Source organism: Oncorhynchus kisutch, linkage group LG27 (genome assembly GCF_002021735.2).
Source record: "Oncorhynchus kisutch isolate 150728-3 linkage group LG27, Okis_V2, whole genome shotgun sequence".
Lineage (NCBI taxonomy): Eukaryota > Metazoa > Chordata > Actinopteri > Salmoniformes > Salmonidae > Oncorhynchus > Oncorhynchus kisutch.
This window is the reverse complement of record NC_034200.2, coordinates 8,081,862-8,226,040: the sequence shown is the minus strand read 5'-3', so window position 1 is coordinate 8,226,040 and position 144,179 is coordinate 8,081,862. Positions and strand designations below refer to the sequence as shown.

Here is a 144,179-nt window from a genome sequence, read left to right as displayed (position 1 = left end):
GAATATTATCGACGTATACACTGACTCAGTGGCTGGGTTCATCAGGAAGTGCAAAGAGGTTGTTGTTCCTATTGTGATGATTAGAACTTATCTAAATGAAAAACTGTGGATAGATGGTTAGCGCAATTAGCGCAAAACTGAAAGTGCAAACCACCACATTTAACCACGGCAAGGGGACTGGGAACATGGACGTGTACAAACAGACGAGCTTTGACCTCCGTAAGGCAATCAAAGAGGCAAAACGACTCACTCCCAGACAAGCTAGACATCTTCTTTGCCCGAGGAAAACAACACAGAGTAACTGACATTGGCCACCACCGCTGTGTGCTCCTGATCTCCGTGGCCGACGTGAGACATTCAGATCAAATCAAGGTTTATTGGTTGTGTACACAGTTTAGCAGGTGTTATAGTGGGTTCAGCGAAATGTTTATGTTAGTAACTCCTAACAATGCAGTAAAATGTAAAAAAAAAATGCAAATGTAAGGAACAGAAAAAGACAAAAAAGAAATGAAAAACGGTGGGACGAATCTGATACTTAGCCTACTAGTCTGATCTCTTATACTGGGCCTACTAATACTAAAATAGCACTGTAGCAGTAATCAAATGCAATCTATACGTATGTACACTGGGATAACTTACACAAGATCAGCTAATAATGATGTGTACAGCAGTAGATATTAGAGTAAGCTATGTCAAGAATCCAGTGTATAAATAAACAATGTAACTACAATTTTGGAAAAGTTTTGGAAACCCTGACCTCGCCCACCTGGACAAGAGGAATATCTATGTGAGAATGCTGTTCATCGACTACAGCTCAGCCTTCAATACCAAAGTAGCCTTCGTCACCCATGAGTGCGTGGCTACGCACATCTCCAACTCAATCATCAAGTTTGCTGACGACAACAGTGGTAGTCCTGATTACCAAAAATGATGAGACAACCTATATGGTGGAGGGGAGAGCTCTGGTGGAGTGGAGCCAGGAAAATAACCTCTCTCTAATGTCAACAAAACGAAGGAGCTGATCTTGGACTACAGGAGACAGCACAGAGAGCCGTCCCCATCCACATCGACAGGGAGAGAGGGTCGAAACCTTTAAGTTCACTGAGGACCTGAAATGGTCCCTCTTCAACCACAGGAGGCTAAAAAAAATTGTCTTTGCCCTTAAGACCCCCGCAAATTTCTACAGATGCACCATCACCGCCTGGTACGGCAACTGCACAGCCACAACCGCAGGGCTCTCGAGGGTGGTGTGGTCATCCCAACGCATCATCAAGGGCAGACTGCCTACCCTCCAGGACCTCTACAACACCTGGTGTCACAGGAAGGCCAATAAGATAATCAAGGACCTCAGCCACACAAGCCACAGCCTGTTCACCTCGCTACCATCTAGAACAGTGTTTCCTAACTCCGGTCCACAAGTACCCCCAACAGCACACATCTTTGTTGTAGCCACGGACAAAAACACCAAATTTAAACCTGTCAAGGGCTTGATGATTAGTTGACGAGTAGAATTAGGTGTGCTTATTCGGGGCCTCAACAAAAATATGTACTGTTGGGGGTAATTGAGGACCAGAGTCGGGAAACACAGGCGGCAACAGTACAGGTGCATCCAAGCTGGGACCGAGAGCCAAAACAACAGCAAAATTGTCACTGTCCCAAAACTTTTGTTGTACTGTATGTACTGTATTCTAGTCATGGCTCATTCTACAGCATATATACTGAACAAAAATATAAACGCAACATGTAAAGTGTTGGTCCCATCATGAGCTTAAATAAAAGATCCCCGAAAATGTCCATGTGCACAAAAAGCTTATTTCTATCAAATTTTTGCACAAATTTGTTTACATCCCTGTTAGTGAGCATTTCTCCATTGACATGTGTGGCATATCACCAAGCTGATTAAACAGCATGATCATTACACATGTGCACCTTGTGCTGGGGGCAATAAAAGGCCACTCTAAAATGTGCTGTCACACAACACAATGCCACAGATGTCTCACATTTTAAGGGAGCATGCAATTGGCATACTGACTGCAGGAATATCCAACAGAGCTGTTGCCAGAGATTTTAATGTTAATTTCTCAACCATAAGTCCCCCTCCAACGTTGTTTTAGAGAATTTGGCAGCACATCAAACTGGACTCACAACTGCAGGCCGCAGAGTAAACACGCCAGCCGCGGACCTTCACATCCGGCTTCTTCAACTGCAGGTTCGCCTGAAGGGGGGGGGGGGGGGGGGTGCTGAGGATTATTTATGTCTGTAATAAAGCCATTTTGTGGGGAAAAACTCATTCTGATTCGCTGGGCCTGGCTGCGCCCCTGCCCAGCAGAAGAGGCCGGTGGGAGGAGCTATAGAAGGACGGGCTCATTGTAATGGCTGGTATGGAATTAAACTTTGATTTTATTTTATTGATGGTATTTTTGTATTGATGATTTATTTATTGAGATGTAGACTAGTTAGTTGCTTATCGAGGTGTTTTACTGATGGTGTATGTAGGCTAGTTAGCTGCTTATCATGGTGTATGTAGGCTAGTTAGCTGCTTATCATGGTGTTTTAATTATGTATCTAAAGTGTATGTAGTCTAGTTAGCTGCTTATCATATGCCCATATATTTTTTTATGTGCATCTCCATGTATTTTCCTGTGTGTTATGTATTTTTGTTGTCCTACACCAAAGACCAAATTGGAGATAAGTGTTTTTACGCTTTCATGTGTCATCCTTTGGGTTTCTTGTACTTTTAAAAACGATTTGTTTTTGTACAAATTGTTTTACATGAAATAAAATCAATCAAAATCAATCACTATAACATTATAATTCTATAACTTATCACCCTGTCATCCCTAAGAATTGGGAGCATAAGGTTAGCACATCTTAGATTCAGCATGCGCTTTGGAGCCACCTCAACCTCACCCTCTATCTATCATACTGTGCCCTGTCCCCTGATTGGTTAGTTCTGTGACCCATACATCTTCATATAGGCACAGGGCGACAGCTGCACGTCTCTAGGTCATTCTCTCTCTCTCTCTCTCACACACACACACACACACACACACACACACACACACACACACACACACACACACACACACACACACACACACACACACACACACACACACACACACACACACACACACACACACACACACACACACACACACACACACACACAGAGAGAATGCTCCAAAGAAAAAAGAAAAAGAGTATAAAGGCATACCATGTTATTCACACACACTCAAGGAGTGCCTGTGGGTGGACCTACTTTATCACACTTACACTAACAGGGCCTACTTTATCACACCTACACTAACAGGACCTACTTTATCACACCTACACTAACAGGACCTACTTTATCACACCTACACTGACAGGACCTACTTTATCACACCTACACTGACAGGACCTACTTTATCACACCTACACTAACAGGACCTACTTTATCACACCCCAAAATCCCAACAGCTCTTTATTGATATCTGATCACTTTTATACCCACATGGTAATTGAGCCATAGACATAGAATGAGTGGAATTGAGATTCCAGTTCAAGGCAATGCACCATGGCAATTGGACTAGCTGTCATATTGGGTGTATCATTTGGAATGTTTGAAGAATTGATAAGGATCATATAATCTTTCAGAATGTTGTCTTTCTCAGTGTTCTATCCATCTATAACTTCTACACTGTTTCCATTTTGGATGGACTACTAGCCTGCTATTTGGTAGAAAAAGCCCTACCCATTACAATTCTAAAACATCCTTTTTTCAGGACCCTGTCTTTCAAAGATCATTTGTAAAAATGCAAAAAATAGCAAAAAGTGCTCTTCACTGACGACTTGCGGTTTTGTCTCACCAGTTGTGATGGTCGGATTCGGGTTTATCGTCGAAGGAATGATCGTTACACCGAGGCCTGTACTCTGGAGCAGGATCGATTTGGAGGTGGAGGGTCTGTCATGGTCTGGGGCGGTGTGTCACAGCATCATCGGACTGATCTTGTTGTCATCCCTGTGTTACATGGAAGACATCCTCCTTCCTCATGTGGTACCCTTCTTGCAAGCTCATCCTGACATGACCCTCCAGCATGACAATGTCACCAACCATACTGCTCGTTCTGTGCATGAATTCCTGCAAGACAGGAATGTCAGTGTTCTGCCAACGAAGAGTCCGGATCTCAATCCTATTGAGCACGTCTGGGACCTGTTGGATCGGAGGGTGAACCAATATACGTTCCTAACTTCCCTGAAAAGTTGCATATCACGGGGGCTATTCGATGCTAATGCAGTACGCCACAGGATGTTTTTTGTGCTGGTCAAGGGCAGTCAAATCTGGAGTGAACAAAGGGCTATATCTGTTCCTGGTTCCAAATATTTTGAACGGAGCATGCTTATTTAAGCTGGTGAGGAAAGCACTTTTAAAGAATAACTAGGCATCCTCTACTGACGGAATGAGGTCGATATAATTTCAGGATACCCGGGCCAGGTCGATTTAGAAAGGGCTGCTCGCTGAAGTGTTTTAGGGAGCGTTTGACAGTGATGAGGGGTTGTCGTTTGACCGCGGAAGCATTACAGACTCAGGCAGTGATCACTGAGATCCTGGTTGAAGACAGCAGAGGTGTATTTGGAGGGCAGGTTGGTAAGGATCTATGAGGATTCCCGTGTTTACGGAGTTGGGGTTGTACCTGGTAGGTTCCATGATAATTTGGGTGAGGGCATCTAGCTTAGATTGTAGGACTGCCAGGGTGTTAAGCATATCCCAGTTCACCTAACAGTACAAACTGAAGATAAATAGGGGGCAATCAATTCACATATGGTGTCCATGGCACAGCTAGGGGCTGTGAGGGGGGGGGTCTATTACAAGTGACAACAGTGAGAGACTTATTTCTGGAAAGGTGGATTTATAAAAGTAGAAGCTCGAACTGTTGTTTGGGCACAGACCTGGATAGCATGACAGTCTCTGCAGTAGATCGCAACTCCACCCACTTTGGCAGTTCTATCTCGGCGGAAAATGTTGTAGTTGGGGATGGAAATTTCAGAATTATTGGTGGCCTTCCTATGCCAGGATTTAGACACGGCTAGGACATCAGGGTTGGCGGAGTGTGCTAAAGCAGTGGGAAAAAAAACGTAGGGAGGAGGCTTCTGATGTTTAACATGCATGAATCCAAGGTTTTTACAGTTACAGAAGTCAACAAATGATAGCGCCTGGGGAATAGGAGTGGAACTGGGGGCTACAGGGCCTGGGTTAACCTCTACATCACCAGAGGAACAGAGGAGGAGTAGGGTACGGCTAAAGGCTATAAGAACTGGTTGTGTAGGCCGGGGACAGAGAATAAAATGAGCAGATTTCTGGGCATGGTAGAATAGATTCAAGGCAAAATGTACAGACAAGGGTATGGTAGGATGTGAGTACACTGGAGGTAAACCTGTGCGTTGCATGAGAGAGGTTTTGTCTCTGGAGGCATCAATTAACCTAGGAGAGGTCCCGCATGTGTGTGGGTTGGGATGAAAGGTCCTCACCAGGTATTTTGAGTGGGACTGAGGGCTCTACAGTGAATAAAAACTAGCCAAGAACGCAATAGACAAGGCATATTGACATTAGAGAGAGGCATAAAGCAATCACAGGTGTTGATCAGGAGAGCTAAGATCGGGTAAATGGCGATGAATGGGCAGAGTGAGTCAGTTGGGTACAGACATGACCAGAGCTGGAGGCTGGGGCCGAAAGGTAAACAAAATTAGGTACCGTGCTATTGAAACAGTCCAGGGGCCATCAGCTGTGTAGCTGAGTGATCATAGGGTCAAAAGAGCAGCAATAGGTGTTTCAGGGTGCTGTTCGGTAGTCACTAACTATGCTAGGCAAGCAGGGGACACAGCGTTCAGAAAACGCCGGGGCTAGTAGATGGTTCTTCGGCGATATCGTAACAGAATAGCCTGTTGAGACCACATCGGGCGATCACGTCGGCAGTCCATTTGTGATGGATCGGCGGGGCTCCGTGTCCAGTTAGCTAAGCCACTTTTTTGCAGCTAGTTAGCTGCGATGATCCGGAGTTATGATCCAGTGTAATGATCCAGAGCGGCAGGAATCCGGTGATATGATAGAGAGAAGCAGTCTGATATGCTCTCTGTTGATATCTGGCAGGTGATTGTCCGAGCTAGGCTGGCTGATGCCGGGGGGGAAAAAGCGAGGACCAATAGCCGTGGCTAACAAACATTAGTAGCTAGTTAGCTGGCTAGCTCCTGATGAAAGTTCCAGTTATTAGGAATAAAAATAACAGATCCATATCACATTGGGTGAGTCGGGTTTCAGGAATCCGGTGATATGGTAGAGAGAAGCAGTCCGATATGCTCTGGGTTGATATCGCGCTGTACAGACTGGCAGGTGTTGTCCGAGCTAAGGCTGGCTGATGCCGGGGGAAAAAGGCGAGGACCACCCGCTAGCCGTGGCTAACAAAGACTAGTAGCTAGTTAGCTGGCTAACTCCTGATGGTTCCAATTATAAGGAATAAAAAATTGGGTGAGGCAGGTTGCAGGAAAATATATTTAGTTCGTAGATAGGAAGTGAGATTAAGATATATACGAAAATACCGGCTATTTAAGGGATAAGACACGGGATAAGACAAAGAAAGATATACACATCCTACTGCACTGACATCTTTGACTAGATGCCTTCCCTTAGAGGAAAAATTATAATTCACAAACATTATTGAGAGAGTGTCAATGAGAGCGGTAGGGGGGAGAGAGAGAGTGAGAGAAAGAGAGGAGTTTAGTTCTCTGGCTGCTCTCTTTCAGGAAGGACCAGGATGAGTGGGCAGCGAAACATCATTTACCAACACAAACAGCTTGTGTGTGTGTGTGTGTGTGTGTGTGTGTGTGTGTGTGTGTGTGTGTGTGTGTGTGTGTGTGTGTGTGTGTGTGTGTGTGTGTGTGTGTGTGTGTGTGTGTGTGTGTGTGTGTGGGCGTGTGGGTATGTGTGTGCTTGTGAATTTGCGTGTGTGTGCATATGTATTCAGCTTTTCACCACAACCACAGATCACATTATATAACAGTCCTGAAATCAGAAGACACTATGCCAATAGCAGGTTGACGTTTATTGTCATGAATCTTGCACTGGAGGCAGAACTGAGCAATTTCCCCTAGATGGGCCAACTGCAAAGTCAAAATATGCTATATGGTAAAAATGCATGAATACCAAAATGTGCTTTTTGGTCTTAATTTAAGGTTAGGTTTAGGCATTCGGGTTAGCAGTATGGTTACTTTGCAGGGCTGCCTCCAGAACAAGATTCAAGACAGAAAACGTATTGCATGGCAATACAAACCAATAGCTTTGATAATACCACCAGCAGATGCAAATGAGCTTTTAAGCTAGCAAAATAGCAACGTCTAGTGCAGTTAAGCCAGTTGTGAGATTGAAATATCCTACATTCCAACCAGAGATGAGGTGTGAGTATTTGTGGAGGGGATGGGTTACTGAATTGCAGACAGGAGTTTAAACAGTGGCAGGCTTACTCCTGGGAGTGAGGGGGGTGTAGATGGGTGTATTGTATTGCGCTGTTTCTATAGGCCCCATATAGAAACAGACTGAAGTGAGTGCAGTAGGTTACATGCCCAAACCCCCCTGGACACAAAAGGTGCTGCCTTGGTTGGACCTCAGATTAGGAGAGGATAAAGTGGTCTGAAGTGGAATAAAATGGGCTAAACTTGGCCTCGGTTGGCCTACATACCACCACCAGTAACCCCAACAGTCCCCAAATTCCACAACAGGATAGAGAGAGACAGAAAGACAAAGAGACAGAGACAGAAAGGTAAGACTCAGAGCGGACACAATTCTATTTTTTGTTCAATTCTCGTATAGATGTCAATATGAGCTGTCGGCTGTAGCGGGTGTTTGTGAACACATTAGAATTAGATTCACAGATGCTCTCCTGCGTGTGAGATCAGAGGTGTGTGTGTGTGTGTGCGCACGCACCTTGGGAACATTCCCGCTTCGTTGGGTCCTTAGTTGCCGTGCTGACCTCCACTCTGATTGACAGGCACATTGCTAGGCGCAGCGGGATGACAGACACTGACCGTGATGTCATCCAAGTAAGAGCGACCGCGGTGTCAGCCATCTGACTGTGGCCATCTGTTTAGACTCACATATCACTGTACACCTCTTCACACACACACACACACACACACACACACATTGGTATTTATGCCTAAGGGGCATTCATGTAAGTTTTTCTCAAATACCATACCAGTACTGATATCAAATACTTCTAAATACAAGGATGTTTTTGGACTTAGTTACAGTACAGTAATGTTCTATGCTTAAATAGATATTCATTTCTGCAAAAGCAGAGGAAGGTCCAGTCTATCAGCCCTACAGCTGCTGTGCCCGCCAGGTCAAGTGTGTGTGTGTGCACTCAGGTGCTTACTCATGAGTGTGCGTGCGTTTGAACGCAATGTGTGTGTGTGTGTGTTTGAGTGCAATGCGTACACGTGCACCGTGTGTGTATGTGAAAAATGCTGACTGTGTGTGTGTACATGCGTGTGTGTGCACTTACTTCCTCTAATAAGCCAATTCTGCATTCACTGATAATAATTTGTGACACATTTATTTAGTATTAGTATTATGAAAGTAATGCATAAACAGGTACACACCAGAAGGCCTACTCTACGTGAGGCAACAGCTTCCATTCTGGCCCATTCAGACTCAATTACAGGACATCTGTTATGTGATATTATAGGAGACACCCCATACCTGGATTCCTGGAGACTCACAAGCTGTACATAACTAGTGACTGGTAACAGGTAACTGCCAAAATAAAGGAAACACTTAGTATATGGTATATAGAAAGCAGACACCTCCACATGTGTGGTTCTTGAGTTAATTAAGTAATTAGCATCCCATCATGCTTAGGGTCATATATAAAATATCCAGTTACCCGTTATTTTGGCTACCATGGCTAGGAGAAGAGATCTCAGTGACTTTGAAAGAGGGGTCTCAAAGGAGCATAGGGGGTTTAAAGTGTGTGTGTGTGTGTGTGTGCTGAACACTTACGGGAGATTCAGGAGCGGCTTTTGAGACACCACTATATACACCACTATAAAAAACAACAACAAATGAAGTAATTCCTCATAGAGGAATGGTGTCGCATCCTTCCAATAGAGTTCCAGACACTTGTAGAATATATGCCAATACACATGTATTGTGTATGTTTTGGCGGCTTGTGGTGGTCTCTGCAGAATCTCCCATTTGGGTTTTGGGTTGAGATCTGGTAACTGAGACCCACACCCACTCTTTAAACCCCCTATGCTCCGTTGAGACTGAGAGCTCTTCTTCTAGTCATTGTAGCCAAAATAATTGGCACATGTTTAAACATGACCCTAAGCATGATGAGGTTAATTGCTTAATTAACTCAGGAACCACACCTGTGTAAAAGCACCTGCTTTCAATATACTTTGTATCCCTCATGTAGTACAGTGTTTCCTTTATTTTGGCAGTTACCTGTTTATTGGCCCTTTATTTTGATACTCAATATACTGTACCTGTATTATTGTGACCAAATTGTCTCTTGTATTACAGCAAAGGCCTTGGGGAGGAAACAATACTTTAATGTTCTTTACAGTACAATTCCCAAAAGATTAAATTAAATGAGATAGAGATTAGAAAATAATTGTGTGTGTGTGCATGTGCGTGTGTTGTGAGAGCATAGTTGTTGAGGCAGCGGGCTGGAGAGCTCTGCTGTACCTAGTCAAACTCGAGTGCGATGCCCTGATTAAAAACCCCTGAGAGCACACACAGACACACGCACGCACACACACACACACACGCAGTCCATTGGAAAATGTCAAGAACTTTAAAGTTTCTTTAAGTGCAGTTGCAAAAACCATTAAGTGCTATGATGAAACTGGCTCTCATGAGGAAATCCATGAGGAAGGAAGACCCAGAGTTACCTCTGCTGCAGAGGATAAATTCCTTAGAGTTAACTGCACCTCAGATTGCAGCCCACATAAATTCATCACAGAGTTCAAGTAACAAACACATCTCAACATCAACTGTTCAGAGGAGACTGTGTGAATCAGACCTTCACATTTCTGCAAAGAAATCACTACACCAATAATAAGAAGAGACTTGCTTGGGCCAAGAAACACGGGCAATGGACATTAGACTGGTGAAAATCTGTCCTTTGGTCTGACGAGTCCAAATCAGAGTTTTTGGTTCCAACCGCCGTGTCTTTGTGAGAAGCAGAGTAGGTGAATGAATGATCTTCGCATGTGTGGTTTCCACCGTGAAGCGTGGAGGAGGTGGTGTGATGGTGTGGGGGTGCTTTGCTGGTGACACTGTCTGTGATTTATTTTGAATTCAAGGCACACTTAACCAACATGGCTACCACATCATTCTGCAGCAGTACACCATCCCATTTGGTTTGCGCTTAGTGGGATTATCATTTGTTTTTCAACAGGACAATGACCCAAAACACACCTCCAGGCTGTGTAAGGGATATTTGACCAAGAAGGAGAGTGATGGAGTGCTGCATCAGATAATTTGGCCTCCACAGTCACCCAACCTCATCCCAATTGAGATGGTTAGGGATGAGTTGGACCGCAGAATGAAGGAAAAGCAGCCAACAAGTGCTCAGCACATGTGGGAACTCCTTCAAGGTTGTTGGAAAAGCCTTCCTCATGAAGCTGGTTGAGAGAATATCAAGAGTGTGCAAAGATGTCATTAAGGCAAAGGGTGGCTACTTTGAAGAATCTCAAATCTAAAATATACTTAGATTTGTTTAACAATTATTTTGTAACTACATGATTTCATATGTGTTATTTCATAGTTTTGATGTTTTCACTATTAGTCTACAATGTAGAAAATAGTAAAAATAAAGAAAAACCCTTGAATAGAGTAGATAAGTCCAAACTTTTCACTGGTACTGTAAGTTAGTCTAGCTTGCTACATTTTCAGATATTATACGTTTCTGATTTTGTCAAAGTCATTTTCATTTCTGTCACGCCCTGACCTGAGTATTCTTGGTTTTCTTTATATATTTTGAATAGGTCAGGGTGTGACATGGGTGATGTATGTGTTTTTGCACTGTCAAGGGGTTTTGTAGGTTTATGGGGTTGTTTACCATCTAGGTGTTTATGTATGTCTATGGTTGACTAGATTGGTTCTCAATTAGAGGCAGCTGTTTATCGTTGTCTCTGATTGGGCGAAGCCAGGTAGGAGACCTGCGCCAACTTCCTGTGCTTACCGGAGAGAGAGAGGAACCGGGCAGGCACCGTGTTATGCGGTGGAGCGCACTGTGTCCCCGGTGCGTGTGCATAGCCCGGTTCGGTACATTCCAGCTCCTCGTATCGGCCGGGCTAGAGTGGGCATCGAGCCAGGTGCCATGAAGCCGGCTCTACGCATCTGGTCTCCAGTGCGTCTCCTCGGGCCGGCATACATGGCCCCAGCCTTACGCATGGTGTCCCCGGTTCGCCAGCACAGCCCAGTGTGGGCTATTCCACCTCGCCGCACTGGCATGGCTACGGGGAGCATTCAATCAGGTAAGGTTGGGCAGGCTCGGTGCTCAAGATCTCCAGTGCGTCTTCACGGTCCGGTCTATCCGGTGCCACCTCCACGCACCAGCCCTCCGGTGGCAGCCCCCCGCACCAGGCTGTCTCTCCGTCTCATCCCTACAGTTGCTCCCGCCTGTCCAGCGCCGTCAGAGCCTTCCTCCTGCCCAGCGTCGCCAGAGTCTCCCGTCTGTCCTGAGCCGCCAGAGTCTCCCGTCTGTCCTGAGCCGCCAGAGTCTCCCGTCTGTCCTGAGCCGCCAGAGTCTCCCATCTGTCCTGAGCCGCCAGTCAGCCGCCAGCCAGCCAGGAGCCACCGGAGCCGTCAGCCAGCCAGGAGCCGCCAGCCAGCCAGAGCCACCTGTCACGCTGGCGATGCCGGAGTCGCCCTCCTGTCCGGAGCCGCCAGAGTCGCCCTCCTGTCCGGAGCCGCCAGAGTCGCCCTCCGGTCCGGAGCCACCAGAATCGCCCTCCTATCCGGAGCCGCCAGAGTCTCCCTCCTGTCCGGAGCCGCCAGAGTCGCTCCTCAGTCCAGAGACGCCTTTCCGTCCAGTGGCGCTCTCTACGATGATCTGGTCTCCAGTGCGTCTCCTCGGGCCGGCATACATGGCCCCAGCCTTACGCATGGTGTCCCCGGTTCGCCAGCACAGCCCAGTGTGGGCTATTCCACCTCGCCGCACTGGCATGGCTACGGGGAGCATTCAATCAGGTAAGGTTGGGCAGGCTCGGTGCTCAAGATCTCCAGTGCGTCTTCACGGTCCGGTCTATCCGGTGCCACCTCCACGCACCAGCCCTCCGGTGGCAGCCCCCCGCACCAGGCTGTCTCTCCTTCTCATCTCTATAGTTGCTCCCGCTTGTCCAGCGCCGTCAGAGCCTTCCTCCTGCCCAGACCCGCCAGAGTCTCCCGTCTGTCCTGAGCCGCCAGAGTCTCCCGTCTGTCCTGAGCCACCAGAGTCTCCCGTCTGTCCTGAGCCGCCAGAGTCTCCCGTCTGTCCTCAGACGCCTTTCCGTCCAGTGGCGCTCTCTACGATGATCTTCAGTACGGGGCCCGCTGCGAGGGTCGCCGCTCCTGAGGCGCCACCTAAGTGGGCCAAGACTGAGGTAGAGCGGGGTCCACGTCCCGCACCCGAGCCGCCGCCGTGAAAGAGGCCCACCCAGACGCTCCCCTTTAGATTAGGTTTTTGCGGCCGGAGTCCGCACCCTTGTGGGGGGGTACTGTCACGCCCTGACCTGAGGATTCTTTGTTTTCTTTATATATTTTGGTTAGGTCAGGTGTGACATGGGTGATGTATGTGTTTTTGTACTGTCTAGGGGTTTTGTAGATTTATGGGGTTGTTTACCATCTATGTGTTTATGTGTGTCTATGGTTTGCTAGATTGGTTCTCAATTAGAGGCAGCTGTTTATCGTTGTCTCTGATTTGGGAACCATATTTAGGCAGCCATCTTCTTTGGGTATTTAGTGGGTTATTGTCTATGTGATGTTGCATGTTAGCACTTAGTGTTTCGATAGCGGTCACGTTCATTTGTTATTTTGTTTGTTTGTTTAGTGTACTTCGTGTTTTTTCTTCATTCATTAAAAGTAAGTATTCACACCACGCTGCGCTTTGGTCTCCTCACAACGACGATCGTGACAATTTCAAGTTAAAGCATACTATTAGCTAGCTAGCCAACATTAGCTGGCTGGCTCGCTAGCTAACGTTACATGTATGATCTGTGTAGTAATATTATTTGTATCTCAGAGCCATTTGCATTTGTCATGTATACTCCCTCTCCAGCCTCTAGGTCATCACCTGCTGATTATCCCGCACACCTGTCACCATTGTCTCGTGCAGCTGCGCCTCATGACACTCACCTGGACTCCATCACCTCCTTGATTACCTTCCCTATATCTGTCACTCCCCTTGGTTGCTTCCTCAAGTGTTATTGACTATCATGTTTGTGCGTTGTTTGTGTTTGTTTAATTTGTTAAAACGCTCACTCCCAGGACTTGCTTTCCAACTCTCAACGCACTCGTCACAGCATTGCTAGTTATAGCCTAATGTTAGCTAGCTAACATTTACCTGGTTGGTTAGATACCTGCAGATTCGTGCAGGGTAATAACATTCTGAGTTGGGATTATTGTTCATTGTCTAGCTAGCTAGCTAGCTAGCTACATGTCTAAACAAAACTCCACTATGCAAGTAACCATTTCACGACACCTTCTGTATCCTGTGCATGTGACAAATTAACATTGGTAAACACATACTATAATCATAGAAAATCAGAGCCGGTAATGTGAAGAACATGACCTGCACCAAAGTCATATTAGGATATAATATTAGGCCAATGAGACAGTATCCAAGTTGTAAAATTGTCCTGCTTTACTTCGTCACACTCACAACCATAAACTATTTTCTGCAATTGGGTCGCCATTAACTTGTAAATAATGATCTTTCTGTGAGTTTATTTTCCTGTAATAATGATGACAAATGAGCTAGTGAAGTGAAGACGTTGTTAGCTGTATGATATGGTCATTATTTGAACTGGCTAGCCAGCTAACTTAACATTGTTAGCTAGCTAAAAAGCTAGAAACTAACCAAAACATTGTTTAGAAAGTTGCTTTTAGTTGCCTAGTTTGATAGATTGACAAATACTAAATTCATTTTTAAATGGGTTTTAAACGGGTGGTTTTATTGGTGTTAAAATACACTAGTTATGCTATTTTGGACCAGAAGGATGCTGATGTCATGCAGCCTGTAGTTACTGTAGTTTTTGTGTTTTTCATAACGAAAATGACCAATTTGATTCAGACAACAATACAATGTTCATGATGTCACTGCGACAACTGTCGATGACGTAGTATAAACCAGCATTTTGTCTTCAAATCTTTGGTTGTTTAGTACATGGCCTGAATCCTAAAGAGATGAGTGGGGCTAAGGCTTAAGAGGGTGTGAACGATGGTGAATGGGTGTAGACAAAGAGCTCTCCAGTAGGTTTACCAAATGATTCAAGGGCCATTTTCTCAAAGTAAGATTACAAGTTTATCAACTTTCAAAGCATAATTACTTTCCCATTGTTCTTCAACTGTAGTGTTTGGAATACCATTTTCTAGCTCTGAGTCTTTACTTTTATCCAATGTAAAAAACACAATTTCAAATGTTGTTACATAAGACCAAATCGAGCCGGTCGTTCACAAACAAACAAACAAACAAACACACACACACACACACACACACACACACACACACACACACACACACACACACACACACACACACACACACACACACACACACACACACACACACACACACACAAACACAAACACACACACACACACACACACACACACACGCACACACACACACTCACTCACTCACTCACTCACTCACTCACTCACACTCTCTCTCTCTCTCTCAGACAAGTACTTGTTCTCTCTAATACAAAACACCCTTTCTCTATGGCCTGCACAATTTCTGACTCTCCTGAATACATCTCTCCTCAGGGCTGAACTGAATACATTGTGCATAATGTGCGTTAGGTTGTAGTGCTCAGGGTAAAACAGCAGTATAATCCATTAACCACAAGCTTCGAGCAGGCAGGGCATTGACTGACAGCAAGCAGCAGTCACCTCTGCAGGGTGAGAGAACAACTATTCATTCTTAATTTCCATATTCCTCCACCTTTCTAACCACAGTCCTCCATTTCCGCCCCCATCCCTCTCTCTGTCTTTCGTCCCCAACCTTTTCATTCTGCACTTCCATCATAGCCTTCTGGCCTGACAACTACCCCGTGATCATCTCTGAGTGGTCGTACAGAGAGAGAGGGGGAGAGAGAGAGAGAGAAATACAATTATTTTTTCACCTCTATCTCTATCCCCATCCTCCTCTTTCCCACAACCCTTTAACCTGAAGCTTTCAAGCACCTAGTCCTGAAGACATAGTCATTTCCGCAGGGAGAGAACTACAATTAATTCTTAACCTCTTTCAGAACCCCCTCCTTCTAACCTTTCCCTTCATCCTGTCTTTCACTGCACTGCACCTCCCCCCTTGCAATCCTAGCCAGGTCAGTATTCGACATTCATCCATGTCTGAGGACTTTGGAAGATGACGTAGAAACCAGCCACTAGGGGCAGCAGTGAGCGCTTCTACCTTCAAGTAGGTTTCGGGTTTGCTAGGGAGTTGTTGACAGGGATGGCATTGTGGCAGTAAGCATCTTCCTCTGATTCCAATGTTGGTAAGTTTGATTCCAATGATAGAAAGTTGTTTTTTAGATATTGTTTTAAGCCTATTCTAAACCTATTCTAAACCTTAACCCTTACCTTAACCATTCGCAGTTCATGCGTAACCTTAAGATTTTGGAGTTTATGCCTAAACTTAACCCTAATCTTAAATATGCCTAAACTTGAAATTCAACGTTTGACGCACAACTTCGAAATTTGACATTTTGACATTTGAAAAACTAATTCTGACGTGAGACTGTGAGAGGTAGTTGTGCAATCCATGCCCTTACTCCACCACACACAAATTAAACTTGTTTCAGTTTTGCCTCTATTTTACTGTAACCCCTCCAACCATCCACGTTTCATTGCGGACCGATTTCCCTCTCACTCCCCCAAGCCTTATCCTCTATTAGTCCACTTCCTTGTTCCTGTTCTACTTCCTGTCCTTGTCATGTCTCACCTCCCAGGATCTCCTCTGGAGGAGAAGAGGACAGTTAATGACCTCGGGTACACCTCTGTCCCCTGGCTCTTACACATACACACCACACACACACACCTGGCAGTAGCCCCTCCACTCCTTCTCATTTGGTCTGCTTATATAAGAGAGTCCAAGGAGAGGGACAGGGGGAGAGCAGGAGTAGGAATTGGAGTAGAATTAAGTGAGGGAAAGGGGACAGGCACACAAGGTCAATCCCACAATGAGCAGAAAGATGGAACAGAAGAAAAGGAGGGAGGACCTGGAGAGAAAAAATGAACTAGGGAACAGAGAAAGGAAGAGGGTAGTGGGATAAATTAAGAATAGACCTACGGCAAAGAAAATAGAAAGAAAAGATGAAGGACAGGAGAAGAAGGAAGAGAGAGAGAGAGAGAGAGAGAGAGAGGAGGGAGTCTGTGTTTGGCCTGTTGACATTGGCCTCTTTTCACTCTGTCTAAATACCCCGTTGTAGGACACACACATACACACACTGATTGGTGTGCCAATGAGTGTTAAGTCTCAGTGTGGACAAATATGCAATTTAGTCCAGTGGCTCAGATGAAACTACCCAAGTATTAGATATGCTTTAAAGGTTGATATTTGGTTGCATTGTCAACCAAACACAATTCAATAATATTTTCTATAAACATTAAATAGCCAAAAGTTAAGGCTCTCTTACAAAGTAATCTAACAGCAGTTATTCAACTTTAAAAAGAATAACACATCCATGGCCACATTTTGAGGTTAGCCGACTATAACTATGTATTCCTATGTAATCATAGAAAGTCTCCATGTTCAAGATAGAATGCAAAAGTCTCAGGTCTGTGGAGTATTTCACAATTGGTGTAATAATGTGCGCAGAATCTTGAACAGCATTTATCACCTGCATTATGTACTTTTAATGTAATCTCAACTGCAATCCAGGTCATTTGGTTGTGCTATTAGACGAAGCACAGTGATAACACATTAAGTAGTTGTATTAATACAAAGTATCAGTTTAATATTTTCTATGTTTGGTCTATTCTCCTATTAAAAGGACAGGTGCAACGGCTGTGAGAGAGTTGTTAGCCATGAGTCCTGATGTACTACAATCTGCCTCCCTAGAGGTCTCTGTGTGTGTGTGTGTGTGTGTGGATGTATTTTACTATTCTTGTTGGGACCAGAAGTGCCCACAAGAATAGTAAACAAACAAAGATTTGACCAACTGGTGACATTTTGTTGGTCCCCACGAGGTCAAATGCTATGTCTAGGGGGTTTTGTGTTAAGGTTAGAATTAGTGTTAGAATTAGTTTTAGAGTTAGGGTTAGGAGCTATGGTAAGGGTTAAGATGGGGTTTTTGGATAAAGGTTAAGGTTAGTACTAGGGTAAGATTACGGGTTAGGGTTAGGTTTAGGTGTTGGGAAAAATTGGATTTAGAATGGGACTGAATTGTGTGTCCCCACAAGGTTAGCTGTACAAGACTGTGTGTGTGTGTGCAGTGATGCATAGCCCATATCTCTGAGCCGGACAGCTCATAATAAGGCAATCAAAGGGCCTGATGGAGAGTATTATCTCCCAATGGGAGAGCGGCTGACATGATGATGTCTTCTGCTGCGAAAAGGGCTAGCGTAGCAGGGCTAGCGTAGCACAGGCCAGCCATCCAACAGCTGTGCTCATGACAGTGACAACCAGGTCCTTGGTCTGGCTTGTTAAAAGCAATAGGCTGGGAAAGGAAATACGTCTTTTGTTGACACCACATCAGGGCCCGCCGGAAAACGTGTGGGGAGGCGGCATTTGCCACAGCACTTTTCAATCAGGTGTAGCCACGCCACATCACTTTTGATTTAGTTCAAAAAAGAGGGGAAAGTGCTGTTTTTTTTGTTGTCAACCATTTCTCTGTTCTTCACATCCAGTGCTGCTGAAGGCTCTTTGTGTTTCTTGACCAATCACATTTACGGAACTCGCAGGTCACGTGGGCCGGGTACAAAGCTTAAGGAGCGCTCTCCACTTACCTCCGGTATTTATTTAGCAAGTGTGATAACACATCATGACAAGCAAAAACTCTTACATACATGTTGCAGCCTACACCTAAACATAGCAATCTGACATGCTGTATGGAATGGAAAATAGAAAATGTTTCCGTCTGATCAACTCTAGGCTACTAACAACCGCAGTTGCATGGTCTAGCTAGCCAATGCTTTATATAAACCCGAGAAGACTAACAGGGAGGCTGTTTTGAAGCTGCCGCGCCTCCAGCTTGGCACTTACCCACCAATAGTTTGGAAGCTATAAAAATGCATTTATTAATGTTTACATTTGTTTTTGCAATGTTTATTATATTACAGACACCTTAATGCATACTTTTACATTATATTATGTGAGCTAAACATGCAATTTTGTGTGAAAACAAATTAGAAAAATATTTTCCTTAAAATATATATTTTTGAATGTAATATTACTGTCCTCACTACAATAACAAAAATATTTTAATACATGTAATTTTGTTGTTGAAAATGGTCATTTAAATACTCTATAGACTGCTTCTTCTGGGGAGTGCTATGGCCGACCAATGGCTTCAAAGCCTCTCACTGCCATTCACATTTGTTTTTTGAGAAAATGTGAATGGGATCACTTTTGATTGATATATTCAAACTTGACAAGTCTACATACAATTTTTCAATTCAAAATTATTCACCAGAATTAATCAATAATGGGATGGCAGATAGCCTAGTGGTTAGAGTGTTGGACCAGTAACCGAAAGGTTCCCCGAGCTGAGGTAAAAATCTGTTGTTCTGCTCCTGAACAAGGCACTGTTCTCCGGTAAGCCGTCATTGTAAATAAGAATTTGTTCTTAACTGACTTGCCTAGTTAAACATATATTTATTTTTTAAATAAACACAATAGCTGACATAGCCTGTGAGTACATTGTTTATTAGGCCTACAGTTGCATAGTGTCACGGTCTGACCATCGTTCGTATGTGTTTTCCTTGTTTTAGTGTTGGTCAGGACGTGAGCTGGGTGGGCATTCTATGTTGTGTGTCTGGTTTGTCTATTTCTATGTTTGGCCTGATATGGTTCTCAATCAGAGGCAGGTGTTAGTCATTGTCTCTGATTGGGAACCATATTTAGGTAGCCTGGGTTTCACTGTGTGTTTGTGGGTGATTGTTCCTGTCTCTGTGTTTTGCACCAGATAGGACTGTTTTGGTTTTCCACGTTTGTTGTTATTTGTAGTGTTCATGTTTATCCTTTTTGTTATTAAACATGAATCAGTATAATCACGCCGCATTTTGGTCCGCTTCTCCTTCACAACAGGAAAACCGTTACACATAGGGCAGGGCTACACGATGCAAACCTGCATAAAGCAAGCTCAGCCCTGTGTTTGTGTATAGGATAGTCCTTCTTTAAAATATAATTAATATGACAAGTACAACGTTGCTACAGTTTGACAGGGTTTTCATCCTCCCCAAGGCCAGGAGTTTTTCCGGAAGATTTTTAAAACCATGTGACCTGATTAGAAAAACTCTGGTCCCATCATAGCCCATATGAAACCTTTTTACAACAAATTAATAACGTCATACCATATAAGGCCCAGAGTTTTACTTGATTTGGTTACCAGATCAGGAAAAATGACGGGCCTCAGCATGTTTTTTTGCGCCACACCACTCTGGGACCAATTGTGGAGACACAAATCATTAATAGGAAAGCTAAAATATATGTTGATGACACCACGTCGTCATTGGAGATATGTAGCTTTAATGCTAACCGCATATGATCTGATATTACATAACAGCACAACTATGAGATATACATTATACTTTTGTTTACATTCTTTTAAAGATACTTGGTATAGCTGATATTGTATAGTAATATAATTGGCTTTTGGAAACAGTTAGAAACATAATTGTTCTGTTAGAGGTAAAGCGTTTCCCTCTGAAGAGGAATGCCTGAAATGTCTGATTCACAATCAATCATTCACAGCTATACGCAAAGCACAATACACAATGATCACACTCTTATTGCTCACTGCAGGTGCACACACACTGACACACAGGCCTACATACACAAAATCGCACATGGAAACACACAAGCGTGTACATATCCACAAACAAACACACACACAATTATACACAAACCCACATCTAGCCTACACACACTCACAAAATGTATTGGACTCATTTGAATGATTTTCCCTGTTTTTGTTAATTAATCGCCTACTTATATTTATCTTGTAAGAACTATAGGGGGGAGTGGGGTAAATTGAGCCCCCCTTGTTTCTAGGAAACTATACACAAAAGTATTAATTTGACCAAATATTTAGGAAGAGGTCATCATTTCATGGCATCTGTGAAGGAAGAAACCACATAGAAAAAGTGGTAATCAGGTTAGATCCAAAAAACAGATTTTCACCAAGTCAAATTAATTGATTGTGTTAGAGGTTTCATGATGCTTGTATCTAAACCAAAGTAGATAATTTAAAGATTGTTATATACATCAGTTGGGGTCTCTATAAGCTCCTAAACCTAGCATGAAAGTGCATCCTTGTAGCTACGTGGGCTAATATCGTCAAAATGTTTGCCTTGGGGTAAGTTGAGCCAATGGCCATGGTGTAAGTTGAGCCAATTGTTGAGCCAATGGAAAGTTGAGCAAATTGAAGTGTTTTTTTCCCTAGGCGTCATGCATTATCGCTGGGATATGAGGTAACAACATGGCCTGGCCTATGTTAAGTGTTTTAAAAAAGTACCATAGTGTTTGTTAGATGTTAAGCCTTAAAAGATGCTTAACATGATTAAAAGACAAAAAAATATATATTGTGATTGTGTTGAATTGTTTTTGGCAAATAAAGATAGACATGGTTTTTAAAAAAGTAATAGTAATATTTAATTCAGTAAAGAAATGTGTAGACAGCTTAACTTACCATATCCCGTGGCTCCCAGGTCTTCCACAGGGCCAACTAAGATCTTAGACCATTCAACCAAGAGAACATTTGCCTTTTATTCAAAGATACCAGTGCACAAGTTATGACAGTAGACAAGTTATGTCTTCCAAACTGTCATGTTTACATGAATTCTGATTATTTCCAGGGGTACACAACATCCTGAAATACATGTAGATATCTTTGTTAGGAAGAAGACTATATTTCGCCTGATGGAGTGATGCAAAATGTTAAAAAATGGCTTAACTTACCCCACTCTCCCCGACAACTGTATGGGATTCACATGATATAAATACTTCACTGCACCTAAACCTAAATATTGTTTACAAAATACTTTCTAACATGAATAACCAGGGATAAAAAGCCCTGAGGGGAAATACCTGACATGACTAAGGGGTTGTGTTCATAAAGACCTAAGAATAGAACTAGAGAATGAATGAATAAAGGCAGCATTGGAGCATGCTCAAATCTGGATTCACAGCCTATAGTATTATGTTCCATGGATCCATTCGCCTATACAGCTGGAAATATGTACAACAATTAGTGTGTGAATGCAAATCAGACTCAAATTAAGCCCATGTTCCCATATCCCAAAATACATTTAGCTTCCTTTGCTCTGTGTGCTCATGTGTGACCATTTTAAAGAAGAGATAGAAAGATGTCACCACATATGCACATGAAGACACACACACACACACACACACACACACACAGCATCAGATTCACAGATGCTCGCCTGAGTGTGAGATCAGAGGTGTGTTAGCATGTGTGTGTGTGTGTGTGCGTGCGCATGTGTGTGTGGGCGGTTGGTCAGTGTGTGTGTGTTATTTGTCGATGTGTGTATCTGTGCAGTTTGTCAGATTGAGTGTGTTTTGTGTACAGAGCTTTGCCAATGCCAAACAGCCATTAATCATGGTGGGGTGAGGGAGCAATCCATTCTCTGTCTGCAGGGCTGGCCAAGGGATACCTGGCAGCGGTAAGGCTCAAAAGTGACTGGGGAACCATTCCAATCACTCCAATAATGTATCCTTCCTTGCTTAATTCCTTCCCTTCTTAATCCCTTCCTCCCTGCCTCCCTCCTTTCCTCCCTAACTCCCTTTTGTGAGTCTATTAACTGTTCTTCCTTTGATCTCATCTTCTATTATCTTCTATTGCCTCCTGGTCAAGTGCACAGCTGTCAAGGCTTTCCATCTGAAATGTGGAGACAGACAGATGGGGTTCATGTTGTGTGAAGAGCTCCTTTAATCCTCCACAAGTTTCCACTGCAAGCACACAGCTTGTATAAGGAGGAAGCGGGGAAAAGAAAGAGAGATGCAGAGACAGGTAGAGACACAAATTGAGAAAGACACAAAGCAAATAGGCAAGCAGAGACAAGAGAATTATGGAGAGAGGAGAAAGATGGAGGAAGAGAGAGAGGGAAAGAGAGTGCGTGAATCCATATACCAGTTATTTATTCAAGCTATGTTACTTGCATTGTAATTGTATCATATTGCTTTAGCAACATTCAATTGTCCCTTCCATTCCAATAAAGCTCAATTTGAATGGAATATACTGAAAAAATATACAAGTGCAACATGTAAAGTGTTGGTCCTTATGTTTCATGAGCTGTTAATAAATAAATTAGTTTACATCCCTGTTAGTGAGCATCTCTCCTTTGCCAATATATTCCATCCAACTAAATGTGCAGTTTTGTCACATAACACAATGCCACAGATGTCTCAAGTTTTGAGGGAGCATGCAATTGGCATGTTGACTACTGGAATGTCCACCAGAGCTGTTTCCAGAGCATGGAATGTTAATTTCTCTACCATAAGCCATCTCCAATGTTGTTATAGAGAATTTGGCAGTACGTCTAACCGGAATCACAACCACAGACCACAGCCACAGACATCCACATCCGTCTTCTTCGCTTGTGGGATCGTCTGAGACCAGCCACCAGGACAGCTGATTAAACTGGGGAGTATTTATGTCTGTAATTAAACCCTTTTGTGGGGAAAACTCATTTTGATTGGCTGGACCTGACTCCCCAGCCCACCCATGGCTGCGCCCCTCCTCTGTCATGTGAAAGCCATAGATTAGGGCCTAATAAATTCATTTCAATTGACTGATTTCCTTACATGAACTGTAACTCAGTAAAATCATTGAAATTGTTGCATGTTGCGCTTATAATTTTTGTTCATATAGAAATATAATTTACATTTCAGCTAGACAGAGAGAGCGAGGTGGGAGAAAGAGCCTGAGTCACTCTTAGTGTTCATACAGCAGGGGGTTGAGAGAGGCGTGTAGCTGAAGCTTTAAACAATGACCTTCTCTCAGAACGAGGATTAGACACACCACGTGTCAGAGGGAGCTGGGGAGGCCGACAAAACAACTCTGAGGAAGGACAGGTGACGCGCAGATGTTTACACAGCCAGAAGACCCGGGTTTTAACCCATGCAGTTGGTCACATAGAAGAGTACATGTAGGGTTCCTCTGCCTAAGATAACAATTGATAATCACATTCATCATCACATGGTTGCAGACTCGTTTTGAGATTAACATTTTTCAAACACAATTTTTTGCTTCCAAAATATTCAAGACATTGGCTTACCAATGCAAATGAGCATGTTATCATCAATGTTTGTTGCCAAAAGAGAGGATAAAGTGATTTGACTAACTGTGCATTGATAGCTCCAGAACTACTGTATCTGCAGCATATTCTAACAGACATTCTATCAAATTCCCCCTGTTCCATTCTATCAGTTCTATTATGTTCCCTCTGTGGCCGTCGCTCTCTGAATCTGGAGAGAGAAATGAGGGCCATTGGCATCACTGTTCTGATCTACCTCTGTAAGTGCTTTTACAGAGAACGGGATGTGAAAAGCTGCCGTCAAATAGCTGTAATTATCTACAATCAGCCGTCTGCCAGTGGCACGCTAAAAGGCTCTTCACCATCCCGCTGCACACACAAACAACTAGAGAGAGAGAGAGAGAGAGAGAGAGAGAGAGAGAGAGAGAGAGAGAGAGAGAGAGAGAGAGAGAGAGAGAGAGAGAGAGAGAGAGAGAGAGAGCTTTTCTATTATAATATTGAACACTGCACTGTTGGGAAGGGCTTGCAAGGTAAGCATTTCACTCTACTTGTGCATGTGACAAATAAAATGTGAAACTTAAAACTGAGATGGAGTTGGGGGACAGAGTAGAGAAAATTACCCAGAGAAAAAATAGAGGAGGAAGGGAATTCAGAGAAAGAAAGAAAATCATAGAACAGTAAAAGCGAAATCGGTAAACTCAAAAATCATGAAGCGAGAATATAGGGTTAAGGTAGAATGGACAGAGGGAGAGAGTATGAGAGTGAGACAAAAGCAGAGAGGAATGAGACAGACAGAACGAAAGAGAGATCAAGGAGAGCAAGAAAGGGACTTCCGGTGACGCAACTTAGGAAATGGCTGCCTAGTTTTTCGTACTGCACAAGGGTAAGGTATTTTCCCCCTAAATTCAAGTATTTACTCTGAGCATTATTTTAACTTACACAAAATGGAAAAGGTGAAAATAGGAAAAGGTCATGGCGCAACAACAATAGCTCGTAACAAGACAGCGGAAGATATAATCGTTGACGAAACAGAGATGGCTAATTCTAGTGCAAATAAGCTAGCAGCAGCAAAATAACCCTCATTTTGTGAGGTGATAAAGGAGAAATTGCACAAGGCGTTCACAGGCTTACGAGAGGAACATCGAGAAGCTGTACGAAAATAACTAAATGAGTTCAAGAAGGACATTAACAAGAAACTCGAAGAAAACAAAGAACTTCATAGCATATCTACAAGAATCCTCTGCACCAGAGGAGCCTCTTAAAGAAGAAGTTACAGGTCTGTGAGAGACAGAAATCTTGCTTGTTTGTAGGTGACCAAATACTTATTTTCCACCATAATTTGCAAATAAATTCATTAAAAATCCTACAATGTGATTTTCGGGATTTTTTTTCTATCATTTTGGCTGTCATAGTTGAAGTGTACCTATGATGAAAATTCCATTCCATGGCTGACTAAATACTTTTTTGCCCCACTGTATATGCATCAATAATAGCCAACAGAATGGAAGACATAATCCCAGAATTGATTGACGGGGCTCAAACTGGTTTCATACAAAATAGGCAGACACAGGACAACATAAGGAGAACACTACATGTCATGGACCACATTAGAATAAGACAAAGTGCTATATTAATCAGTCTAGATGCAGAAATAGCATTTGATTCAGTGGGATGGGATTATCTATTCCAAGTTATGGAAAGATTTGGTTTCAACAAAGAACTGATATAGTGCATCAAAACACTGTATTCATGTCACACTGCTAGAATAAAGATAAATGGACATTTGTCACAAACAATCAAATTAGAACGAGGGGCAAGACAAGGCTGTAATCTTTCACCCACGCTCTGCGCCTTCATCGAGCCGTTAGCACAGGCAATAAAACAGGACCCCTCTATAGAGGGAATAACAATAAGAGGCAGTGAACAAAAGGCATGATTGTATGCTGATGATGTTCTGTTATTCCTTAAAGACCCAGGCTCAAGTGTACCAAGATTGATGGATGTTTTACAAACATTTGGAACATATTCAGGATATGTGCTTAACGTACACAAGACCCAAGCCCTATAATATAATTATGCCCCACAGGAAGAGCTGAATCGTTAACTTCCAGTGGACCTCTTCATCCATTAAATATCTTAAGAGAAAATTTACCAAGCGATACACTCAAACTTTATGACATGAACTACGATCACATCAACAAGAAAATATATGATGACCTGGACAGGTGGAATTCACTTCCCTTGGATCTTAGTAGTAGAATCAAAATGAACATCCTGCCGAGGTTACTGTATTTGTTCCAATCACTGCCCATAGAAATCCCACCTAAACAGTTTAGGGAATGGGATAAACGGATATCACGGTTTATCTGGAACAGTAATTCCAAGAACTAGATATTCAACATTACAATGACCAAAAAACAGTGGGGGGCCTTACCAAACCTAAAATATGATTTTGTATCATTGAGACCTCTGGTTTGTTGGTGCAATTCAGAATACGAATCCAAATGGAAAGACATCGAGACTACTTTGACAGAGATACCCATACAGTCAGTTTAGGGAAATAAGGACATGGTAATAGAAATATACAAAATCAGTGGATTAATTTCTCTCTTATTAAGACATGGTTTAGGGTAGTTAAGCAAAATCATTTAGACAGAGAGGTCAAACTGCTGACCCCAGCTTCATCCCTGCAACTCAGGACAGCAGATTTAAACAGTGGACACAGAAAGGCATGATGAACGAATATGTGGTTCCAACCGTGAAGCATGGAGGAGGAGGTGTGATGGTGTGAGGGTTCTTTGCTGGTGACACTGTCAGTGATTTATTTAGAATTCAAGGCACACTTAACCAGCATGGCTACCACAGCTTTTCTGCAGCGATACGACATCCCATCTGGTTTGCACTTAGTGAGACTATCATTTGTTTTTCAACAGGACAATGAACAAAACACACTTCCAGGCTGTGTAAGGGCTATTAGACCAAGAAGGAGAGTGATTGTGCTGCATCAGATGACCTGGCCTCCACAATCACCCGACCACAACCCAATTGAGATGGTTTGGGATGAGTTGGACCACAGAGATGGCTACTTTGAAGAATCTCATATATAAAATATATTTTGATTTGTTTAAAACATTTTTTTTGTGTTATTTCATAGTTTTGATGTCTTCACTATTACTCTACAATGTAGAAAATGTTAAAAAATAAAGAAAAACTCTGGAATGTGTAGGTGTGTCCAGACTTTTGACTGATACATTACATCATAACTGTAGCAGTGAATAAATAAATGTCCATTGGGATGGAGGCAGAGTAAAGACTGTTGAAGGGGTGGGGGTAAATGACCATAGGGTGAGTAGGATGACCAAGTGAAATAAAAACAATAACAATTATTATAAAAAAAGTAAATAATATACATATTAACAACTGCAACAGTTATTAATGTCGTTGGGGTGGGGGCAGAATACAATTAAGTTGGGGGGGTGGGGGGGGGGGTCCATAGGTGTAGCCGCCTGTAAGATAAGTGACTGTTGTTGGGGGGGTCCCTATGTGTCCCCACTTGAAGTGGTGTGGAGAAAAAATGTCCATAGAGGAAGTAGTGGGTGGGGGGGTGCACGTATCACCCTCTTAAGTGTTAGAGGAATTCTAAATTCCTATATGTTTTGTAGCCAAAATCAAATTCGCACTCTCTCTATTTCATTAATGAGTCGTAAATTCATTAATTATGCATGAAATAGATCGAGACCAGTCTTAAAAGTCAGGTAACAACGTTTATTGCAAGAGAGTACTGAAGCAAAATACAAAGAACCTTACATTTTAAAGAGACAACATAAAATGACATCATCAGTTTCTCACACCCTCTCCGATCCACACAATAGTGTGGATCGGAGTGACTTCAGTTCTGGAGATCTTCTTCTACTCCCCTCATAAAACAAACATTCCAATCTGTCTAAAAGATAAACTTCTCCTCCACTAATGGAACATCAAAGACCATTCTTATCTGTCAGAAAAGATATATCATCCCTCTCCCTTAAACTTCCCGCAAGGTACAGACAATTAATTCGTTTTACTTACATTTTCAGTAACAGCTTAACCAAGAACCCATACATTTCATACCATAACATAATAGTATTAGAATAAATGGTTCTAATTGAAATGTATACATAATTCATCATTTCAACTATAATTTCCTCCAACATTAAGTGACTTGCAATCCGCGGCGGTGGAATTGCTGTACCAGGCTGTGATGCAGCCCGACAGTATGCTCTTGATGGTGCCCCTGTAGAACACTGTGAGGCACCTCGTGGACAGGCCAAATTTCTTCAGCATCCTGAGGTTGAGGAGTCGTTGTCGTGCCTTCTTCACCACAATGTCCATGTGGTTAGACCATTTCAGCTTCTCTGAGATGTGTACGTAGAGGAATATGAAGTTATTGACCATCTCCACGGTGGCCCTGTTGATGAGGATGGGGACGTGTCCAGCGTGGTTCCTCCTGAAGTCCACAATCAGCTCCTTAGTTTTGCTAATGTTGAGGGAGAGGTTATTTACCTGGCACCACGCAATCAGAGTTCCTACCTCCTTCCTGTAGGCTGTCTTGTTGTTTTTTGTAATCAGGCCTACTACTGTTGTGTCGTCAGCAAACTTGATGACGGAGTTGGGTATACAGGGAATAAGGACGCACCCTTGTGGGGCCCCCGTGTTGAGAATCAATGTTGAGGAGGTAATGTTGCATACCTTGACCACCTGTGGGTCAGGAAGTCTAGGACCCAGCTGCATAGGAAGGAGTTCAGACCCAAGCTTTGTAAAGAGCTTATAGAGCACTATGGTATTGAAGGCCGAGCTGTAGTCAATGAACAGCATTCTCACATATGCATTCCTGTTGTCCAGGTGGGTAAGGGCAGTGCAGTGCAATGGTGATTGCGTCATCTGTGGATCTGTCAGGGCGGGAGGCAAATTGGAGAGGGTTCGAGTGTGCTGGGTAGGGAGGAAGTGATATGGTCTTTGACAGAAGACAGATGACAGAAGTGAGTGCTACTATTCTGTAGTCCTTCAGTTCAGTTACTTTCACAGAGATGATAGTGGACATCTTGAAGCAGGTGGATATAGCGGCCTGAGCTAGGGAGAGATTGAACATGTCAGAGAACAATAGGCTAGGGAGAGCTGATAGAACATGACAGGGACAGAGAGAGAGGAAAGAGAGTCAGAGTCAGAGACAGCTACCATGTGAAAGATATCCATTCTAATGAGATCACAAATTAGGCCACTGATGAGCTGAATACTAAAGCAGGCTAAGGTGTGATAACCACACTGGCACATATCTCTAACAAGAATATCTCTCTCCAAAATCTACTTCCAAAAAGCCCACAACTCTTCCAAAAGGCTGTTATCTTCTCCAAAAAGCTGTTATCTGCAGACTTTGGCGTCTTTTGAGACAGAATCAACACACAAATCAATCAGGGTTGCAGTAACAGGCGTGGAAAGAGACAATTTCACCCACCCACTCCTTCTTTAAACTCCCAGACTGTCTCAAAACAGTTAGGGGGAGAGTCAGAATACCTGACTCGCCCTTTGAGGTTTTTTTGAGGAGAGTGTATAACATGGAGAAAGGATGGGGGAGAATGGGGATTGAGAGAAAGGAGTAAGGGTGAGTGAGAGGAGAGCAAGCATTATTTGACAGTAATACTGTTGTAGAGACTAAGGGAGAAAAGTCAGAACATGGTTTGAATCAGTGACCCTACAGTGCAAGGTCGAGTGCAGTACCTCCTGTACCATAAAGTTCCAGACCTCTTGACAGACGCTGTGGGGTTACACCGGGTGGATTCACTGTAATAGAACGGTCAGAGTAACTCCACATGAATCAGCTGTGATGCACCTGACAAACACATGAAGAAAGAATGAGAGAGAAAGAGAGATAAAATGCGTTTTTCAGCATATATGATAGCTTATGCATACAGTTTCTGTCACCAGAAAACTGTTGAAATGTGCATTCAAGTGTGTGTGCAAATCTGTTTTTGAGTGTGTGAGATAGCCCATCCTTACCTATCCCCACTAGGCAGTCTCTGAGCTCTATTTTAACAAACCTAGAGGGAAATATCGCAATTTAATGGGGGAAGGGGTGGTCCAAAATAGTGGAGGGTTGTCAAACAGGTTTTTTTTGGTCTGGGGAATGGTTGTGTGTTTTTTTATTGGGCACAGGGGAGGGTACTGTGTTTTTTCCCCCATGGTTTACATTGTTATTTGCATGTTTTACTGTATAATTGCTTCCATCCTAGCCACATTTCCTCATCTGCTTGCATGCTGCTACCATTTATCAAGGTACTTCCCTGTGCTAACTTTCACTATACCACAGGTCACTCTACCAGTCTAACAGCTATCCTTCAATCTATCCACCATTCATAGTGACAATAGTGGTAGGTGGATCGTTTGTCCAGATCTACAATAGGCTAAGTAGCAATCACACCACATATAAAAGCATTCAAAGCTGCATCAATTCTAATATGAATCCTCAAGAACAAATAGGAATAGCTGATAGGCAGCGGAGAGGCCAGGTGCATCTTTGCTCATGAAAGAACGGTGATGACAAGACACACAGCTCAAAAATTCCCCCTATTGATATTGTTTAGGGCCAGTATAATTATCCTACCTAGACTAGCCTACAACACCACAATGCAATGAATAATTGCATTATTGTTTTCAAGTGAGTAAGTGAAAATGTAATTTGAATAACAGCGCAAAAGCCCTGTGATTTGCATGTTTCATTCGATTTGGATCAATTGTGTCTACTCTCGACAGTATATAAGGTCAGTAGGAACCAGTAAGCAAGCCAGTCTGGCTGTATTTTTACTTCTTATACTCAATGCACTCACTGTCTGTTGCAGGGCATCATTGTCCTAAGTCGTCCTATAATAATGTGGCCACATACAGTATGCTCCCGGCAGGCCCAGTTATTCAGGAAATGAGCACTGTGCCTCCTCTCCAATTCGAGCGGCTACTCTTTGGGCACCTAGAACATAACGCTTCAATATAGCCAAAATATTTATTATTTAACGTCTAAAATGTATTACCTTTTATACAGGGCATTCGGAAACTATTCAGGCACTTTGACTTTTTCACATTTTGTTACGTTACAGCAAACACAATACCCCATAACGACAAAGTAAAAACAGGTTCAGACATTTTTTTAAATTTATTAAAACAAAAAAACATTCACAAAAGTATTCAGTACATTGTTGAAGCACCTTTGGCAGAAAATTACAGCCTTGAGTCTTCTTTGGTATGACGCTACAAGGTTGTGGCAGGAGTTTAGGGAGTTTCTCCTATTCCGCACTGCAGATCCTCTCAAGCTCTGTCAGGTTGGATGGGGAGCGTTGCTGCACAGCTATTTTCAGGTCTCTCCAGAGATGTTTGATCGGGTTCAAGTCCGGGCTCTAGCTGGGCCACTCACGGACATTCAGAAACTTGTACCGAAGCCACTTCTGTGTTGTCTTGGCTGTGTGCTTAGGTTCGTTGTCCTGTTGGAAGGTGAACCTTTGCCCCAGTCTGAGGTCCTGAGCACTCAGTAGCAGGTTTTCATCAAGGATTCTTTTTACTTTGCTCCGTTCATCTTTGCCTCGATACTGACTAGTCTTCCAGTCCCTGCCGCTAAAAAACATCCCCACAGCATGCTGCTGCTACCACCATTATTCACCATAGGGATGGTGCCAGGTTTCCTCCAAACGTTTGGAATTCAGTCCAAAGAGTTCAATCTTGGTTTCATCTGACCAGAGAATCTTGTTTCTCATGGTCTGAGAGTCCTTTAGGTGTCTTTTGGCCTTTTACTGAGGTGTGGCTTCCGTCTGGCAACTCTACCATAAATGCCTGATTGGTGGAGAGCTGCAGAGATGGTTGACCTTCTGGAAAGTTCTCCCATCTCCAAAGAGGAACTCTAGTATTTTGTCAGAGTGACAATTGGGTTCTTGGTCACCTCCCTAACCAAGGCCCTTTGGCCAGGCCCTTTTGTTCTGTTTGGCCAGCTCTAGGAAGAGTCTTGGTGGTTCCAAACTTCTTCTATTTAAGAATGTTGGAGGCCACTGTGTTCTTGGGGACCTTCAATGCTGCAAAAACATTTTGGTACCCTTCCCCAGATCTGTGCCTCGACACAATCCTGTCTCAGAGCTCTACGGACAATTCCTTCGACCTTATGGTTTGGTTTTTGCTCATATAGACAGTTGTGTACCTTTCCAAATCAAGGACACGTAGGCCTAAATGTGACTAATTTGGCCAATATCCCTTATTTATTGATAGCGCTGGCTGTGCAGGGTCTGATCTGAATGAATGTCTATTACATTTCTCAAATGTCCGGTGAATAAAAATGTTCCTAAAGGAAACTCTGAAATTAGAAAAAAAAAATTTGAATATATTTTAGAATATTCACATGAAAATCTGTCTCCAATTGGATGGAAACCTAGCTATAGACACTAAAAACTATGGCAAAGACCTTTATTTCCTTTGTTTTGTCTTTATTTAGTATGGTCAGGGCGTGAGTTGGGGTGGGCAGTCTATGTTTGTTTGTCTGTTATGTTGCATGTTAGCACAGTGTTTTGATGATAGCAGTCACGTTCGTCTTGTTAGTTTGTTTGTTTGTTAATTTCGTGTATTTTGTGTATTTTCCGTCTTTCATTAAATCATGCATTCACACCACGCTGAGCTTTGGTCGACTCAATACGACGACCGTGCCAAGTCCAGTGTCATTTTGATTATGCCTGCACATCATGGTTCACCAGAAGGCTAAATAGCCTAAAGCAACAGACCAGCCCCAAAAGCTTGTAATTATTGTACTTAAACTCCCCCCTCATATACATCTGGAGGTTGAGCATTTTTTGTCTGTATCTCTGTATCTATGTAGCCTAATTGTATTTAGCCTTAATATGTAAAAAATAAATAAGAAATAAGTCCCAGACTTTATTGTGCAATCAAATCATTTCAAATTGTATTTGTCACATGCGCTGAATACATCAGGTGTAGACCTTAGCGTGAAATGCTTACTTACAAGCCCTTAACCAACAATGCAGAGTAACAACATATTACCAAATAATAAAAAATACAATACAAAATAAAAAATAACACAAAATAATAACGAGGCTATATACAGGGGGTATCAGTACCGAGTCAATGTGCGGAGGTACAGGTTAGTAGAGGTAATTGAGGTAATATGTACTGTACTTATACAATGCTGTAATATGTACTGTACTTGTACAAAAGTATTTGCCTCCTTTCTAATTTTCTCTACTTTTGCATATTTTTTATACTGAATGTTATCAAATCTCCAACCCAAGCATAATATTATATTAAAGGAATCCGAGTGAACAAATAACCCGACAATTACATACTTATTTCATTTATTTCATAAGAAAAGTTATGCAACACCCAATGACCTTGTGTGAAAAAGTAAATGCCCCATTACACTCAATAACTACTTTTGCCACCTTTAGCTGCAATAACCACAACTAAATGCTTCCTTAGTTGTTGGTCAGTCTCTCACACCGCTGTGGAGGAATTTTGGTCCACTGTTGTACGCAGAACTGCTTTAACTCAGCGGGTTTTCAAGCATGAACTGCTCATTTCAAGTCCTGCCACAGAATCTCAACTAGGATTAGGTCTGCATCACACCATCACACTACCACCACGCATGTCCGTAGGTATAAGGTTCCTACTGTGGGATGGTTTTCGCCAGGCATAATGGGTCCCATGTCTTTGACCATTTTTAGGGTATTCCTCTGATACCGCCTAGTATAGAGTTCCTGTCAGGAAGCTTGGCCACAGTGATTTACTGGGCCATATGCACTACCCTCTGCAGCGCCTTACAGTGGGATGCCAAGCAGTTGCCATACCAAGCAGTAATGCAACCAGTAATGCAACCATGCTCTCGATGGTGCATCTGTAGAACTTTTTGAGGATCTGAGGACCCATACCAAATCTTTTCATTCTCCTGAGGGGGAAAATGTGTTGTCATGCCCTCTTCACGACTGTCTTGGTGTGTTTGGACCATGATAGTTTCTTAGTGACGTGGACACCAAGGAACTTGAAGCCCTCCTTTTCCTATAGTCCACGATTAGCTCCCTTGTCTTGCTCACATTGAGGGAGAGGTTGTTGTCCTGCTGAAGCTGTAACAAAATTACATACATTTCTAGTTTCTTACTTGAAAAGTTCTCCTACCGAAATCCCTCAATTGTTTATGAAAAACATTCCCTATTCCCACTTACCATTACTCTATACATGACATATGTATGCATCGCATGCAAGTGAACAATAGGGCCTGACCTATAACATATCATAATCACATCAATAAATAGGTTATAAACTCTAACACCACCACACATGTGGAAGCATATTGGATGCAGAGGACAAATAACAAATAAACAAATAAATGATAAATAAACTCGAAACTGAGTGTTTACTGGTTGCTCAGGAGGGAAAGGGGAAGTCTGATGTGTGGAAGACATTTGACTTAATTGTGGAAGATTACAAAATAAAATAAAAATTGTACTGTTGGAAGAGTGTAAACGTGTACCAGAGAATCTGTTCTATTTTTTAAGGCCTTTATAACGGCAAAGACTAAAAACAGTTGCATGCATTCGTGAATGCAATTGCAGACTTGTTACAGTTTATTTATTGTTTAAGATAATTATTTAAGGCTTACGTTATTACATTTTAAAACAAAAATGCTTAGTGGTATTTCAAAGCCTATAGGCTATATTGAAATAGGCCTAAGCTATGGTATTAAGATGGCTAAACAGGATGCACTCTTAGGCCTACAGCCCGATGGCGTTTATACAAGACTACTATACTAAGCCTACTGATGATAATAACATTACTTATTATTATAATGATGATCATAATAATAATAGTAAAAATAACAATAAGAAAGAGATCAAGAAAAAGGAGGGTATAGGAGCTGATGTGTAAAAAGCGGGTGCTTTTAGATTACAATCTTATATTTCTGACCGTTTGGAACAGTGTAAACAACACTAAATCAATTATAAGTAATACCAGAGAGTCTGTTTTAACATTTAAAAAAAGGCTTTATTACAGCATAGGAAAGCTTAAAAACCTGCCGAAATTGTGAAATTGCTTTATCCAACATGTTGCAGTTGTGCGAGGCTTACAGCTCACGGAATCGGTAGGTTATTAAAACAAACACTCAAACAGGCAACAGAAGCAGGATCTGTCTTACTTCTGTAGATATGGATGATATATAAAGCCAGGCACATTTAACAGTTAGGCTGATGATTACAGACCTAATTAAGTTGGGGTTTCCTCTCTCCTCACTGTTCTTAGACAATTAAGTCTAAGGGCTGTTTTCTCTTCTCAATCCATTGCTGCCTCCGCCGCATTGTTCTCAACACCAATATGCAGCTTAACTTTGCTATTATGCACATGGCAACATTGTCTAGTAAAAGGCACAAATTCAACTGTGCACTGAGGATTAGGCTATGTTTCAGAACCGCAGACAGCGACCACTATCCAATGCGGGTGAAAGCTCGTCATAAAATAATATAATTTCTATTAGTGTTGCACCTAGGGTTGCAATATTCCAGAAATGTTCAATCAATTCACTGGTTTTCCCCAAATCCTGATTGTAGGATTCTGTATTTCCTGTTTATTCCACCCTGATTCCAGCACACCTCCAAATGGGATTTTGGGGAAAGCAGGGAATGCATTGAAAGTTCCAGTAATTTTGCAACTCTAGTTGCACCATTGTTTTTTATAACCATATGCAATTTCAGATGCATGTCTTAGAGTGATGGACTGTGCCATCCCCACAGCCTCAGATTAGTCCACTGAGATGGGTGCAAATCAGATTGGTGTCATGTGCACCATGAAAATAAAAATCTATTTGCGACTGCTCAACTAAAGATATCTCAGTCGACCAAAATGGGGCCAAGTCTAGTAGGAAGGGATGTAATTGTTGTTTGTCGAGATTGACATGGTCTATTATTGTGTGTTGAGCAAGAAAACCACAAGTGAAGTGCCTGAAGTCAGTATGCTTTGTTAATTGGTTGCGTAGTACAGAAATTGGCACAGAAACCTGTTGGAGGAATATTTGCTGTAAATATTTTAAATAATGAAAAATATGGCATCAAAATGTAAAAAATCAGATTTCCCCCTAACTGATCATTTATCCGAGTGTAATGAAACAAGCAGGAGGAATGCGCTCGTCTCTGGTGGTCAGCGAACCCCAAACCTTCTGGCCTGTAGCCCTGCGTGGGATCAACTGTACCACAAAAGCACGCAAGTGGCAAAGTCAATATCATCATTTACAAACACAGGACCGCTACAGTTATTGTTATTTGTGTTTGTAAACATTATTTTGAGTTAATTCTATGAGGGGGGGGGGGGGGGGTCAATTTATTTTGCATTACAAGGGGAGGATCATATTTTTAAAGCTGGGAAGAAGGGTGCATATATTTTTTATGACAACTTCAGTTGGATCTGTCCCTAACTCAATGGTAAATCTCAGCGCTGGCGGTAGCACTATAGGTCCAGGGGTGTGTCAGAAATATTTTTTATATTTTCACAGCGGGAATTATTGGTGCAGTAGTGCTCCACGACTAAATATTGGGTTGCTTCAACTTATGTATTTACAATCTGTATGTATTGCGTTGTCATCAACTCCAATTCAAATGTTATTCCATTATAGCCTAGTTTGTTAAAGGTCCCGAACAGTCATTCTAATTTCCATGTAAAATAGTTTTTGGAGTGCCAAAAATATAATCCATAATATTTGTTTTGGAAAAGCTCAGAATTTGAGAAAAAGTTATTTCTCTCTCAACGACCAGGAAGTTTGAAAAGAGAGGCTGAGTGAGCGGGGAGCTTATGTTCATGAGCTCGCCTTGACTGAGCTCTTTGAAACGCCTATGTCAAAATAATTGGATGAAGTTTCGTTGCAGTAAAATTATCTCAAGCTAATTTGGTGATACACCAAAGCAACTCAAACAACATTGAAATTGCATCAACTACTGTATGTAAAAAAATTAACTGACATCTCCTGTGCTCACAACCCAGGTTGTGCAGAAGAGGACTGGCCACCCCTCAGATCCTGGTTCCTCTCTAGGTTTCTTCCTAGGTCCCTGCCTTTCTAGGGAGTTTTTCCTAGCCCCTGTGCTTCTACATCTGCGTTGCTTGCTTTTTGGGGTTTTAGGCTGGGTTTCTGTATAGCACTTTCTGACATCTTCTGATGTTAAAAGGGCTTTGTAAATACATTTGATTGATTAATTGATAGAGAGGGAGATTTAGTTTTCCTCCATTCCCACTCATCTGCCTGCAGCCCTGTTCCGTTAGCACACAGTGAATCACTCAGCCAAGGTCAAGAACTACAGGAAACGTATGATCTCTGTAATTGCAAACAAAGGATTCTGTACCAAATATTAAGTTCTGCTTTTCTGATGTATCAAATACTTATGTCATGCAATAAAATGTAAATTAATTACTTAAAAATCATACAATGTGATTTTCTGGATTTTTGTTTTAGATTCCGTCTCTCACAGTTGAAGTGTACCTATGATAAAAAATTACAGACCTCTACATGCTTTGTAAGTAGGAAAACCTGCTAAATCAGCAGTGTATTAAATACTTGTTCTCCCCACTGTATGTATACAGTTGAAGTGGGAAGTTTACATACACTTTAGCCAAATACATTTCAACTCAGTTTTTCACAATTCCTGATATTTAATCCTAGTAAAAATGCCCTGTTTTAGGTCAGTTAGGATCACCACCTTATTTTAAGAATTTGAAATGTCAGAATAATAGTAAAGATAATGATTTATTTCAGCTTTTATTTAATTCATCACATTCCCAGTGGGTCAGAAGTTTACATACACTCAATTAGTATTTGGTAGCATTGCCTTTAAATTGTTTAACTTGGGTCAAACGTTTCGGGTAGCCTTCCACAAGCTTCCCACAATAAGTTGGGTGAATTTTGGCCCATTCCTCCTGACAGAGCTGATGTAACTGAGTCAGGTTTGTAAGCCTCCTTGCTCGCACACGTTTTTTCAGTTCTGCCCACAAATTTTCTATAGGCTTGAGGACAGGGCTTGGCCACTCCAATACCTTGACTTTGTTGTCCTTAAGCCATTTTGCCACAACTTTGGAAGCATGCTTGGGGTCATTGTCCATTTGGAAGACCCATTTGCGACCAAGCTTTAACTTCCTGACTGATGTCTTGAGATGTTAATTCAATATATCTACATAATTTTCATGCCTCATGATGCCATCTATTTTGTGAAGTGCACCAGTCCCTCCTGCAGCGAAGCACCCCCACAACATGATGCTGCCACCCCCGTGCTTCACGGTTGGGATGGTGTTCTTCGGCTTGCAAGCCTCCCCCTTTCTCCTCCAAACATAACGATGGTCATTATGGCCAAACAGTTCTATTTTTGTTTCATCAGACAAGAGGACATTTCTCCAAAAAGTACGATCTTTGTCTCCATGTGCATTTGCAAACCATAGTCTGGCTTTTTTATGGTGGTTTTGGAGCAGTGGCTTCTTCCTTGCTGAGCGGCCTTTCAGGTTGTTGATATAAGACTTGTTGTACTGTGGATATAGATACTTTTGTACCCGTTTCCTCCAGCATCTTCACAAGCTCCTTTGCTGTTGTTCTGGGATTGATTTGCACTTTTCGCACCAAAGTACATTAATCTCTAGGAGACAGAATGCGTCTCCTTCCTGAGCGGTATGACGGCTGCGCGGTCTCATGGTGTTTATTCTTGCGTACTATTGTTTGTACAGATGAACGTGGTACCTTCAGGCATTTGGAAAATGCTCCCAAGGATGAACAGACTTGTGGAGGTCTACAAACATTTTTTTTGAGGTCTTGGCTCATGTCTTTTTATGATTTTCCCATTATGTCAAGCAAAGAGGTACTGAGTTTGAAGGTGGGCCTTGAAATACATCCACAGATATACCTCCAATTGACTCAAACGTCAATTAGCCTATCAGAAGTTTCTAAAGCCTTGCTGTCTCTGCCTGGCCGGCTCCCCTCTCTCCACTGGGATTCTCTGCCTCTGACCCTATCACGGGGGCTGAGTCACTGACTTACTAGTGCTCTTCCATTGCGTACCTAGGAGGGGTGCGTCACTTGAGTGGGTTCAGTCACTGACGTGATCTTCCTGCCTGGTTATCCGCCCCCTAGGGCTCATGCGGTGGAGATCTTTGTGGGCTATACTCAGGGTAGTAAGTTGGTCTCTTGATATTCCTCTAATTCTCTCTCCCCCCTCTCCTGGATGACCTGAGCCCCTGACCCCTGGATGTCCCCAGTCCACCTGGCCGTGTTACCGCTCCAGTTCTCTCACTCACTCACTCACTCACTCACTCACTCACTCACTCACTCACTCACCCTGCTGTCTCGACCTCAATCTCCACCCAGAGATTATAAGAGGACTGGACACCCCTCAGTGCCTGGTTTCTTCCTAGGTTCCTGCCTTTCTAGGGAGTTTTTCCTAGCTACCGTGCTTCTACATCTGCATTGCTTGCTGTTGGGGTTTTAGGCTGAGTTTGTGTTTAAGCTCTTGTGACATCTGCTGAAAACCCTGTCAAACTGCAGCAACCTTTTACTTGTTCATATTAATTATATTTAGACAAGATTAGGAGGGGGATTTCCTCTACCTGTACATAGACAACATCTGATAGACAATAGAAATCACAGGGCTGAGCTTGCTTTATGCATGTTTGCATCATGCATGCCTATGCAACTGTAGGCCTTATAAAAAACAATCTGTCATCACTATTATGTTGATTGATTCATTCCAGTTAATAATTTTGGATTGGAAATTAATAGGCAGCCTAGCCAGCCCAATTTTGAATATAAACCAAATTTGATCACATTCACATTTTCTCCTGACACACAAATGGACTATAAATACAGAACGTTACCAATTAGTTTACCCTGACCAGATGGACAGCACACATCGCCTGTATGCAGCTACTCTTATTAGTAGCCTACAGTTGATCAGACTGAAAGATTGTCTCATTTTCATCCCATACAGCATGTCAGATCTCTAATGTTTAGGTGTAGCCTAGGCTGCTGCAACATTTATGTAATGAGTTTCTGCTTGTGTCTGTCCGGAATGAGTGATCATGTGTTATCATCTTTGCTAAATAAATACCGGAGGAAAGTGGAAAGCCTCGTTGAGCGGGCACGGGGGGGGGGGGGAAAACGTGCTGCATCAACCTCTCTAATCTAACTTTTAATGGATGATGCGATGAAAGCTATATAAATCATTCTGAGTTGATTTCGACATCCCAGGAAATACAGTAGAAAGTGCCATATGTTCAACAAGTAAAGAATCGTAATATGCAATTTCTGCTGCAAGCTCCTTGTAGTTGCCCTTGGTAGTGTTAGTGATTTTTCTGTAGCCTTTGTGGTCGATGCAGGCACACATAATAAAGCCACGAATAGCCATAGCATTAATCTCACCATTATTTTTATGAGAAAGCAACCAAAAACCAGGTTTCTCTTGTAATGGAAGGATTAGTATGGAAAGCCAAGTTGAAGCCGACATTAGATGTTGTCATCTTCATAATAACCGCGCAACACCCTTCCATTGAAGCAACGGGAAACAAACTAAAGTGGCCACATCTCTAACAAAAACGCATCAAAAATGAAATCACGGACAACTATAAGGGTGTAGGAGAACTTATAAATTGCCTACATCAATTCCAGGGACTTTTCAAAGCAACAAATTGAGGAAATGTCAGATTTTCAAGGTAGGCCTATTCCAGTACTTGAATTTCTGAGCTTCAAATTCAGGTAGACTACTTCAAGCCCCTTGTATTGTTTAAAATGACAGGTTTAACATGGCAAACAAAATGTATTTGTCATGTTATTTCATTCATTACCATATCATTGTCACGCCCTGGTCTAAGTATTTTGTGTTTTTCTTCATGTATTGGGTCAGGCCAGGGTGTGGCATGGGGTTTTTGTATTGTGGTGTGTTTTGTCTTGGGGTTCTGGTGTGTATGCATTGGGATTGTAGCTAGTGGGGTTATCTAGCAAAGTCTATGGCTGTCTGGAGTGGTTCTCAATCAGAGGCAGGTGTTTATCGTTGTCTCTGATTGGGAACCATATTTAGGCAGCCATATTCTTTGAGTTTGTCGTGGGTGATTGTCCTTAGTGTCTTGATGTCCTTGTTTGATGTTAGGTGACACAAGTATAGGCTGTTTTCGGGTTTCGTTTATTGTTTTGTAGTGTTTAGTCGTTTACGTTTGTTTAAATAAACATGGATCGCAATCGACACGCTGCAGTTTGGTCCGACTCTCCTTCACACATAGAAAGCCGTTACAATCATATTGTGAAGAAGCCCACAATTTTTTGTTGTAGTAATTTGTTGTCACTATATCTAGAATAATTCATATGAATAGCTTGTGTTGTGTGTTGTGCAATTGTTTATCCTACATAATTGCACACAGTAGACTCGGTGTCCAATCTGAGGCAAAAAAACATACGAAAACATGAACTCTGTTAAATCTAATGAGACCCTGCTGTAAATCAAGCAGACATCAACATATGATCAACATCAATTCGCTAGGGATATTAGATCCACGATGGATCCAGGCACAACTGCCTTCACCGGCGTAACCAATGAGACACCAAAATATCCTGGACATTCTGTTGTTGCATCTCATGCGCCATCACAACAGCTGTTTGTCACTTGAACATCATTCAGAAAATTCAAGCCTGGATCAGATGATGGTGTGTCCCTATGGTATTCATCCTAATCTGGATGGTATTCATCCTAATCTGGTCTGCATTTCTGAGATATCGATACAAAAAACTGTCCAACAGCTAGATTCAGGATTCTTACAGGGTTCAAATTCAATGTCTAATTTAACTGATTAATGATTAATACACAGTATGATATAGTATAATGACAACTTACACTGCCATAAATGCAAGGACAGAAAAGTAATATTTTATGTCACACAATTTTGGACAAATCCATCAAGACACCAACTACGAGAATTAAACATAGGTTTAAAATCTACTTGGGAATTTTATTGAATAGAGCTATGATCCCCTAATATATTAATGTAATGACATGAAAAGTAATGATTATCAAAGGCTTAACAGCTGTAACAAGTTGTCCAGCATAGGAAATCCTCATTTGTACCCTATTTTATAGAAAGAAACTGTACTTCTGAATCTCCTTTAAACTCTAATCACACCCCACACACACATACACACAAAACTCCCTCCCTTTCTCTGGCTGTTGCGTTACTGATGGAGTAATTTGCAGATTGTACTGTGGTCTCTGGGGTGCAGTGTGTATTAATTACCATCTAGTAATCTGCGCCTGTTCAGCCTTTGAGCATCGCCACTCCACAGCAGTGATGCGCTGCCAATGCTTCACAGCGTCTGTCACAGCCCTAATACCTGTAATAGGCTCTATACGATAAGGGCTCTGAAGCTGAAACCTGTTCTTTGGCACAAAGAGGGCGCTGATCTGAGACTTAACATTAACATTAGCTTAACATTCACACCACACACTCTCTGAGAGAAATCCTAATGTCATCAAATAGCCTCTCGCTCTGAACAATAGATTTCCTACTGGCCGTGGAACCTCAGTCTTCTTTATATACTGTCTCAGTGTTTCCTCCCACCATCTATTCCCTTTGACTATTTCTCTCTGCCTCTTCCCTCTCTGTCTTTGTTGCTCTCTTTTCTCTCGCCCTTTCATATGGCAGTTGAAGAAGAAAGTGACAGATAAAGGTATTCATTGGAGAGCCAACAATTCCAAAATAAACCCCTGCCTCTTCTCTCGTTGATTTTGCCTCCTCAAAACCACTTGAACATATTAAACCACAGGCAAAGTAAACCGCAAGCAGAGCTTTAGTTTTCATGCACACTGCCTATGTAAACAGACTCAATTTGTGCACATTTATTTTACATCAGGGCTGTTAAATGTTGGTCCTGGAGGGCCGAAACACTTCTGGTATTCATCCTCTCTTTCTAATAAGGGACTAATTCAGACCTGAGACACCAGAGGGGTATACTATCAAGCAATCCAAGTCTACTCAGGGATGTCTAAAGCTTGCCAGCTTCAGTTAGCTTTCCATTCCAGAGCCCTATACTATGTATGTGGTTTGTGGAGTTAGCGAGGTAACTTTGGTCAACTCTGAGTTCAACCGGTACCACGAAAGTGGCTTGCTCACCTTTTAGCCAATTTCAATGGCAACGAATCCTTCAGAAATTACCGGCTCCCGGGCAGGCTAACTCAAGGCTAACTCCATTTATCCTGAATGAAGTGTTGAAAACCAATGAAATCAGATTCCCTCTCTTTCGCAAAGTTTGCGTTGGCATCCCCTTCATTTGAGGAAGACAAATTATGAAATATTTTATTAATCAAATGTTTTTTTTGCATGTGTTAAAAAAATAGTCATGTTAAAATACCTATCACATTACACATTTGAATAATGACAGAATCGTTTGAAACATCACACTGTCACGCCTTGGTCTTAGTGTTTTGTGTTTTCGTTATATATTTTGGTCAGGCCAGGGTGTGACATGGGTTTACGTGTTGTGTTTCGCAGTGGGGTTTTATAGGATTGGGATTGCTATGATTAGGGGTGTGTCTAGTTAGGTTTGGGCTGCCTGAGGCGGTTCTCGATCAGAGTCAGGTGTTTCTTGTTGTCTCTGATTGGGAACCGTATTTAGGTAGCCTAAGTTTCGCTTTGTATTTCGTGGGTGATTGTTCCTGTCTCTGTGTAGTTTCACCAGATAGGCTGTATTTAGGTTTCACGTTCCGTTTGTTGTTTTTGTATTTATTAGTTATTTCATGTATCGTCACTTTTTTCTTCATTAAAGACATGAGTAACCACCACGCTGCATCTCTTTCGACAAACGAAGAACGCCGTTACAGAATCACCCACCACACACGGACCGAGCAGCGTGGAAACAGGCAGCGACCGCAGGAAAAGCGAAAGGAGGAATGGACATGGGAAGACGTATTGGATGGCAAAGGTTGTTACACTTGGGAGGAGATACTGGCTGGAAGAGATCGCCTCCCATGGGAACAGGTGGAAGCACTGAGGAGAGCAGAGGCAGCCGGAGATAAGAGTCGACGATACGAGGGAACACGGTTGGCAAGGAAACCCGAAAAGCACCCCCAAAAATGTATTGGGGGGGGGCTCAGAGGGAGAGTGGATGAGTCAGGTGTCAGACCTGAGCCAACTCTCCTTGTTAATCGTGAAGAGCAGTTGCAGTGGGAGAGGCTGAATCACTTGGAGAATTGGACATGGGAGGAGGAACTGGACGGAAAAGGACCCTGGGCTCAGCCTGGAGAATATCGCCGTCCCAAGGAAGAACTAGAGGCGGCTAAAGCGGAGAGGCGCTGGTATGAAGAGGCAGCACGGCGACGCGGATGGAAGCCTGAGAGTCGGCCCCAAAAATGTATTGGGGGGGGGGGGCTTACAGGGAGTATGGCTATGCCAGGTAGGAGACCTGCGCAAACTCCCTGTGCTTACCGGGGGGCTAAAGAGACCGGGCAGGCACCGTGTTATGCTAGTGAGCGCACGGTGTCTCCAGTGCGGGTGCATAGCCCGGTACGGTTCATACCAGCCCTTCGTATTGGCCGTGCTAGAGCGGGCATCGAGCCAGGTAAGCTTGTCCAGGCTCAGTGCTCAAGAGCTCCAGTGCGCCTGCACGGTCCGGTCTATCCAGAGCCACCTCCACACACCAGTCCTCCGGTAGCAGCTCCCCGCACCAGGCTTCCTGTGCGTGTCCTCGCTCCAGTATCACCAGTGCCCGCACCACGCATATCAGGCCTACAGTGCGCCTCGCCTCTCCTGCGCTGTCGGAGTCTCCCGCCTCTCCAGCGCTGTCGGAGCCTTTCTCCTCTCCTGCGCTACCGGAGTCTCCTGTCTGTTCAGCGCAGCCAGCGTTTTCCTCCTCTCCTGCGCTGTCGGAGTCTCCCGCCTGTTCAGCGCTATCAGAGCCTTTCTTCTCTACAGCGCTGACGGAGCCTCCTGCCTGTTTGAAGCAGCCTGAGCTGCCAGTCTGCAGGGTGCTGTCAGCCTGCATGGAGCAGTTAGAGCTGTCAGTCTGCATGAAGCAGCCAGAGCTGTCAGTCTGCAAGGAGCTGCCAGTCTGCAAGGAGCTGCCAGTCTGCAAGGAGCTGTCAGCCTGCATGGAGCAGTCAGAGCTGTCAGTCTGCATGAAGCAGCCAGAGCTGTCAGTCTGCAAGGAGCTGCCAGTCTGCAAGGAGCTGCCAGTCTGCAAGGAGCTGCCAGTCTGCAAGGAGCTGTCAGGCTGCAAGGAGCTGTCAGCCTGCATGGAGCAGTCAGAGCTGTCAGTCTGCAAGGAGCTGCCAGTCTGCAGGGAGCTGTCAGTCTGCAGGGAGCTGTCAGTCTGCAAGGAGCTGTCAGTCTGCAAGGAGCTGCCAGTCTGCAGGGTGCTGTCAGCCTGCATGGAGCAGTCAGAGCTGTCAGTCTGCATGAAGCAGCCAGAGCTGCCAGTCTGCAAGGAGCTGTCAGCCTGCATGGAGCAGTCAGAGCTGTCAGTCTGCATAGAGCAGCTAGATCCGCCAGTCAGCCATGATCTTCTAGATCTGCCAGTCAACCAGATTCTTCCAGATCAGCCTGTCAACCAGAATCTTCCAGATCTGCTAGTCAACCAGAATCTTCCAGATCTGCTAGTCAACCTGAATCTTCCAGATCCGCCAGCCAGCCAGGATCTACCGGAGCCTACTACCTACCTGAGCTTCATCTCAGTACTGGGCTTCCTCTCAGTACTGGGCTTCCCCTCAGTTCCGGGCTGCCCCTCAGTCCCGAGCTGCCCCTCAGTCCCGAGCTGCCCCTTAGTCCCGAGCTTCCCCTCAGTCCCGAGCTGCCCCTCAGTCCCGAGCTGCCCCTCAGTCCCGAGCTGCCCCTCAGTCACGAGCTGCTCCTCAGTTCTGTGGGGTTCTGGGTGAGGACTATTAGGCCATGGTCGGCGGCGAGGGTGGATTATCCCAGGACGCGAAGGGGAGGAACTAGGACATTTATGAAGTGGGGTCCACGTCCCGAGCCGGAGCCGCCACCAATGACAGACGCCCACCCGGACCCTCCCTATGGTTTTGAGGTGCGTCCGGGAGTCCGCACCTTGGGGGGGGGGGGGGGGGGGGGTTCTGTCACGCCTTGGTCTTAGTGTTTTGTGTTTTCGTTATATATTTTGGTCAGGCCAGGGTGTGACATGGGTTTACGTGTTGTGTTTCGCAGTGGGGTTTTATAGGATTGGGATTGCTATGATTAGGGGTGTGTCTAGTTAGGTTTGGGCTGCCTGAGGGGGTTCTCGATCAGAGTCAGGTGTTTCTTGTTGTCTCTGATTGGGAACCGTATTTAGGTAGCCTAAGTTTCGCTTTGTATTTCGTGGGTGATTGTTCCTGTCTCTGTGTAGTTTCACCAGATAGGCTGTATTTAGGTTTCACGTTCCGTTTGTTGTTTTTGTATTTATTAGTTATTTCATGTATCGTCACTTTTTTCTTCATTAAAGACATGAGTAACCACCACGCTGCATTTCGGTCCGACTCTCTTTCGACAAACGAAGAACGCCGTTACACACACAGAGTAAAACGCTTGTACGTGTTACGACTCCTACCGAAGGTGGCTCCCCTTACTGTTCGGGTGGCGCTCGGCGGTCGTCGTCACCGGCCTACTAGCTGCCACTGACCACTTTTTCCCCTTTTCTCTTTATTGGTTTCACCTGTGTTTAGTTTAGGCTGATTGCTGGTTGTGCGGGATTATTTCGATGTTCATGTGTAAACGGCTGTATGTCACGGCTGTCCGTGTGTTTGGGTTTTTGCTGGACTGTTTAAGTCCTCCGTGTTTGGGGCATTTGTTTTGGTTGGCAAAGTGGAACGGACAGTGTTTTATCTACTTTGCAGATATGAAACAATCATATCACAAAAAAATATATAATTCCCAGTTTGCTACAAAACCAACTTTATAAGAGGTTTTCAAAATAGGTTATATTTGCCTCCACATTCCATGATGTACACTAAGGCATTGTTGGCAGAATAGATTGATGCAGTTCAATGCATGATTAACACAGCATAATTCACCAACACATTTGTTGGTAGTCCAAAACATATTGCTATCACAGCTGGCCTGTAAATCACAGCTGGCCTGGTACATTGTTTGTTGCCTCCCTTCGGGATGCACCGTTTCAGTTTCAATGGCTAAATATTTTGGACAAAAATGGACAAATGTAACTAAGGCTGGGAATGACAATAAAATCAAGCTAGCAAGGGCAACGATCACAAGTCAGTCATAATGTGGCTAATAGGCTAGTGTATCTATTTATGTAGCAAGCTAAAAAATATGGCACCTAATGTTAGCTAGCTACAGTAGCTAGCTGCTAGGAGGATGTCATGTAATTGGAGGCGCGTTTACAAACGCGCAACATCCAATGAATATGACCAGTGTCAGTAGATGTTGGCAAAGAAAGTAATAGTTAACGTAAACTCACCCCTTTTCCTTACAAATGTGAGCAACCGGGACATTCAAACGAGGATGCAAAGAAAACTAATGGGACTGTGTTGACTTCAAAATCTGGGGAATGAACTACGTTTCTATCCAAGCGTTGATCGACTTGGTAATGGCTCTATAGTATTGGAGAAAAGTAAAAAAAAATGGACCCTCCGTTACATTATGACGTGTCATGCCGTAACGTACAGCATGCATAAAGCAACTATTTCTGTCTCACAATCTCTCTACACCAGGTGTAGCACTTCTCTCATCGTTTAAAAACAAGAAATGGACAGTGACGGGGTAAGGGAGGGATACCTAGTCACCTTTTGCGTCATCACTGCAAGCGATCACGACTCTCAAAAAAACTGTTTACTTATGAAAATCACTTTAGCTCCGTCCTAAAAACCCGGTTCAAATTCGACACAAACCTTCAAATAGGTATATAATGACACATTATATAAACTCTTTATAGTGTTTTATTTACATTTTAGAGGCGATAAGGTGATAAGTTCGACAGATCGAGTGAAAAAAAGCTATTTTCCCACACAACATCTCTCCTTCTCACGCATTAGTTTCGCTTCCCCACCCGCCATTTTTAAAAAGACCAGTGCTCATTGCCTTCTTGAATTATGCAGAAACGGGCAGCGTTTAAATCATGTCATTTATTTTGTTGGAAAGGGGAGAAAGTGTGCTTTACAATGGTATTGGCATTACAGTTGATCTGGAAGTATTACATTTTTGGGGCACTAAAATAAGCTCAATTGTACGGACCAAGGCGATGTACAAAAGTGGGTGAATTTACGTTAGTCACAAAAGATCTAGATAACATGTAAACAACCTAACCAGCTCTACTAGGGTGAGTAAAATGGTCAGAGTAAGGTGTTCTCTCATTTGTGTCTGGAAGTAGCTAGCTAGCAAGCTAGCCAACTTTAGCCATTTAGCCTTGGGTGCATGGTTGGGACAAGCATGCATTGTTGGAAGGCAAGGATGAGTAGGCTACAATTCCCCATCGTTTATCCGTGCAATTTTGAAGACCAACCAGCTGAAAAAGTTTGAGAGGATTTATCTAATGTTCATTCGTTAGATGTTAGCTCATCCTTCTCTGGTGAAGATTAGCTGTTGTTCATTTTGTTGTTGATGTGCATAACTGAGGGAGAGAGTCTACCTTTTCATGGTTGTTTGATCAATAGGACTCCAAATGTAAAAGGACTCCCAAGGGGTATTGACATATTTGCAGAAATCGTAACCATTCAGGTGTATTTTGTGGCTTTTGGCGAATGTATTCTAATGATCTAATGTCGTGCTGTTGCAACTTCCTGTAAACACACAGTCCAGTTCAAAGTGAATGATGGCAGGCCTCTGTGCAAATGGCTTGTTTGCATAAAGGCCTACTGTAGCTCTGATTGGCTATGGCGCACTGGTCTGCGTAGACTCTGGTCCTGGACAAGGCAGATGATTTTATTAGATTTTATTTACTGCAGCGTCTATTAATTGTCCAAACTCACGGCTGATTTCCCACTCTATTTTGCTCTAGAACTTTCACAAATGCCTTAGTATATGTAGACTGGCTAAAGTAAACCCAGCACAGGACTCAAACTCATTTGGGGTTGCTTATTCTGTCGAAGCTAAAATTTAAAATAGGATAACGTAGAGGGGAAATCACAGCAAGGTGAAGTCATCATAAAGTAAAGTCTAAATCAGAATCAAGTGAAATAAATGTTAGTAAAGTAAAGTGTAAAGTGCATCCTCATCTCGTCCGTACAGCAGCTTCAAATAATGTTATCATCAACTCCACAATGTGGTTCTGAGAGCACTGGTATTCAGCTAGCAAGAAGCTAACATCCTCTTGTCAATCTATCTAAAGTAACGTTGGACCCACAATGGATTTCAACAGCTCTCCAGTGTAATTGCTTGTGCTCACTCTTTCACACTTTGCATGCGCAATCCCATAACCGCTTGCACATATTATTTAGGGATCTCTAAAGGGACAGTGCCATCAAGTGGATATAGATGAATACAGCTACGTGCTATTACTCCCGTGCTACATATGCATAATTCCCCAGCATTCGAAGAATTTATGAATACGTGAAAATTATCATATCTAAGTGCTCGCTTGTCAAAAAATGTTTTAAAAAGTGTCATATTCTCCTTGAGGGTGTATATGAACAGATTTTATTCAGATTTCATGTTGCTAAAATGCTGTCAGGTCCACTTTTAGCTCCTTTGATGGCAGTAAGCTACAGTTTATAGCTCTGGCCCTGGCAGAGCCCGGACTTGAAGCCGATCAAACATCTCTGGAGAGACCTGATATTGGTGTGCAGCAACTCTCATCCAACCTGACAGAGCTTGAGAGGATCTGCAGTGAAGAATGGGATAAACTCCCCAAAAACAGGTGTGCGAAGCTTGTAGTGTCATACCAAAGAAGACTTGAGAAGGTAATCGCTGGCAATGGTGCTTCAACAAAGTACTGAGTAAAGGGTCTCAATACTTACAGTGGGGAGAACAAGTATTTGATACACTGCCGATTTTGCAGGTTTTCCTACTTACAAAGCACGTAGAGGGCTGTCATTTTTATCATAGGTACACTTCAACTGTGAGAGACGGAATCTAAAACAAAAATCCAGAAAATCACATTGTATGATTTTTAAGTAATTAATTTGCATTTTATTGCATGACATAAGTATTTGATCACCTACCAACCAGTAGGAATTCTGGCTCTCACAGACCTGTTAGTTTTTCTTTAAGAAGCCCTCCTGTTCTCCACTCATTACCTGTATTAACTGCACCTGTTTGAACTTGTTACCTGTATAAAAGACACCTGTCCACACACTCAATCAAACAGACTCCAACCTCTCCACAACGGCCAAGATCAGAGAGCTGTGTATGGACATCAAGGGTAGAATTGTAGACCTGCACAAGGCTGGGATGGGCTACAGGACAATAGGCAAGCAGCTTGGTGAGAAGGCAACAACTGTTGGCGCAATTATTAGAAAATGGAAGAAGTTCAAGATGACAGTCAATCACCCTTGGTCTGGGGCTCCATGCAAGATCTCACCTCGTGGGGCATCAATGATCATGAGGAAGGTGAGGGATCAGCCCAGAACTACACGGCGGGACCTGGTCAATGACCTGAAGAGAGCTGGGACCACAGTCTCAAAGAAAACCATTAGTAACACACTACGCCGTCATGGATTAAAATCCTGCAGCACACGCAAGGCTCCCCTGCTCAAGCCAGCGCATGTCCAGGCCCGTCTGAAGTTTGCCAATGACCATCTGGATGATCCAGAGGAGGAATGAGAGAAGGTCATGTGGTCTGATGAGACAAAAATAGAGCTTTTTGGTCTAAACTCCACTCGCCGTGTTTGGAGGAAGAAGGATGAGTACAACCCCAAGAACACCATCCCAACCGTGAAGCATGGAGGTGGAAACATAATTCTTTGGGGATGCTTTTCTGCAAAGGGGACAGGACGACTGCACCGTATTGAGGGGAAGATGGATGGGGCCTTGTATCGCAAGATCTTGGCCAACAACCTCCTTCCCTCAGTAAGAGCATTGAAGATGGGTCATGGTTGGATCTTCCAGCATGACAACGACCCGAAACACACAGCCAGGGCAACTAAGGAGTGGCTCCGTGAGAAGCATCTCAAGGTCCTGGAGTGACCTAGCCAGTCTCCAGACCTGAACCCAATAGAAAATCTTTGGAGGGAGCTGAAAGTCCGTATTGCCCCGCGACAGCCCCGAAACCTGAAGGATCTGGCGAAGGTCTGTATGGAGGAGTGGGCCAAAATCCCTGCTGCAGTGTGTGCAAACCTGGTCAAGAACCACAGGAAACGTATGATCTCTGTAATTGCAAACAAAGGTTTCTGTACCAAATATTAAGTTCTGCTTTTCTGATGTATCAAATACTTATGTCATGCAATAAAATGCAAATTAATTACTTAAAAATCATACAATGTGATTTTCTGGATTATTGTTTTAGATTCCATCTCTCACAGTTGAAGTGTACCTATGACAAAAATTACAGACCTCTACATGCTTTGTAAGTAGGCAAACCTGCAAAATCGGCGGTGTATCAAATACTTGTTCTCCCCACTGTATGTAAATGTGATATTTGCAAAATTGTCTAAAACCCTGTTTTTGCTTTGTCATTATGAGATGTGTAGATTGATGGGGGGGATTATTTAATCAATGTAGAATAAGGCTGTAAAGTAACAAATTGAGGACAAAGTCAAGTGGTACGAATACTTTCCGAATGCACTGCCTGTTATTTGTGTTGTGCATCAAAAGCATGCGCAACTTTCTATTGCTAGAAGTTACTGGGTTGCCGCCATTTGCCAGTTCCATTCACCTAACAATTCATGATTAATGTTGTTTAAGGTGTGCCCAATTTAAAGTGTACATAGAGGTGGTCATCTGTTTTAGACAGAATATATAGTACCAGTAAAAATGTGGTACAACTACTCATTCCAGGGTTTTTATTTTTACTATTTTCTACATTGTAGAATAATAGTGACGACATCAAAACTATGAAAGAACACACATGGAATCATGTAGTAACCAAAAAAGTGTTTAAAAAAAATCTAAATATTTGTTATATTTGAGATTCTTCAAAGTAGCCACCCTTTGCCTTGGTGACAGCTTTTCACACTCTTGGCATTCTCTCAACTAGCTTCATGAGGTAGTCACCTGGAATGCATTTCAATTATCAGGTGTGCCTTGTAAAGGTTAATTTGTTGAATTTCTTTCCATCTTAATGCGTTTGAGCCAATCAGTTGTGTTGTGACAAGGTAGGGGTGGTATACAGAAGATAGACATATTTGGTAAAAGACCAAGTCCATATTATGGCAAGAACAGCTCAAATAAGAGAAATTTGAGACACGAAGGTCAGTCAATTTGGAAAAATTTCAAGAACTTTGAAAGTTTCTTCAAGTGCAGTTGCAAAAAACAGAAATTGCAGCCCAAATAAATGCTTTACATAGTTCAAGTAACAGACACATCTCATCAACTGTTCAGAGGAGACTGCGTGAATCAGGCCTTGATGGTCGAATTGCTGCAAAGAAACCACTACTAAAGGACACCAAGAAGAGACTTGATTGGGCCAAGCAATGGACATTAGACAGGTGGAAATCTGTCCTTTGGCCTGAATAGTCAACAGTTTCCAACCGCTGTGGCTTTGTGAGACGCAGAGTAGGGGGATGGATGATCTCCGCATGTGTGGTTCCCACCATGAAGCATGGAGGAGGTGGTGTGATGGTGCTTTGCTGGTGACACTGTCTGTGATTTTATTTAGAATTCAAGGCAACATTAACCAGCATAGCTACCACAGCATTTTGCAGCGATACACCATCCCGTTTGGTTTGCACTTAGTGGTACTATCATTTGTTTTTCAACAGGACAATGATCCAAAAGACACCTCCAGTGCTGCATCAGATGACCTGGCTTCCACAATCACCCGACCTCAACCCAATTGAGATGGTTTGGGATGAGTGAAGGTAAAGCAGCCAACAAGTGCTCAGCATATGTGGGAACTCCTTCCTGTTGGAAAGGCATTCCAGGTGAAGCTTGTTGAGAGAATGCCAAGTGTGCAAAGCTGTCATCAAGGCAAAGGATGGCTACTTTGAAGAATCTCAAATATAAAAAATATTTAGATGTGTGTTATTTCATAGTTTTGATGTCTTCACTATTATTCTACAATGTAGAAAAACCCTTGAATGAGTAGGTGTCCACACTTTGACTAGTACTGTATATACAAACATCCATGAGATGTCTTGCTTTCTCTACCGTCTCTGCTGTTGGTCAACAGCAGATTTGATTGGCCCTGCCCAGCTGCCCTACATCCTCCTTTCTGATGCTCCTCTCCATTACTTCAGTACAGTCAGTGCACTTCTCCAATGTCAGAGCTCCTTTTCAGCTGCTCTTCAGCCAGGCTCTGCTTCTTTTCTCTCCTCCTTCTCCCTCCCTTTTCCTGTCATTTCTTTCCTCTCCTCTCCTGTCACCGCGGGTGTCCACTCAGCACAGGGTCTTATTACGTGGTTATCAGCCACCCCACCAACACCTGTGCCTGCTACTCCAGTATCAAGTACTGCCAGCTCTAATGACTGGGGCTGTCATTACCTAGGGACATCATTTGCCTCTCCCCAACTCATCACCAGAGAAAGAAACAGGCATACACTGTATACACACTCACACATACACACACCTACCCACCTACTCTATTCACCCTCACGTGTACTCCAATAATCTACCTCTTCATTCTTTGCTGACTCAATCCTCTTCCCTTCGGGAACGACACCTGCTGGCAGAACACCGAAAAAAGAAGCCTGCCAGGATCCTCTGGAGGCTCTATTAATAAGATCAATGAGCAGCAGTGCAAGGCCTGAACTTGATGGAAAACAATGTAGTTTGACACTAACGTAACCAGAGAACAGTGCGGTAACACACCATGAATGTGGATGTGTCAGCCCACCTCTGGGACAGTTGCTCATTACAGGCCACTGCATGCCAAGCCCCAAAACTCTCTGTTCTGCCCTTTATTCTCAGGCATCACTCCTCTGCTTTCCTCTCCTCTGGTGGGAGAATGGTGGATGGATCACCACCCAGATGAGATGTCTGAACAGTCATCCGCCTGAGGCGGAGTGAGAATTTTTGTATTTTCCAAAAGAACTAGAGAGGGTATGTACATATGGTACAGCACATACAGTAGTTTATGGGAGATCAAAGGTGGGAAGTAGACAAATAGAGAAAGCGAGAGAGAGAGAGATAGAGCAGAGTGGACTCAGTGAAAAATATCAAAGAGAACAAATGCATTGATTTCGACCTGTATCAGAGGAAGCCTGGAGTTTCAGTTGTGATACCTTCTATCTACCCCAACATGTCCTGGACACAACTGCTGAATAATATCAATCAGATGACAGTCCAGTCTTAAGATGTATTATTCAGGATAATGCTCATCTATAACCATCCTTACAGGCCTACAGAAATGTCATTTCAGAGCCAAGGAGGTGGTAAATTGTTTGTTCACGGGCCAACACACTACTTCTTCACTTTCATTTTATTCCATCAACCCACTTTGACGAACTCCCACAGAAACAACCAAACGTCCTTTCAAACCTCTGTCCTTGGTCTGAACATTAGAATATATCCGGAACACTGACCCCCTCTGAGTGTTCCGTTACTCCATATGTGGAATCCTCCTAGATTAGAACAGTTTATCCCACTCTGCTGGATGCAGATTCGTGATTCCCCACCACTAATCTACAGCATTCTGAAGAGATCTGCATTGAATGGCTTTACCCTCACTCTCTCCCAAAAAAACACTCCAGAGGCGGTGCAGAAAACAATCCAGAAGCAGTGATTCATACTAAACTTCTTTTTTTTTTTACAGGCTTTGCCTGCCTTCTCGTCAGGTTTTGTGATGACTGTACCTCTCCTCCATTTTTCTATCCCTCCATCATCATCATCCCTTCATCCATTCCAGTTCCGTATTCCTACTTTTCTTCAAATGTTTTAGAAGTGCTATGTCCTCTGGTCTTTAATCCCTGCATGTTACTGAGGCAGGCTTGAGGGATGTGAAGGCATGATAAGTTCATAAAATACCAAAATAAACAGTATTTATTTATACTATTTTCTATTTTATTCCCTCTTAATAATCACAGGTACAAACTTTACACAGTATTGGTACAAACCGTAAATGGAGCATATCCGGCACTGTGGTGTCACACCCTGACCATAGTTTACTTTGTATATTTCTATGTTTTGGTTGGTCAGGGTGTGAGCTGAGTGGGCATTCTATGTTTCATGTATAGTTTGTCTATTTCTATGTCTGGCCTGATATGCTTCTCAATCAGAGGCAGGTGTTAGTCATTGTCTCTGATTGGGAACCATATTTAGGTAGCCTGGGTTTCACTGTGTGTTTGTGGGTGATTGTTCCTGTCTCTGTGTTTGCACCAGATAGGGCTGTTTCGGTTTTCGTTACGTTCTTTGTTTCTGTATTGATTCGTGTTTTACGTTTGTTTATTAAACATGGATCGCAATCTACACGCCGCATTTTGCTCACAGGGAGTATGGCTATGCCAGGCAGGAGACCTGTGCTTACCGGGGGGCTAGAGAGACCGGGCAGGCACCGTGTTATGCAGTGGTGCGCACGGTGTCCCCAGTGCGGGTGCATAGCCCGGTGCGGTATATTCCAGCTCCGCGTATCGGCCGGGCTAGATTGAGCGTCGAGCCAAATGCCATGAAGCCGGCTCTACGCATCTGGTCCCCAGTGCGTCTCCTTGGGCCGGCTTACATGGCACCAGCCTTGCGCTCGGTGTCTCCGGTTCGCCTGCATAGCCCAGTGCGGCCTTTTCCACCTCGCCGCACTGGCAGGGCGACCGAGAGCATTCAACCAGGTAAGGTTGGGCAGGCTCTGTGCTCAAGAGCTCCAGTGCGCCTGCACGGTCCGGTCTATCCAGTACCACCTCCACACCCCAGCCCTCCGGTAGCAGCTCCCCGCACCAGGCTTCCTGTGAGTGTTCTCGGTCCAGTACCACCAGTGCCAGCACCACGCATCAGGCCTACAGTGCGCCTCGCCTCTCCAGCGCTGCCAGAGCCTTCCTCCTCTCCTGCGCTGTCGGAGTCTCCCGCCTGTTCAGCGCTACCAGAGCCTTCCTCCTCTACAGCGTTGCCGGAGTCTCCTGCCTGTTTAGCGCAGCCAGAGCTGCCAGTCTGCATGGAGCAGCCAGAGCTGCCAGTCTGCATGGAGCAGCCAGAGCCGCCAGTCTGCAAGGAGCCGCCAGAGCCACCAGTCAGCATGGAGCAGCCAGAGCCGTCAGTCTGCCAGGATCCGCCAGTCAGCCAGACTCTTCCAGATCCGCCAGTCAGCCAGACTCTTCCAGATCCGCCAGTCAGCCAGACTCTTCCAGATCCGCCAGTCTGCCAGACTCTTCCAGATCTGCCTGTCAGCCAGACTCTTCCAGATCTGCCAGTCAGTCAGACTCTTCCAGATCCGCCAGTCAGTCACTCTTCCAGATCTGCCAGGATCCGCCAGTCAACCAGACTCTTCCAGATCTGCCAGTCAGCCAGGATCCGCCAGTCAGCCAGACTCTTCTAGATCTGCCAGTCTGCCAGACTCTTCTAGATCTGCCAGAATCTTCCAGATCCTCCAGATCCGCCAGTCTGCCAGACTCTTCCAGATCCGCCAGTCTGCCAGACTCTTCCAGATCCGCCAGTCTGCCAGACTCTTCCAGATCCGCCAGTCTGCCAGACTCTTCCAGATCCGCCAGACTCTTCCAGATCCGCCAGACTCTTCCAGATCCGCCAGTCAGCCAGACTCTTCCAGATCCGCCAGTCAGCCAGGATCTCCTGTGCTGCCGGAGTCTGAAGAGCCCCTCTGTCCCGAGCTGCCCCTCTGTCCCGAGCTGCCCCTCTGTCCCGAGCTGCCCCTCTGTCCCGAGCTGCCCCTCTGTCCCGAGCTGCCCCTCTGTCCCGAGCTGCCCCTCTGTCCTGAGCTGCCCCTCTGTCCCGTGTTATTAAGTATGGTTGCCGTGGCTAGGAGGTCACGGAAGCGGACAAGGTGGGGGAAGACTAAGGTGAAGTGGGGGCCACGTCCAGCACCAGAGCCGCCACCGCGGACAGATGCCCACCCAGACCCTCCCCTATAGGTTCAGGTTTTGCGGCCGGAGTCCGCACCTTGGGGGGGGGGGGGTACTGTCACACCCTGACCATAGTTTACTTTGTATATTTCTATGTTTTGGGTGGTCAGGGTGTGAGCTGAGTGGGCATTCTGTTTCATGTCTAGTTTGTCTATTTCTATGTCTGGCCTGATATGGTTCTCAATCAGAGGCAGGTGTTAGTCATTGTCTCTGATTGGGAACCATATTTAGGTAGCCTGGGTTTCACTGTGTGTTTGTAGGTGATTGTTCCTGTCTCTGTGTTTGCACCAGATAGGGCTGTTTCGGTTTTCGTTTACGTTCATTGTAGTGTTTGTATTGATTCGTGTTTTACGTTTGTTGATTAAACATGGATCGCAATCTACATGCCGCATTTTGGTCCGACTCTCCTTCTCCACAAGAGAACCGTTACATGTGGTCGCATTGTAGTGATAATGGCTGTAACAGCAATTGACAATCTGTGGCTGCGTTCCTCATCGTCAGACTGTCGCTGACTGTTCAACAATAGAATGAACAGTCACGCTTACTTAGTCTGTGAAGTCATCATACCCTCTAACTGGCAGCCAGGTAATAAGAGCTAATGGAATTTTACGCTTCATACTGTCCCGTAGGGAGGCAGGGCATAGAGAGGGTCGAACGTGGTTGACAGACAGTCACTTTGCCCTCTGAGCTATTTCTTCATTACATAAGGTCAAAAGCGGCAGATTCAGAAGCGCTACATCCAACCCGAGCACGCACATGTGAGCGAATTTGAGACACAGGGAGTTCGGCGGCTTTGTTAGCCCACTTTACCCAAAACTATGTCCATATGGGTCTTCCGTAGACCTTGAAACAGTCCCAAGACTTTGGGATAAACTTGGAAGACTTACATACTGTACTCCCGAGTTGTGCAGCGGTCTAAGGCACTGCACCTCAGTGCTAGAGGCATCACTACAGACCCTGGTTCGATCCTGGGCTGTATCACAACCGGCCGTGATCGGGAGTCCTATAGGGCGGCACACAATTGCCCTAGCGTCGTCCAGGTTAGGCGGGGCTTGGCCGTCATTGTAAAATAAGAATTAGTTCTTAACGGACTTGCCTGGTTAAATAAAGGTTCAATTAAAACATTTTAACTCACAGCATTGACAAGAGTCACTCTGATTTCTCTGGTTATTTCAAATTGGATTAAATTAGGGGAAAAACACACAATCTTGTTGATCAAACAAATAACTCAGTCCGCTCTCCAGTTCTTACAAGTTCATATCCTTTGGACTAATCAATGATGACAAGCCATCTAAGCGAGAAAATAAAAAAATAAAAAATAAAGTCAGTAAGACTTCTGCATTATAACTTCCAAATCAGACATTCCATCAATGTACAGTATGGGTATGAGAGACTGCAGCATATACAGTAGTGCATAATGCCTGGTATAGAATCTCAGGGTCGTTCAACGAGTCTTAGAGGAAAACCAAATAACGAGTCTTAGGGGGCCAAATAAATAACAACACCCTGTTCCTTATGTAGTGCACTGCTATGCAGACGGATCAATAGCAGTACACTATAGGGGGAGTAGAATCTCCAAATAGTACCTTATCTGAAGAATAGGGTGTAATTTGAGCCACAGATCCTGTCCACTGTACCCGATAGAGAGTGACCACTGGCAGGCACCGTCCGGATCACATGCAGTACCAAGAATGGCTCAGCCACAAACAATGCCCCTACTCAGCCTTCCTCCCCACTAGCTAATCCTGCTTCCCAGCTCGTTTCTCCCGTACCCCCAAATCCTGTCCCAAAGCCTCACCCATCTCTTCCAAAACCCCCTCCAACACTATCACCAAAACAAATAATTCAGCATTTTCTCATTTTTCTTGAGTTAATATTGTGTATCACAAAAGGACACACATTGAAATGTGCATATTCTCTCTAAATGTGACTATTAGGTAACACAGCTGACTGAAATGCACTGGATACTTCAACCACCTGAATCAGCCCCGGCTTGGCCTCTACTGTACCTCTGGCCTTGTACAGCTCCCTGGTGGCCGATTCTGCAAATGACACCCTCATTTGGTAGGCTACTGAAATAATGAGCGAAGGATTTTCGGTTTACGATGTATCTTTCGTAGAAGGGCTGAAGATGTAACATAAGTTTCCCAATAACACCATGCAGAGAGAACGTTCGCTCAAGTGCGTAGTTGAGGCGTGTCGTGTATTGATAGGATCAAAAGAACAGCAGCGATGCTCTATGATCAGTCTTTTCCATTCAAATCATACTTTAACATTAGAATTATTCCACAATAGTGACGACGGATCAGCTCATAGAGAGATTATCACCTACAGGCCTAGGCCTATGGCTGCAAATATTGTGGCTTATCGTAGGCTACCATATAATAATGCACTAAATCACCGATTTGGCATACATTGTTACACATGAAATAAATTGAGGCACAAATTAGACAGTAGCCTACAATTAGCTAAATAGAATAAATTGATTGAACATGACATTGATTTCAATATGATTATTTAGCAAGCGTTGTTAAGTGCAACTTTAGAAACTATGGTTTTGGTGAAACAGCTCTGAGATTTAACAAAGGTTCCAACGATTAATTTAGCCATAAGATGTTTTTAGGAAACCGGGCCCAGTTATCACCCATAAAGCTTGATACAAATAAAACATCTTAGTGTTGACCCAAAAACATCAAAGTTGAATTCTAAGCATCCATGGGTAACTTAATTCATAAATAAGGAAATAATTGACTCAGGTGGGTTCTGGTCTGAAACAAAAGCCTACATACAAAGCATCCCTGCAGCATCAAGAGTGGCCATTCCTGATTTAGCATAACCCTGGCCTTGCTTTCTCCCCCCATCCCTCTTTCTCTCTCTGGATTTGGCAGCTGGGATGTAGTCCACCCAGCCTTGTTCAAGCCCTCTGGCTGACACAAAATGCTTTTTATTTTTTATTTCTCCAGGCTGCACCTGTGCTTGGCTATCACCCTCCACACAGAGGATGTCTCTACCACCACCCCAGCCCTGCTACAGGACAACTGCTCGTGATAGAGGTCCTTGGTGTTTTCTGGGGGACACAGTCTGAGTTCAAGGGTTAGAATCGTCCATGTAATTGGAGTGACAAGCTGCTACCACAGCTGGAATGTATCTCTGCAATTCTGTGTATCTAGAATGTCTCTGTCTATAGTTTCTTAAACTTTTTCAGCCTGGGACCAAAATTCAAAATTCTGTTTTTTCCTGGGACCCAAACTTATGAAAACATGCAACTATATTTCAAGTACATGTCATTGTCCTTATGCCAGCCTAAAACAAATGCAATATAGGCAAATAACAAATAAAGTAAATATAAAATAGCTATTCATGTTTATTTTCCCCCATTAAAAACACTCTTACATATCTGTCTAGGTTGGAACGGTTGTGGTTAAAATACAATAAATCATTTTCATTCTGAGCTGGAAAAAAGGGATTGATCACATGACACAGATGTATAACATTACACAAACACACACACAGGCTCCGTTTTTGACAGTGCAACCCTAAGTAAACAGTACAGATGAAAAATGATCAGGCCTACTGTACATCTTACTGTAGAAAGTATTGTTGAAAACAAATCTAGGTTGTAACTGTTATTGTTCAAATACAATACATCATTTGTATTCTAAATTGGAATTAACTGACTGATCATATCACACAGATCTAGACCAGAAAAACACACACTATCCTAATGAGAGGTGTGTGGCTGGTTGAAGTTTTCAACAAGCATGTTTATTCTGGGCTCAGTTTTGGACACTGCAACCCTGAGGTCGTCCTCAGCATTGAGTCTGTTTCTGTACTTGTTTATTAATTACGCCAGAGTTGAGAACCCTAACTCACACAGGCATGTGGTGACAAACTGGATCAGAACATGTACTGCTTTCTCAGTCAGGCAGGAGACCGCTTCCTGCTGTAGATGAGCAACCCAGAACTGTGGGAGTGTGTTTGCCTCAAAAAGCATCTTGCTTCAATCAGTTTATTCCAGTTCAGAAAAAAGATTACTTGTATTTTAACCACAATAGTTGCAACCTAGATGTGTTTTCACCAATCATTTTTACAGTAAGAAGTACAGTTGGTCTGATCATTTTTCTTCATAAACTCAGCAAAAAAAGAAACGTCCACTTTTCAGGACCCTGTCCTTCAAAGATAATTTGTAAAAATCCAAATAACTTCACAGATCCTTTGGTTTAAACACTGTTTCACATGCTTGTTCAATGAACCATAAACAATTAATGAACATGCACCTGTGGAACGGTCGTTAAGACACTAACAGCTTACAGACGGTAGGCAATTAAGGTCACAGTTACGAAAACTTAGGACACTAAAGAGGCCTTTCTACTGACTCTGAAAAACACCACAAGAAAGATGCCCAGGGTCCCTGCTCATCAATGTGAACGTGCCTTTGGCATGCTGCAAGGAGACATGAGGACTGCAGATGTGGCCAGGGCAATAAATTGCAGTGTCCGTACTGTGAGACACGTAAGACAGAGCTACAAGGAGACAGGATGGACAGCTGATCGTCCTCGCAGTGGCAGACCACGTGTAACAATAGGATTGGTACATCCGAACATCACACCTGCGGGACAGGTACAGGATGGCAACAACAACTGCCCGAGTTACACCAGGAACGCACAATCCCTCCATCAGTGCTCAGGCTGTCCGTAATAGGCTGAGAGAGGCTGGACTGAGGGCTTGTAGGCCTGTTGCAAAGGCAGGTCCTCACCATGAGGACTGCAGTACTTATTGCAGCTGGTGGCCACTTTTGATTTTGACCCCCCCTTTGTTCAGGGACACATTATTCAATTTCTGTTAGTCACAGGTCTGTGGAACTTGTTCAGTTTATGTCTGTTGTTGAAGCTTATGCTCATACAAATATGTACACATGTTAAGTTTGCTGAAAATAAACGCAGTTGACAGTGAGAGGACGTTTCTTTTTTTGTTGAGTTTATATACTGTTACTTAGGGTTGCACACTATCAGTAGCTAGCTAGCTTGCTTTGGCTAACGTTAGCTATTAGCTGTGTACAAGCGAATTGTTTGAAAGAGAAACTCACTTCTACTACTGTGAGAGATAGTACTCCCTTATTTCTGCTTATCATCATCACCTGTTATAAAATGACAACAATGCCATGCTAGCCGACTTACTTTTCCACTGTCGAAGCAGTTTCCTGAAGCATTCCACCCTGTTCTGAAAGAACTCCCTGGTTTTACCGTCATGCTGTTGATGTTTGGTCAGGTTGTGTCATTTAAATGTTTTCCTTTTGAGAGACTTATTACTCCTCTTTATTTCTCAAAGTTTGTATGAAACAAGGGTGCGTTCGTAAATTCGATCTGGCTATCTACTCCGATTTCAGAGCACTCTCGTCTGAGTGTGCCAGAGCGCAGAATAACTGATGCATTTACGAACGCTCAACACCCGTTGAATATGGTCGGTGTCAGTAAACGTTGGGGGAAAAATGTAATTCAATTGTTGCCAGTAGCACAGTTACAGTCAACAAGGCTCTGGATAACATGAAAACAGTATAACCAGTTCTGCTGGTTATACTTGTGTCTGGAAGTAACCAGCAAGTTAGCCAGTTAGCTTCAGTGCTTGACTGCGGTTGTGAGGTCAAAACGCTCGGATCAACTTTACTCATCCATTGTACCCCCCGAGAGCGCAACGCTCTGAATTTACGAAAGGACAATCTGACAACTCTGAATTTACGAACGCGCACTCTGGCACTCCAGATTGAAGTTACGAACCCACCCCAAGAGAGAGAAACTCGTCGCTGTATTTGCGTTTCATGATGATTGAGCTCAGTCAAAATTTGTGGCTAGCTTGACTCTATTTGATGGCAGTGAGTGATGGCGAGTAGGAATGACAAGTCATTGGCGGACAGCACATCATCTGCTGCTGAACGACAGCGCTGCAGCGTGTGGGTCTTGGAGAGATCTTCAAGAAAACTGCAGAAAAAATATCTGGTAAACCGCGAAGCACACGGGCATTTCCCTCCCACTCGGCAGCTGCCAAACTGACACCGCTGCCAAGCAGAGAGCGCACTGAACAGAGCGCATTTGCACTAGGCCAAATCAATTCCAGTAATTCATGAAATAATGATACATTTACTCTAACACTTCGCGACCCACCATTAACAGGTCTGCGACCGACTTTGGGTCGTGACCCATACTTTTAAGAAAGGCTGCAGTAACACATCGCGACAATTAATAGGTCCGTGGGTCACGACATATACTATTAGAAAGGTTGGTTTGGACTCATCCCTATTTTTAGGACTGTTATAAAATTAGTTCAGGGTTAGATCAGAAATGTAATGTCCTCAACTATGGCTTCAGTTAATTAGAATGTAATCATTTAGGGCCTCAAGTTATTCACGTGCTAAAGAAGTTGTTGGGAGGCCTTTATTGCTTTGTTGTTGTTGCTTTACCAAGGTATTTAGGTATATTACAAAGCAATTGAGCATACAATAGCTGTAATGTGTTGGTTTATACACAATATCTATTTTTGTAATGACTGATTATATAATAGCTGATATACAGATCTGCAATATGTGAATAATGCAACTACATGTCTATTGACAACAAGCAAAAATACAGACTGTGCCAGTTCTATAAATCTCTTTCTCTTTCCCTCCCTTTTCTCATTTCCCCCTCTATTTCTCCCTCTATCTTTTTCTCTCCCTGTCAGGGCAAAGATGGAAGAGAGTTTTGAGATGTTTGAGGAGGAGTTAGGCAGGCCAGAGCCTCCCCCTCAAAAGCCCGCAGACCAGTTCCAGGTAAGGAACACACACATGCACATACACGCACACACACACACACACACACACGCATATATATATATACACACACACACACACACACACACACACACACACACACACTTGGTGTAGACCACTGACGCAACTAAAACTCACTGACCGCAACAAAGAGCATGAGTCAGGCACTGTTTTAGTTCCTGTGGCAGACCATCAATCAAATATTGCTAAGTATTACTGAGCCAGGAAACATGAGTGACACAACCAAGCATTGTGATGGCTTTTCTCCTTTACCAGCTGTGTGATCTATAGGTATACTACATGACCAAAAGTATGTGACACTTCAAAATCCTCATTCCAAAATCATGGGCATTAATATTGAGTGGGTCCCCCCTTTGCTGCTATAACAGCCTCCAATCTTATGGGAAGGCTTTCCACTTGCGTCCATTCAGCCACAAGGGTATTAGTGAGGTCGGCACGGATATGTTGGGCGATTAGGCCTGGCTTGCAGTCGGCGTTCCAATTCATCCCAAAGGTGTTCGATGGGGTTGAGGTCAGGGCTCTGTGCAGGCCAGTCAAGTTCTTCCACACCAATCTCAACAAACCATTTCTGTATGGATCTCGCTTTGTGCACTGTGGACAGGACAGACAATTTTTATGCGCTACAGCAGTCCCATTCTATGAGCTTGTGTGCCCTACCACTTCTCATCTAAGCTGTTGTTGTTCCTAGACGTTTCCACGTCACAATAACAGAACTTACAGTTGACCGGGTCAGCTCTAGCTGTGCAGAAATTTGACGAAATGACTTGTTGGAAAGGTGGCATCCTATGACGGTGGCACTGAGCTCTTCAGTAAGGCCATTCTGCTGCCAATGTTTGTGCATGGAGGTTGCATGGCTATGTGCTCGATTTTATACACCTGTCAGAACGTGGTTTGGCTGAAATAGCCAAACCCACTAATTTGAAGGGTTGTCCACATACTTTTGTATATATAGTGTGACTGCCAAAATAAAGGACACCTTGAGTAAATGAGGGATACAAAGTATACTGAAAGAAGGTGCTTCCACACAGGTGTGGTTCTTGAGGTAGTTAAATAATTAACATCCCATCATGCTTAGGGTCATGTATAAAAATGCTGGGCAGGTCCAGTTACCCATTATTTTGGATACCATGGCTATTCCCCCATAGAATGACAATTCCCCCATCCACAGGGCACGAGTGGTCACTGAATGGTTTGATGAGCATTAAAACGATGTAAACCGTCTGCCATGGCTGTCTTGATGTTAAGAAGCCTTTACACAAAGTGTACTAAAACCATTATGGGCCGTAGTGTGAATTCACCTCACACAGATGCACTGGGGGAGTTTCAACTACAGTAACTTACTGGCAGCAGAGCTCCTATCCTTAAAACAAGGGAGTTTAGTTACAACTGAGTATACATTGTCTCTCTTCCTCTCATTTAATTTCTCTCACGCTCCTTTACTTACCGCATTTTACATCACTACACCTCGACCTCGCCAATGCACTAGCCATTATACAGTACCAAAACCCTGTCCATCCCTGCTAAATGTGACATATGGATGTAACATGATGCTTCTAATACTATACTAAACCAAAATATAAATGCAACATGTAAGGTGTTGGTCCCATGTTTCCTGAGCTGAAATAAAAAATCCCACAAATGTGTAATACGCACAAAAAGCTTATTTTTCTCAAATGTTGTGCACAAATTTGTTTACATCCCTGTTAGTGAGCATTTCTCCTGAATAAACAGCATGATCAATACACATGTGCACCTTGTGCTGGGGACAATAAAAGGCTACTCTACAATGTGCAGCTTTGTCACACAATGCCACAGATGTACAATTTTTTGAGGGAGCATGTAATTGGAATGCTGACTGCAGGAATGTCCACTAGAGTTGTTGCCAGATCATTTTATGCTAATTTCCCTACCATAAGTCGTCTCCAACATTTTATCGATGGTAATTTGAACGTACAGAGATACCATAACGAGATTCTGAGGCCCATTGTCGTGCCATTCATCTGCCGCAGTCACCTCATGTACGGTCCCATGTTGCAAGGATCTGTACACAATTCCTGGAAGCTGAAAATGTCCCAGTTCTTCCATGGCCTGCATACTCACCAGACATGTCACCCATTGAGCCTGTTTGGGATGCTCTGGATTGACGTGTTTGACAGCGTGTTCCAGTTCCCGCCAATATCCAGCAACTTTGCATAGCCATTGAAGAGGAGTGGAACAACATTCCACAGGCCACAATCAACAGCTTGATCAACTCTATGTGGTGGTCACACCAGATACTGACTGGTTTTCTGATCCAAGCCCCTACTTTTTAAAGGTATCTTTGACCAACATGCATATCTGTATTCCCAGTCATGTGAAATCCAAATATTAGGGCCTAATTAATTTATTTGAATTTACTATTTCCTTACATGAACTGTAACTCAGTAAAATCGTAGAAATTGTTGCATGTTGCGTTTTTGTTCAGTGTATATTATGTGGTTATCTGGTGATCAACATAGCCCCTGGCTAACTGTACTGTTTCTTTGCAGAAATGTATGCTAAGGAAAGAAGAATAACCCTACAGGAACAGACCATGCCTTCTCAACAGGAACCTCCAATCTTGCAGCAGCAAGTCCCCAAGATAATGCCCAGAGAACCCAGTGTCCCCGGCAGAAGCAGTGACCCACCTCTCTCTCTCCTCTGTCTCTCTCTGTCCTTCATCTCTATCTATATCCCTCGTTCTCTGTCTCTCTCTCGCTCTTTCTGTCTCTCTCCCACAATAACATGACAAAGTCACCTGATTTATCATACATGAGTAAAAGTAAAGATACCTTTATAGAAAGTTACTCAAGTAAAAGTGAAAGTTATGCAGTAAAATACTACTTGAGTAAAAGTCTAAAAGTATTTGGTTCTAAATATACAGGCGGGGTCCTGAAGATAGAACATATCTATTTTCATATTGATTTGTCCGTGACATTTGACTTTGCACACAAGGTCAGAACAGCATATGACTGCATGACAACTCATGTATGAAGAACTTTATGTAGATTCAACAATAAATTTGCAAACAATACTAAGAACCTGTTTTTGCTTTGTCATTATTATTGTGAACATCAGCCAATTCCGCCCAATCTCCTTACTGAATATCGAGGGTAAAATCTTCATTGCCCAGAGGATGGCCGAGTACCTGCAAAGGAATGCGTACCTCGATACATCTGCACAGAAGGCAGGAATATCAGGGTTCTCTGGCTGCTTTGAACATTCCAGCATGATCTGGCACCAGATCCAAATGGCCATGGTGGAGAAAAGGGACCTCCGTCCTCGACCTCGCCAATGCATTTGGCTCTGTGCCCCATGAACTCCTGTGGTCTGCCTTCAGATTTTTCCACATACCGGACACCATCACAACCCTGGTGAAGTCGTACTTCCAGGATCCGCAGTTCTGCTTCACCACCTCATGGCAGTGCCTGAATGTAGGTATAATGGCGGGATGTACCATTTCTCCGTTGGCATTCATAATGGCAATGGAGGTTATCATCAGATCCTCAAAATGGGTTGCTGGTGGACAGCGACTCTGGTTTCCGCCTCCCTCCACTCAGAGCCTACATGGACGATATTACACCATTGACCACCACTGTCCCATGCATCAGGAGACTGCTCAGAAAACTCGAGGAGAACATCAGCTGGGCCCGTATGAAGATTAAACCATCCAAGTCACGCAGCATCTCGATTGTGAAGGGAATACTCTCTGACCTGAAGTTCTTCATCGGAGATGACCAAATCCCAACAGTGTCTGAGCAGCCGGTAAAAAGCCTTGGAAGGTGGTATGATGCAAGCCTGAAGGACAAAGACCAGGTGCAACAGCTGCGTAAAGACATCAGTAGTAGCCTACAGTCCATCGCCAACACCCAGCTACCTGGAAAGTTAAAGGCCTGGTGTCTGCAGTATGGTCTCCTACTCCGGGTGTTGTGGCCCCTAGCAGTGTATGAGGTTACAATCTCAACAGTGGAGAAGATGGAAAGAGGAGTCACAGGCTACTTAAAGAAGTGGCTCGGAGTTCCACGATGCCTTACCACCATAGGCCTCTATGGAGATGGTGTCCTCAAGCTGCCTCTCACCAGTCTAACAGAGGAATTCAAGTGTGCAAAAACCAGGCCCCAGATGACACTGAATGAATCTCGAGATCCAGTGGTGAGCAACAACGCGCCGACCTTGGCAACTGGGCGCAAATGGAGGCCAGGAAAAGCAGTCCAGGAGACAACAGCAGCCCTCAGACATACTGACATTGTGGGTCATGTTCAGCAAGGGAGAGGAGGCCTTGGGCTAACTAGCTGTGCTGCTTGGAGTAAGGCCACTGCACCAGAGCGGCGGAAGATGGTAGTGCAGGAAGTACGCCAATCAGGAGGAGGCTGCAAGGTGGGCCAAGGCAGTCTCTTTTGCCAAACAGGGACAGTGGACTCGATGGGACAGTGTGGAGAAGAGGAAGATCAGCTGGAAGGATCTGTGGGCCATGGAAGCGAGGCGGTTGAGCTTTTCCATCAGAGCAACATATGACGTCCTTCCAACACCAGTTAATCTTCACCAATGGCATGGTGAAGATCCGGACTGTGCCCTCTGTTCCATGCCAGCCAACCTCAGGCACATTCTCACAGGGTGTAAAACAAGCCTCACCCAAGGACGCTACACTTGGCGTCACAACCAAGTCCTTAAAAACCTTGCGTCCACCCTAGAGGACAAGCGAGCTGCCACCAACTCCCTACCAGCCCCAGCAGCATCACACCCCTTACGGACGACCTTTGTCCGCGAAGGGGCTAATCCACAGAAGAGCGGCTCTACACCATTAGAGCGAGACCAGCTGCGCTTGGCCCGAGACTGGAAAATGCTAGCTGACATTGGCCGGCAACTTGTGTTTCCTCCGGAGATCGCAACCACCACCCTAAGACCTGACATGGTGCTCTGGTCCCGTTCGCTCAAGAAGGTCTTCATCATTGAGCTCACAGTACCCTGGGAGGACTCAGTAGATGAGGCTTATGAGCGAAAACATCTGCGCTATGCCGATCTAGCTGCCGAAGCACGGCATCATGGCTGGAACACAGAAGTCCGACCAGTGGAGGTGGGCTGCAGAGGTTTTGTGCAAACATCTACAACCAGACTGCTTAGAAACCTGGGAATTAAGGGCCAGAGCCAGCATTCGGCAATCAAAGCTGTATCGGAGGCGGCAGAAGGCAGCAGTCAGTGGCTCTGGATGAAGAGGAAAGACCCCAGCTGGGCCCAGAAGTGAGAGGGCAAGGAGGTATGCGGTCAACAATGCTTGACTCAGGGAGGAGGACGCCTCTGCCATGCATAGTCCCATGGGATGTTGGCTATCAACAACAAGGCAACTCCTATGACTAATTGGTAATGGGACGCAAGCGTAGGATTGATCACCCTGTCGCTGGCCGCCTTTGGGGAGGGTGTATAGTGCGAAAGGCCGAAACACCCTAGGAACCAAAGGTACACTACTGGCGATGCGCTCCCCAAATTTCACCAGACTCACTTCATGAACTCTTGGAAGTGCTTGCACAAAGGATAGTAACATCTCATCCTGTGTTCCTGGAATCAAAGTACCTAAAGTATAAATCATTTAAAATTCCTTATATTAAGCAAAGCAGACGGCACCATTTTCTTGTTTTTAAAATGTATGGATAGACAGGGGCACACTCCAACACTTTACAAACAATGCATTTGTGTTTAGTGATTCCTCCAGATCAGAGACAGTAGGGATGATATGTTTGTGAATTTGACAATTTTCCTATCGTGCTTAGCATTTAAAATGTAATGAGTACTTTTGGGTGTCAAGGTTAATGTAGGGAGTAAAAAGTACATTATTTTCTTTAGGAATGTAGTGAAGTAAAAGTAAATAATGTAAATATTAGTCGGCCTCCTGAGTGGTGCTGCGGTCTTAGGCACTGCATAGCAGTTCTTGAGGCGTCACTACAGACCCGGGTTCGATCCAGGGCTGTGTCGCAGCCGGCCACGATCGAGAGAAGCATGAGGCAGCGCACAATTGGCCTAGCGTCATCCAGGTTAGGGGAGGGTTTGGCCTAACGGGATCTCCATGTCCCATCGCGATCTAGCAACACCTGTGGCAGGCCGGGCGCATGAACGCTGACATGGTTGCCAGTTGTACGTTTTTTCCTCAGACACATTGGTGTGACTGGCTTCCTGATTAAGCGAGCATTGTGTCAAGAAGCAGTGTGGCTTGGAAGGGTCATGTTTCGGAGGACGCATGGCTCTCGATCTTCGCCTCTGCCAAGCCCGTACGGGAGTTGCAGCGATTGGACAAGACTGTAACTACCAATTGGATGTCATGAAATTTGGGATAAAAAAGGGGTAAAATATATAGTAGTACCAGTCAAAGGTTTGGGCACACCTACTCATTCTTAATTTTTTACTATTTTATACATTGTAGAATAATAGTGAAGACATCAAAACTATGAAATAACAACAATAGAATCATGGAGTAACCAAAAAAGTGTAAAACAAATCAAAATATATTTTTGATTTTAGATTCTTCAAAGTAGCCACCCGTTGCCTTTGATAGCTTTGCACACTCTTGGCATTCTCTCAACCAGCTTTTCCAAAAGTCTTGAAGGAGTTCCCACATATGCTGAGCACTTGATGGCTGCTTTCCTTTCGCTCTGCGGTCCAACTCATCGCAAACCATCTCAATTGGGTTGATGTTGGGTGATTGTGGACGCCAGGTCATCTGATGCACCGCTCCATCACTCTCATTCTTGGTCAAATAGCCCTTACACAGCCTGGAGGTGTGTTGGGTCAATGTTCTGTTCAAAAACAGATGATAGTCCCACTAAGCGCAAACCAAATGGGACTAAGCGCAAACCAAATTGCTGTAGAATGCTGTGGTAATCCCAGATAGTGTCACCAGCAAAGCACCCCCACACCATCATACCTCCTCCTCCATGCTTCACGGTGGGAACCACAAATGCAGAGATCATCAGTTCACCTACTGTGCGTCACAAAGACATGGCAGTTGGAACCAAAAAAAGTACAGATTTCCACTGGTCTAATGTCTATTACTTGTGTTTCTTGGCCCATGCACGTCTTTTAGTAGTGGTTTCTTTGCAGCATTTTGACCATGAAGGCCTGATGCACGCAGTCTCTTCTGAACAGCTGATGTTGAGATGTGTATGGTACTTGAACTCTGTGAAGCATTTATTTGGGCTGCAATCTGAGGTGCAGTTAACTCTAATGAACTTATCCTCTGCACCAGAGGTAACTCTGGGTCTTCCTTTCCTGTGGCGGTCCTCATGAGAGCCAGTTTTATCATAGCACTTGATGGTTTTTGAGATTGCACTTCAAGAAACTTTACAATTCTTGACATTTTCCGGATTAACTGACAGTCATGTCTTAAAGTAATGATAGACGTTTGTTTCTCTATGCTTTTTTGAGCTGTTCTTGCCATAATATGGACTTGGTCTTTTCCCAAATCTTCTGTATACCTACCCTTCCTTGTCACAACACAACTGATTGGCTCAAACGCATTTGAAAGAAATTCCACAAAAAAAACACCTGTAAATTAAAATGCATTCCAGGTGACTACCTCATGAAGCTGGTTGACATATTAACCCTTTTTTGGTTACTACATGATTCCATATGTGCTATTTCATAGTTTTGATGTCTTTACTATTATTCTACAATGTAGAAAATACTAAAAATAAATTAAAACCCTTGAATGAGTAGGTGTGTCCAAATCTTTGACTGGTACTGTATATATAAATAGTAAAGTAAAGTAGAAATACTCCAAAAAACTACTTAAGCTGTACTTCAAAGTACTTTACGCACTTTACGACACTGTGATTTATGCTGTTATAACCCGTGTCTTTCCCCCTGTCTCTGCATTCCTCAGTGTCTCTGCGTAAGGCTATATCCCCCCAGAACCTGAACCAGATAGAGACAACCTGGGAAGGGGTCACACTTAACCGCTGTTTGCTCATAGCTATCACAATCCTGCTGCTCAGCTCCGGCTTTCAGAAACTACATGGCATGTACACTAGTGTGGACCACAGTCCACTACACTTACTATATACAATTATGTTGAGTTGTTAAAGCACAATTAATATTAATTTGGGGGGGTAAACTTTAACTCAAACCAATCAGTGACAATGACACATAAAGACACACATTTTTGTTGTAGGTTTCCATCCATAATGTGAGCGCCCTGTCATCCTATAGAAACCATTAAAGGTTGACGGCCTGTGGAGGAAGAGGAGTATGCTGATGCGCTGACTGTGAGGCAATCTGCATTGCACAAAGTCCAACCACAGGAGGTAGGGCACAGAAACAAAATACTCACCTGTCTCTCCGGGCTCAGAATCCTCATTCCCAACATGGGTTGCAGTGTGTGCTGGTTTTCATCTGCACTTTGCAAATCAGCCACTGCTGTCACTGACGGTTAGCTGGAGCATCCAATCAAATGGCTGGCTTCTCAAGGACGTTTAGGTGACACCGGGTATTTTTGGAATCATACTTCTATAATATTTAGTAGGTATGAGTATATGTGAACATTTATTAGGTAGTATACACATTCGGTGAATGCATACACATTCAGTGACATTCAGTGAAATAATGTGTATGTGACCTCTAAATTCCTCAAAAACATTTTTATTATACCCCTGAATCAGAGGAGGCTGGTGGGCGGAGCTATAGGAGGAGGGGCTCAATGTAATGGCTGTAATTAAATAAATGGAACGGTATCAAACATAGAGTAACCATGTTTGACTCGGTTCTATTTATTGATTCCAGTCATTACAATGTGCCCGCACTCATATGGCTCCTCTCACCAGCCTCCTCTGCCCTGAATGCATTGAGGACCTCTGTGTCTCAGCCCTCTTACCATAAGCCACCTCCAATGTCATTTTGGAGAATTTGGCAGTACGTCTACCTTGCCTCACAACCACAGACCACGTGTAACCACGCCAGCCCAGGACCTCCACATCCGGCTTTTGCACCAGCGTGATCGTTTGAGACCAGCCAACCGGACAGCTGATGAAACTGTGGGTTTGCGCAACCGAAGAATTTCTTCACAAACTGTCAGAAACCGTCTCAAGGAAGCTCATCTGCGTGCTCGTCAACCTTACCAGGGTCTTGACCTGACTGCAGTTTGGCATTGTAACTGACTTCAGTGGGAAAATGCTCACCAAATGCTCACCTTTGATGGCCACTGGCATGCTGGAAAAGTGTGCTCTTCACAGATTAATCCAAGTTTCAACTGTACCGGGCAGATGGCAGACAGCGTGTATGGCGAGCGTTTTGTAAGAGAGAGCGTTTTGCTGACGTCAACATTGTGAACAGAGTGTGCCATGGTGGTGGTGGGGTTATGGCAGGCTGGCTGGATTGACCAGCGTGTTCCAGTTCCAGCCAATAATCAACAGCTTTGAAGAGCCATTGAAGAGGAGTGGGACAACATTCCACCAGAGAGAATACTTTCCAAAGGCAGAGAAGGGGAGGAAAAGAGGGCTAAGAGAGAGAGAGATGAAGAAACTAAGCTGAAGAAAAAGGGAAAACAGGTCAAGCTGAGAGGGGAGGAAAAATAAGTGGCGGAAAAACGGAGGAGGAAGTTAAACTCATGATACAAAAGGTTAAGAAATGAAAAGCCAGCATATCATAGGAGGGAAAATGGCATGCAGTCTGATGAAGAATTAAGTAAAGGAATACAACAGTAGTTCTACATAATAGTAAAATAAGGTAACGTGGATGGGCATCATTGTGAACACATTATGGGTTCTCTGCACAAATGAATGTTCCAACTATAATTGCTGCTGGATCATTGGCAGCCATTGCAAGTGCCAGTCAGAAGAGAAGCATGACTGATTTCCCAGTCTGCCATGTCTTTGTTGCTTAGAATATTGTTCAGTGATGCCGTTTTGAAAATGTTGGTTTGTATTATAAAGTTGAGGAAGACGTCTCATTTGTGTAATTGTCTGGGTGCTATTGTAAACCAACATGTCCTCTTATGCTTATTGTCATTTTTCAATGTATTGTTATTTGGACCCTTGATTGTTGTTACTGTTGTTCCATTGACAGTATTATTATTTTAATTGTTAATGTTGTAAATCTCCAGAGTAAGCTTTGGCAATATGCACATTGCTACATCATGCCAATAAAGCAAATTGAATTGCTTTATTGGGGACTCTTTGTAGGGACTATGGGAATGTTTCAGATTGCCTATAACTGCTGGGCAACTGTTACAATTTTTATGAATTTTTTTAAATGCTTTAATCTGAAATCGTTTTTTTGCTACCCTAATTGTCAATAAAGCTTTCCCTGTTATGTATCATATCTTTTCCTCTAAACACATTTTATTTTTAGCCAAGCACACAGAGAAAGATCATGATACACCTTTCCACATGTTTTATTATAAAAAAAGAACCTTAAAATATGTTGTTTCATACACAGGACTCAACATTTACAATACAGCAGGATCCTATTAATATTGGTGCCATCACAAAGTGCCTAAAACAATGGATATCTTCCTATAGCCACACTAGCATAACACTTAAAGCTTGCACATTATATTGCCTCATTCTAAAAATGGTATGATAGTGTGGATATTAGACGAGCATGATAAATACAATGCCTTGGCAACTGTGTACAAAACCGATTGAATATGGCCCATTTTGCATCTGTAGAATATATTTAGGTATACAAAGTTTCTTTCAGAGTTTAGAAAAAGTACATCGCACAATGAAACAGTACACTTGACATAGTCCTAAAATGGGGCACTGTTATAGCAACCAAATGATAGGCAAACAATCTAACAGAAGGATGATGTGCTGGTTGGAGATCAGTTGTTTTGATGGGGCATTCCTTCATGGTTGTCAGAGGGGAGTGGGGGTCTCATCAGGGGTGGCATACCCATTCCGGGGCCACTGTGCTGCATTTGATGGTGGTGGTGCATCTGGGGAGGGCCAGGGGCGCCAGGGGGTAAAGGGGGCATATTCATCCCCCCTGGAAGTGGAGGGGGCATGGGCTCACTGGGGGGTCGAGGCCCCATCCCACTCATCAGGGGAGGTGGGCGCTTTATACCCATGGGGGGTACGGGTCCGCTGGGTGGGGCGAGGGCTTTCTCCATCTTGAAGTGGAACTGCAGGAAGAACTGGAGAGGGACGGTACATTTAGTTGGATTCCATTAACACCTAAATATACTCCAAAGAACAAGTCAGATAAGACCAACCATGGGACTGTCAACACCAAATGTACTTGACCTGTTTTGTATCTTTGTTCCAGTGGGTCCAGAAGCGACTCTCGCCTTTATCAATCTCTCTGCTTGGCACCTGCATAAATATAGAAGATACCAAAAGGTATGAGTTGTCATTCATAGGAAAACTGAACGAAGCAAAGACAAATGAGAGTGTTTGGGGATTTTCTTAGGGCCAAATGAAGACACGCACACACCTTGAAGGCGATCGTCTCGTAGGGCTCTGCAGCCAGTAGAAGGTACTGCCAACGACGGTCTGGGGGCTCAATGCGCTGCTCGTATGCAGACATGAAGCGATGCCTGGGTCCTATGCCCTCTGCTATCTCTGGGTAATCAATCTGATAGGGGAGGAAGAGAAAGTAGCCAGTGTCTCAGAAAATGCAGCCCAAAGTGCCAACTGTAACGTTTGGTGGAGGAGGTGGAGGAGGAATAATGGTTTGGGCTAGGCCATACAACATTTTGTTGTATTAAATCATGATATAGTCTATAAATTGTGCATTTAGGCTGTGACTTACTTAGAATGAAATACAAATTAAACAGTGCCTTTGAATTCATTTTTAGAATTCATGCAAACGACACCATTCTGTTGGAGGCCACGGACCCTTTTTTGGACACTGTTAACAAACCTCCAAACGAGCTTCAACATCATACAACACTCCTTCCATCGCCTCCAACTCCTCTTAAATGCTAGTAACACGAAATGCATGCTTTTTAACCGATTGCTGACCTCACCCGCCCACCCGACCAGCATCACTACTCTGCATGGTTCTGACTTAGAATATGGATAACTATAAATACCTGGGTGTCTGGCTAGACTGTAAACTCTCCTTCCAGACTCACATTAAGCATCTCCAATCCAAAGTTAAATCTAGAACTGGCTTCCTATTTCGAAAACAAAGCCTCCTTCACTCATGCTGCCAAACATACCCTTGTAAAACTGACTATCCTACCGATCCTTGACTTCGGCGATGTAATTTACAAAATAGCTTCCGATACTCTTCTTAACAAATTGGATGCAGTCTATCACAGTGCCATCCGTTTTGTCACCAAAGCCCCATATACTACCCACCACTGAAACCTGTATTCTCTTGCTGGCTGGTCCTCGCTACATATTCGTCGCCAAACCCACCGGCTCAAGGTCATCTATAAATCTTTGCTAGGTAAAGATCCGCCTTATCTCAGCTCACTGGTCACCATAGCAACACCCACCCGTGTATATTTCACTGGTCATCCCCAAAGTCAACACTTCCTTTGGCCGCCTTTCCTTCCAGTTCTCTGCTGCCAATGACTGGAACGAATTGCAAAAATCACTTAAGTTGGAGACATACTTTAAGCGTCAGCTGTCAGAGCAGCTTACCGATCTCTGCAGCTGTACACAGCCAATCTGTAAATAGCCCACCCAACCAACTACCTACTTCATCCCTATATTTGTTTTTGTTTTTCTGCTCTTTTGCAGACCAGTATTTCTACCTGCACATCCTCATCTGCACATATCACTCCAGTGTAAATTGCAAAATTGTAATTACTTCACCATTGGCCTATTTATTGCCTTACCTCCTTACTTAATTTGCACACACTGTATACAGATTTTTGTATTGTGTTATTGACTGTACGATTGTTTATAACATGTGTAACTCTGTTGTTTTTGTTGCACTGATTTTCTTTATCTTGGCCAGGTCGCAGTTGTAAATGAGAACTTGTTCTCAACTGGCCTACCTGGTTAAATAAAGGTGAAATTAAAATGTAAAAGAAACACGAGTTTGGCCAGTCTGTGGCTTCAGGCTTTTGGGATAAATGTATTTTAGATTCCAATGATTCTTTAGTTGTGGACACTACATCACTGCACTCCCTCTTGGACCTCGTCTTTGTAAGTCACCTTGATTTAGCACCTGTGTGTTTAATCAGTTTCTTTATAAAAATATTTAACAAACTCCATGACATTAGCAAGGGGCTATTTGCAGCACACAAGTAGACTACAAATGCATGCTGGGGCTGGCATGCCCTGAGCTTGTGATGGAGCGAAATTGGGGCAAGCGAGAATGCCAACGCTCCAGCCTTTGGGAATCTCGCTCCACTCTCCAGTCAAATTGGGCACTCTCCACTCCTCGCCAGCTCCGCTCACATACTCTGATTCAGACTCACCTGGAAAAGTAAAGACTGTTGCCCGCTCTCTGGATCTCTCTGTTTTGTTACTGTTGAGAAGGGAAATAATATCAATACATTACATTAGCTTGTTCTAGAGTCATCAAATCCTTTGAGAGCCTGATGATGACTAACATAACACATATTAACCTACCTTTGTACCCCGGTCGACCAATTTTCACAAATTTCTTGACCTCAACCTTCACCTTTTCGGGGGCTGGCTGTGCGGGAGCTTCTTTTGCTTCTTTGGCTGCTCTTCTCGCTCTGCATTCAACAAAATAGAGAAGTGAGCACAACCAAATATACACAGTGCTAAAATGACACAAAAGTAGTAGTAATCCATATGTACTTACAAATTTGTTTGATGCTTCTTTCCCTGTGTATGGGCCAGGTAGCTGCCCTGTAAAGAGAAAACAACAATGGTTACAATCTGTAATTCCAATGACAATTGATCATCATATAAATTGAAATGAGCACTTCCTTACCTCATTGTTGTGGAGTGTCAGACACAGTTTACACTCATAGGAGCCCAGATGGTTCTTCATGAAATAGGGGTCCTTGTTGATGTCAATGGTCTCCAGGGCCAGCTGGCGGAGCCGCTCTCGCCGGTCCCGGTTGCTCTCCGAGGAGGACGCAACCCCACCACTCCCAGTCTTGCCCCCAGCTCTGTGTTGGAAATCCATTTTGCAGGGCAATGGATTCACTCAGTCAAAACACTCAACTCCACCTCCTGGACAACTGATCAACTAGACGTCTTCACTCTGGAGAAACATATTGGGGAAAAAAAGTTTAACATAATTTTAAAAAGGTACGTTTTTTCACTTGTGCATTTGGGGAGCATCTTTGGAAAATTAAATTGTACCAAATTAAATAACATGTGTTCAGCTTAGCTAACTAGTAACATTCGCAGACCATGGCACCTAGCTAGCAATTAGGGTGCAACTTTTATTTATTTTACCTTGATTTAACTAGGTAAGTCAGTTAAGAACAAATTCTTATTTTCAATGACGGCCTAGGAACAGTGGGTTAACTGCCTGTTCAGGGGCAGAACGACAGATTTGTACCTTGTCAGCTCTGTACCAACGCTCTGACCACTAGGCCACCCTGCCGCTAGCTCTGAGCACTAGCCAGCTAACTAAAGCTACTATTGAAACGTAGTTTGTTACATACATTTCTACACCAAAAGCAAGAGGCCTAACAATGCATGTAATTACACTATTATAAGACAACTACTATAGGCTATAGTATAGCTATCTTATACACTGGGTTTTGGTGCAGAGGGTGGATTAGCTAGCTATGCTAATATTAGCTTGTGTTAGCTTTGTTGAGGTAACCGGCAAAGCAGCTACGACTTTAACGAACAAAACGGGACTTCTTTTCATATCTGTTGCTGTAGTAAATGTAGGTGCAGCTAATCAAGTTAATGGAATATCTTTAATATCTAATTTACCACAGAATTACTTGTTTAAATATTTTTAATTTTTTAAAAATTAATATCAAATCAATACATAAAGCACATGAGGGAACAAAAGCATACATAGATTACAAACAATAGACAATCGAGCTAGGGGGTACAATATCACATTACAATTACTCGTTTTTAAACTCACCAATTCCTCAACGTTTGCGTCACGCCGTTCACAACGTAAACACTAATGCGCATAGGCAAACTTCCGTTTCGTACATGTGTATAACTTTATTGACAAAACTACACAACACATAGTTCAAACAATGTATTTTTGATATGTTTTACGAGATAGTTGAGCAGAAACGTGAATATTTGAAGTTAAGCCTCTCTAAAATGCAAGACGTCCGTTTGTCTATAATGTATAGCCTACAATGTTCAAATGCGTATTTTGTATTTATTTAGGCAAGTCAGTTAACAGTTAACAGGAACAGTGGGTTAACTGCCTTTAAAAATATATATATATATATTTGTTTTATTACCCATGTAGAAAAAGTCTGTATACATACAATAAGTACATAAATAGACAATAATAACATATGCTAGGGGGTACAACAAATTACAAGCAGTGGTGTAGTCAATGTCGATCATTATTGATATCTACTTAGCGCATTGATAGGAAAAGGGTTAGGCTTAGCTAAAATGAATAGAAGGTTAGGATAAATAACTTGGCAGGTTAGAAGAATTAAAGATAATTAATTTAAGATTAGTAAAGGGGTTGGGTTTAGGTAGAAGGTTAGGAGAATGAGGCTAGGAAAAGTGTTGGGGTTAGGCTTAACTAAAAGCAAAACTGTCTTGAGTGGCAACAAATCTGCCCTTCTTTACACCTACTTATGTTGATCCTCCCACTTCTGTTGACACACCCACTTTCAGACACACCCCACATGTATGCAGTTACCCATGACTCGTCAGAATCACTTCTGCATGTCTGTTCCCTTGACAACGCAAAATGTGTGATTCGAAAAAAGTGACGTCACCGCGTTTTCCCCATGTTCCTTTGCGAATCCCGGTCAAGCGTTTGTTGGTGAAAACATTCGTCTCTTTCTGGGCTGGAGAATAAAGAATATGTATTTTTTCTCCACATAGATCTCGCCAGACAAAACATAATCTCCGATTCAGTGCATAACTGAGAGTCTTTCACGCTGCACGGTAGGTCCATTTGAAAAATGTTTGTGTGAGAAACAAGTTCGAACGTTTGGAGATTGATAGGTTGCTAACGTTAGCGCGGTACTAACGTTACTTGTCAGCGAAAGGAACAGTTGTGATTTATGACTAGCATGGCTTTATCGTGGTAATTGTAGTTAGCTTTCTACAATCAGTGGCTTTAGTGTCGTCGAATAATTGTATTTTTGAACGGTGTTTGAAAGTGGCTTTCATATTGGCTCAAGTCTTGAACTATAATATGGCGAGCTAGTTCAAGGTGCTATCCGGCATTCTTGAACTAGAGATCTAACATTAGTTTTCTGGCAATTAAAATTGTAACATAGACCATCGGGCTTAGTTTAGAGAGAACAACATCAGTAAACTATGCCAACAGTTTTCCGATTATGCACGAAAGAAGCAGTTGCATATAGCTCTATGATGAAACTGGCTCTCGTGAGGACCACCACAGGAAAGGAAGACCTAAAGTTACCCCTGCTGCAGAGGATAAGTTCATTTACAGCCAGCGAGTTTAGTGCGCCAGCTATTCAAGTCTCCACACAAAACAACCCGAATAGCTAGGTACAATTTACAGAAAACAAAACAGTGCTTTGGAACTAAAGTATTGAATTAATCTACATCATTAAGGCAAAGCCCAGTATCACATAGGAGATGCATAATATGCAGCTGACAAGTACACTATATATACAAAAGTATGTGGACACTCCTTCAAATTAGAGTATTTGGCTATTTCTGCCTCACCTGTTGCTGACAGGTGTATACAATCGAGCACACCGTCATGCAAATCTCCATGGACAAACATTGGCAGAAGAATGGCCTTACTGAAGATATTTGTAACTTTCAACGTGGCACCTTTCCAACAAGTCAGTTTGTCAAATTTCTGCCCTGCTAGAGCTGCTCTGGTCAACTGTACGTGCTGTTGTGAAGTGGAAAGGTCTAGGAGCAACAACGGACAGCCGTGAAGCGGTAGGCCACACAAGCTCACAGAACAGGACTGCCCAGGGCTGTAGTGTTTAAAAAATCGTCTGTCCTCGGTTTCAACACTCACTACCGAGTTCCAAAACTGCCTCTGGAAGAAGAACTGTTTGTCGGGAGCTTCATGATGTGGGTTTCCATGGTAGAACATCTGCACACTAGCCTAAGATCACCATGCGCAATGCCAAGTGTCGGCTGGAGTGGTGATGTATGGCCCTATGAAATCCGTTTAATTTTTTTCCAAATTCCATTTTTTCTCCGTACATTTTTCAAAATTCTGTGTTTTACGGTTTACTCTAATTTCATCATCAGAAAGTCTATTAATGTGAATGAATAAAAGGTCAACAATTTAATAAGATATAACAGTACATTTGTAATGCAACACATCGCACAATAAAAAATAAAATAATCAAGGCAAGTGCTTCAAAACTGAGTTCTACTAAGTGTTTCATTATAAATTTAAAAAAATAATGCAGCAACCTTCTCCTGTTTCCAGCTGGAGGATGTTTATGACTGCCTGGGATGATGACTTTAGTGCCAACAAAAACTCTGTACAGGTGAACATGCTCTGCATGGTACTTCACTGCCTCAAACCAGCTATTCCATCTGGAGCTCTCTGCTTCAGGAGCCTTGGCCAGCACAAACTCTTTCATAATGAGGAAGCTCACCCTTCTCTTTCTGAAGAAGACAGCTCTCATCCATGTCACAAGTGATGCAACTTCAGAGAACTATTTGTAGTGCTGCCAGGTCTCACCCACCAGATTGATGACATGGCAGAGACAGGTAACATGGACACTGTTGGGCATCACTCCTTTCAGAACCTCCTTGTATGCCTTCAGGCAGTAGGAGGCATTATCTGTGACCACTGCCCAGGCATCGTTCAGGTTCAGATCGTTGCTGTGGAGGGAGGCTAGTATAGCTTGGGAAAACGTTGAGTAGTTGCATCTTTCCATGAAAATGACATCCACCAGAAAGTACTGGTTTTCAACACCTTGAATGAAGGATATGGAAAAACTAGAATTATGTTTGAACCTAAAATAATAATGTGATAAGAACCTTTATCTCAACGTGATCAAGACAAAGGAGAGGATTGTGGACCACAGGAAAAGGAGGACCGAGCACGCCCCCATTATCATCGACAGGGCTGTAGTGGAGCATGTTGAGAGCTTCAATTTTCTTGGCGCCCACATCACTAACAAACTAACATGTCCTCTCTGCTACTGTACGGCAAGCGGTACCGGAGTTTCAAGTCTAGGTCCCAGAGGCTTCTTAACAGCTTTTACCCCCAAGCCATAAGACTCCTGAACAGCTAGTCAAATTGCTACCCAGACAATTTGCATTGTCCCCCCACCCTCTTCTACGCTGCTGCTACTCTGTTATTATCTATGCACAGCCACTTTAATTACTCTACCTTCATGAACATATTACCTCGACACCGGACATTGACTCTGTACCGGTACCCCCTGTGTATATCGCCCCGCTATTGTTATTTACTGCTGCTCTTTAATTATTTGTTATTCTTATTTCTAATTTTTTATATATATATATATATATATATATATATATATATATATATATATATATATATATATTAGGTATTTTCTTAGCTGCATTGTTGGTTAAGGGCTTGTAAAGTAAGCATTTCACCTGTTGTGTTCAGCGCATCTGACAAAGAGAATTTGATTTGATTTTAAGCTCTTAGCTGTTGGACTCTGGAGTGATGCTTCACCATCTGGCAGTCCGACGCACGAGTCTGGATTTGGCGGATGCCTGGAGAACGCTACCTGCCTCAATGCATAGTGCCAACTGTTAAGTTTGGCGGAGGAGGAATACTGGTCTGGGGCTGTTTTTCATGGTTCGGGCTAGGCCCCTTAGTTCCAGTGAAGGGAAATCTTAACGATACGGTATACAATGAAATTCTAGACTATTTTCTGCTTCCAACTTTGTGGCCCTTTCCTGTTTCAACAAGACCATGGCCCCATGCACAAAGTGAGGTCCATACAGAAATGGTGTGGAAGAACTTGACAGTCCTGCACAGAACCCTGACCTCAACCCCATCAAACACCTTTGGGATGAATTGGAATGCTCTTGTGGCTGATTGGAAGCAAGTACCTGCAGCAATGTTCCAATATCTAGTGGCAAGCCTTCCCAGAAGAGTGGTAGCTGTTATGACAGCAAAGGGGTGACCGACTCCATATTACTGCCCATGATTTTGGAATGAGGTGTTCATACTTTTGGTCAGTAGTGTAGCTATGATATTTTTGAATGTAAATCAATGCTACAGTGCCTTGCGAAAGTATTCGGCCCCCTTGAACTTTGCGACCTTTTGCCACATTTCAGGCTTCAAACATAAAGATATAAAACTGTATTTTTTTGTGAAGAATCAACAACAAGTGGGACACAATCATGAAGTGGAACAACATTTATTGGATATTTCAAACTTTTTTAACAAATCAAAAACTGAAAAATTGGGCGTGTAAAATTATTCAGCCCCTTTACCTACAGTGCAGCAAACTCTCTCCAGAAGTTCAGTGAGGATCTCTGAATGATCCAATGTTGACCTAAATGACTAATGATGATAAATACAATCCACCTGTGTGTAATCAAGTCTCCATATAAATGCACCTGCACTGTGATAGTCTCAGAGGTCTGTTAAAAGCGCAGAGAGCATCATGAAGAACAAGGAACACACCAGGCAGGTCCGAGATACTGTTGTGAAGAAGTTTAAAGCCGGATTTGGATACAAAAAGATTTCCCAAGCTTTAAACATCCCAAGGAGCACTGTGCAAGCGATAATATTGAAATGGAAGGAGTATCAGACCACTGCAAATCTACCAAGACCTGGCCGTCCCTCTAAACTTTCAGCTCATACAAGGAGAAGACTGATCAGAGATGCAGCCAAGAGGCCCATGATCACTCTGGATGAACTGCAGAGATCTACAGCTGAGGTGGGAGACTCTGTCCATAGGACAACAATCAGTCGTATATTGCACAAATCTGGCCTTTATGGAAGAGGTGCAAGAAGAAAGCCATTTCTTAAAGATATCCATAAAAAGTGTTGTTTAAAGTTTGCCACAAGCCACCTGGGAGACACACCAAACATGTGGAAGAAGGTGCTCTGGTCAGATGAAACCAAAATTGAACTTTTTGGCAACAATGCAAAACGTTATGTTTGGCGTAAAAGCAACACAGCACATCACCCTGAACACACCATCCCCACTTTCAAACATGGTGGTGGCAGCATCATGGTTTGGGCCTGCTTTTCTTCAGCAGGGACAGGGAAGATGGTTAAAATTGATGGGAAGATGGATGGAGCCAAATACAGGACCATTCTGGAAGAAAACCTGATGGAGTCTGCAAAAGACCTGAGACTGGGACGGAGATTTGTCTTCCAACAAGACAATGATCCAAAACATAAAGCAAAATCTACAATGGAATGGTTCAAAAATAAACATATCCAGGTGTTAGAATGGCCAAGTCAAAGTCCAGACCTGAATCCAATCGAGAATCTGTGGAAAGAACTGAAACTGCTGTTCACAAATGCTCTCCATCCAACCTCACTGAGCTCGAGCTGTTTTGCAAGGAGGAATGGGAAAAAATGTCAGTCTCTCGATGTGCAAAACTGATAGAGACATACCCCAAGCGACTTACAGCTGTAATCGCAGCAAAAGGTGGCGCTACAAAGTATTAACTTAAGGGGGCTGAATAATTTTGCACGCCCAATTTTTCAGTTTTTGATTTGTTAAAAAAGTTTGAAATATCCAATAAATGTCGTTCCACTTCATGATTGTGTCCCACTTGTTGTTGATTCTTCACAAAAAAATACAGTTTTATATCTTTATGTTTGAAGCCTGAAATGTGGCAAAAGGTCGCAAAGTTCAAGGGGGCCGAATACTTTCGCAAGGCACTGTATATCATTTCCTATTCCTTTACAGCTATGGACCAGGACTATGAGTGTCGGCTGCTCAGGCAGATCAACATTCAGAACGAGAATGCCAGCCCTATTGTAAGTGGATTGACTTTTTAAAAGGTATTGTCTGTACTGTTTATTATTCTGTATTGGCTTGTGTTGTCCAATATCATCCTGTATTGAGATGGTATGATGTTCCCTTGTTTACATTTAGCAAATATCTTAGAATTCAAACCTCAAGATAAATCTAAATGTATTCATGTATGAATTGCTTGGCACACACTTAGCTGACCACAGAATGTTCAGGGAGTTGGAGAGTGAGTTTTAGTTCAATTGATGGGACATGGGGTGAAGGTAATCTATCCAGAGATACTGGTGATGTTAACGCTTCAGTGTACAGGTTAATTTGCATAATTTGGTGGAATTAAATTGGCGTGTGTGTGTATTTTCGTTAGTTGTCATGTATCTCATTTATCACACAGCCTAGTTTGTGGAGCGGAATAGCCTATCACCTGTCAAACAGAGCGAGAGCAGCTCATCAGAAATGTGCTACTGGAGTGAAACGTGCTTTTGTAGCCCAGTCATTGCGCCACCAATAATTCTAGGTGCAAATATTTTGATGGCCACAATTTAAAGAACTATTTTTATGGACTTGTAATTAAATATAAACTAAATATAACCTATTACTGAAATCGCGCCTCCTATTCGAGTGCATAGGCTTTACCAACGGTAGACAGGCTTTCAGCGCGTAACTAGAGAGTATAACTGCATCCAAAATAACACCGTTGACTGCAGTTAATGCACTTTTACTGCAGTTTCAAAACTGCAGTAGCCAAAATCCAACGATAGAAATGTGGAGGAAATTATTTTATAAAGGCCGTTACACAGAATTTTTCTCCTTCTGTTTTATTGGTTTTCATAAACTTTATTTAGTTGTCCAGAAGCCGGAGGTACAATCCTAGTCATATTAGCAACCCATGCTAGTTTTTGCTGTTGGATTCCCACCCTCTTCTCTAAGTTTCTAACACAGATTTTCATGGAACTGCTCGCCATCAGTTGCGCTGTTTAGAACTGTGTTTTCCAACGAATTGCATTTTGGAAAATGTTAAATGATGTTTTAATTGGCTACGTCATTTACAGGAGTTGCGTGTTCAGTAATAGGTTATATTTAGTCAGCCACCAATTGTGCAAGTTCTCCTACTTAAAAAGATGAGAGGCCTGTAATTTTCATCATAGGTACACTTCAACTATGAGACAAAATGAGAAAAAAAAATCCAGAAAATCACATTGTAGGATTTTTTATGAATTTATTTATGGTGGAATTATGGTGGAATTATGGTGGAAAATAAGTATTTGGTCAATAACAAAAGTTTATCTCAATACTTTGTTATATACCCTTTGTTGGCAATTACAGAGGTCAAACGTTTTCTGTAAGCCTTCACAAGGTTTTCACACACTGTTGCTGGTATTTTAGCCCATTCCTCCATGCAGATCTCCTCTAGAGCAGTGATGTTTTGGGGCTGTTGCTGGGCAACACTGACTTTCAACTCCCTCCAAAGATTTTCTATGGGGTTGAGATCTGGAGACTGGCTAGGCCACTCCAGGACCTTGAAATGCTTCTTACAAAGCCACTCCTTCGTTGCCCGGGCGGTGTGTTTGGGATCATTGTCATGCTGAAAGACCCAGCCACGTTTCACATTCAATGCCCTTGCTGATGGAAGGAGGTTTTCACTCAAAATCTCACGATACATGGCCCCATTCATTCTTTCCTTTACACGGATCAGTCGTCCTGGTCCCTTTGCAGAAAAACATCCCCAAAGCATGATGTTTCCACCTCCATGCTTCACAGTAAGTATTGTGTTCTTTGGATGCAACTCAGCATTCTTTGTCCTCCAAACACAACGAGTTGAGTTTTTACCAAAAAGTTATATTTTGGTTTCATCTGACCATATGACATTCTCCCAATCTTCTTCTGGATCATCCAAATGCTCTCTAGCAAACTTCAGATGGGCCTGGACATGTACTGGCTTAAGCAGGGGGACACGTCTGGCACTGCAGGATTTGAGTCCCTGGCGGGGTAGTGTGTTACTGATGGTAGGCTTTGTTACTTTGGTCCCAGCTCTCACTAGGTCCCGCCGTGTGGTCCTGGGATTTTTGCTCACTGTTCTTGTGATAATTTTGACCACAGGGGGTGAGATCTTGCGTGGAGCCCCAGATCGAGGGAGATTATCAGTGGTCTTGTATCTCTTCCATTTCCTAATAATTGCTCCCACAGTTGATTTCTTCAAACCAAGCTGCTTACCTATTGCAGATTCAGTCTTCCCAGCCTGGTGCAGGTCTACAATTTTGTTTCTGGTGTCCTTTGACAGCTCTTTGGTCTTGGCCATAGTGGAGTTTAGAGTGTGACTGTTTGAGGTTGTGGACAGGTGTCTTTATACTGATAACAAGTTCAAACAGGTGCCATTAATACAGGTAACGAGTGGAGGACAGAGGAGCCTCTTAAAGAAGGTCTGTGAGAGCCAGCAATCTTGCTTGTTTGTAGGTGACCAAATACATATTTTCCACCATAATTTGCAAATAAATTCATAAAAAATCCTACAATGTGATTTTCTGGATTTTTTCCCCTAATCTTGTCTGTCATAGTTGAAGTGTACCTATGATGAAAATTACAGGCCTCTCTCATCTTTTTAAGTGGGAGAACATGCACAATTCGTGGCTGACTAAATACTTTTTTGCCCCACTGTATATATTAGAGGTCGACCGATTTATCGGAATGGCCGATTTCAAGTTTATTTTTGGACACCATTTTTTTTTATTTCACCTTTTATTTAACTAAGCAAGTCAATTGAACACATTCTTATTTTCAATGACGGCCTAGGAACAGTGTGTTAACTGCCTTGTTCTGGGGCAGAGCAACAGATCTTTACCTCGTCAGCTCCGGGATTCAATCTTGCAACCTTAGTTAACTAACGTTAGTCCAACGCTCTAACCACCTGCCTCTCATTGCACTCCACGAGGAGCCTACCTGTTACGCGAATGCAGTAAGAAGCCAAGGTAAGTTGCTAGCTAGCATTAAACTTATCTTATAAAAAACAATCAATCAATCATAATTACTAGTTAACTACACATGGTTGATGATATTACTAGTTTATCTAGCATGTCCTGCAATTGATGCGGTGCGCATTCGCGGAAACAGGACTGTCGTTGCTCCAACGTGTACCTAACCATAAACATCAATGCCTTTCTTAAAATCAATACACAGAAGTATATATTTTTAAACCTGCATATTTAGCTAAAAGAAATCCAGGTTAGCAGGCAATATTAACCAGGTGAAATTGTCACTTCTCTTGCGTTCATTGCACGCAGAGTCAGGGTAAATGCGATTAATAATAAATGTTTGGTTTTTGAAATGATAGTTTCCGGATTCGACCATATTAATGACCTACAGCTTGTATTTCTGTGTGTTATTATAGTTAAGTCTATGATTTGATAGAGCAGACGGAGCGGTGGTAGGCAGCAGCAGGCTCGTAAGCATTCATTCAAACAGCACTTTCATGCGTTTTGCCAGCAGCTCTTCACTCGGCTTCAAGCATTGCGCTGTTTATGACTTCAAGCCTATCAACTCCCGAGATTAGGCTGGTGTAACCGATGTGAAATGGCTAACTAGTTAGCGGGGTGCGCCCTAATAGCGTTTCAAACGTCACTCGCTCCGAGACTTGGAGTAGTTGTTCCCCTTGATCTGCAAGGGTAACGCTGCTTCGAGGGTGGCTGTTGTCGATGTGTTCCTGGTTCGAGCCCAGGTAGGAGCGAGGAGAGGGACGGAAGCTATACTGTTACACTGGCAATACTAAGTCCCTATAAGAATGGAATTCAAATCGTATAGAGAGAAATAGTCCTATAATTCCTATAATAACTACAACCTAAAACCTCTTACCTTGGAACCACCGGCTTTCATATGTTCTCATGTTCTGGGTAAGGAACTTAAACGTTGGCTTTTTTACATGACACATATTGCACATTTACTTTCTTTTCCAACACTTTGTTTTTGCATTATTTAAACCAAATTGAACATTTATTACTTATTTGAGGCTAAATAGATTTTTATTGATGTGTTAAGATGAGTGTTCATTCAGTATTGTTGTAATTGTCATTATTATAAATAATTTTAAAAAATTGTCCGATTAATCGTTATTGGCTTTATTTGGTCCTCCAATAATCGGTATCGGCGTTGAAAAATCATAATCGGTCGACCTCTAATATACAGTGCCTTGCGAAAGTATTCGGCCCCCTTGAACTTTGCCACATTTCAGGCTTCAAACATAAAGATATAAAACAATTTTTTTGTTGTTGTGAAGAATCAACAACAAGTGGGACACAATCATGAAGTGGAACAACATTTATTGGATATTTCAAACTTTTTTAACAAATCAAAAACTGAAAAATTGGGCGTGCAAAATTATTCAGCCCCTTTACTTTCAGTGCAGCAAACTCTCTCCAGAAGTTCAGTGAGGATCTCTGAATGATCCAATGTTGACCTAAATGACTAATGATGATAAATACAATCCACCTGTGTGTAATCAAGTCTCCGTATAAATGCACCTGCACTGTGATAGTCTCAGAGGTCCGTTAAAAGCGCAGAGAGCATCATGAAGAACAAGGAACACACCAGGCAGGTCCGAGATACTGTTGTGAAGAAGTTTAAAGCTGGATTTGGATACAAAAAGATTTCCCGAGCTTTAAACATCCCAAGGAGCACTGTGCAAGCGATAATATTGAAATGGAAGGAGTATCAGACCACTGCAAATCTACCAAGACCTGGCTGTCCCTCTAAACTTTCAGCTCATACAAGGAGAAGACTGATCAGAGATGCAGCCAAGAGGCCCATGATCACACTGGATGAACTGCAGAGATCTACAGCTGAGGTGGGAGACTCTGTCCATAGGACAACAATCAGTCGTATATTGCACAAATCTGGCCTTTATGGAAGAGTGGCAAGAAAGCCATTTCTTAAAGATATCCATAAAAAGTGTCGTTTACAGTTTGCCACAAGCCACCTGGGAGACACACCAAACATGTGGAAGAAGGTGCTCTGGTCAGATGAAACCAAAATTGAACTTTTTGGCAACAATGCAAAACGTTATGTTTGGCGTAAAAGCGACACAGCTCATCACCCTGAACACACCATCCCCACTGTCAAACATGGTGGTGGCAGCATCATGGTTTGGGCCTGCTTTTCTTCAGCAGGGACAAATGTCGTTCCACTTCATGATTGTGTCCCACTTGTTGTTGATTCTTCACAAAAAAATAGTTTTATATCTTTGTTTGAAGCCTGAAATGTGGCAAAAGGTCGCAAAGTTCAAGGGGGCCGAATACTTTCGCAAGGCACTTTATATAGTATTTTTACTTTAAGATAATAGGTTTGCTATGGTTGCATGTTTCCATTAAGCTGTTAATGAAAAATGTATGTTCCTTTACATTTAGAAATGTGTTTTAGTAACATGTAATTTGTCTATTTCCATGTTCAGTTAGTGTTTTACAAACAGCTGGTTTATTTCCAGAGACATTAAATTTGAGGATGCCGTTTCCATGCAATGTGGTTTCTGTTGGCCACGTCATTTTTGTGTTTTGAATTTTTTTTACCTGGTTAACAAGGGTATGTTAGTTGGCAGAAAAATGTACCGACATTTGCGTCACCCGAGATCCAAATCCCCTGATAGTAGGTCAGGAGTACGAGTATGCTTTACTTGCCCGACATGTACGAGAACCTGTTTGCGTATTTATTTTTGCAGAACTGTATATGGAACATAATGTTAGGCTAAGCATAACACACTTTCAGTGTTTTGAAGTCCAAAGCTACTGAACAAAGGCTGGATTTCCTCAGATCACTGACAGTAGTCTGATACTGGCTCCTCCCTAACCGGTATAATAACAAAACTGCTTTGTGAAGACTAAAGGGAGTGTCTGTGTGAAACTAGGGCTTTGCTATTTATCACAGTGTGTGAAGTCTAAAATCTAAGGTTTTATTTTAATAGTCTATTTTATTCAGGTCCCCTAGTGTTTTCTCTGAATTAAAATCACCTATGATTGACCTCTTCTGTTTACTTAATAATACATTTTTACCCCTCCCCTCTTCCTGTGGAAACCCATTAGAAAATGGGCCTTAGGCTACATGTGTTTCTTTCAATCGTATTTCTATTGAACATTTCATCTGCAGGAATTCTTCTGCCATTGAATTCCTTATGCAGGCCACCTAAGCTATGTTTTGGGCCACCAGTCAAAAGCTTAGAGATACCTATTCATTCAAGGATTTTCCTTTATTTTCACTATTTTCTACATTGTAGAATAATAGTGAAGACATCAGAACTATGAAATAACACATGAAATCATGTTCTAACCAAAAAAGTGTATTCTTCAAAATTCTTCTCCAACTGTCTTGAAAGGGGTTCCCACATAAGCTGAGCACTTGTTGGCTGCTTTTCCTTCACCCAGTGGTCCAACTCATCCCAAACCATCTCAGTTGGGTTGAGGTCGGGGGATTGTGGAGGCCAGGTCATCTGATGCAGCACTCCATCACTCTCCTCCTTGGTCAAATAGCCCTTACACAGCCTGGAGGTCTGTTGGGTCATTGTCCTGTTGAAAAACAAATGATAGTCCCACTAAGCACACACCAGATGGGATGGCGTATCGCTGCAGAATCCTGTGGTAGTCATGCTGGTTAAGTGTGCCTTGAATTCTAAATAAATCACAGATGGGGTCACCTGCAAAGCACCCCCACACCACCAAACATCTCAAATTTGGACTCATCAGACAGCTGTCCACCGGTCTAATGTCCATTGCTCATGTTTCTTGGCCCAAGCAAGTCTCTTCTTATTGGTGTCCTGTAGTAGAGGCTTCTTTGCAGCAATTCAACCATGAAGGCCTGATTCACGCAGTCTCTTCTGAACAGTTGATGTTGAGATGTCTGTTACTTGAACTCTAGCATTTATTTGGGCTGCAATTTCTTAGGCTGTTAACTCTGCTGCAGAGGATATGTTCATAGAGGTAACCCTCGGTCCTGTGGCGGTTCTCATGAGAGCCAGTTTCGTCATAGCTCTTGATTGTTTTTGCGACCATCTTCTGTATACTACCACTACCTTCTCACAACACAACTTATTGGTTCAAATGCATTAAGAAGGAAATCAATTCCACAAATGAACTTTTAACAAGGCACACCTGTTAATTGAAATGCATTCCAGGTGACTACCTCATGAATCTGGTTGAGAGACTTCCAAGAGTGTGCAAATCTGTCATCAAGGCAAAAGGTGGCTAATATCAAATATATTTAGATTTTTTTTCTTTTTCGGACATAATTCCATATGTGTTATTTCATAGTTTTGATGTCTTCACTATTGTTCTACAATTAGAAATCAGTAACAATTAAGGAAAAACCCATTAATGAGTAGGTGTGACAAATTATGACTGTTACTATGTATAAGGACCCACGGTTGACCATGCATCAGAGCAAAAACTAAGCCATGATGTCAAAGGCTCCTAGACAGGATTGTGTCGGCACAGATCTAGGGAAGGTTCCCAAAAAATTTCTGCAGCATTGAAGGTCCCCAAGAACACAGTGGCCTCCATTCTTAAATGGAAGAAGTTTGGAATCACCAAGACTCTTCCGGGATCTGGCCGCCCGGCCAAACTGAACAATCTGGGGAGAAGGGCCTTGGTCAGGGAGGTGACCAAGAACCCGATGGTCATTCTGACAGAGCTCTAGAGTTCCTCTGTGGAGATGGGAGAACCTTCAAGAAGGACAACCATCTCTGCAGCACTCCACTAATCAGGCCTTTATGGTAGAGTGACCAGACAGAACCCACACCTCAGTAAAAGGCTCATGGAGTTTGCCAAAAGACACCTATAGACAAGATTCTCTAGTCTGATGAAACCAAGATTGAACTCTGGCCTGAATACCAAGTGTCACTTCTAAAGGAAATCTGGCACCATCTCTACAGTGAAGCATGGTGGTGGCAGCATCATGCTGTGGGGATGTTTTTCAGATGCAGGTACTGGGACACTTGTCAGGATCGCTGGAAAGATGAACGGAGCAAAGTACAGAGATCCTTGATGAAAACCTGATCCAGAGTGCTCAGGACCTCAGATCTCAACGGTTCACCTTCCAACAGGACAACGTCCCTAAGCACACAGCCAAGACAACTTAGGAGTGGCTTCGGGAAAAGTCTTCAGTGACCCAGAGCCTGGACTTGAATCCGATCGATGGTCTCTGGGGAGACCTTAAAATAGCTGTCAACAAAGCTCCACATCCAACCTGACAGAGATTGTGAGAATCTGCAGGGAAGAATAAGAGAAACTCCCCAAATACAGGTGTGCCAAGCTTGTAGTGTCATACCCAGGAATATGTGATGCTGTAATTGCTGCAAAAGGTGCTTCAACAAAGTATTGAGTAAAGGTCTGAATACTTATGTAAATAAGTCTACATTTTTTTTTGTCATTATGGGGTAATGTGTGTAGATTGAGGGGATAAAAAAAACTATTTTAGATTTAGGCCTAACAATGTGGGAAAATGTCAAGGGGTATGAATACTTTCCGAAGGCACTGTGTGTTTGTGTGTGCTCAGCAGAAAAATAAACGTCCCTTTTTCAGGACCCTGTCTTTCAAACTTCACAGATCTTCATTGTAAAGGGTTTAGACTGTTTCCCATCCTTGTTCAATGAACCATGAACAATTAATGAACATGCACCTGTGGAATGGTCGTTAAGACACTAACAGCTTACTTAGGACACTTACTTACAGCTTAAATTTAGGACACTAAAGAGGCCTTTCTACTGACTCTGGAAAACACCACAAGAAAGATGCCCAGGGTCCCTGCTCATCTGTGTGAACGTGCCTTAGGCATGCTGCAAGGAGGCATGAGAACTACAGATGTGGCTAGGGAAATAAATTGCAGCGTCCGTACTGTGAGACGCCTAAGACAGCGCTACAGGGAGACAGGATGGACAGCTGATCGTCCTCGCAGTGGCAGACCACGTGTAACAACACCTGCATAGGATCGGTACATCTGAACATCACACCTGCGGGACGGGTACAAGATGGCAGCAACAACTGCCCGAGTTACACCAGGAATGCACAATCCCTCCATCAGTGCTCAGACTGTCTGCGAGAGGCTGTCCATCTCTGTGTGTTGTGTAAACCCCCACCGATATGGGTTTCACTGACTTATACAGTATCTGCTGATATTTTTATTATAGCTGGACCAAAAAAATATGAAATGATAGTGCTGTTTTAAGCACAAACAAAGATACTCAAAGCTGATTTCTTAAATTTGAGGAAAGAACATTAATGTAAGCACCATGTAAGAGGAGCACCAAAGACATATTTTTAAAAATAGTTAAACTGTTACTCTATAAACTGCACAGATTCCAGCAAATAATTATCTGAAGACTGAGCTGCCTCATACTAGCCAGCTGGAAAACAATGACTTGGGACACATTTTCAGTGTATTGATACTTTGCTATATTTTCGTAAATTGTAGGGTTGTAGCCACTGAATTCTGGTAGTAATCACTAGAAAGGAAAAACAACGATCACAACATTTGCAGCTGGCATAGCGCTGCCTCTCGCCCAAGGCGTTGCCTCAGTGCGGCATCTTTGGGGCGTCCCTACCCAATTTGAAGTTTAACTTTTTTAAATGGTAAGGATTAAGGTTAGGTAAGGTTTCTGATTAGGATAGGGTTTAGCCTATGCTAAACGTCCCAAGGATTCCTGTTAACACTACTCTCACGCTGCTGGCAAGATGGGGGTGACGAAACGTGAATTTGGACCAGTCCCTGACAAATGACAACCCATACATCAAAAATAAGCGCTATTTTATAACCTGCTGTTTTTTTGTGTGTATGTCTATATACACATTTGAATGACCGAGCTTGAGGAATAACCTTTGCAAAGAGCAAATATAAAACACCAGATTTTGCCGGCTTCACTAAAGGGGTGCAATGTTAACATCACCACAGAGTTGAACGTTCTTAGCACGGCACTTCTTAGCACCGCTTTACATTTGGGCATAGCATCAATTGTTTTTTACGACACCCAACACCATACCATGACACTTAATGTAACAGTATATGTCCAGTGTGCATTTCTGGCACTTTATTGAGCTGCCAAGCTTCTATCTACGCAGCACTCAACGTAGAAGCCGTAACAGTTAGTTCACAGTAATTCACTGTCCTCCCCGACAAGTGTAGTTGCGTTGGGTGATCGCGCGCCAAGCCAAGATGGGCTTATAGTCATGTAAAGAGTACCCTATTCATTATTTGTCCTGAAGCCTGTTTTCTCCTAATCTTATACCGGTCCTTTTTTCGGTGGATTAAATGGCGATACAAATACATTAATAAATGCACTTGCATTAAAGGATAACTACACCCAAAATTCTAAGTTTCTTTAGATTTTTTCCTAACGTGTTTGAAAGGGATTTTGGCTATCTATTTCCCTAGAGGCAGATGAGGTCGTGAATTTGTATGTCTGTCCAGTATGAAGGAAGTTGGTAGTTTTTGGGAGCTGCTACCATTAGCGCAATGACTGGAAGTCTGTGGTATCTACTCAAAATAAAACATATGTGTATAGTGCCCTAGCTTTAAAACTGCAAACATTTTAGCTCAGCTCCATTGGAGAAATGTGTAGAATTGCAGGAAATTGGCTTAAAAAATGGTGTCCTCTGACGATTTCCCCATCTTACACTATCCTTCGCTCTTCCCCCCCCTGTAAAGAAGGCCATAGATGCAGTACGAGCGCTGACACCCACCAACTCCCCTCTGTCGTCACCAAGCAAACATGGCGACCGCTTCATTCCCTCCCGCGCCGGCGCCAACTGGAGCGTCAACTTCCACCGCATCAACGTGAGTCCCCTGCAATGCACCCTGGGATTTTGTCTTCTGCCCAACGTTTTACATCTGTGTTGATTGTAATCACTTTCTGGGTTTCAGCATATGTAATCACTGTGTTGATGTTGTGTAGGAGAATGAGAAGTCCCACAATCAGAACAGGAAGACAAAGGATGGCACAACAGACACTAGCAAAGGTAACCCTCTTGACTCCTTTAAAAGTCTCCTACGCACTTAATCTGTGCTGCTCATGCATGTCTGCTCACCCCCTCTGTCCTCCACTATTTCTCCTTTAGCAGACGGCCTGGCGTACTCTGCCCTGCTAAAGAACGAGCTGCTGGGGGCAGGCATAGAGAAGGTCCAGGACCCCCAGTCAGAGGATCGCCGCCTCCAGCCCTCAACCCCTGCCAAGAGGAGCCTCTTTAGTGTCCGTAGTAGGCCCTTATACATTCTGGGGCAATGGCGTCTTTTTCCAAACTACCAGGACTAGTGTGCTGTATGCTGGAGTTAGCCACTTTTAATATTTGTTAGTCGTACTACAACATGTTAACTTTTTGATTCTCAATATGCCACTTGTGTGGGTTTACAGTATTCTGTCTGTGCCAAACGGTCTCTCCCTGAGGATGGCAACACAGTCTCTCCATACTCCCTGTCTCCTGTTAGCAGCAACAGGTAACCACCACCTTCACTTTCCCATACATTTTATATTATAGGGCCAACAGTGATGTTTTATTTCTCCTCTCCCTCTCATTCCATTCTAATGATATTACTTTTGGTGAAGAAGAGTCTTCTGTTTCACATTGAAAGAGCAATCCAGCCCTCCTTGTCTCCCTCCTAGTCAGAAGCTGTTACGGTCGCCTAGGAAACCCACACGTAAGATCTCTAAGATCCCCTTCAAGGTGCTGGATGCTCCGGAGCTGCAGGATGACTTCTACCTCAACCTGGTGGACTGGTCCTCCCTCAATGTCCTCAGTGTCGGCCTGGGAACCTGTGTCTACCTGTGGAGTGCCTGCACCAGCCAGGTGTGTGTGTGTGTGTGATTGTGTGTTAAAGGGTAACTCTCAACCCAAATTTCAGCCTTTGCCCAACCCCTTCAAAAAAAAAAAATGCATTCAGGTGAGAAGATGTGGGTGTGGGGAATTGCTCATGAATATTAATCTGATGAAAGGAATGCGCATCGCAAGTAAATAGGGCTTTGGACAGTTGGCTCACAGTGGTAAGGTGGCGAATTCCTGACATCTATGGGGTGCAAAAATAATCTTTGAGATGTAAACTCCCATTTATTGCATATTGTGCTGGGAAGAAAATGAAAATGAGGGGCTCAATTCAATCCATCCCGTATTGCATTATTACGCAGTTGCTCTTTTTCCAATGGCCAACAGAAGCTGTTTTTCAGTTTCTCAGTCCCAGCTTTGATGCACCTGTACTGACCTCGCCTTCTGGATGATAGCAGGTTGAACAGGTAGTGGCTCGGGTGGTGGTTGTCCTTGATTATATTTTTTGCCGTCCTGTGATATCGGGTGCTGTAGGTGTCCTGGAGGGCAGGTAGTTTGCCCACAGTGATGCGTTGGGCAGACCGCACGCTCTGGAGAGCCCTGCTGTGCAGTTTCCAGACCAGGCGGTGATGCAGCCCGACAGGATGCTCTCAATTGTGCATCTGTAAAAGTTTGTCAGGGTTTTCGGTGCCAAGTCAAATTTCTTCAGCCTCCTGAGGTTGAAGAGGCTCTGTTTTGCCTACACCACACTGTCTGTGTGGGTGGACCATTTCATTTTGTCAGTGATGTGTACGCTGAGGAACTTGAAGCTTTCCACCTTCTCCACTGCGGTCCTGTCAATGTGGATAGGGGGATGCTCCCTTTGTTATTTCCTGAAGTCCGCGATCAACTCCTTTGTCATGTTGACGTTGGGTGAGAGGTTATTTTCCTTGTACCACACTCGCAGGGCCCTCACCTCCTCCCTGTAGGCTGTCTCGTCATCGTTGGTAATCAGGCCTACTACGGCTGTCGTCTGCAAACTTTATGATTTGAGTTGGAGGCGTGCATGGCAACGCAGTCATGGGTTGCCTGAGCATGCATCCTTGTGGGGCCCCCTTGTGTTGAGTATCAGCAAAGTGGTGTTTTTTCCTACCTTCACCACCTGGGAGCAACCCGTCAGGAAGTCCAGGACCCAGTTGCACAGGGCGGGTTTCAGACCCAGGGCCTCAAGCTTAATGATGAGCTTGGAGGGTACTATGGTGTTGAATGTTGAGCTATAGTCAATTAACAGCATTCTTACATAGGTGTACCTCTTGTCCAGATGGCATAGGGCAATGTGCGATTGCATCGTCTGTGGATCTAATGGGGCGGTAAACAAATTGAAATGGGTCAAGGGTGTCAGGTAAGGTGGAGGTAATATGATTCTTGGCTAGTCTCTCAAAGCACATCATGATGACAGGAGTGCTACGAGGCAATAGTTATTTTAGTTCAGATTAGAGATGTACCCATATGAAAACATAATCAACCTATTTCTTTCACTTACTTGTAGGGATGCACGATATATCGGTGAGCATTTCGGAATCGGCCGATATTAGCTAAAAATCCCAACATCGGCCTGATGTCTAGTTTAACGCCGACGCCAAATCCAATGTCAAAGCTGACGTGCATACCTATATAACGTAAGTAGATGACGTAATGACTCCACGAAAAATACAGCGCTACACAGAACAAAAGCAGAGAAATTCTCAACGGACACTTCCAACAACTAAACAAGTTCAAGTCGAGCTGTCCTTTGAAGGAGTAAGAACATTTCAGCGAGACAACTCAAAGGCGAACTTCATTTTAACGCCAAGATAATGGAATTCATTGCCCTTGACAATCAACCGTCCTCTGTTGTGGATGATGTTGGCTTTCTCTGATTGTTCGAGCCCTGGTACACACTATTTTTCAGATGTTGCCCTACCAGAGTTACACAGTATTGTTGAAATTCACATCCATGAGCATCACTGCTGTTAGCTTCACATCTGACATTTGGACCAGCGATGTCAGCCCCATGAGCATGGAGTCTGACAGCACCGTTGGTAAACGAGGATTTCATACTGACCTTTCTAGGGAGTTTTTCCTAGCCAACGTGCTTCAACACCTGCATTGCTGCTGTTTGGGGTTTTAGACTGGGTTTCTGTACAGCACTTTGAGATATCAGCTGATGTACGAAGGGCTATATAAATACATATGATTTGAAAGCCGTATTTATTGCATGCTCAAGAATGTGCTGGTTCTCATACCGCTGCTGCCATTTCAATGGCATTTGAGAACATGTTTGAAACTTGGAAACATGAACACACTCCTAGCTCCATTTGAACAACGGACTAAAGAAATAAGATCAATTGCGCCTGCAGCAGACGTGATACCCTCTGTCATGTCATTGAAACGCCTGCTCAACAAAACTGCCGAACACAGACTGTGGGGTTAACTTACAAAAGTACTTGAGGCTGTGAACAAGCGATTTGGTGGCATTCTCTGAGTCTCTTTACTGTGTTGCCACCATGCTAGATGATAGGTACAAGGACCGCTACTTCAATGCAGACATGAAACAGGTTTTACGTGAAATGTTAGACACAGCTGGACAAGATGGAAACGCTCACAGTGACAGTGCGTACTGTGGAAGAGAGGCCACGGACAGACAGAGCTGAAACTGCAGTGCTTGACATGTATGATGAAATCCTGGCTAGATTTACTATTAAAAGACCATAATGTGTCACTTTTGCAACAAACTGTCAAAATAAAGACCAGAATTGACATGTTTCACTATAACTAAGCCGGAACATCTGGTTTTCAGCAACAATAAAAATAAATCATGAAAGTTACTCTTTGATACACTGAAATCAGTGACCACCTTCTCACCGGCCTACTATTTGATGTTTCCATTTATCTCAAAGGCCTTTTGTAAGCTCTTTCATGTGATATGAGTTGGTAATTGACAATATATCAATTATGTCTTTTGGTCTCCAGGTGACGCGTCTGTGTGACCTGTCAGTGGAGGGGGACTCTGTCACGTCAGTGGGCTGGTCAGAGAGGGTGTGTCTGTCTACTTTGCCTCCGATATGTTCTCATGTATACCCCTTATCAGAGCCATGTACTGTATTTATAGAGTTGGGACATTGAGACTTTGCATTATGATGCATTTTCAGTGCATTCAGAAAGTATTCAGACCTTTTTATTATGTTACAGCCATATTCAAAAATTGATTAAATAGTTTTTTCCCTCATCAATCTACACATAATACCCCTTAATGACAGGTTTTTATATATGTTTGCAAATCAGTAAAAAAATAATAATTTAAGTATCACATTTTGCATAAGTATTCACACCCTTTACTCAGCACTTTGTTGAAGTGCCTTTGGCAGCGATTACAGACTCAATTCTTCTTTGGTATGACGCTACAAGCTTGGCACACTTCTATTAGGGGAGTTTCTCCCATTCTTCTCTGCAGATCCTCTCAAGCTCTGTCAGGTTGGATGAGTAGCGTTGCGGCACAGCTATTTCAGGTCTCTCTAGAGATGTTAGATCGGGTTCAAGTCTGGGCTGTGGCTGGGTCACTCAAGGACATTCAGAGACTTGTCCCGAAGCCAGTCCTGCAGTGTCTTGGCTGTGTGCTTAGGGTCATTGTCCTGTTGGAAGGTGAACCTTCGCCCCAGGCTGAGGTCCTAAGCACCCATGATCAGGTTTTCATCAAGGATCTCTCTGTACTTTGCTCTGTTCATCTTTGCCTTGATCCTGACTAGTCTCCCAGTCCCTGCCACTGTAAAATATCCCCACAGCATGACGCTGCAACCACCCGTAGGCATGGTGCCAGGTTTCTTCCAGATGTGACACTTGCCATTCAGACCAGATAATCTTGTTTCTCATGGTCTGATAGTCTTTAGGTGCCTTTTGGCAACTCCAAGTGACCTGCCATGTGCCTTTTACTGAGGAGTGGCTTCCGTCTGGACACTACCATAAAGGCCTGCTTGATGGAGTGCTGCAGAGATGGTTGTCCTTCTGGAATGTTCTCCCATCTCCACAGAGGAACTCTGGAGCTCCGTCAGAGTGGCCATCGGGTTCTTGGTCACCTACCTGACCAAGTCTCTTCTCCCCCGATTTTCTCAGTTTGACCCGGCGGCCAGCTCTAGGAAGAGTCTTGGTGTTCCAAACTTCTTCCATTTAAGAATGATGGAGGCCACTGTGTTCATGGGGGCCTTCAATACGCCATAAATTTGTTGTGTGTGCCTCGACACAATCCTGTCTCGGAGCTCTACGGACAATTCCTTCAACCTCATGGCTAGGTTTTTGCTCTGACATGCACTGTCAACTGTGGGACTCCAGTCAAGTTGTAGAAACATCTCAAGGATAATTAATGCAAACAGGATGCACCTGAGATCAATTTCGAGTCTCATAGCAAAGGGTCTGAATACTTGTGTTGATAAGGTATTTGTTTTATTTTTAATACATTTGCAAAAATGTCTAAACCTGTTTTCATTTTTTCCTTATGGGATATTGTGTGTAGATTGAGGAAACAGTTGTTTTAATCCATTTTAGAATAAGGCTGTAACGTAACAGAAAAAGTAAAGGGATCTCAATACTTTCCGAATGCACTGTACAGGACACTACAACATTCTATGGCAGCCATTGTTTGCACCCTATTACCATTACATGAGTAATATCTAAACAATGCTATATAACTGAATGAAATCAATTCTGAAAGTTGGCTAAATATATGGCTCTGCCCCTTAGTCGACCCTATATCCCGTTGTAGTCATGTGTTTCTAGAGATTTCAGGGGGTGTGGTGGATTTGCCCTGATACCATGTCTGGTTATTGTATTTGTGTGTGTGTGGTTTCAGGGGAACCTGGTAGCAGTGGGGACTCATAAGGGCTATGTACAGATCTGGGATGCGGCAGCAGGGAAGAAGCTGTCTGTACTGGAGGGACACACAGCCAGAGTGGGTGAGTGGGTGTAGACTGATGCTGCCCGTCTTAGAGAGAACAGGACAGCTTCTCCTTAGAGAGAGGAGCAGTAGTGATGCACCATAGAAATGGATTGATACAGAATACAATATCTATTAATTATATTGCTATGGCTTCATGTAAATATTTAACGTTTAGTCAAAACAACTATGAAAATTGAGTGCATTTCAACTGTTTTGTATGATTTGAATATCATTTATTTGCAAACTTTCACTCTAGGTGCGTTGGCGTGGAATGCCGACCAGTTATCGTCGGGCAGTCGTGATAGGGTGATCCTGCAGAGGGATATCCGAGCCCCACCCCTCCAGTCAGAACGCCGTCTCCAGGGACACAGACAGGAAGTCTGCGGCCTCAAATGGAGCACAGACCATCAGCTGTTGGCCTCGGGGGGAAACGACAACAAGGTACATGTACAGACAAGGCACCAGTCAATGCCATTTGAAATCAGGAAGTACATTGAAATTCTGATTCTCCAATGTTTTTCAATTAGGAAAATTTAGAATTTGGTTTATATTCTAAATTGACTATAATTTTAAATGGAGTTGACCTCAGCCCTGCACAGCACAGACCACCAACTACTGGTATCGGTGTAATTACAAGACACACACAGAAACACAAACCTGCAGTCTGACCTATCCCATCTCACAATAGTTAAACCCTCTCTTGATTAACTACACGACTGCTTTTATCCTTATCCTATAGCATTATTTTCCTAAACTAACAATCCTTCCCCCTCCCCATAGCTACTGGTATGGAACCACTCCAGTGTTCTCCCGGTGCAGCAGTACACAGAGCACCTGGCTGCGGTGAAGGCCATTGCTTGGTCCCCCCATCAGCACGGCCTGCTGGCATCTGGAGGGGGCACAGCCGACCGCTGTATCCGCTTCTGGAACACCTTAACGGGCCAGCCCCTGCAGTGCACCGACACCGGATCCCAGGTGTGCAACCTGGCCTGGTCCAAACACACCAATGAACTGGTACGTAGCTAGTGGGTGCTTTTTGAGTTCATTCTTTGGGAAACCTGAACAACAATGACTATGAAATGGGGCCTCCCGGGTTGCTCAGTGGCCTAGGGCACTGCAGCGCTAGCTGTGCCACCAGAGACTCTGGGTTCGCACCCAGGCTCTGTCGCAGCCAGCCATGACCGGGAGGTCTGTGGGGCGACGCACAATTGGCCTAGCGTCGTCCGGGTTAGGGAGGGTTTGGCCGGTAGGTATATCCTTGTCTCATCGCACAAAAGCAACTCCTGTGGTGGGCCGGGCGCAGTGCACAACTAAGGTCGCCAGGTGCACAGTGGTGCAGCTGGCTTCCGGGTTCGATGCGCGCTGTGTTAAGAAGCAGTGCGGCTTGGTTGGGTTGTGTTTCGGAGGACACATGACTTTCGACCTTCGTCTCTCCCGAGCCCGTACGGGAGTTAGTTCCACGAAATTGGGGAGAAAAAGGGGGTAAAATTCAACAAAAAAAAAATATATATATATAATATATATATATATATATATATTAAAAAAGTTAACATTTCATAGTCATTTTTTTTGTTTGTTTTTTTGTTGAATTTTACCCCCCTTTTCTCCCCAATTTCATGGAACTATCTTGTCTCATCGCTACAACTCCCGTACGGGCTCGGGAGAGACGAAGGTCAAAAGTCATGCGTCCTCCGAAACACAACCCAACCAAGCCGCACTGCTTCTGAACACAGCGCGCATCCAACCCGGAAGCCAGCCGCACCAATGTGTCGGAGGAAACACCGTGCACCTGGCGACCTTAGTTAGCGTGCACTGCGCCCGGCCCGCCACAGGAGTCGCTGGTGTGCGATGAGACAAGGATATCCCTACCGGCCAAACACTAACCCGGACGACGCTAGGCCAATGTGCGTCGCCCCACGGACTTCCCAGTTGAAAGTCACTTCAATAAGGCCATTTTACTGCCATTGGTTTGTCTATGGACATTGCATGGCTGTGTGCTCGATTTTATAAACCTGTCAGCAACTGGTGTGGCAGAAATGGCTGAATCAACTCATTTGAAGGTGTGTCCACATACTTTTGTATATATAGTATACAGTGCACAGTTTTATACAGTTTTGGAAAGCATTCAGGCCCATTGCCTTTTTCCACATTTTATGTTACAGCCTTATTCTAAATTGTATTATTTCTCTCATCAATCTACACACAATACCCCATAATGACAAAGCGAAAACTGTTTTTTCGAAAATTTTCCAACTCTATTAAAGATGTAAAACAGAAAGGCACAATTTCTGCAGCAATTGAAGGTCCCCAAGAACACAGTGGCCTCCAGCATTCTTAAATGGAAGAAGTTTGGAACCATCAAGACACTTCCTAGAGCTGGCCAGCTGGCCAAACTGAGCAATCTGGGGATGGTTGTCCTTCTGGAAGGTTCTCCCATCTCTGCAGCACTCCAACAATCAGGCCTTTATGGTAGAATGACCAGATGGAAGCCACTCCTCAGTAAAAGGCACATGACAGCCCGCTTGGAGTTTGCCAAAAAGGCACCTAAAGGACTCTCCGATCTACACTCGCTACACTCGCATTAACATCTGCTAACCATGTGTATGTGACAAATAAAATTTGATTTGATCTTGAGAAACAAGATTTTCTGGTCTGATGAAACCAAGATTGAACTCTTTGGCCTGAATATCAAGCGTCACGTCTGGAAAACACTGTAGGGATGCTGCCAGGTTAAGCATGGTGGCAGCATCCTGCTGTGGAGATGTTATTAAGCGGCAGGGACTGGGAGAATAGAGAGAGATCCTTGATGAAAACCTGCTCCATTGCACACCGGACCTCAGGCTGGGGATAAGGTTCACCTTCAAACAGGACAACGACCCTAAGCACACAACCAAGACAATGCAGGAGTGGCTTAGGGACAAGTCTCTGAATGTCCTAGACTGGCCCAGCCAGAGCCTGGACTTGAACCCAATCGAACATCTCTGGAGAGACCTGAAAATAGCTGTGCAGCAACACTCCCCTTTCCATCCCGAAAAAAGCTTGAGAGGATCTGCAGGGAAGAATAGGAGAAACTCCCCGAATACAGGTGTGCCAAGCTTGTTGCGTCATACCCAAGAAGACTCGAGGATGTAATTGCTGCCAAAGGTGCTTCAACAAAGTAGTGTGTAAAGGGTCTGAATACTTATGTAAATGTGATATTTCAGTTTTTTTATATATATATATATATATATATATATTAGCAAAAGTTTCTAAACCCGTTTTTGCTTTGTCATGGTGTATTGTGTGTATATTGAAGGACACACACATTTTGATTAATTTTAGAATAAGGCTGTAACCCATATACAGTGCCTTGGGAAAGTATTCAGATCCGTTGACTTTTTCCACATTTTGTGGAAGTATTTTAGTACCTAAACTACTTCCATAGGTATTAAATGTGTCAAACAGTTTCCTGATCTTTGTTATATATCTTAGATATCGGGCAGACATTTTTTTATTTGTTATTCAATGCTAATAGCAGTAAGGCCAAGTTCAATAATTTGTCAAATATTTTTTAAAGCATTTTTGGGGATTCTTAAAGGCTGTTAAAATGTAAAAATCTAATTGCTAGATTATCCTTGGTATGACCATTTTAAAGGGTCTGAGCCCCCCCCCCCCCCCCCCCCCCAATTTTCTCCTAAAATGCCATACCCAACTCAAACTGCCTATAGTTCAGGACCTGAAGCAAGGATATGCATATTCTTGATACCATTTCAATTGAAACACTTTGACATTTGTGGAAATGTGAAATGAATGTAGGAGAATAACACATTAGATCTGGTAAAAGATAATACAAACAAAAAACATGCTTTTTCATCAACTTTGAAATGCAAGACCAAGGCTATACTTTCAGATAGGAGTCGGTGTAATTTGGATCCTGTGAAGATCTACATTACTGCACAATATTTTGTGTCAAATCTGCCAGGAGTTTGCCCAAATGTGCCGAATTTATACATTTTCATGTACATAACTATAGAGAACATACAAAAATGCTATGACATTAAAAAACTAAATTAACATAGTCCCAAGAATGTCATACATGATGGATCATTAGCTTATATACTTTTACACATCTAGATGGCTGGGCGGGGTGGGTGTGGAGCCAGAGACAGCAGTGGGGTCAAACTGTAGACCCCAGTTCCTACATTTGAACATAATAATGGATTTTATCAAACACAACTATGCTATATTTTTTTCTCTGGGACCCTCAGGATGACAAATCAGAGCAAGATTACTGAATGGAAGTCATTCTAGTCACATTAGCGCATGTTAGCAACAACCGTCCTGGTTTAGGGAGACCGATCCCGTAGAGGTTAAAACAATTCCATATGTTCGCTTAGTACCCACTCCCCCCAATACACCACAATCCACTAATGCCTATGATTAAGTGTTAAATAACACTATTTTGTTAAAACAAGGTTAGTTTCAACATGAAATTCATTGTGGAAATTTGTTGCAGCTGAAGTCGTGTATAAAACCCACAATTTGACATTTCTTAACTGCCTTTTATTTCCGTAACCTCAAAGTTATTGGAAATGTTAGAAAAATTTTTCCTATGTTTATTTCCCCCAAAAAAGTTCAATGGGATACTTGAAAATAATGTTCTAGGATTTCTTCTTGGAAATGTACTTAACTTTAGGACAGCTAAATGCGTGTCTTGTGACGAATGGATACTGTTGGAACCATTAATTAAAATGTTCTTGCGTCACAGACACAGTTGGCTACCGGACATTTACATTCAGAAAGAAAGATGAAGCTTGTTTAATTAGTTATCTAGCTAGCTAGTAATTAACAATATATTACCATATTATAGAAGTGTTAAAAAGCTAGCGTTAGCTCGTCAAATGGCAAAGAAGAACTTGGCTAACGTTAGCAATGTTGGCTATAATGTCGTTATGCGTTAGCTAACGTAAACTCACTCACTTTTGCACATCGCCTTGGTCCGTACAATTAGCGCACCAAAAACGTAATACTTCCAGATCAACACCATTGTAAAGCACACTTTTTCCCCTTTCAAACGAAATAAATTACATGACCTAAACGCTGCCCATTTCTGCATAATTCAAGCAGGCAATGAGCCCTGTCGGGTCTTTTTAAAAATGGCGGGTGAGGAAGCGAAACTAATGCATGATAGTAAGAAGGAGAGATGATGTGTGGGAAAATAGCTTTTTTTTCACTCGATCTGTCCACCTTATCGCCTCTAAAATGTAAATAAAACACTAAAGAGTTTGTATAATGTGTCATTACATACCTATTTGAAGGTAATTTGAAGTAAACCGTTTTTTTGAGAGTTGTGATCGCAAAATATACCCCCGTCACTGTCCATTTCTTGTTTTTAAACGATGAGAGAAGTGCTAAACCTGGTGGAGAGAGATTGTAAGACAGAAATAGTAGCTTTATGCGTGCCCTTCGTTACGGCATGACACGTCATAATGTAACGGAGGGTCAATTTTTTTCAACTTTTCTCCAATACTGGAGAAATACAATACTGGAGCCATTACCATGTCAATCAACCGTTGAATAGAAACATAGTTCACACCCCAGATTTTGAAGTCAACAACAGTCTCAATTACAGTCCCATTAGTTTTCTTTGTAGCCTCGTTTGAATGTCGCGGTTGCGCACATTTGTACGGAATGGGGTGAGTTTATGATAGCTAACTTACCGGTTGTGCAGTCCCTCTACCACCATCTCTCTTATCATGGACAACACCTTCTCCAGCTGGTCCCCATGAATGGTCTCTCAGCTCCCTTCTTCTTAGCAGCCGACTTGATGTCGGACCACTATTTTATTTTACTTTACGGTGGCATCACTTGCCATACCCCCGACGGCAGAGACCGACTCGCCCACTCTCGCCCATCCTATCTTTTTGGTCTCTGCAGTGACCCCAAGTCTTAAGTCTCCCCAACAGCAACCTCCCCAATAGCAACCTGCTATTTCTTCCACCATCACTTCAAACTCTTGTTTGCTGAACATTTTATTGCGCTTTCCTTGGTTATCCGTTTATGGCTATAATGTGTGAAAAAAATGTTTGTTTTTGTGCATCAAGGGTTAGATGAATATTAACAATTTACCTTACCAAGCCAACAAAAAAAGAATCATTTCGAGACTCAAAGCAAAAAACAAATATCAACACTTTATTATAGTGGGCCAAATCCAATCATCCCGGTCACAGGCTTGTTTATTGGGTTCAAGCACGTCACTAATTTTAATTTTTTTATTTTACCATTATTTAACTAGGCAAGTCAGTTAAGAACAAATTCTTATTTTCAATGATGGCCTAGGAACAGTGGGTTGCCTTGTTCAGGGGCAGAACGACAGACCTTGTCACCTTCCGGTTACTAGTCCAACGCTCTAACCACTAGGCTACCCTGCCGCCCACAAGGTATTTACGAAGTTCCTAAGAATGAACTATCTTAGGAACTTATATTTTTCCTTAAACTTCTTACTTTTCTTTCCTTAATGTTTTGTGAATCCAGACCCAGGTCATTAGGAAATGTGATGGGCTATAACCCGATCTCCAGTAACGAGAACCATGTAGCTATGACTAATTCCTACATGATTTCTTTATTTCAGACCGACCACTTAGAAGTTAAATCATGGGGGAGAAAAATGTTTTACTGAACATAGTCTTTCACAAAATTGGGTGGATTATCCCCTTTAAGCATTTGTAACTATTTTTACTTCCAGGTGAGCACACACGGTTACTCCCAGAACCAGATCTTGGTGTGGAAGTACCCCTCCCTCACACAGGTGGCGAAACTCACAGGCCACTCCTACAGAGTGCTCTACCTGGCCATGTCCCCTGACGGAGAGGCCATTGTGACAGGTGCCGGAGACGAGACCCTACGCTTCTGGAACGTCTTCAGCAAGATGAGGTCCACCAAGGTAACCCCACACCTCATTGACTGGCGACATTGATTTTGTGCTGCCTGTGCCCCACTTAAAGTCTACCTGTTTTTAAATGATTTTGTTACCAATACCAACCCAATAAGCAAAACCAGTGTCTCATTTGGGAAACACTGGTATAGAAGATTCTAGTGTGTTAGAGAACTGACCCCTGCTCTCTTCCTCTGCAGGAGTCCGTATCTGTTCTGAACCTGTTTACCAGGATCCGGTAGCCAGAGGGAAGCTTGTGTCCAACAAGGGAACAAGGGGGTGAACCAGCACAATGGATTTCATTCTAAAAAAACAACTCCCCTTTCTCTGCCCCCCTTATGTCCTCCTCGGCCTCTGGTAGCCTATGGTCCTTTCAAATACCCAAGGCCAGGTCATCAAGCCGATAGATGGGAGTCAATATTCCAGTGGAATAAATCCTATCCTCACAACACCCATCACAACCAGTGTGACATTACAAGGCCACACCCCCATATAGTACCATTGGTGATTTTCCCTGGAAGAGGAGGATTCTGGGCTGTTATCTTCCCCAAGTGATTCTGTTTTGTTTACAGACAGACTGTGCATACCTGCCAAATATGAAGTTTGTCCTTTTTTTAAATGTTTTATTTATTGTTTATCACGTAACGTCGCCAGTGTGCAACAGCAGACTTTGTTCTGTTTCCTGTGTGAGTGAATGTTGAGTGTCGGACTCTTCAGCGAAGAGCCAGAATGTTTTGTTTGTGCCTGCCTTAAAGGGATAGTTTACATCTTAAAATGAAAGTATGTCAAATATTTTTTTGCCTCACCAGGTATGAAAATGTGTGACATGCTTTGACTTCAGGGTGAGCTGTCCTGTACCTATTTGTAAACATTTTTACATGTTGTAGACCATTCTAATTTATTCACACGGTTTAAAAAAAAGACGTTTTAAGTTAATTGTGTGATGCGTGTCAATAATGGTGGCAATCTTACATTTTTTAAATTAGAAAACAAATCTGCAGTTGTCATTTTGAAATTTGAGCAGTGGCCAAATACTACATAGAATCACTTACAGTTTTTCTCTGTAAAATTGTGTTGTTTTGCCAGTTAATTGTCTTTTAAATTTTTTTTAACCAAAGTATCAGTACTCCGTAATCACTTGCATGGATATATGTAGGTTAACCTACATTTAAAGAGACAAATTACCATTTTTGGTGTCTTGAGTTCTAAGAAAATGTCATTGCACTCAGTCTGATAACGAGCAAGTAGTATTTGGGAACATATAGGTAAAAAACTAGGCATAAACTTTGGAATTTATACTTATACAGGATAAAACCTGAAAAATATAAAAAATGTAATTTTTTTCCTGGGTGTAGCAGTAACTGAAATGCGCTTTAAAGAAAAGGGTAAAACATTAATGGTCTCTTAAAAGGCCTTGATGGTTGCATTGTGCTATGTGTGTCTGTCTGCGGTGTAAAGATATTTAATCCAGGGTACTTTTTTTTTTCAGCATTTCTTTGTTTGATTCTTGTAGTGGTACCTTTTTTCATTTTCTCAGTTTGGATGTGGGTTTTGAGTGACCTTGAGTGCTATTTATTTGAGCTGTGTAAAAGTGTCCAGTACACACAGCATGTGTGTATTATTCTGAGAGTTGATTATTATCTGATAGTTGAAAAATGGAATGCTGACCTGTACAGTGTATATACTAGCTCCAGTCCTAGCTAAGCGTTTGTACTTATTATTTTATGCCACAGAAACAAAACAAAGAATGCTGCCAAATTGAAATGCATAAAGAATGTTATGAAGGTCAAAAAATATTTCTGTACTGAGAAAAAAATAAAGTGATCACATCACTATTTTTGAGTGTATGCTATTATCGGTTTGCATTATAAAGTGTGTGTGTAGGAGAGGGAATGCAGAGCATGTATGATTGGCGTAGTGTTGAATAGTCCCCTGAGAGAGACATCATTCTTGCTAAAGAGCTTTAACTGCAGTATGTGTTGATGACTATCATACCGTTAATCTGCCGTGGGCAGATTCTGCATGTAGACCGAGAGATTCTGCCAGGACTGAAAGGGATGTGTGAAATGGAGCAGCAGTAGTTCCGTTTTTTTGGTGGGTTTCATCACTGTTTTTTTGGTGGGTTTCATCACATGTTATTGTACCAGAAACTGAAGTCGAGTGTGAGATGGCTCTTGTAAAGCTGTCCTAATACAAAGGAAGCACCAGAGGGCACCAGTCTTCTCTTCTACAGCAGCAGCAGCCTTTCATCCACACCTCCGTTCCATTTCCGCACCAAGATCAGGCCAGTGGTGGACAACTCCAGTTCTGGAAGGCTGCAGTATGTGCAAACTTTTGTTCCAGCCCAGTGCTATTTGATTGAACTAATGGTTGCATAAAAAAATTAAGTGGATTTGTTGAATGGGTTGAATGTGCCTGCACACACACTGACCGTTCAGAGCCCTCTTGAGCTAGTGCCCTAGCTCCCACCCCTTCAGTGTTCACATGTGAAAGGACTGAGGAATTGTGAGAAATATGGAGCTTCTGCTTAAACTAGTCCTTCAAACGGTTAAGATTTTCAACAATATTGACAAAACCAAAGGGTCAGGAACTGGTAATGTTCCATATGGGCCCATATCACAGCTGCTTCTTAATAGTATTGAATTGCTTCCTTTTCTTCATGACCACTGAAGTGAAAGGAGAGGCCAATAAGGTGTCTCTTTACCCTTCACTGGTCATGGTGAGAGAGGGGCTAGAAGCCCATTCTAAAAACAACTTACCAAGCCCCCTCCCTGTCTAACCTGGTTGCTTGTTTGCAAATCTGTTGTTTTCACCTATCCAGTCCCTTCAGTTCTGCAAACACAGATGTTAGCAGATAGACAAATGGAAACTACTGAAGACTATTGGACCACAAAACAATGAAGGATCGAAGCGGTGTGCTCACCAGACAGATAATGGATTGTGTCTTCCATCTTCTTGTAGAAACTTTTCCTCCAGACCGATCATAATCCCATGCAAATTACACAGATATTCTATTGTGATGTAGGGATACACCAGGACACGCACAGCATTACATCTCTACAGCAGCTCCAGCTTAGAACCTGTATCATTAAGCCTTGAGAGAAGGTTGGAGAATAGAGGTACATGTCTTCATCTGGATAATCCTGCCTCCCGATGAGTCTATCAGGAGACAGCCCAGAGAGAGAGGTCTGTATGATCCATATTAAACCCAGTTGTAGTGCTAGTCACCACCAGGCTTCTTGGCTATCAAAGGAGTTGAGCTGAGTGTTGGCTACCCAGGCCCGTCCTGCTGACATTTCCTGAACAGAATGGAGCTGTAGTGGGTCATAGAGCTCTTTGCAAATGGATTCTCATCCTGCCTGTCCCCCCAACCACCTGTTGGCTCAAAATGGAAGGATTTCTTCAGACCCGAAAGACAGGATAGACCTATATCTTGGGTTGGTTTGCAATACAACATTGTAAGGATATATGATTTGATGCCATATCCTATTAATAGGATATAATACCATGCATAGCCTATTTACTGGTAAACATTAGGTTGTGCACTCAATAATAATAATAATAAATTATTTTAAAAAGCGCTTCAAAAGCAAAAAAGCAATACATCATGAGTAGCCCATATAGTTAGCTAGGTCAACCAATAGTAAGTATTTGAGTGCATGATGCATCCTCCAAAGATGGAGAGAGACAGTTTATGGCTTGATCAAAGAAGGGTGGTCAGGGAGATGGTTGATGAAGAGTCTGGCAACAATCTTGTAGAAGGCTACTCTGGGAACCATTGTGAGTCATGTAGCCACTGTACTTCTCCTTCATTATGTATAGCACACACTTGGATGATGCCTCAGCAGCTCTGGGTGCCAGAAAGCCCACCACACATAGTTCACAGTAGTAGCCAGTCTTCCTTGCTACTACAAGCCCTCTACCGCATCTCATATTCCTCTCAAGCTTCAGGTGACTCTTCAGTTTATGTTTTCAAAATATCAGGAACCAGCAGCCAGGTGAAAAAATAAATAAATAAATGGTACAGTGTCCAGGTGCATCATTCGAAAAAAATTATAATAAAAACAATTAGCTAGCTAGACAAGCCAAAAAATAGTTGACCTGCCAGTCTATCTGCAAATCTGTGGGTCAAAACCACCGGAAATATGCAATAAAACTCAATGTTATCAAAAAACCAAACACATTTTGGTTATTTCTGGTATATCATCAAAATGTATCAATAACAGAACATTTCTGGACTCATTCACCAGTTTTTACCTGATTAAGTACAATACATTGGAAATTCATGTTGAAAGTTACATATTCCTTAAACTTAAGTTGAAAATGATGCTGTCGCTGCTTCCTGTTGACAAGACTTGCAGTAATTATTTTTTTAAAGTGGCCAAATCAATAACCAACATGCAGGGGTATAAAGTACTTGAGTAAAATAATTAAAAGTACCCCCTTAGTAATTTTTTATGGAAGTTTTTTAAGGTATCTATACTTTACTATTTGACAACTTTTACTTTTACTTCACTACATTCCTAAAGAAAATAATGTACTTTTTACTCCATACAACTAAACCTAAAATGTATTATCTACACGTACAATGCCTTCAGAAAGTATTCATACCTTTTATTCCACATTTGTTGTATTACGGCCTGAATTCAAAATAGATTAAAAAAAAAAAAATTCTACACACAATATCCCATAATGATCAAATTAAAACGTTTTTTTGACATTTTTGCTAATTTATTGAAAATTAAATACAGAAATATCTCATTTACATGAGTATTCACACCCCTGAGTCAATACTTTGTACAAGCACCTTTGGCAGTGATTACAGCTGTGAATCTTTCTGGATAAGTCTCAGAGCTTTCCATACCTGGATTGTGCAACAATCCATTGTGCAACAATTGTGCCCCTTATTACTTTCGAAATTCTTCAAGCTCTGTCAAATGAGTTGAGAAGATGCACTGCCTTATTGGTAAGCAACTCCAGTGTAGATTTGGCCTTGTGTTTTAGGTTATTGTTCTGCTGAAAGGTGAATACATCTCCCAGTGTTTGGTGGAAAGCAGACTGAACCAAGTTTTTCTCTAGGATTTTTCCTGTGCTTAGCTTCATTCTATTTAATTATTTTATCCTGAAAAAAATCCCCATTCCTTTATGACTACAAGCATACCTATAACATGATGCAGCCACCACTATGCTTGAAAATATTGAGAGTGGTACTCAGTAATGTGTACAGTACTCACTTTATATTCAGGACAAAAAATGAATTGCTTTGCCACATTTTTGGCAGTATTATTTTAGCAACTTGTTGCAAACAGGATGCATGTTTTGGAATATTTTATTCTGTACAGGCTTCCTTCACTCTGTCCATTAGGTTAGTATTGTGGATTAACTACGATGTTGTTGATCCATCCTCAGTTTTCTCCTATCACAGCCATTAAACTCTGTAGCTGTTTTAAAGTCAACATTGGCCTCATGTTTGAAATCCCTTCCTCTCCGGCAACTGAGTTAGGAAGTACACCTGTATCTTTGTAGTGACTGGTTGTATTGATACACCATCCAAAGTGTAATTAATAACTTAAGCATGTAATATAATATCTGCTTTTTACCCATCTACTCATTTGATTTTTTACCCATTTCAGCCTATACTGCCCTTCAGTGCTGTGAACTTTTGGCCCAGACAGAGACATAGATCTCCCCAGAGAACACGGCTACTCCAGCTGCTCTCTCTTCCTTTGACACCATTTACTCTCAGAGTCATAGCTACTCCTAACTGGAGAGTTTCTCTTTTCTCCCTCTCTCACCTGTCCATTTACTCATTTGAATTACATGCTGAAACTGTCAGTTGTTCACTTAAATATTGTTGTTATCAAACGCCCACCAGGGGCTCTTGGAGAATTCCGCAATGAGCTTGACACTTTGATAAGCTAATTTCCTGAAGATGGCTCACCGCTCTTCGTACTTGGCAACTTCAACCTCCCGACGTCTGCCTTCGATTAATTTCTTTCCAACTCTCTCTTTCCCCTACTCGTCTCTTTTGACCTCACCCTTTCCCAATCCTCTCCAACTCAGGTAGGTAGGCAAAACTCTTTACCTCATCTTTACTAGAGAATGCTCGCCGAATAATCTCACTGCAACCCCCCCTCCCAGGTGTCCGATTTCTACATGGTGTCCTTTTCTGTCTCCCTTTCCTTCAACCCTAGCCACTCAGCCCCTAACCAGGTGGCAATGCGCTGTCGTAATCTTCGTTTTCTCCCCCCCACTACTCTCTCCTCTTCTATCCTATCATCTCTCCTTTTTGCTAAATTCTTCACCTTCCTGTCCCCTAATTCTCCTCTCTTTCCGCATCATATGACTCGCACTGTCCCCTATCCTCCTGGCACCCTTCCGGCACTGTGGCTGAGTGACTCATCGTGAGCTTAAAGAACAGGGCTGCAGGCAGTTGAGCGGAAATTGATTAAAATGAACTTCCGGAGGACCTATCATCCTTTCACTCCCTCCGTTCTACCTTCTCTTCCTCTGTATCTGCTGCTAAAGCCACTTTCTATCACTCTAAATTTCAAGCTTATGCCTCTAACTCTAGGAAACTCTTTTCCACCTTCTCCTCCCTCCTTAATCCTTTACCCCCTCCCTCCTCCTTCTCTGCGTACTAATTTGTCAACCACTTTGAAAAGAAGGTTGTTGACATCCACTCCTCATTTACTCAGCCTATTGAGTCCACTGGTCCCACTCACACAGAACTACATTACGCCTTGACCACTTCCTCCCCTCTCTCCAGATGAAATCTTGTGACTAGTGTGCCCTGGCCGCCTGACAACCTGCCGGCTCGACCCCATCCTCTCCTCCCTTCTTCAGACCATCTCTGGAGACCTTGGCCCATTCTTCACTTCCCTCATCAACTAATCCCTGACCACCTGCTGCGTCGCATTTGACTTCAAAATGTCCCGAGTCGCTCTCCTCAAGAAACCAACACCCTGACATCAAAAACTACAGACCTGTGTCCCTTCTTTCTTTTCTTTCCAAAACACTTGAGCATGCTGTCTCTGATCAACTCTCTCATTATCTCTCTCAGAACGATCTTCTTCTTCACTCAATCGAGACTGCTCTTCTCTGTGTCACGGAGGCTCTCCGCACTGCTAAAGCTGACTCTCTCTCCTCTGTCCTCATCCTCCTAGATCTGTCCGCTGCCTTCGACACGGTGAACCATCAGATCCACCTCTCCACCCTCTCATGGCTGTGCCCCTCAGGCTCTGCACATTCTACCTGGCAGGCCGCTCCTACCAGGTGACATGAAGAGAATCTTTGTCTGCACCACATACTCTCACTATTGGTGTCCCCCAGAGCTTGCTTCTATGCCCTCTACGGTGTTTCCTCCGACACTCTGGTGCAGCTAGCTTCTGGGTTAAGCGGGCGGGTTTTAAGAAGCGAGGTTTAGCGGGTCATGTTTCAGAGGACGCATGATGCAAATTTTGCCTCTCCCGAGCCAATTGAGGAGTTGAAGCGATTAGAGAAGATCGTAATGGGATCGCAATTGGATATCACAAAAAATTGGGGAGCAAAAAATATTAAATAATTTCACAGCTCGACTGAGGGACCCTACAGATAATTGAATGTGTGGGGTAGTCATTTAAAAAGAATGTTAAACACTATTATTGCACACAGGCTGAGTCTATGCAACTTATCTTGTGACTTGTTAAGCAACATTTTACTCCTGAACTTATTTAGGCTTGCCATGACAAAGGGGTGGAATAATTATTGACTCAAGACATTTCAGCTTTTCATGTTTTATTAATTTGTAAAAATTTGGACAAATATAATTTCACTTTGACATTATGGTGTATTGTGTGTAGGCCAGTACCTAAAAAAATCTACATTTAATTGATTTTAAAATCAGGCTGTAACACAACAGAATGTGGAAAAATTCAAGGGTTGTGAGTGAATAATTTCTGAAGGCACTGTGCAACAATAGTAGTCATATCACTTTTTTTAAATGAGCACCTTGTAAACTGCACAGGCACCAAAAACCACATGGAAACTGGATATGTTTTTGCATCACTGGTTAGAGGACAACCTGCAAAACACATTCAGCTACACTTTGGAATGTTTCAGGGGTCAATTTCGATACAGGGGTCACTTAGTGGTGATTTTAGCATGTAAATCTTGGTGGGGCAAATTCAAACTTTGTTTTTTTTAGATGCATGCCAGCAAAACAACCTGTTAGGGCCTACATAAAGCTGTCCCAACAGCAGAGCTTTTTTTCAGCACCATGGAGTAAATCCTTACCACTGCTACACCTTGCTATTAGTGGAGCCTTATTTGGTAGCGAAACAGTTAATTCAGCCTCACTTTACTGCCTTTAAAAAAAAACATAGCTGATATGGCTGACTTGCTTAAATAAGAGGCAATCTGTAATTTTGATTAAGACATTAATGAAAGAGCTTTGGACGGATGTAGTCAATGTAACTATTTGTTTAGCGCATTTGAAATGTAGAGCAACAGAATTCAGAACATTTGGTCGTTCTTACGGTGGTCTCCCTGTACACCAAGTCAGAACGGTAGGATAAATAAAGGGTGCCTATAAGCAGAGAATGGAAACTCTTACAATATTCAATGATTACATTTCTCTAAAACAGGCTATAGGCTACATATGCACCACCAAATCAGAACAGAAGGGTAAGTTATGAGGAGAAAAGGGACCAAATTATTAAGGTGAGGTGAGGCTAACAGCTTTACTACACAACATACACTTAGTATGACTTTCTTAGCTACAGTATACAGTACATATCTCCCTGGCAAATTACATAATTTGTGTAGCAGCATAGAATACATTTTTGGACTCACCTTGTTGTGTTGTGCTCACTTGAACAGGAAGGTGGTTCTTCTTGTGGGCAAATTCTATCATCAAACTTTGTCATCAAAGTCTGGCATTCTCTGGATTTATGCTGCTTTCAAGACAACTCGTAAAAAAACAAGGTTGAATCATGATGTCAGTGATCTTCAGGTTGGAGCTCTAGAAAGAGGCCCGAATTCTTGATTTGGAATTCTGAGATGGATGACTGTTCAAAACACATTTCCCCAGTCGGAGCTAGTTCCCAGTTGTCTTGAACTCCCTGATGTCTGAAAATTTCCCAGTTCCGAGTTTCCAGTTGTTTTGAACGCGGCAGAAGTCATGCTGGTAAGACAGCATGGTCAATGTCTTCAACCTTTTATGGCCCATGGTGTTGAATGTTTATCCTTTTAAGCTTGGAAAAGAGACCCTTAAACCCACACTTGGACCACACACCCCCTCCACTGATTCCATCCAAACCACTCACTGTTGAATTTGCGATTTCCAACATGTTGTGTAATGTTTATGTCCAATGGCCGATATGATACGTTTTATCTATAATTTCTCTTCAACATTTCTCTCATTGTGACAAGGATTGAAAAGGATTTGCCAGTAGATTGTCGACTTGATTCATGATGATGACTGCTAGCTTGCTAGCTAAGATTTTTGAAAGTATGACGTTGACAGTCCAATCAATGCTATGGTAGATTAAACGTGATTTGACATTATTTTATCTGTGGCCAATGACCTTGAGGGCATTTCTAATGTGGCAGTATCCAAGGGGCTTGAATTTTCTAGCTCTACTCATAGATGTTACGGTGACAAGGTATACCCATGAGTGACAGAATACTGAGCCAATCACGGCTCAACTGAGAAATTGCCAACCCCTACGCTCCGTATTTTCCACTGGCTGCCCCACCACCACAGAAAGGCTGAAACACCTGCATTTAGGAGCTGCCTTAATCAAGAAAACTAAAAAGAGACCATGTTTGTGTGCAGTCAATGAGTTTTCACACTGATATGTGACACATATTAATGCCAAAATAACCACTGGGCTCACCTCACAGAAAGAGAGACGCAACACTGTTTTGTCAATCATCCTATCGATAAATAAGTTTAAATCAATTGCGCAAAAGGGGAGAGATGAGTTTGCACGTCCTGTTAAAACGAACACAGAAAAACCACCACCTAGACTAGAGTTTCCACATGGTCTGTGCAGCAAGCTAAATGTTTGACATCCCTACTAATAGGTTGTGTCCGTATAGGATTGTAGCGTCGCCCACAGCATCCTCAGTCATTGCAGACTTGCGGCCATCTATTTGAGTTTGCATGGCTCAGGGCTCTCTTGAGGCGCGAGTGGGACTTCACAATTATGAGCGACCTTTACAGACAATGCTCCTGCGTAATTGTATTCATTCATTTATCCACTGGCTATGAAACGTCTTTAAAAATGTTTAGTGAATAGGTATTGTGCAGTATCAGGGGTGAGGTATGGACCATGTCAAAATTAGTGTTGAATTGCAAAGTAGCACCACTTGGATTTTCCAAGTAGGTTTTGCTTTTACAAATATGTTTATGTGGAAGGGGGTGAGATGAGCACTTTCACCAATATTAAGGCACATATAAGTAGGCCTTAGGTGGTTATTGAAGGTTTGACAATTTATTTGAAGAGATGAAATCCTTTGCATATTATTTCCTATTTCAATTATTTGTTCAGGTAATTGCAACTGGCTAGGAAAAGACAGTATCCACACATGAATATGATCAATCATCTTGTGGTTTCCAGGCTTACACCTGTGTGTAAAGTGACCATACTCTGTAAAGAATAATTGCCCAATGCATTTCACCTTTTCTCATGATAGTAGATTTAATCCAATTGCAAACAGCCTTGTATATGATCATCATGAATAAATGTTATACATTATAGCATGTGCTTTTAGGCCTATTTGCGTTTTACATCATTAATGTGTAACTCCATTGGCTTTTATTTGTAATTTCATGTCACAATTTGTTAGGGCCGCACCCTTGATTTTCTACTACAGCACTAGAAAAAAATAATCGAATCTCAATTGGTCTCTTCCTGTAGTCGTCATCTGCATTGATCCAACCTCCTTTCTGGTGTTTGGACAGTATATATACAGACAGAATCTCTCTCTCTCTGAGCTACCTAGTAACATCATAATAACCAATACGTGGACCTCAAATGGGGAGGGCTTACAGCTGAGATTGACGTGTGTTTCAATGGCAGCCGGAGAGAGATGTGCTGCCATAAGGAGACCCCTGTTGATCCGTATAGGCTACGCTACATGATGGTAAGTCAGACTTTCTCAATTTCACATGTTAGACAGGTAAATCTATTTAAAACGGGTTGTTAAGAACATTTCGTCGACGTGGTCATTGTAGAGATATATTTTGATGTTCGCACAATTATGGTTTAATGGTACAGGACGTGTCCCAAAGAAGAAAACGGTCAGTGTGAGAAAACAGTAAATCGTGATCTATCATTGACAAATTAAGAGTAGACTCCATCTTTACAGGAGTGATTCTGAAATATATTGTAATTCTCTCGCTCGTCTGCCGCGATATAACTCGAGCCTCGAGAAAAAATATTCCCTCACCGGTTGCTGTTTTTTTTTTTTTAAGAACAAATCGCAAAATGTTTTGAGCAGCCGTTAACTTTCAGTGGCCTATTTACGTAGTTTATCTTCATTTACGTTGAATATCATAAAAAATAAAATCAGCTTTAGATGGGAAACTTTCGTGCAACAGGTGGCAGGTTTTTTTCCGGGCCGGAGTAGGGAAAGGCGAGTCTGATGCTGAGGATGGGAGAGAGATGAAGTAGGGCGTCATTCAGCCCGAGACACCGGACAGCTCCTACGTTCACAATGTCTATTCGCCTATTTATGTGGGTCAGTCAATACAAAGGTTGTTTCTTTTAAATTCGCCACCAGATTTTAAATGTGTTTGTTGGTCTTGTTAGCAACTACCTCACACCATGTAATTATATAACTAGTAGGCTTTTGCCTCAGAATATATACACAATACCCTTAATTCATCTGGACATTTAAAAAAAAAAAAATCACCATTTACTTTCAAGTGTAAAGCTTCATGAAATTCATGTCAAAAAGAGCCATTGATATGTTTATGTTTCATTTTACTTTTCAATGTAATTTTCTCATTTTATTGCCAACAGAAAATCAAGTCAAGGCAGGTCTTGGCAAATATAACTATGCAAAAGAGGAATTTACTTTTCCACACAAGATGACAAATCTCCTCTAGTCAATCTGTTCTCCTAAGAGAGGGCTTTCTCTGCTCGTGATCAGCCAACCTCTCTACCAACCATGGTTGCCAACAACGACTGTCAAGGCCCCTTCCCCCCATCCTTCCCTTCTCTTCCTTTGCTAAACTGTCACCCCCACCCCATCCCCCTCTCCCAGTTGCTCCCAGTCCTGTTGCATAGCTACCAGCTCTGCCCGTGAAACACTGGAGATGGAAGACAAAGATTATAGCTGTGTGTGTGCATGTGAGCATGTGAGCATGTGTGCATGCATGGCATATGTTGAAAAATAAAACTATAAATGTTAAAGAAAATTAAGTCAAAAGCCAACAATAATCTGATTTATCTGCTGTGGAAGTGCAGTGAAGTTTATTTTTTACTGTCATTAGTGGAGGTGACTGTAGTGTCTAGATAATGTAACATAACATTTACATTATGAAATCATATAACCTTTTGAATAAATACCTATGTAGATCGGGCATACTAATGAAGGCCATCTCCATTTCTTTAATATTAGAATTTGACTAGAAAAGAAGGCCTCCATGCAGTAGCAGTGCTTTAGCAAATAAGGTTTATTATGAGTGCTATGTTCCCCTCCCCCTATTCTCCTCCACCTCCCCTCATCCTGCTCTCCTCTCCTCTGCCTCTTTGAGAAGAGCTGAAAGGTTGGCATTAGAACAACAAAGGCAGGACGGAATGTCAACAGGCTTCAGAGAGAAATAGGCAGAGAGAACGGAGAGAGATGGGGGGAGAGAAAGAGAGAGAGAGAGAGGGAGAAAGAGAGAGAGAGAGAGAGGAAACACAGGAATGAGTAAAGGACAGTGCGAAATCAACCTCTAGCCCCTACATCCCTTTTCACTTTTTATATCTTCCACTAGAGTTCCACTACAGCTCCCAAATGCAGTGTGAGTATGCATAGGAGAGTGTGGTATTTACATGTTGAGTGCATACTGTATAAATGTGGATGTGTGGAGCGGGAATACAAATGTTAGGTGGGTACATACGTGAAATGTCAAGTGGAATGTGAGTTTTTACCCTCAGAATCTGTCAAGGCTCTGTGCTATCACATTTTTTTATCATTATTCTCTTTCAGCTGAAGCAAGGGATGAAAAAACACCAGACAGATGGATGGATGGAGGATGGAGAGAGAGACATGGTCCTAGTGCAGTGTGGAAGACTAGTGATTTTGTTGTGATGCTGAGCAATGAGAATAACAACAAGTCCCAGTCTGCCTCTCAGCACAGGGCACTTCCCTACAGTCTGCTGCATACTACTGTGTGTGTGTGTGTGTTGTGGAATTGCAACGTAAACATGCATGACTATAAATGCAAATAAAACCATCATGATGTGTAAACTGAAATAACATAGATATTTAATTCAAGACTGGAACATTGATAAAATACAAAACATGTACAAATGGTCACATTCATACAATCAGAAAATGCATTTGAAATTTGGAACCTCATCGCAAACATGCTTTGATCAGTTTCCCAGGCAAGCTGTTAAAAGGGAGAAGCAGCCATTTTCCCCTAGTAATCGCATGTGACTTGCATTTAAAACTGGTACAGTTGAACTAGGGCAGGAGACCAACGGTATATGACTCTATGACTACACTTTGTAGATAAAAACACCTCTATAATTGCTTTATCTGACATCAACAGACTTCATCAACATTTGCAGAAAGCCTAGACCAACTAACACATTACAGATTTTAACCTACAGACAATGTACAGGCAGCATTTATATGACTACGGAGACAAAGGGCATTGGTAATGGATTTGTACAAAAGAAGCCATTTTGAAGTGCTCTGTTACCAAGATGGAATACTTCTATTCAATTTAGCATTCCCCTCTGTGTTCCATTTGACCCAATGAGTCATGAGAACACATAGCCTACCCAGACTTGTGTCTGTTCTATTAATTGTATTCATATGACTGCACACAGTTAGCGTTGCTGTCGAGCGTGTCATCACACACACACACAACACTTCAGAGGTCTTCACGTTTACAGCCCTACTTCAACCTTCCGCTTAGCACCATAGTTTATTGTGCACCTTATTCTCCAGACACAGAATATTGCATGTTAATTAAAGGAATGGGTTATAAGAACCGGTGGCTAGAACTCAAATCCTTTGATGTCCCCACATGTAGCACCTGAAGGGGGCTTAAGGAGGGCCTGTGAAATCATTAAAGCAGATCTCAATTGCACACTAGTGACCACACATAATGAGATATAGCCACTATGGTCACTCTACGCCCTGATATGCTTTCCATTTAACCACCCACCTCCTCTCTCCAGATTAGTCTGATTGGTCACAACGGGTGCTGCACCTTGGGTAGTGGATAAGGAGCATTCACCGCCATAACAATGGAAAGCATTTTGAAGACATGAGAGCGCCTCATAAATACAACATCCAACCATAGGTGGAAACGCCTCATATAGATACAACATGGAGTTGGGCTTCCTGTGTGGTCACAGTAGTAGGTGTGCTCATTCCATACAACTATGAGGGTTCCCTTTTTAAGTAGGTGAAGCATGTGGCCTGGGAGTTCCAGCTGTCTGAAAGTCGCTGTCTCTGGATCATATGTGCTGTGAACGTCTGCGAGCATGGGTTTGAATCTGACCCACTGCTCTAGCACCCTCTCTCCTCTATATTTCTATCCTATCCTAAAAAAGTTCCCCCTGACCCTTACCCTGCCCCACTCTGTGTAGTAGGGGCTTCTTTCACTAGGGGTTTGAGGCTCCTTCAGTATGTGTAGGAGTTCTCAATGACAATGCTTCTGAAGAAGAGGAACCTGTCTCTGCACAGGCAGGCGAGGTAAATGTAGACAGGGCAGAATGACTTCTTCTGGCGGATGATGAGGTGCATCGCAGGCTGGGTAGACCATCATATTGGTGTAGCCTCTGCAGGCGGGATATTACATGGAAAATTAAAGATAGGCTGCAGGGTAAGACATTAAGGGTACAGTAATGCAGGCTACATGCAGGATGTGTTTAAATGTTTTGATCAGGTTTCATCTCAATTGAACTTCCTGGTTTAATAATGGTTAAATAATAGAATAAGGACACCTTGATAAGACCTACATGATACCTACTGTAATGTTTTCTACTTCATTCTACTTTATCTAAGGCCTACTATAAATGTAGCAGGTATTGTACCTTCATAAATATCCAACTACTGCTACACAAGCAGTCAATACAACTCATGCATGTAAAGTTATGGTGACAGTTGAAAATGTTTATTTTACATGGCCAGTCATTCAACATCACCAGCACAACCATGCACACTACCCAGTCATAATGCAATTTATTCAGTAGGAAAAGACAAAAGCTCTAGAACACATAAACAGAAATGTATTGTTGAAAAAATAACTGTAAATGGATTGTGTGTCTGACCTGATTCTGTGTCTATCAGGCCCAAGGTGGTGATGGTCAGAGATACATTGCTGTGCTAGATGGCTAGCTCATGCTGTATGGTGCCAAAGAAAACATTCACTACAAGAAACCGTTGGCCGCGTAGGGCTCCACGGATTAGTCATCTTACCTGTAGGGGAGAGAAGGAGAGACAGGGTGAAAAGAAAGTTGGTGAGTTCACACAGTATTGACAGTGCTTGTCTGAGTACTTCAGACAGAAGGACTGATCTTCAGATCTAAAAATACAATAGAAGGAGTACTAGTGTAGTGTGCATCTGTAAAAGACTGTATATGTATAAGACCGTGTGTTGTGTACTCACCCAACAGAGAGGATACTACGAACACAGACCCTATACTCCAACACTGAAAAAGCTGCAGAAGCAATGTTCACGTAGCTGAGGAAATTCACCTTTGGAAAACAGCAACACATTAAAAACTACTATAGCATATAGCCTTGTCTCACTTGGCTAGGTGCAAGGCTAAGTATAGCCTAATATAAAGAAAAAAAAATGAAGCGTATCTGCATTAGTTCCCTGACGTGCTCCCTGTCTCCATTCCATATGGTGAATGGGGAGGATCCAATGTGATTCAAAACTAGAATGTCTTGACATTCTGCAGAACAAAAAGACAGTTTGAAAATGTTTAATGTGCCTTATGAATCTTTAACATAATACAGACAATGACTGAAGTTAATCTAAGTGATCAGTTCTTACCCAGCCATCCTCACCACTCCCTCTGGATCTGAGGCTTGGCACACACATCTCCTGTCACATACAGAGCCTTCTGGGCCCCCAGGCTTGTGCTGTTCTCTGCCACCTACAGGACAGAGGGAGCAATGATACACTGGTAAAGAGGCTGTCACCATCTGGTCATAATAGAAAGGACAGATGTACATACACTGCTCAAAAAAATAAAGGGAACACTAAACTAACACATCCTAGATCTGAATGAATGAAGTATTCTTATTAAATACTTTTTTCTTTACATAGTTGAATGTGCTGACAACAAAATCACACAAAAATTATCAATAGAAATCAAATTTATCAACCCATGGAGGTCTGGATTTGGAGTCACTCAAAATTAAAGTGGAAAACCACACTACAGGCTGATCCAACTTTGATGTAATGTCCTTAAAACAAGTCAAAATGAGGCTCAGTAGTGTGTGTGGCCTCCGCGTGCCTTTACGACCTCCCTACAACGCCTGGGCATGCTCCTGATGAGGTGGCGGATGGTCTCCTGAGGGATCTCCTCCCAGAGCTGGACGAAAGCATCCGCCAACTGTTGGACAGTCTGTGGTGGATGGAGCGAGACATGATGTCCCAGATGTGCTCAATTGGATTCAGGTCTGGGGAACGGGCTGGCCAGTCCATAGCATCAATGCCTTCCTCTTGCAGGAACTGCTGACACACTCCAGCCACATGAGGTCTAGCATTGTCTTGCATTAGGAGGAACCCAGGGCCAACCGCACCAGCATATGGTCTCACAAGGGGTCTGAGGATCTCATCTCGGTACCTAATGGCAACCTCGGTACCTAATGGTACCGAGCACATGGACTGACATGGAGGGCTGTGCAGCCCCCCAAAGAAATGCCACCCCACACCATGACTGACCCACCACCAAACCGGTCATGCAGGCAGCAGAACGTTCTCCACGGCGTCTCCAGACTCTGTCACGTCTGTCACGTGCTCAGTGTGAACCTGCTTTCATCTGTGAAGAGCACAGGGCGCCAGTGGCGAATTTGCCAATCTTGGTGTTCTCTGGCAAATGCCAAACGTCCAGCACGGTGTTGGGCTGTAAGCACAACCCCCACCTGTGGACGTCTGGCCCTCATGGAGTCTGTTTCTGACCGTTTGAGCAGACACATACACATTTGTGGCCTGCAGGAAGTCATTTTGCAGGGCTCTGGCAGTGCTCCTCCTTGCACAAAGGCAGACGTAGTGGTCCTTCTGCTGGGTTGTTGCCTCCTACGGCCTCCTCCACGTCTCCTGATGTACTGGCCTGTCTCCTGGTAGCGCCTCCATGCTCTGTACACTACGCTGACAGACACAGCAAACCTTCTTGCCACAGCTCGAATTGATATGCCATCCTGGATGAGCTGCACTACCTGAGCCACTTGTGTGGGTTGTAGACTCCGTCTCATGCTACCACTATAGTGAAAGCACCGCCAGCATTCAAAAGTGACCAAAACATCAGCCAGGAAGCATAGGAACTGAGAAGTGGTCTGTGGTCTCCACCTGCAAAACCACTCCTTTATTGGGGGTGTCTTGCTAATTGCCTATAATTTCCACCTGTTGTCCATTCCATTTGCACAAAAGCATGTGTAATTTATTGTCAATCAGTGTTGCTTCCTAAGTAGACAGTTTGATTTCACAGAAGTGTGATTGAGTTGGAGTTACATTGTGTTGTTTAAGTGTTCCCTTTATTTTTTTGAGCAGTGTAGTTAGTCAGACAGACAGATCCACAAACTTCTGCAAGGCGAGCTCCTTCCTGGCCGTGATGACGATCTGGCCACCCATCTTTGAGTAGTGGTATGCCACCTGCTCTCCTATGCCCGTGCTGGCACCAGTCACCAGCACCCTGGCACCACGAACAGACCGAGGGGAGAGACAGACAAACATCAGTCAGAAGATCTGCTTGGGGTGAGGAAGACAACTGACGAGGGAGGAAGATCATTTTACATTTTAGTCATTTAGCAGACGCTCTTATCCACAGCGACTTACAGGAGCAATTAGGGTGTCACGTGTGCTCCGTCTACGGCCTCTAGGTCACCAGGCTGCTCGTTAGGGCACACACCTGTCAGCAGCGTTATGCACATAATGACACTCACCTGGACTCCATCACCTTCTTGACTACCTGCCCTTTATATATCACTCCCTTTGGTTCCTCCCCCAGTCGTCATTGTTGCTGTTTCATGTCGGTGCGCTGTTTGTGTTTCTTGTTTTGTTAGTTTATTTATTAAATGTATTCACTCCCTGAACTTGCTTCCCGACTCTCAGCGTACATGGTTACACAGGGTTAATTGCTTTGCACAAGGGCACAGACAGATTTTTCACCTAGTCGGTTCGGGAATTAGAAAATCATCTCATCACAATGGATATGATACAATATTGATGTTTTGAATTTGAGCATGAATTTGTGTTGAAATGATCATCATCATCATTACCATAAAGACCCTCACATCAAATTTCCTACATATTTGAAGCCAACATACGTCAGAAAGAGCTCCATTATATTGTCAAATAATCACAATAGTCAAATCAGTGCATTAAATCTCAATGTATGTGAATTAGAAAAAGGTAAAAATGAATATAAGAATGTAAAATGAAAATGACAACAATTGCCTGTGTCACTATCCTAGTTGATCTAAAATCAAAACTGTCAAAAAGTATATTCTAAAACAAGTTCTGTGCAGGATGGTAGCCTATGTAGGTACTCTGCTGCAAGCCGCAGGAAGAGAGATTCTCGCCATCAAATGGGATGACATCCACTTCTTCAAATGTATAGTAGGTATAGCCTACTGCTTGTCTTCCCGGAAATGGGGATACCTAGTCAGTTGTACAACTGAATGCCTTCAACTGAAATGTGTCTTCCGCATTTAACCCAACCCCTCTGAAGGGCATGGAAGTTAAACTAAGGGCTCTATTCAATCTTTATCACTGAAGTTTTACAGATTCCACAAGAGAAATGTAAAGGTAATTTCCGATTGAGCCGACATACACAGAGTGTATAAAACATTATGAAAACCTTCCTAATATTGAGCTGCACCCCCTTATGCCTTCAGAACAGACACAATTTGTCGGGCTATGGACTCTACAAGGTGTCGAAAGCATTCCACAGGGATGCTGGACCATGTTGACTACAAGGCTTCCCACAGTTGTGTCAAGTTGGCTGGATGTCTGTTGGGTGGTGGACCATTCTTGAGACATACTGTTGAGCGTGAAAAATCCAGCAGCGTTGCAGTTCTTGATACACTCAAACCGGTGCGCTACTACCATGCCCCGTTCAAAGGTACTTACATCTTTTGTCTTGCCCATTAACCCTCTGAATGGCCCACATCCATGTCTCAATTGTCTCAAGGCTTAAAAATCCTTCTTTACCCGGTCTCCTCCCCTTCATCTACACTGATTGAAGTGGATTTAACAAGTGGCATCAATAAGGGATCATAGCTTTCACCTGGTCAGTCTATGTCATAGAAAGAGCAGGTATTCTTAATGTTTTGTATACTCAGTGTACGCAGCTTCACTGTGAATGCAGTCTCCATTGACGCAGAAATATTGCCTTTAAATTTAAATCACGCTGTAACACTGAAATTTACAGAATGAATAGAGCCTTACTACTATAGCCTTATCTAGCCCAGATGCCAAGGTTTATGTTTTGATTGTAAAGTTGGCACATAGATGGAGACTCAAAAGACTCCAGCCACCCATGAAACATGTTCAATTTGGTTTAAATAATGCAAAAACAAAGTGTTGGTGAAGAAAGTAAAAGTGCAATATGTGCCATGTAAGAAAGCTAACATTTAAGTTCCTTGCTCAGAACATGAGAACATATGGAAGCTGGTGATTCCTTTTAACATTCCTTTTAACATTCCTTTTAACGAGTCTTCAATATTCCCAGGTAAGAAGTTTTAGGTTGTAGTTATTATAGGACTATTTCTCTCTATACCATTTGTATTTCATATACCTTTGACTTTTGGATGTTCTTATAGACACTTTAGTGTTGCCAGTGTAACAGTATAGCTTCCGTACCTCGCCTCGCTCCTACCTGGGCTCGAACCAGGAACACATCGACAACAGCCACCCTCGAAGCAGCGTTACCCATGCAGAGCACTCCAAGTCTCAGAGCGAGTGACGTTTGAAACGCTATTAGCGCGCACCCCGCTAACTAGCTAGCCATTTCACATCACATCGTTACACCAGCCTAATCTCGTGAGTTGATAGGTTTGAAGTCATAAACAGCAGAGCTGCTGGCAAACGGCACCAAAGTGCTGTTTGAATGAATGCTTACAAGCCTGCTGGTGCCGACCATCGCTCAGTCAGACTGCTCTATCAAATCATAGACTTAATTATAACATAATAACACACAGAAATACGAACCTTAGGTCATTAATATGGTCGAATCCGGAAACTATCATCTCGAAAACAAGACGGTTATTCTTTCAGTGAAATACGGAACCGTTCCGTATTTTATCTAACGGGTGGCATCCATCAGTCTAAATATTCCTGTTACATTGCAAAACCTTCAATGTTATGTCATAATTACGTAAAATTCTAGCAAATTAGTTCACAATGAGCCAGGCAGCCCAAACTGTTGCATATACCCTGACTCTGCGTGCAATGAATGCAAGAGAAGTGACACAATTTCACCTGGTTAATATTGCCTGCTAACCTGGATTTCCTTTAGCTAAATATGCAGGTTTAAAAATATATACTTCTGTGTATTGATTTTAAGAAAGGCATTGGTGTTTATGGTTAGGTACACTTTGGAGCAATGACAGTCCTTTTTCGCGAATGCGCACTGCATCGATTATATGCAACGCAGGACACGCTAGATAAACTAGTAAGATCATCAACCATGTGTAGTTATAACTAGCAATTATGATTGATTAAGTTTAATGCTAGCTAGCAACTTACCTTGGCTTCTTACTGTATTCGCGTAACAGGCGGGCTCCTCGTGAGGCAGGTGGTTAGAGCGTTGGACTAGTTAACTGTAAGGTTGCAAGATTGAATCCCTAAACTGACAAGGTAAAAATCTATCGTTCTGCACCTGAACAAGGCAGTTAACCCACCGTTCCTAGGCCGTCATTGAAAGTAAGAATGTGTTCTTAACTGAAGATTAAATAAAGGTGTAAAAAAGGTGTAAAATTGGCGTCCAAAATTACCGATTTTCGATTGTTATGAAAACTTGTAATCGACCCTAATTAATCAGCCATTCCGATTAATCGGTTGACCTCTACTACATACAGTATATGTACATATCTACCTCAATTAACTTGTACCCCTGCACATCGACTCTGTACTGGTACCCAGTGAAAATAGCCAAGTTATTGTTACTTCCTTGTGTTTTTCTTCTATTATTTTTCTCTTTGCATTTGACGGGAAGGGCAAGTAAGCATTTCACTGTTAGTCTACACCTGTTATTTACGAAGCATATGAAATAAAATTTGATTTAATATACTGTACCAGTCAAAAGTTTGGACACACCTACTCATTCCAGGGTTTTTCTTTATTTTTTGCTCTTTTCTACATTGTAGAATAGTGAAGACATCAAAACCATGAAATAACACATGGAATCATGTCGTAATCAAAAAAGTGTTCAAGAAATCAAAATATATTTCATATTTGAGATTCTTCAAAGTAGCCTTGATGACAGCTTTGCACACTCTTGGCATTCTCTCAACCAGCTTCACCTGGAATTATTTTCCAACAGTCATGAAGGAGATCCCAAATATGCTGAATACTTGTTGGCTGCTTTTCCTTCACTCTGCAGTCCAATTCATCCCATCCCAATTGGGTTGAGGTTGGGTGATTGTGAAGGCCAGGTCATCTGAAATCACCTGGAATGCATTTCAATTAACAGGTGTGCCTTGTTAAACGTTTATTTGCGTTTGAGCCAATCAGTTGAGTTGTGACAAGGTAGGGGTGGTATACAAGAGATTTGGTAAAAGACCAAGTCCATATTATAGCAATAACAGCTCAAATAAGCAAAGAGAAACGACAGTTCATCATTACTTTAAGACATTGAGGTCAGTCAATCTGGAAAATTTCAAGAATTTTGAACGTTTTTTCAAAAACCATCAAGCGCTATGATGAAACTGGCTCAATTGAGGACCGCCACAGAAAAGGAAGACCCAGAGTTACCCTGGAATGCAAACTAGTCACCTTTCTGGGAAATATCATTCACTTAACAGCAGAATGCAGCACACGACTGAAGAGAGAAGAGACAACCAATTTGCTAGCTCTGGAAAGACAGCAGAGAGTAGAAAGGCAGTTTGCCACTTACAGCAGTGTGTCCCCTAAACGATAACGAAGAGGTAGGTGAAAAGCCTGACTACGGAGACGGGGTGAGAATCAAATCAAATCAAATCAAATGTATTTATATAGCCCTTCGTACATCAGCTGATATCTCAAAGTGCTGTACAGAAACCCAGCCTAAAACCCCAAACAGCAAGCAATGCAGGTGTAGAAGCACGGTGGCTAGGAAAAACTCCCTAGAAAGGCCAAAACCTAGGAAGAAACCTAGAGAGGAACCAGGCTATGTGGGGTGGCCAGTCCTCTTCTGGCTGTGCCGGGTGGAGATTATAACAGAACATGGCCAAGATGTAGAAGGTGAAGGTGATGAAGCATACTTCATGAGCTGTAACCAAAAAACAACTGGCATTTGGAAAGTTTAAGGTGAGGGAGAAAGTGTGGTGGAACAAGTACTATTATTGTTAGCATTGTTAAGTAACGTTATCTTGCTAGCTGGAACTAATTCTCCATAAGCTAGCCAGAGAAATGTTGAGCAACATTAGCCAACTTAACTGATAATTTAGTTTATGGTGGGAAAATTAGCTGGCTAATAAAGTCAGTCAGCTAACGTTAGCTAGCTAACGTTACACCATCAGATGAACTAACATCAGATGAGCTAACCAATTCGCTATAGTATTAACTTAACTTGCCATTCTTGAAGTTATAACGCGTTAGTTGCTTACGGGACCCTCGCAATCTATATGAAATGTTGACTAGTTAGCTAGCTAATGAACTAACTACTATCTGTGAACTAACGTTTTCCCTCTACAATATGTGGTTAATGTTCAGAATGAGAGAATTAGGTAAAAATGAGGCGCTGCTTGTTAAACAAGTGGATTGGGGCTCCTGAGTGGCACAGCGGTCTAAGGCACTGCATTTCAGTGCTAGAGGCGTCACTACAGACACCCTGGTTTGAATCCAGGCTGTATCACATCCAGCCGTGATTGGGAGTCCCATAGGGTGGTGCACAATTGGCCCAGCGTTGTCTGGGATTGGCCGGTGTTGGTGTCATTGTAAATAAAATAAAAATCTTAACTGACTTGCCTAGTTAAATAAAGGTTTAAAAAAAAGTGTAGCCAGCCCTGGCTTAAGCTGGATGCCACTATAGAGGTGAAAGGAACACCACACACCACACACTTCCTCTCTTTCTCACTTTTCCAATAAAGTGGATAAAAAGGGGTATGCCAGCTGTACTCTGCCTGAAAGAGATCAATTATGTCAACAAAGGGTCTCATGCTCTGCGGCTGGCACATTGTAGAACAGATGTCTACAGGCAGAAAGTGTACAATGTAATAACCTGCAGTGTAGCCCAAAGATATTGATTTTGTGTTGAACGTCACAGTACAACTTGTGTGTGAGTGAGTGAGGGGGGGGTAAATTAAATGTTTTACTCAGTGAACCTTATTTTTGCACATGTGTAGCCTTGTGCACTTGATCAATGTCTACCATAGTGGCCACTATAATAGAACAACAATAGAATGCCTGTGTGTTTCTGTCACGTCCTGACCTTAGTTCCTTTTTTATGTCTCTGTTTTAGTTTGGTCAGGGCGTGAGTTGGGGTGGGCATTCTATGTTGTGTATTCTATTGTATTTCTGGGTTTGGCCTGGTATGGTTCCCAATCAGAGGCAGCTGTTGATCGTTGTCTCTGATTGAGAACTTACTTAGGCAGCCTGTTTTCCCACTATGGGTTGTGGGTAGTTGTTTTCTGTGTCTGTGTTTTACCATACAGAACTGTTTCGGTTTTCATTTATTTCTTTTGTATTCAGTGTTCGTTTATATTTCATTAAAATATGGACACTTACCACGCTGCACATTGGTCCGATCTTTCCTACTCCTCCTCAGAAGAGGAGGGAAACCATTACAGTTTCATTCTATTTGTACTTTAAGATGTTTTTTTCCCAAGTGCAGGGATTTTTTGCATGCTTCGGTGGAAATTTAAAAAGTGTCACCTTTTTAGCCCTCACCAGTTTGCGTCCCAGGTTACCTCTGCTGTAGAGGATAAGTTCATTAGAGTTAACTTCACCTCAGACCTCAGGACAAATTAATGCGTCACAGAGTTCGTAAGAGACACATCTCAACATCAAATGTTCAGAGGAGACTGCATGAATCAGGCCTTCATTGTTGAATTGCTGCAAAGAAACCACTACTAAAGGACACCAATAATAAGAAGAGACTTTCTTGGGACAAGAAATATGAGCAAATGACATTAGATCTGTCCTTTGGTCTGAGTCCAAATTTGAGTCTTTGTGAGATGCAGAGTAGGTGAACAGATCTCTGTATGTGTGGTTCCCAATGTTTAGCATGTAGGAGGAGTGATGGTGTGGGGTTGCTTTGCTGGTGACACTGTCAGTGATTAACTTTTAATTCAAGGCACACTTAACCAGCATTGCTACCTCAGCATTCTGCAGTGCTACGCCATCCCATCTGGTTTGCGCTTAGTGGGACTATCATTTGTTTTTAACAGGACATTGACCCAACACACCTCCAGGCTGTGTAAGGGCTATTTGACCAGGAAGGAGAGTGATGGAGTGCTGCATCAGATGACCTGTTCTCCACAATCACACAACCTCAACCCAATTGACATGATTTGGGATGAGTTGGACCGCAGAGTGAAGGAAAAGCAGCCAATAGAAGCATATGCGGAAACACCTTCAAGACTGTTGGAAAAGCATTTCAGATGAATCTGGTTGAGAGAATGCCAAGACTGTGCAAAGCTGTCATCAAGGCAAAGGGTGGCTACTTTGAAGAATCTCAAATATAAATTACATTTTGATTTGTTTAACACTTTTTTGGTTACTACATGATTCCATGTGTTATTTCATAGTTTTAATGTCTTCACCATTATTCTACAATGTAGAAAATAGTAAAAAATAAAGAAAAACACTTGAATGAGTAGACTGGTACTGTATATTTTTCACATCAGATAGGCATGCACAGACACACAAACACTATGTAATTGTGTTCCCTCTTCCTTTTATTCATTCTACTTCTTCCTCTCACCCTATTTCCATGAACAGTGAAATGGGAGCTATTATGTACCAGGAGCTGGGAACATATACACACCTTGTGCAATTTTTTTTAATTATCCATGATAGTGTTGTTACACAAACAGATAAGACGGAGAATTCAACACTTCTAAGCTTACTAAATAATACACTTTTGTAGAAAGCTGCAAAATAACATTGCAAATATATTTCCTCCGAAGGCCTTGACAGTCCTGTAAGCTCACAAACTATATATACACTGTAACGACGAAGGAGAGAACATTACAAATAAAAATATAATATAAAATATTCCAAACAGAGATTTTGAATGCCACTGACTGATTGACTGGCATAATGACAGAAACAACGGTTTCAATAGCTAGCAAACACAGCGAGAATAATAGAGCAGAACACAAGAGGAGAGGAAAATGACAAGTCTCAAAATGGGATGTATAATTTCAGAGTTAAATTAAAAATGGCATTTTGAGAGAACATGACTAAGAAGGTATTTATCTTCAACTTTTCTAAACAAAAGCTAGTTTCAAAAGTCAATTTCAACATCAACCTCTTACTGTGGAAAAATACCCCATTAAAACCTAATGTCCAGCTTTAGAAAGGTCTGTGCAATTTTTACACCTGTTATTTCCCGAGGTGAACGAAGAACAAAAGCTAAAAGCGTTTTTATTACCATTTATGTTTCATTCCTTATTAGTGAACCTGTCCATAGAGCGCAAGTGATTTTCTTCAACAAATCTCCTTCGGAATTGTATTTCTAATGACAACCCATTGACAGTCAATCACTTGAACTGTACAAGAATGGACTAAAACCACTACAGAAGTCAAATCAAATCAAACTTTGTCACATGTGCCGAATACAAGTGTAGACTTTACAGTAAAATGCTGACTTACAAGCCCTTAACCAACAGTGCAGTTCAAGAAGAAGAAATGTTTTACCAAGTAGGCCAAAATAAAAGTAATAATAAAAAGTAACACAATAAGAATAAGAATAGAGGCTGTATACAGGGGGAACCGAGTCAGAGTGCAAGGGGGGGGGGGGGTCAATGTAAATTGTCCTGTGGCGGCTGTTTTATGAATTGTTCAGCAATCTAATGGCTTGGGGGTAGAATCTGTTGAGGAGCCTTTTGGTCCCAGACTTGGCGCTCCGGTACCGCTTGCCGTGCGGTAGAAGAGAAAACAGTTTATAACTTGGGTGACTAGAGTCTCTGACAATAGGCTTTCCTCTGACACCGCCTATTATATAGGTCCTGGATGGCAGGAAGCTTGGCCCCAGTGATGTACTGGGCCGTTCGCACTACCCTCTGTAGCGCCTTACGGTTAGATGCCAAGGAGTTGCCATACCTGGCGGTGATGCAACCGGTCTGGATGCTCTCGATGGTGCAGCTGTAGAAGCTTTTGAGGATCTGGGGGCCCAAGCCAAATCTTTTTAGTCTCCTGAGGGGGAAAAGGTTTTGTTGTGCCCTCTGTCTTGGTATGTTTGGACCATGATAGTTCGTTGGTGATGTGGACACCAAGGAACTTGAAACTCTCAACCCACTCCACTACAGCCCCATCGATGTTAATGTGGGCCTGTTCGGCCCGCCTTTTCCTGTTGTCCACGATCAGTTCCTTTGTCTTGCTCACATTGAGGGAGAGGTTGTTGTCCTGGCACCCCACTGCCAGTTCTCTGATCTCCTCCTTATAGGCTGTCTCATCGTTGTTGGTGATCAGGCCTACCACTGTTGTGTCGTCAGCAAACCTAATGATGGTGTTGGAGTCGTGTTTGCCACGCAGTCATTGCTAAAACAAGGAAATGCTCATTTTACAACAATTGTTCAAAGTGTGGTTTAATGTGTTTATTAAAGCTTTTGCTCAATTGAACTATTTCTAACAATCAGTAATTACCTGCTAGAATCATATTACAAAATGGATTTCTGTTGTCCCCACTTGCTTCAAGATGTCCACCATTGTTCCTGTACCCAAGAAAGCAAAGGTTACTGATCTAAATGTCATCATGAAGTGCTCTTTTTTGTAAAAAAAAAAAAAGAAGTTTTATTATACAATACAAAACATACACAAAAATGACAACATGCTGACATACAAACATCCACAGCCTCACCCCTGCCTCATGAAGTGCTTTGCGAGGCTATTTAAGGACCATATTACCTCCACCTTATCCGACACCCACTACAATTTGCATACCACCACAACAGATCCATGGAAGACGAAATCGCCACTGCATACTTTCCTATCCAACCTTGACAAGAAGAACACCTATGTGAGAATGTTGTTCATCAACTTCTGCTCAGCATTCAACACCATAGTGCCCTCCAAGCTCATCACTAAGCTCAGGACCCTGGGTCTGAACCCCTCTCTGTGCAACTAGACTTCCTGATGGGCCAATTCCAGGTGGTGAAGGTACTCCCCATTCACACGACTGCATGGCAACGCACGTCTCCAACTTTATCATCAAGTTTGCTGACGACACAGTGGTAGGCCTGATTACCAACAATGACGAGACAGCCTACAAGGAGGTGAGAGCCCTGGTGAAGTGGTGCCAGGAAAATAACCTCTCCCTCAATGTCAATAAAACAAAGGAGTTGTTTGTGGACTACAGGAGACAGCCATGAGAGTACGCCTCCACCCACGGGGCCACAGTGGAGAGGGTCAAAAGCTTCAAGTTCCACGGAGTGCAAAGTTCCTCCTGAGAAACCTGAAATGGTACCGCTACACTGATACCGTGATGAAGGGGCAACAGCACCTCTTCAACCACAGGAGGCTGAAGAAATTTGTCTTGGAGTCGTGTTTGACCATCTCAAACTTCTACAGATGCACCATTGAGCACCATTCTGTCGGGCTGTATCACCGCCTGGTACGGCAACTGCACCTCCCGCAACCGCAGGGCTCTCCAGAGGGTGGTGCGGTCTTGCCCAGCGCATCACCTGGGGCACAATGCCTACCCTCCAGGACACCTTCAGCACCGGGTATCACAGGAAGGCAAAGAAGATCATCAAGGAGCTCAGCCACCCAAGTTCACCCTGCGACCATCTAGCAGGCAGAGGCAGTACAGGTACATCAAAGCTGGCCCCAAGAGTCTGAAAAGCAGCTTCTATCTCTAGGCCATCAGACTGTTAAACAGTCATCACTAGCCGGCCTAGATTCAATCAGATCAAGCATTAACTGGCGATAGCAGACACCCGCATAGCGGATGTTTTGGCGGTGTTGGAGGTGGAACTGCATTGAGTAAAATAGGTGAGCAGCTGCTCTTGCCATCATTGTCATGAAGCCACACCCACCCCACTTGCATTAGAAGTTTAGAATGAGAATATAAGCTATATAGAAATAATTACGCTCTATCATCCTAATTGAGGTGTAAATTAAATGTCATCTTCCAGTGTTCAAACTTGTAAACAAGGCTGCATGGGATTACTGTTAATGCGACTCCAAGCAGCCAAGAGCAATGTCCACTTTAGGTGTTGTTTCTACATTATTTCAATGAAATTACATTGAACCAATGTGGAAGATGTTGAATTGACATTTGTGCCTAGTTTGTGCCTAGTGGGATACTGTATTCTTGACATAGCTCATCCTATACAACTACTGCTGTACATACCCTTTTACTACTTATATATATTGTATATTGTAGATATTGTCTATACACACCCTGTATTAATATTCCGGACTCTGACATTGCTCGTTTCTTAATTTCTTGTTTATTTTCTTGTTGTCGCGGCACCTGCTTTAACATCTGCTAATATCTGTAAATGATGGAGAAACCATTTGTCCTTCTGTCTTTTTGTATATATTGTGCTGCTTTACCAACTGGGGTGGTTACCCACCATAATGAAACAAACAATGTACCAACAATTGCTGCAATCTCTAAATCATGCATTATTTAACAGCAAATCATACCAAAGCAACTTTGCAGTATTTTCAAGAATGCCTCACAATACAGGTATTTACAAAAGCAAGTACAGTTATGTTCACAGCGTTCTAACGTGACAGAAATATTTGATTATTCAACCATGACTAAGGGTAGATTATAATCCAAAATGTCTTGCAGTGACAGCCAATAGTATTTAAATGTCTGGCTCAAATAAACATGACTTCTCTGTACTCATGAAACTAGTAGGTCTAATAATTTGACCTCAGCTGGTGTTTGGCTATTCTGAGACATGTGCAGTCAAATCTTGGCAGTTGTTTATAATTTCTATTAAATCATTTTTTTATTGCACTTATTCTAGCAACACATTTGAACATCAACATAGGTCATTTTCATTGATAATATCTACTTCCTTACATTTATATTTTAGTCATTTAGGAGACACTCTTATCCAGAGCGATTTATAATTAGTACTTCTTAGCCAAACATAATCAAACATAACTGCTTAATCACTTGTTTCTTAAAAGCAAAGGAAATACATGCAGGCTTTGCACTGTTTACAAAACACTAGTCACTATGAGTCACAGAGTTCACACTTTTAGCAAACTTCTGACGTTGGACAAGACACAGGGCAGGGAATATGTCCACAATAATGGCAGGGTAGTGTCATGGTTGCAGAGAGTTCCATTTCAATCCAGTCAATTCAGGAAATGGGTTGACATTCCAATAATGAATTAAGTTTCCCAATATTTTGACTTTGGTGAATACTGAACTTCAACTCTCTTCCTGAATTGACTGAGTTGAAATAGGCCTCAACCTAAGATGAGTGTACAGGTGTGAGGGTCGGAGGCAGGGGGGCCTAGTCCTTTCTAGGGGGCTTTGACCGGGTAGAGTTGTATTCTAGGTGGTTTTGACCAGGTCGTAGACGTGGATGTGGAAGTCATCGTCGTATTTGATGTAGTAGACAGAGGGTTTGGCTGGAACCTGGTAGATAACCAGCCCCGTTCTTTTCACGCCCTTATCCGTGACGTACTCCACCTGCTTACCCACAAGGCTCTCTGTCTCCTCGCCTGGCTTCCTGTCTGCAGGCAGTAGGTGTTTGTTCTCTGGGAAACAAGAAAATAATAAGATGAGGAAGAAAGAACAGAGAGAATGAAAAAAGATAATTTGCATATGCTGTCGTCTGCCCTTTTACTTCACATACCAAAACAAATACTTCCTCCTCATTCAGGTAGCCTGCTCAGAAGCTAAGCTATTTATTTGCCTTTATTTAACCAGGTAAGTAATTGAGAACACACACTATTTTACAATAACATCCTGAACAGGGAATGAGCATAAGGTATGTATGTGTGTTCCAGTTCTCATGCTCAATTAAAAACTCAAGTCTATTTCACCCAGTAGCCTTACAAGATTTACATGACCTCCTATTTTTTCATATGCTTTCAGTCACCTGCCTTCCATTTAGCTTCACAACAATTACTTCACCACAGATGGTCATAGTACTCTCGACGTCGTTCTCTTCCTATGTCCCTATTCCAACTTCAGTGCTGTACGCAGTAAACTCCAGTACTATGCCTTCTTAAAACCTTGAGTGTAGAGGGCAGTATTTTGATGTTTGGATGAAAAACACACCCAAATGAAACTGCCTATTTCTCGGGCCCAGAATCTAGAATATGCATATAATTGTCAGATTAGGATAGAAAACACTCTAAAGTTTCCAAAACTGTCAACATATTGTCTGTGAGTATAACAGAACTGATATTGCAGGCGAAAGCCTGAGGAAAATCCAACCAGGAAGTGCTGTTTTTCCTGAAACGTCTCTGTTCCATTGCATGCCTTCCCTCCATTTAAAGGGATATCAACCAGATTCCGTTCTCTATGGCTTCCACATGGTGTGAACAGTCTTTAGACATACTTTCAGGCTTTTATTCTGAAATATGAGCGAGAAGGATCACATGCGCAACAGCTTGGAGCAGACATTTTCTCTCTCTCCTATTGAAAAAGCTACGGTCCGGTTGAAATATTAATCGATTATAAACAACCTGAGGATTGATTATAAAAAACGTTTGACATGTTTCTACGAACTTTACGGATACTATTTGGAATTTTTATCTGCCCCGTCGTGACCGCTCGAGCCTGTGGATTTCAGAACAAAACGCGCTAACCAAATGGAGGTATTTTGGATATAAAAATAATCGTTATGGAACAAAAGGAACATTTATTGTGTAACTGGGAGTCTCGTGAGTGCAAACATCCAAAGATCAAAGGTAAGTGATTCGTTCTATTGCTTTTCTGACTTTCGTGACCAATCTACTTTGCTGTTTGTAATGTTTTGTCTGCTGAGAGAGATGTCCTAACATAAATGCTTGGATATGCTTGGCGCTCTGCAATTCAGCGGATGTTGACAAAAATGATCCCGCTAACGGGATGTGTGCGCCAAGAAGTTTAAGAAGATAAGATACTGTAGAGCTATACCAACATGAGTGTACCCTTGACAATCAAAAGGACCACCATCCCCATTACTATGTTAAATGAGGTTTCCCTTTGGTCAGCACTAACATTGCATAAATCCTGAGATGATCATAATAGGCTATTTGAGAGGGAATGATAACTATCTCTGGCAGTGTCTGAGAATGTTTAATCTTTTATTTGTATAGTCCAGATTTATCAGTGGACCGATTATCTCTCTCCATTTCTGTCTCTCTGTATTGCCCTTCCCTCTTTTTACAGGATTAGGGAAATAGCTGATTCCAACCAAAGAAAATTAAAACAAATACTCCAAAACAAATAAAAGCTCTTACCTGCTTCAGGGAGGATGCGGAGGTCTCCGTCCTTATAGTCGTCCCAGAGCTGGTACATGTAGAGCACAGGGTCCTTCTCATAGGTGATGTAGTACCAGTTGGTCATGATGGGGGCGCGAGACAGCACCATGCCCCGCCACTCGTTCTTCTCACCGTCCTCCTTCTCAAACAGGTGCTCCACAGCCTTCCCCACCAGCTCTGGCGCATCATGGGGCACCTTGATCTTGTTGTTTACTATAGGGGTAAACCACAGATTTTATAGTGTTGAAAATAAATCAAATAACAACATGGTTAAGCAGACCGAATTCTGCGCTCACTTTTGGTTTAAAATTAAACAGAATGTGAGCTTTCGCAAGACAAGGCAGATTCCACCAGGCAACTAAAATAGTTCCCCAAGTTGGGAAAGGTAGAGGGAATAGCATTGCTTTTTATGTGTACTTTGGGGGGTGACTAGAGGTGGAAACACAAATACTCAATTTCAAAACCACTCCTAAGCACTTGTGTAGATCTGAATGGCATGGATAGCTGTACACATATACAGTAGAAGCGAGGTGCTAGGGTTCATAATGGGATTGAGTACAATTATATTGCACAGAGTTGTGGTTTGCTGTACGGAAGAAGAATACAATTATCAATGAGGGGAAATTACACATGATAAGGCAATGGTAGGGCATTAACTTGGGGATAAGGAGAGTAAAGGGAGATAAGGTTATACAGGCTTTTCTATACAATTCTCTCTCTCTCTCGGAGGACCTGAGCCCTAGGACCATGCCTCAGGACTACCTGACATGATGACTCCTTGCTGTCCCCAGTCCATCTGGCCGTGCTGCTGCTCCAGTTTCAACTGTTCTGCCTGTGATTATTATTATTTGACCATGCTGGTCATTTATAAACATTTGAACATCTTGGCCATGTTCTGTTATAATCTCCACCCGGCACAGCCAGAAGAGGACTGGCCACCCCACATAGCCTGGTTCCTTTCTAGGTTTCTTCCTAGGTTTTGGCCTTTCTAGGGAGTTTTTCCTAGCCACAGTGCTTCTACACCTGCATTGCTTGCTGTTTTGGGTTTTAGGCTGGGTTTCTGTACAGCACTTTGAGATATAAGCTGATGTACGAAGGGCTATAGAAATACATTTGATTTGATCAAATTCATCTGTTATGTACATGCTGGTCTGGAGCAAAGACCTGCACACACAGTAGCTCTTGTGTATTTTGTAGATAGACTGACTGGACTTCCAATTGGTGAACAGTGTTTAGCAAACTGAGACAAAACTTTGGAAACAAAATGTAAATACGTTGTTTTAAACTTCCTAAAGTTACATTAATTACTCAGCAGGCTATCTTAACCATATGGGAGATGTCTGCTATGCTACCGTTAAGGCAGAAAAATAACCCGGATGGAGATTCGCTTTGACAAAAACGAGACTGACGGTATAATGGAATAATTGAAGATTCTCAATGCGAAAATGGTCACAATGCAAACGACTCTTGAAAAGCAAATAAACAGCAAGGTCGACAGCCTTCGTGACAACATGGAGAAGCTGGTCATAGAAAATCTAAATCTCATAAACTGATTTGGAGCAGAAAGCCAAATAAATCTGTGAAGATATTGACCTGGATATGGCGCTCCTGAGTTCAAGAATGGGCAGTATCGAGGACAAAAATGTAACACAACAAGAACCCAACTAAACAGTTTGACCCAGACGCATCTATAATAGTAACCTTACAAGGACAACAAAGACACAGCAGAAAAGGAGGGGAGCTGTCACCGAGGGTGTCAGAGTTGGTGGCCACCGAAAGAATGAGAGCAAGAGGCTGGGGACCAGGAGTCGTGAAGGTCACATTAAAGATAAAGGGGATGTCCTCCGGCTAAAGCATCATCGGTCCACACAAATGGAATAATCAAAATCAACTTCAAAACTTCAAGATTTCTACATTTCGGGGAATGGGAGGATGATGAAGCAGTTCTCCTGATCCCTAGGGCGACCACAGACGCCGGGACTAACAGATCATGTCCCGGCTTAACAATTGTATTTAATTCACTGGAACGTTAATGGATGGACGACCTCAAATTCTACTCTTAGAACATTACTACTACAGGCCCTACACCCTGACTATTCATCTGAATGAAACTCATTTGTCTGGTGACTCCACTATTGACTTGGATGGTTATTCTTGGTTTGGACACAACCGAAACGTTCATATAAGAGCAAGAGCCCCTAAAGCTTCAGGTGGCATCTGACTTTTTTTAGGAACAAATTGAACAATATAGAGTGAACATTGTGGACAAGTCAATGGATGGAAAAATTGGTGTAAGATTTGAACACCATGTGTCTAGTTAAATTTTAAAAAACATTATTTTGTTATTTTGTCTTGTTATTTACCACCGGAGGGTTCTACAAGGGGAACTCTCCACTTGTTGGCGCAGGTGTATTCTCTGGACACTGAAAGTGTTCACAACCCTTGACTTTTTCCAATATTTCTTGTGTTACAGCCTGTATTTAAAATGGATTAAATTGGGATTTTGTGCCACAAGCCTACACACAATACCCTCTTCATATTTTCAAGCATGGTGGTGGCTGCATCATGTTATGGATGTGCTTGTCATTGGCAAGGACTAGGGAGTTTTTCTTAGGATAAAAAAAAGAAACAGAATAGAGCTAAACACAGGCAAAATCTTAGAGAAAAACCTGGTTCAGTCTGCTTTCCAACAGACACTATGAGACAAATTCACCTTTGAGCAGGACAATAACCTAAAACACAAGGCCAAATATATACTGTAGGTGTTTACTAAGACGACATTGAATAGGTCATTAGTGGCCAAGTTACAGTTTTGACTTAAACCAGCTTGAAAATCTATGGCACGACTTAAAAATGGCTGTCTGGCAATGACCAACAACCAATTTGACTGATCTTGAAGAATTTTCAAAAAAAAAAAAGGGCAAATATCCAATTAGAGACTTACCCAGAAAGACTTAACTGTAATCGCTGCCAACGGTGATTCTAACAGGGGTGTGAATACTTATGTAAATTAGATATTTCATTTTCAGTACATTGGCTAAATGTTTTAAAACATGTTTTCATGTTGTCATTGTGAGGCAGATGGGTGAGAAAAATAAATATTTAATACATTTTGAATTCAGCCTGTAACACAAAATGTGGAATAAGTCAAGGGGTATGAATACTTTCTGAAGGTACTGTATATATTCGGTGACCTGAACAGTCGTATCTGTGATCTGAAAGATTGTTTAATTGACATTGATGTTATTGCACCTAAAGTTGCTTTAGACACAGGTTTAAATAGGCATGAGTTCTCAAAAGGATTCCAAATTCTGCATTCTAGATGGTAGATTATCACCACAAAATGATAATTTTGTCAACAAAGTGAAAAGCAGTCGTCAACTATATTATAACACCTCATGACTGTCTGAATTCATGTGTGGAGTTGAATGTGATTACCTCAACTGAGAAAGTAAAGGTAAAGGTCCTGAGTGTATTGGCCTGATTGGAGGCCTGATCCTTCATTGTTGTTTCTGAAACTATACTGGGGAGGAAGGTGATGTAGGCTTATCAAAGACAAGTGCAAATCAGACCAAAAGAAGGCCTAGAAACCTAGCGGACCATTTTCTTTCATCTGACATGTGCTGTACTGTTCTTATGGACCTTATTGATAACCTGGATTTTTGCCAGAAAACACAATATAATATTGATCAGTGGTATGGCCGGTTCTGTGATGTACTACATGATGCAATGGAAAAGT

The 144,179-nt window shown here is 42.8% G+C and overlaps 4 protein-coding genes and 2 long non-coding RNA genes across 11 annotated transcripts in view; 2 read left to right on the top strand and 4 right to left on the bottom strand.

Moving 5' to 3' along the window:
* Nucleotides 1–27,434: 27,434 nt before the first annotated feature.
* LOC116357768 (uncharacterized) lies at nt 27,435–62,249 on the bottom strand. Of its 3 annotated transcripts, XM_031806382.1 has the most exons (3): nt 61,968–62,249; nt 29,438–29,549; nt 27,435–28,792 (listed from the first exon to the last, which is right to left on the bottom strand). In XM_031806382.1, the coding sequence occupies exon 3, from the start codon at nt 28,601–28,603 to the stop codon at nt 27,854–27,856; it is 750 nt and encodes a 249-aa protein (XP_031662242.1). In that variant the 5' UTR covers nt 28,604–28,792; nt 29,438–29,549; nt 61,968–62,249; the 3' UTR covers nt 27,435–27,853. The 3 variants fall into 3 exon arrangements, with proteins under 3 accessions (XP_031662242.1, XP_031662243.1, XP_031662244.1); XM_031806383.1 differs by having other exon boundaries at nt 27,435–29,549; XM_031806384.1 differs by lacking the exon at nt 61,968–62,249 and having other exon boundaries at nt 29,438–30,789.
* A 113-nt stretch (nt 62,250–62,362) lies between these two features.
* Nucleotides 62,363–66,665, top strand: LOC109900325 (uncharacterized). The gene is made up of 3 exons (XR_002256580.2): nt 62,363–62,783; nt 63,505–63,592; nt 66,142–66,665. It is a non-coding gene; the product is annotated as an uncharacterized LOC109900325 (long non-coding RNA).
* Nucleotides 66,666–73,990: 7,325 nt separating this feature from the next.
* LOC109901018 (splicing factor 3A subunit 2) lies at nt 73,991–79,378 on the bottom strand. Of its 2 annotated transcripts, none has more exons than XM_031806776.1 (8): nt 79,291–79,378; nt 77,480–77,755; nt 77,348–77,394; nt 77,149–77,258; nt 76,995–77,044; nt 75,050–75,190; nt 74,860–74,928; nt 73,991–74,750 (listed from the first exon to the last, which is right to left on the bottom strand). In XM_031806776.1, the coding sequence occupies exons 2-8, from the start codon at nt 77,675–77,677 to the stop codon at nt 74,439–74,441; spliced, it is 927 nt and encodes a 308-aa protein (XP_031662636.1). In that variant the 5' UTR covers nt 77,678–77,755; nt 79,291–79,378; the 3' UTR covers nt 73,991–74,438. The 2 variants fall into 2 exon arrangements, with proteins under 2 accessions (XP_031662636.1, XP_020352578.1); XM_020496989.2 differs by having other exon boundaries at nt 78,605–79,306.
* Nucleotides 79,379–79,444: 66 nt separating this feature from the next.
* Nucleotides 79,445–110,069, top strand: LOC109901017 (fizzy-related protein homolog). Of its 2 annotated transcripts, none has more exons than XM_031806775.1 (13): nt 79,445–79,608; nt 84,531–84,601; nt 95,268–95,393; nt 95,512–95,575; nt 95,675–95,805; nt 95,968–96,050; nt 96,217–96,400; nt 99,365–99,430; nt 101,235–101,337; nt 101,578–101,762; nt 102,102–102,335; nt 108,046–108,243; nt 108,435–110,069. In XM_031806775.1, the coding sequence occupies exons 2-13, from the start codon at nt 84,533–84,535 to the stop codon at nt 108,474–108,476; spliced, it is 1,485 nt and encodes a 494-aa protein (XP_031662635.1). In that variant the 5' UTR covers nt 79,445–79,608; nt 84,531–84,532; the 3' UTR covers nt 108,477–110,069. The 2 variants fall into 2 exon arrangements, with proteins under 2 accessions (XP_031662635.1, XP_020352576.1); XM_020496987.2 differs by having other exon boundaries at nt 79,446–79,608; nt 95,265–95,393.
* Nucleotides 110,070–121,682: 11,613 nt separating this feature from the next.
* Nucleotides 121,683–124,559, bottom strand: LOC116357811 (uncharacterized). Its single transcript, XR_004205813.1, has 4 exons — nt 124,457–124,559; nt 124,064–124,355; nt 123,726–123,873; nt 121,683–123,233 (listed from the first exon to the last, which is right to left on the bottom strand). It is a non-coding gene; the product is annotated as an uncharacterized LOC116357811 (long non-coding RNA).
* Nucleotides 124,560–135,576: 11,017 nt separating this feature from the next.
* LOC109901016 (spindlin-1) overlaps nt 135,577–144,179 on the bottom strand; it is a 12,834-nt gene continuing 4,231 nt past the window's right edge. For both annotated transcript variants that reach the window (XM_020496986.2, XM_031806936.1), the window contains exons 4-5: nt 140,420–140,653; nt 135,577–138,724 (exon numbers count right to left, since the gene is read on the bottom strand). In XM_020496986.2, coding sequence (XP_020352575.1) covers nt 138,519–138,724; nt 140,420–140,653 — 440 coding nt within the window. In that variant the 3' untranslated portion in view covers nt 135,577–138,518. The remainder of the gene's footprint in view (nt 138,725–140,419; nt 140,654–144,179) is intronic.

Bases quoted from the DNA above. Each gene is read 5' to 3' on its own strand.
- LOC116357768 (XM_031806383.1), bottom strand. From the start codon at position 28,603: ATGACGCAATCACCATTGCACTGCACTGCCCTTACCCACCTGGACAAC.
- LOC109901018 (XM_031806776.1), bottom strand. From the start codon at position 77,677: ATGGATTTCCAACACAGAGCTGGGGGCAAGACTGGGAGTGGTGGGGTT. The intron at 77,259-77,347 runs GTAAGTACATAT...TGTTGAATGCAG, and splicing joins AAGAAGCATCAAACAAATTT to AGCGAGAAGAGCAGCCAAAG. The intron at 75,191-76,994 runs GTGAGTCTGAAT...CTCCCCTATCAG, and splicing joins AACAGTCTTTACTTTTCCAG to ATTGATTACCCAGAGATAGC.
- LOC109901017 (XM_020496987.2), top strand. From the start codon at position 84,533: ATGGACCAGGACTATGAGTGTCGGCTGCTCAGGCAGATCAACATTCAG. The intron at 96,401-99,364 runs GTGTGTGTGTGT...TTTGGTCTCCAG, and splicing joins GGAGTGCCTGCACCAGCCAG to GTGACGCGTCTGTGTGACCT. The intron at 101,338-101,577 runs GTGAGTGGGTGT...CTTTCACTCTAG, and splicing joins GGGACACACAGCCAGAGTGG to GTGCGTTGGCGTGGAATGCC.